This window comes from Ceratotherium simum, chromosome 23 (assembly GCF_057802395.1).
Source record: "Ceratotherium simum simum isolate JZ-2026a chromosome 23, ASM5780239v1, whole genome shotgun sequence".
NCBI classification, from domain to species: domain Eukaryota; kingdom Metazoa; phylum Chordata; class Mammalia; order Perissodactyla; family Rhinocerotidae; genus Ceratotherium; species Ceratotherium simum.
This window is the reverse complement of record NC_141922.1, coordinates 41,991,591-42,135,769: the sequence shown is the minus strand read 5'-3', so window position 1 is coordinate 42,135,769 and position 144,179 is coordinate 41,991,591. Positions and strand designations below refer to the sequence as shown.

The window sequence follows — 144,179 nt, the reverse complement described above, 5'->3', positions numbered from 1 at the left end:
TATAGCTAGAAAATAGGAAATTGGTGAGGAACACCCACCTCCTTAATTCCCTTGGAATAAACAGCTCCATCAGTAAATACCTTTCCCATTAATTCCTTTGCCTGGGTGCTCGCCTACTTCAATGATGCTAGTCGTTCCGGGCAAAAGAACCAGGAGAAAAGAAGGGTAAGGGAGCAGTGGGGCTGCAGGAGGCGCTGCGCATGGCTGCCTTTCCCCAGAAAACCATCCCTCAGGCCAGCCAGGCCCACAGCCCTAAACATAGCCTCCAAATTTCGACTGGAACAGGTTGCACTGGCCTCATGATTGATGGCTGAAAGAGTATTAAAGGCATCAGCTCAAATGAAAGAACGATTAAAGGCTGGAGTCAGTGTCTCCCAGGACAGAGCTCATCCAAGGAAGCCCATTAAACAAACTGGTGTTTCCTCAAAGTTGTCTGCCAAATGTGCAAACTGAAAAAATGTTTACAAAATCCCTACTACTCCACCAGCTAGATTTATCTTTAACAAATCACTCTGATTACTCTATAATTACCACAGTCCTGTGGTTATCTTTCTTACATGGCTGGAGATGAAAGAAAACAAATAACTGAGGCCAATGAATTCAAGCTGCCATTCTCCCCCACAAAGAGCTGAAAGAGATCTTCACAGCAATCATTCACCGTGATTATTTCATTTGAGACTCGCTTTTACAAAACTCAAATACATAGACAAGAAACAACCTGGGTATTCCTCGCCCTCTCCCTTGCGCGCATCAATCACTGTTTTTGAAATTTATTAATTTAGAAAAACTCAATCCAAGCCCTTTATTCTCAGGGCACACTAACACGCTTATGACCAGGTATTTGAACATCGCCAGGGAAATTAACGAAGAAACCTGTGGGAAACTAGCAGAGTGCCTAAGAGAGAGTAGTGGGACTCCAGGGCCAACCTCCTGGATGCTGGTGAAAACTGCTGCCTTGTGAGGGCATCCTTTCTTTAATAGTTAACTTTAAAATATCTGGAACCTGCCTCCCACATAAGGTGGGAAAACCAGCATCTTTCCTGTTCCTGATACTCCTGGGGATTCTTGGAGGAGTATGTTTCCCCCAGATCCCTCTTATTCCCATATCCTGTTTATGCTGAATTCTCACCTTCTTCTGTCCTTCTATGACTGTCTCTTCCTGCTATCTTGCCTTTAATGTAGTTATCATCCTTTTGACTTCTGGTTCCCCACAGCACTCAAGGGTGCCAACGCATGGCAGGCTGGTACTGAAGGTGCAGAGAAGTTAGACTGCCACATGGCCCAGAAGATGACTTAAAAGGCAACCTCAGATGTCTTTGTTCTAACGACAAGGTTTTTTTTTTTTTTTTTTTTTTTTTGTGAGGAAGATCAGCCCTGAGCTAACATCCATGCTAATCCTCCTCTTCTTGCTGAGGAAGACCGTTTCTGAGCTAACATCCATTGCCTAATCCTCCTCCTTTTTTGTCCCCAAAGCCCCCCAGTAGATAGTTGTACATCATAGTTGCACATCCTTCTAGTTGCTGTATGTGGGACGCGGCCTCAGCGTGGCTGGAGAAGCGGTGCGTCGGTGCGCGCCTGGGATCCAAACCCGGACCACCAGTTGCGGTGCGCGCGCACTTAACCGCCAAGCCACGGGCCAGCCCCCAGATGTCTTTGTTCTTAAACAGTCCTCCTTTGGGCCCACCTCTGAGACCTTCTCACTGGCTGTCTCTACTCCCCATCCCCCTGGCTTCTGCTGTGTCTCCTTGTCCCCTGCTTTCTCCATCGATTGTCCTGGGAATCTCAAAATCCCACTTCTTTATTATAGAAATCAAATTAGCTCCTGTTTCTTCCCCTACTGGGGCTCAAAAGACATTAGGCCCATTACAATGCCTTGTAGAAAAACAGAGTCAACTGTGATAGCCAGCCTCCATCCATTGCATATAGAGGCCTGCAAACATGTTGAAATTTAAAGCTTATTTTTTCTTTGAATTAGGCTAAAATCTTGGGTAAAGCATCCTTACTCTGATCTGAAATATGCTACCCGATCTATAAAAGCAGAAACAATACAGATTTTGTAAAATCCATCACTATTATGGATGTTTAATAAATTGTCTTGACTCAGAAACTGATGTTTAAAACATGTGATATTCAGAGTTTGTACAAACCAACCATGTTGAAGGAATTTTCTGAGCAAGAAAATAATATGTATTCAGACTTCCAGGACTCTTCAATGCAACATTTTGTTGCTATTGTTCTTGTTAATACATACTAGCCAGTGCACAGCCAGCCTAGCCACATCTCCAGCATGAAGTTCAATGTAATTAAGTGAGTAACTTCACCTTGGCTAAAGGAAAACTCCCAAACCAACAGCTTTGGCTGAGTCTGTAAGCCTTCAGCTGAATTAGACAACATTTGGCTGGCCTGGTTCTTGCAAGGCAAAAAGCGAGACGTGTACAGGACCACGTGCTCCACTACACGTACACACGTAACCTAAGCAGAATGCCGATACGGATACCCCAGTTTCTCTGCATCTATTCTTGAATTGGCTTAGATATTTTAGAGTAAGGATTAGGAGACTTGATTCAGAGTTTATTCTCTGTTTCATATATGTGGTCCATAAGAAGAGAACTCAACAGGTAATAGCAGTTTTTTCACAACAGTCGTGTTAGTATAACATGGCATTAAAATTCCTAGAGGCAGTAATTTAGGTTCCATATTGGAAATCTTATTCCTGAAAAATAATTGTTTTAAAAGTCCATGCTCTAAATCGTAGGTGGACTATAAATCTCTTTTTTATTATGTTTTCATAATTTTACCCATTTCAATGTTTCTGGTATGAACTGCCTCATTGGCCTGATGTCCAAATAAGGTCTCATCTCTTTTTAATAATCAAGCAATAATTTGATGTTAACAGAGCATCCCATTTCCCTTGTTCTCTGCTCTTACCTCCTTGCCGCCTCCAGTTGAATGGTTCAAGAACCTCAGAGACTTACTGAGTCCAAAGGAGCCAGTCTTTCCCTCTCCCTTCTGAATTTTACTCTCAACCAAGGATGCTCCACACTTGGGTTCTCTGGTTGAAGCTTTTATGTTTGTGCTCGGGCGTTGTTCCCAACTCTGCCCTTTCTAACAGATGTCAAGGTCAGGAATGACTCTCAGACTCAAATATACACTGGATGCCCCCCTTTCCTTCAGTGAGTTCTCTTTAAGGGCCTTTGGGATTCTTTCCACTATGGACTTTAGTTGAGACCATCTCAGTCCACCAAAAAGGTTCTAATCAGAAAGGAAGCGCTCTGACTCTTGATTTCTTCTCCTAGGAAACTCCTTTACCCCTGTGCATATTTCCCATCCTTCTCCAAAAGTGCCAGATCTACTAATTAAGGAGTAGTGGGAAAAGCATCTTTGCTTGGCCACGAAAAAATCCAGTTATACCTACCCCTCTACCAGTGGGTGCCCACATATATTTACATATCTGAGGACTATCCAAGTGACTTTTCCCTGCAAAAGAAGATATGCTCCTCAGTGACAGCCCTCAGGAGGTAATAAGCAAGCTCTCTTGCTGAATAAACCATAGTCATAATAAAGTTAAAGGTGAAACTCCCTGCTTATTGTGCTATGTTTTAAAAGACATGTATTTGTAAAGGGATTTCCCCATTAAAGTCTTTGTTGTTGTTCCCCTTCTTCCTGCAGGACCAAGTAGAGCCCATGTTAGAGCTTTGGGAGAGAAATTCTTAATAAAATAAATTTTGGGTTCAAATACAATTGTCAATGTGTCTGAGATATAATGCATGTGTCTGACACTTAATAAAACTTTGTAAATTTTGTAAATTTCCTTCCCAATCTATTCCTCTAGGAGCAGTCCTTTGTTTTTTATTGGTTCAATGCCCTTTACGCCTTCTTCTGGTGACAGGACCTTCATTCTTTTGGGACATCTGTGTTTCCCTGCTCCAACCGCCTCCCCTCCAGCCACGGGGAGGGACAGGACCAAGGCTGGGCCAGTCATGGGACTCTACCTGGCCCTGGCCTCTGTGATTGGTCTAGGGTAAAGAAAGACAGGTGCTGAGCCAATCAGATCCTTTCACCAAGATTTCTGTGAATGGAGTTGGGGAAGATGACCCCTTTTTGCTCTACTGGCCAAGTTCAAATGAAGTTAGCAAAGAACTGCCAGCAACCTTGGTTCTAGCCCCTCGGAGAAAGCTGGCACTCTGTGGGAGAGAATGGAGCCCGTACCCCAGAAAGGCTAAGTGAGAAGTGGAGTCCTGACGGCCTGGAGTCTCTCTTCTGTCTGTCTGTGATTCATCCCTGCCCTGTTTGGCCTAAGTTGGTTTCAGTTGGGTTTCTGTCACTCGTGACCAAAAGAGTCTTGACTAATACAGAAGTCGCTTCCAGCCACTGAGGTCCCCAGATGTAATCCCAAAGCTAGCAGGTCAGACGTTCTTTCCATTCTGTGAGCCACACCAAGGGCCATTCCAATAAATCCTGATTTCAGTTTAAGGTTGTTCAAGCTGAATTTCTGCATTTGACTTTTCTGGATTCATTTCCTCTTTCCTCAATTTCTCAATGGGTCAGTGGCCCTTAGGAAGAAAAAATGTTTCTGCTCCTCCTCTAGAGACATACGTCCCATTCAGTTCCATGACTGTGGTCAAGGAGAGAAAAGGAAAGAAGGGAGCGTCAGCTCCACGTGGGCAGGAAGAGTCTCCCAGAGGCTTCTCCTCAGTGTGGGACTTGTCCTACTAGTTGCCTTGGCTGGTTAGTTTTGAGAGCTTGTAGAGCCCCAATTGCTCCAGCCCATTCTGACCTTACACTGGGTCCCTTTGCACTGGCCTGCTATTGGAGTGTGCTCACTGCCTCACAGGGCCTGGTACCTAGACGCCACATAATGAATACGTGCGGAATGAATGAGTACATGATTAGGTAAAGAATTATTGAAGGAGAAAGTCACTTGTGCCCCTCCATCCTGAGTTGTTCTCTTCCTACGTTCCAGGAGCACTGTCTATGTTCCAGTCCTTGCCCTACTGTACGTGTATTTATCTCCCAAAGACAACCAACAGCCCCAGAGCAAAGGGCCACACCTCATTCATCCCCCTATGGGGCACCTATGGGACCCAGTGGTGAATAGCCAGTGTTTAAAAAGTAATTAATTGGATGATGGATTATTAATGGGATGAACAGAGAGCTTGAATTATGGATTTTTTAAAAAGTGTTTTCATTATTTTCAAAACCATAATCACTACCAGTGTTTCCAAGTGAATGCCCTGCTGACACCAGCTTTTATGGCCCTGTGAGACTCCTTTATGAGTTCAGTCTGTTCACACACGACAAAAAAGCCATGGACCAAAAGCTGTGATCACACCCCTCTGCAATCTTATTTGCAGTTTTCATTTGTGTCACAAGTGCTTTCTCTATAAGCCTGCTCCGGATCAGGCCCGATTCAGAAAGAGGACAGACTCCCAACGGAGGGCCCTGATGGCTGCTACTGGTCCGTGTGGTGGGCTACTTGCAGACGGAAGCTCTGGGAACTACTGGACAGGGGTGGGCCTGATGGGAGCTGTGGCTCCACAGACAGAGACAGAGGCTCTGCCGCTTGGTTTTGAGACAAGTGAAGTGGCAGATCCCGGAAAATCTTCTCACCGAAATTATGTAAAAGACTTCCTCATCCTCCATGGAAGGCTCCGTTCTTCTCGCGCCCAGAATCACTATTATTTGCCCCTATGCCTGGAGTTATTAGTCCCTTGGAAACCATTTAAACTAGTCTCAAAGTTACTTATTCATCTTGAGATTGGGCAGAAAGGAATCAAGAAGATTCTGCCCTATCTTATTGTTGGTGACCTTAATTCACGGCAAAGAGCCAACTACTGGCTCTAAAATGGATGTAACATAGTGGGTTTTATTTCTCGGTGTTTCACCTGTGAGGTTCTGATTCTGATCGGAGCTGCGGCACGAGTCCAGAAACCAGGCTAAGGGCGCCCCCTGGTGTTCAGACAGCAACGTGAGCCTTTTAAATCCTGGATGCTCCGGGCAGGGGCAGGGGATATAATTGAACACCCCGCCTGGAGAGCAAGTCTTCGCTACACCCTGATTGTCCTGTTCTTGTCTGAGGTGGAGAGGGTCCAATACTGCTGCCCTGGAAACTCAGCTTGGTAACCCGGCCTCATCCCGGGGATCTGCTGGCTGTGAGGAGTTTGGTCAAACCAGCCCCCTTTTACGTTTAACGATACAGAATGTCACTCTCCTCCTCCTGCTGCGGAGAACAGTGCCCTACTGTCTCACACTCAGCATGTCCCTCATATCCCAACTGAGACGAGGCTGAAGAGAATCGTGTAGTGTGTGCCACTCTATTGGGTGTAAGATGGTGAAACACACAAACACTGGGTCCGGGGTGGGGAGGGCTTGGGGAGAGAAACACCAATGCACAGTGAGGGTGCACCACTGTGTTCTGGCCTCCAGGTGTCTGCACGATGGGGAATCCACTTCAGAGCCTGCTTCCTCCCACCCGGACGTGATTCCGCCCATGAAGAGGGATCTAAAAACGTCAGCCTGCACCGCAGAGGGCCCAGCGAGCAGCAAATGCAGCACATGGGCTTGGCCGGAGGGGGTGGGTGCTCCCAGGGAACTGCCCACCTCAGGATGGACCCGGGCGTGTGGACAATGGGCATCTCCATGGCAGCCACAGGGGCGTGCTCACCAAAGAGTGGATCTCGCCCCCTCCGATGTTCCTGAATATGGTGACTCCACGGCTCCGACGGTCCACGGAATGAGGAGGCAGCCCAATAAGTAACACACTGAACTCCTCACTCAGGAGGGGAATGGGGCCCAGAGCAGGTTTTTATTTAGAAAAGTGAGCAAATGAAAGGGTTCTTTCACCCTGCGGCATGGAGCACTTCACATGTTTTATATGAATTTATTGATTTCCTCTTCTCCCACTTCATCTCGCGTAGGCTTTGACGTATATAAGAAAAAATCCCCCAAATAAAAATAAACTCTAAGGAACAGTTATTGGGGAGGGGCTGTCTAATATCTGAACCCTTTCGCCATGTTTGAGGAATTCCCCACCGTTCGGTCTGGGTGGGAGGCAGGGCCGTCCCTCATACAGACACCTAGAAGGCCGGATACTCACTTTGCCCCACTGCCCTGGCTGTGAGGGTCTGCACAAGTGACTGGCCCTGTCCAAGTGCACGCTCCCACTCAGGACTCGGCCTCTGCAGTAACAGAGGCCCCTGTTCAGGGGCCACGGCAGCAGTGTCCTCCCCAGGTTGTCCCTATGATATGACTAGGCTATGATTTTGACTCTCCAGCCTCCATTGGTCCCACCCTTTCCTAAGCCAAATTTTTCATTTTCCCAGAGATTAATCATAGTGAAGATGAATATAGAGTATGAAGTAAAGACTAAGGAAAAAGAGAAATCCAAATATGCAGACCGTTAAAACTTATATAGTTGCTAAATACGAGTTAAATATTTGGCCCTGAGCTTCCCGGCAGCTGAAGTGAAAAGAGAAATATGGCCTGTTACCCAACTCTTGAAGACAAAAATAGATACTAGCGCCGCAAAGGAAGTGAACATTTTGCTAAGAGTTGAACTTTGAAAGGAATTTCTCACACTGGGGTTTCTCGTGGTGGCTCCTGGGTCTGTAAGGTACCTCTCCCTAATATTATCCAAATAGCAGATGATTCATAAGGCAGTTTCTCATAGCATCCCTCAGTGGAAGTCCAGGTTAGAGCACAGAAACTTAGCTCAGTTTAAGCCACTCTTTGAAAGGGGCAAGTTTATAGTTTTTCTGATGGTGTAGTATCTGGAATATTTAGAAAAATGAGGGAATGGCATATCTCTATAGGTATTTTTTCACCAAAGATAGATTTTTGTAACAGTTGAAAAGGACATAGTTTGAAGTTACTGTCTCTGATAAAAGCCTAGAGAATTCTGGATTGTTAGAGATAAAACAAGGGAATTGTAAAACTGGCCTCCTTTCTTCAGAAAATAAGGGTAATGATGATGATAATAATAATAATATCATTAAGTTTTAGGTGCTGAATATACAGGTGCTTTTAAAAGCTTGTTCATTCATCAAATGTGGCGGGTGTGGTGCATATGGCAGTGAATATTTACTTGTGGAACTTACTCTCTGGTCAGAGGAGACAGACAATAACCAAGTAAACGAACAAGGAAAGATCATTGCAAAGATTGATAAGTGTTCTGTAAACAATAAAATGAAGTCGTGTGATAAAAGTGTCAGGGGATGGCCATTTGTGATGGAGTGGTCATAAAAGACCTCTTTGAAGAGAGGATATTTGCTCTGAGGCCTGAATGAAGAAAAGAAGGGAGCCACAGCAATCTGGTGGGAGATCCCTCTGGGCAGAGGAAACAGCATGTGCAAAGGCCCCGGGGTGGGAACAAGTTTTGCATGTCTGGGAAATAGAAAGAAAGCTATTATCTTATGAATCCTTATAGCCACTCATGACGTATTGTTGTTGTTGTTGTTCTCATTTTACAGATGAGGAAAAGCTAGAGAAGGTAAGTAAGGAGCCCCAGATCCTGTAGCTCAGGTGTCAGAGGTGGGATCCCAGTCAGGCTTCCCTGCTTTGCACTGAGGAAACCAGCCCTCTTGTGGGTGACTGTGCTGCCCTGTGTGGAAGAGAGCCAAGGGCAGGAAGCCTTGTATGGCAGGGATGTTGCGATTCCCTCAGCTTTCCACTCGCCTGGTTTCTTCTCTGCTCTTTTGCAAAATGTCCACCTTCTCTTCTCTCCTGAGCTGCTAGCCCTGTGGATCTTCTCTCTCCAAGCCCAGGGGCGGCTCCAGGAAACTGAGAAGCAGCCCCACATTTATCCTGCAAACCATTGGGAAGAAGGGGGTGAAAGGTGGGGGGGCTCCATGTGAGACCAGGAGGGAAATCTGACCTGTCAGAAGGGCTGTGCTGACATCACTTTCAGAAAAAGAAGCTTCAGGGTAAGAGGAGGTCGTTTAGTCCATCCTTCTGCCTTGGAGCAGAAGTGCTGCAAACAGCCTCAGGCAGATGAAGCCCAGGGAGTGGGAACTAACTGTCTCTTCAGAGATGGAAATCGCCCACTGTACAGGTGAGAATCTATCCATGCAGAAAACAAGTAACAGATAAACACACAAGGATAGAAAGGCAATGTTAACATTAAGGCTCACGGTAATTGGATTCACGGAAACAGGGAGAATGTCCTCCCCGTCCACATCTATCTCTTGCCCCTGGGTTTCTCCCTGGGCTCCGGGGCATCCATTAGAATCGTAAGAGTAGCAGCTAATGTAACTGAGGGTCTATTATATGCCAGACGTTGCCCTAAATACTTTAATGTTTACAATAAATTTCAAAGTAGGTACGATTATTATCATTTTACATATTATAACTAATAAACTCTTATTTAGCACTTACTGGGTTCCAGGCACCATTCTACTGCTTCCCACATGTTAGCTCTAATCCTCAGAGCCATCTTATGTTGTAGATATTGTTATAAACTCCATTTTACGGATGTGAAAACTGAGGCCAAAGGAGGTGGATGTCAGGTAACTTGCCTGGCTCCCAGAGAAGTAATTAAGGGAAGCAGATTTAAGTCCAGGCCACCTCTAGAGCCTTCATTCTTAGACCACTTACAGCTCTAACGGGAATTTTCCCATCGCAAGGACGGCATGGGGGTGCTAGGGTAGAAGGCTGAGAGGGAGGAGCCCTTTCCACGGGCTCTGTCGGCGCCCCCTGGCCCACAGCAGCCTGCCGCACCAGGCGGGAGGGGTGGGAGCCTCCCCCCACCCCTCCTCCCAGGACAGGAAAGCAACCGCTCTGGCTCGAGGTCCCCAGCCAAGCGCGAGTCCCCAGGCCTGCCGTGGTCTCCCGGGACCACTCACGCTCACCTTGCATTGTGCAGGTTCAAGTGAGCTTTGTTCACACTCATTCTTTCGTTTGATCTTCCCACAGCCCTGTTACCAGTATCCCTTCCTCAGCCCAACCTCCAGGAAGCTGCTGGAGACTTCTTTCTCCTATAACCCTCCCACCCTTTCAGCCACTGCGAATGGCTCCCCTGAGGCTCTGGAGAGACCTTCCTCCCAGAGCACCCGGGGGCCCCTCAAGGCCTGGCCCTGGCTGGCTTCTGCAGGCTCATTCTGGCCCTCCTCCCACCGGCACAGGCCCTCGATTCCTGCTGTATCCGTCAGTCCCCAAGCACATCATGATCTTCTCATGTTTCCGCCTTTCCCCGGTGATACCTGGAACGCTCTGTCCCAGTCGCCTTCTCTTCCTGGAAATCCCCTTGATCGTTGATTCAGTGATAAATGATGGAAGCTGGCCTTCCTACCAACAAGGCACCATTCCGACCGTTTCCCTTGTATCACCTCACTTCTCACTGTAGGGTGTATGCTGTTATCATCCCCGTTTTTCAGCTATTGTTCCTGATGTCACACAGCTCACAAGTGGCAGAGCCTGGGCGCCGGCTGCGCTAGGACTCCAGAGTCACAGCTCCTAACCCCCACGCTGCAGGGTCCCCCGTCCCGCTCGTTAAGCAGCTGGGTCCTAGCACAGAGTTCACCTCTGTGACAGCACTGCACCCCCACAGCGTGAATGTGTGTCCTCCTCTCCTCTACAGGGCGCCCTTTGTGTGTGCATCTGGAAAAGCGGTGTGGTGGAGCGTCTGTCCCCTCAGGAGGTGCCGTGCTCCTTGTCCCCGAAGCTTAGCTAGCGCCACACTGGAACTCGGTGGGTGTTCAGCAAATGCTGGCTGAGCTAACTTCTCAAACGAAGATGCTCAAGGTTCGGGAGGGTGGGGTAGGTGGCCTGCACTGCACGCTGCTGGGCACCCAAATGCAGGCTCAGGCCCAGGTCTCTGATTCCATATGACACGCCTACCCAGACCTCTGTGTAGACCTGCGCAGGGGAGAAACAACTCATGCCACTGCAGAGGCACAGGAAGTGGCCATGATGATTTTTTAAATTCTCAAAACTTCTCTTTGCTTACAAAGGCATCTTTAACCATCTGTCACTGGTCTAATGACAGACACTTGAAGTTCTGTTTAAAAATTCTTTTCTCTCTAACATCCTTCCCTATAAAAATGCAAATACGTACCCTAAAGGGAAGAGTAAGAAACTCAGCTTCTCTAAGTTAGTCCTACTGTGGGGTAAATAAGCTTATCCACCCTTCCCAACAGGAACCTTCACTAACTTCTGGTGTTGAGGAGACCGGAGGAGTGGGGGAAGGGTCCTGAACGAGGGCGCAGAATGGACGTGGCATCCCTGTCGTGGGCGCTGATCCGGGCGAGGGCAGGAGTGGCTCATCGGAAGAAGGTACAGAAGGTACCTGGAAGAAAGGGAGGCAGGTTGGCTTGAGGAGTGGTAACTGGAACAAGGCTGAGAGGCCTCCAGAAGAGCTGCGCGTCCACAGCCAAGACCCCACCGTGGTTACAAGGGATTGGTAGATTGATAAGATCACCAGCCTCAGCTGCCTGATGTATCCAGGATTCAAAAGGCAAATGACTTACAGTAGACGTGTAGACAATTATAATTGTCCGCTTCACTCTGGTCCCTGCTTCACTTATAGATGAGGGCACGCTGGTGCATTTTACCAGAACTGCTCCAAGACCCTTTGTGTTTCTCTAGCTCCTCTAATCCACATCCTCTGCCTTCCTGGCATCACAACGCCGTTTTTGGACTCCACCCCTTGGTTTCTGCTCCGGAAGCCTGGCTTGGATTTGCTCCCCCAGCTTCGATTCTCTGCTCCTCAAGGAAACAGTGCTGAGTCTCTTTTCTCCAGCTTGACCCATTCCAACTTTGAGACATCCGCTCGACCTTCTGAGATCTGCTCAAGGCAGGCTGGCCCTCCTCCCACCCCACACCGCTGGGTGGGAGAGGGATCGTATATGGATAAATAATGGCCATGAATCCTGAAGTGGACTTGACCGACCCTCTTTTTTCTTTTTTTTTTTTGTGAGGAAGATCAGCCCTGAGCTAACATCCATGCTAATCCTCCTCTTTTTGCTGAGGAAGACCGGCTCTGAGCTAACATCTATTGTCAATCCTCCTCCTTTTTTTTTTCCCCAAAGCCCCAGTAGATAGTTGTATGTCATAGTTGCACATCCTTCTGGTTGCTGTATGTGGGACGCGGCCTCAGCATGGCCGGAGAAGCGGTGCGCCGGTGCGCGCCCGGGATCCGAACCTGGGCCACCAGTAGCGGAGCGCGAGCACTTAACCGCTAAGCCACAGGGCCGGCCCTGACCGACCCTCTTAAACAGAAGGCCATTAGCTAAATATGCAATATGGTGCTACCTGGTGGCTCAGAACAGCAAGATTCTCTCAAGATCATGGTCCTCTCCCTATAGAATATTCAGCTGTTTTGTGTTGAATATGGTTGAATATAGGGGAATCTGAAATTGACTGTAGTGATTCCATTTATACATACGTACAATACACGCACACATTCCTGCATGAGCATTTTGGGATTCCCCTCCATACCTTCAGGAAGCTGGAGACATCCTGGGGCTATCTCCAAGATGATGTGCTTTTAAACACGTGCAAGCCCACATGTGGGTGCACTTTCTGCTTCTGAGTTGGCCTTCGACAGTTGGGTGCGGGGAGAGGCGCCCACAGAGAATACAGGGCTGGTGGGGAGGTAGCCAGCTATTCGTTTCCTTTCTAGATGACCGGCAAGGTGAACTGAGCCCACATCCTCTCAGTCTTGTAACAGCAGGTAATTTGGGGGGCAGGGAATAAAACTTCTCTGCTGGGCTTCCTCCATGGGGGCATCAGAGACTGATCTTGGCTTGACCATTGTCACCAAGGAGCAAGCCACAAGAGGCGCCTCTAAACCAGTGGTTCCCAACCCTGGCTGCACATTCAACTTCCCAGGGGTATACTAAAAATCCCATCCACCAGGCCACACTCTAACCTATTTAAACAGAACCTTAGGGGTGAAATCCAGGCATCGATATTTTTGAAACTACCCAGATGATTCCAGTATGTAACCAAGGATGAGAACCACTGCTCTAAAGAAAGCTGTGGTTCAAGCGATCACCGTCATCGCTAACATCATCATCACCATCATCATTATCTTTACCCTCATTTATTTAACTTCTTGCCCCATTTTCTCCCAAAGCTACATAGTTTGACATAATAGAAAAACCACCTGGCTGGGAATAAGGCAACTAGGGATTTTTTAGATTCCATCACTAACTAGCTGTGTGTTCTTAAATAAATACCACAATTACTAATGTTACAGAGGAGGAGAAGGATGATGATGATGATGACGATAACAGCTTACCTTTATTGCACCCTTACTGTGTGCCAGAAATTGTGCTCAGAGCTTTACACGCTCTGTTTCACTTAATCCACACAGCCGCCCAGTAAAGTGAGCATTAGTTTACAGAAGAAACCAAGATTCAGAGGGGTAAAGTCAATTGTCCAAGATTATAGAAAAAATAGCAGAACCAAGATTTAGACTCAAGCTGTCAGACCTAGAAGGCCATCGTCTCAACTACTCTTCAATACCACCTCCCTCAATAACTTGTCCGATTACAGAACTGGTAGAGAATACAAGACTCCCGTCCACATCTGCCCAATTTCAAAGTTCACCCTCCAACTAGTATGCTGTACTGCCCATGTCAATGACACAAAAGTTCAGTCAGGTTCGTATCTCTCCTCCTGACCTACTCACTTTCCTGAAAGAAATATGAATGACAAGGAAAAACACTTTCATGGCTAAAGAGATTTAAACAATCTAATCCAGGGAAAAGGGTCTCTGTATCAAACTACAATTCAGGGGACAAGCAAGTGAGTCCCCCATTTGAATGTTCGGGGATTTCCATTTGTAGGAAGAAAAACACAATTCATAGGTAAGACTTAAGACCAGAAACTGCAGGTTTGCAGGCTGGTAAATTTTTCTTGCCCTATATTCCACATGGCAACAGCAAATGGAGTCTCTGATTTCTTCCGTTTCTTTAGAGACTACAAAAGAAGTATACATTTGCAAAAATCAATGTGTTTCCTTTTCTGCCATTTCACGTAATAGACAGACACAACCCTAGTCCCACAATAGAAATGACATTGTGCTTTTAGATTGCCCCAGAAATACGTACTTAGCAATATCTAAACTCATCAGGCAGTTTAATTTCAAAGCGTTCTTGGCCAGACTCTCATGGGAATGCACATTCAGAGGGTTCCTGGGAAGCTTCGAGGACATCTAAGGCCAGGTCTGAAATTGATTAGAGCAATATATTCCAGGAGAAATGTTTTGCATGACCTTCCTGGAGGAGCCTATCATCGCTTTCAGATGAGACCTGAGGCCGCAGAATTCACACCTGACAACAGGAATGGCTGAGAGGCCCATGCTCATCTCAGTGGCATGTGACCAAGTGATGGGTGTCGCTCTCTTTGCAGCTAGGTGAAGAAAGGCCCTTCCAAGGCTGTACACTCAGGAAACTTCATTCCAGACTTGTTCTAAGCAGCGCAGAGAGAGAGAGGAGGAGCTGGGTGGGGGTCCCACTGGAGGTTTATTCCCTGAGGGTCCTGGGCCATAGCACCGTTTGTAATGTGAAAAGTGTGAGACAGAGTGAGAGAGGAAGAGAGAGAGAGAGGGGAGAGGAGGACGTACAAGAGAGAAAAAGAGCCAGAGAGAGAAAGAGCTGTCTGGTTTCTTTAGGCGCTTCACTGCCACTGTCGGGTGGAAGGGCCGCCTGAGTCACGATGAGGAACCCTGCGAGCTGTACTCCGTTTAAGCTGAGAACCAAACTTGGGCTCCATTATTTATTCATGTTTTCATTACACGTTCAACAAATACCGAGTCCCTATTTCGGAGGTACAGCAGTAAACTAAAGCCCCAGCCTGTGAAGTTTATAGTCTAATGAGGGACATAGACAATAAACAAAATAACCAAATGGATATAGTTGGCCCTTCCTATTCACGGTTCTGCATTCGATTCGACCAACCGAGGATCGAAAGGCCTACGATGGTTCGTCTGTACTGAACACGTGCAGACTTTTCTTCTTGTCGTTATTCCCTAAACAGTGCAGTATGACAACTACTTACATAGCATTTACATTGTATTAGGTATTATAAGTAATCTAGAGATGATTTAAAGCATATGGGAGGATGTGATAGGTTATATGTAAATACTACCGCCATTTTATATAAGGGACTTGAGCATCCTGGGATTTTGGTATCCCGAGGGGGTCCTGGAACCAATCCCCCACGTGGATACCAAGGGGGATACTGATAATATTATGCCAGGTGGTGATAGGTATCATAAGTTAAAACAAAAACCAGAGTAAAAGGTTGAGAGTGGGGACCAGCAGGGCATGCATTCTGAGGATGTGAATTTTGAGCAGGGCCCTGAACCAAATGAGTGAGTGAGCCCTGCTCTGGCAGAGAGGGCTTTATAGGCAGAGGGAACCATAACTGCAAAGGCCTTGAGGTGGGTATGTGCTTGGCTTGCGGAACAGAAGAAATATGGAAGCAAATCACTCCAGTCAGGAACTGACAGGACCAGCTTGGGAAAGCCGTGTCATCAGACCTAACAGCCAGGCTCTGCTTACAAGTTCTTACTACACCATCAGTACCGCATTGCTGTACCGTGCACAGATTATATACTGGTGATTCAGTGTCACAAAAACATGATTTCCCTGCAGCTAGGTAGTGATGATTGACTTGTGGATGTGCACAACCAGAATTGGTGTTTTAACAGCATAGATATACTATCTGTTTACAGACTGTACGTATATTTGTACATGTGCCTTATTTTTTTGTATGTATTTTTTTTACGTATTCAGAAATGGTCACTTTATTTGAATCCAGACAGCTCAGCACAGCACAAATGATGGCAGAAAGATCCATTTGATCAGACTCTGCTTGCTTTTTTGTTTGTTTTGATACTGGGGGATAAACCAAAAAAAATAAGTAGTTTTTATCCTTTGTATCTTTCACTCATTTCACTGGAGGGGAACCCCCAGGGTCTTTTAATAATTTGGGAAGAGCTGACCACCCCTGCTGAGCTTTACTCAGAGGAACGCACGATGGAGCCAACGGAATCCCCGGGAAAGAGCCCAGTCACTCCATTCATAACTCCCTCGCACCAGCCATTGTCATCCTTTTGGGTGACATAAATAATGGCTCCTTCCTGAAAAGATAGCTCATCTTCCTCGTCTTTTGTATGGTTATAAATTGCCACAATCTCTTCCGAGTGAGCCCTGGAAGCCCATGGCGGGTCCTCTTCAGCACAAGGATCACTGTACTCAACCACAGCTGTTTCCTCCTCTTCGTAAGGTTCTGAGGGAGGAGGTGGGGAAGAGCATTACAAATATGTCATATGTATGTTTGTACATAGCAAATGTTTGCACATGTTTGGGCTGTGTACAAACATACATATGGTATATACAGTATATAAGGCAGTGTGTACATAAGGACAAGGCTTACTTTTTATTCAATGCAAGATTAAGGTGACTAAGTAATATGCTGAATTTTTAAACATTAAAATTTAAAAGCTATTAATATTTGCCATAACTACACTTGCTGAGCAACTTTTAATGTCATTTACCTAAACAAACTGTAATGTATAAAATTACATATGCAAATCAGCAACTTATATAAATATATAATAATAATAGCAAGGTAGTCAAATTAAAAAAAAATCATTCAAGACTGTTATTTTCCAGAAAAAGTAAAACAATTGGGAAATTAAATTAATTTCTTAAAAATTATTGTAATGAATTTAACTTTTAATTTTAACTCATTATGAGAAAACTTTAACTAGCTGCTAGATATTCATTTGGTATCGTGGACTTTTTTTCTCCTTTTGGCACTTGAATTATTATTGGTGGAATAATTTTTGCAGAATTAAACAGTAAACATTTTTATTTAATTAACTATTTCTTCTTTTTTTTTTTAAATAATTTTATTTATTTATTTTTCCCTCAAAGCCCCAGTGGATAGTTGTATGTCATAGCTGCACATCCTTCTAGTTGCTGTATGTGGGCTGCAGCCTCAGCATGGCCGGACAAGCGGTGCGACGGTGCGCGCCAGGATCCGAACCCGGGCGCCAGTAGCGGAGCGCGCGCACTTAACCACTAAGCCACAGGGCAGGCCCTAATTAACTATTTCTTAATTAACTATTTTTATTTAATTCTCAAAGACAAATGCTCTGAGGAGCAAACACAAGCCACATTCACAAGGCAGCTAATATAAGCCAACAGGCATACACAGGCCGCCTCTGGAAACGCAACTCCAAGACCATGCCATCCAAAGAGAGAAAGAGCTCCTGTCACGGCCGTCTCGTCACCGTGGTTTTGGAGCACTGATCTTGCATACATTTTGTGTATTTTCCGTGAACTCAATGTCAAAGGTGCTGGTGTAATAGCCAAGAAAACCCAACGAGAGAAATTAAATTGTAAGGAATAAGATTTTGTCAAATAGAGTTGAGCTTTGGGGGGCCACAAAGAATTGTACTAGGAATTTTTTGGCCCCCAAGAACAAGCTTTCATCCCCTGAGGTACAGTATTGCCCTGCTAAGAATGCGTGTCCCGAGCTGTGAGCCCCTCAGTGGTAAGGTCTATGTCCTTTTCATCTTGCGGTCCATCCTCAGCACAGAGAACTGCATAGAGTTGATATTCTTTAAATATGTGATGAGTGAGAGGATGAGAGAGGAGGTAATGACTGAGGTAATTAGTGAAACAATAAACGTTATTAATCTGAGAGACCATCATACACTGGAGTACCCAGAGAAAGAATTATGAAGGAAGAGAAAGGAGAGGAGGGGGAGGAAGGGCACGGAGTGGGTTTCAGATAAGTGGGAAAAGAATCCTGGCCAGAGGATGAGAGTTCTGTGTTGGAGAGGCAGCATGGCCTGGTAGGAGAAGCAAGAAATCTCACACTAGAAGCACTTTGTTTCATTTCCAGCTCTAACATTGACTGGTTTATTATTTTTAGCAGTTTACTTAGCCTCTCTCTCAGTGTTCTAACCTGTAAAATGGGGATGATAATACCTATTTCATATAGAAATGATCAGAAGTAAATAAGATATGTCAAAAAGCTCTGTGAAGTAAAATAATTATAGAAATATAATTATTGAGCCTAAAGTTTGGAAAAATAGGAAAGGGTCAGGCTGTGACAAGCCTCAAATGCCACATGGACGTGTGGAGTTGATGCAGTGGGCAGCACTGCTGTTATGGGTTATTGGAAAGAGAAGGGAGACTGATGTTTATTGAGTGGCTACTATGTGCTAGGCACATATCTCTCACACTTACCTCATTTAAACTCCACAGCCAACCTATAAAGTAGATCCTAATATTCTCATTTTGCAACTGAGAACACTGAGGCCCAGAAGGTGAAAGCTGATAGATTGCTGATAAGGGGTGTCAGGGAAAAGGAGTAATTAAGAATGATTCCTAGTTTTTTGCTTTATCACAAGGTGAATAGTGGTGCTACTTATTGAAACTGGAAACACTTGGCAGGAGAGATGGGGGCAGGATTACAGAGCTTTGTGGTGGACATGTTCAGTTGGAGATGGCTTGGAGACATTCAAATGGAGAAGGAGAGTAGGAAGTTGGAATTTTTAATGTGCAGCTCAAAAGAGAGGTTAGAGGTGGGGCTATAATTTGGGGACTCATCAGTATAAATCTTGTGTTTTTATTTTTTTAAACCATGTTACTGAGACTACCGAAGGAGTTATGGGTAGGGAGGAGAAGAAAAATGAGGTTAGAGGGAGTGCCACATTCAGAGGTTAGGAAGAAAGAAGCAAATGGAAGGATGTGGTGCCCTGGTAAGCCAGTAAATCAAGTGTTTTGAGAAGGGAGGGGTAACCGACTGGGACAAATGCCGTGGAGGCAGAAGAAGATGAAGACTGACAATTGGCCCCTGTGGCAGCATGGAGGTGATTGGCAACCTTATCGACAGGGATTTCAGAGGACTGATGGAGGCAGACCCCGATTAGAGAGGATGGAGGAAAGACTGGGAGATGAGGAAGTAGAAGCAGTGAGTGTAAACGTTCCTTTGAAAAATTTTGCTGTGAAGGAAAAAGAGAGATAGAGCTGTATCCAGAAGGGGAGGTTGGGTGAAGCGAGAGTTTTTTAAAACATGAAAGATTATACAGAAGGGAAAGATGAACAAGAGAAAGGAGAAAACAACAGCAGCAAAGCTCTTGGGTAAGTGAGAAGTGGTAGGATCTAGTGCACAAGTCGGGGGGTTCACCTTACATGGGAGACCAAAAAAACAATGAAAGTTTACCCTTCATAACAGGAGATAAGGCCAGGCATGTGGGTAGATGTCTAGACAGGTTGTTGTTCTAATGGTAGAAAGATGAAGTAGTTCTCTTCTGACTGCACCTGTCTTCTCTTCTCAGTGATGTGAGATTAGAGGTCCTCTGGGAGAGTGAGGAAGGGGGACGGTGGGATAGTTGTTTAAGGGGAGAAGAGAAGGTGTGAAATAGTTGTTTTGGGGAAAGGAAGAGCAAATTGAAGAGAGAAAGACGGTAAGATTACCAGGTAGTGCAGAGGCTTACTTGAGACTGATGGTCATAAGTTTAAAGGAGGAAAAATCAGCATGCTTGTGTGTTTCCTCAGCTGTGCTAGCTGCTTGGGTGCAGGCACAGTAGAGTGGCCACAGAGTTGGGTTTAATTAGAATTAGGGGTTTTCCACGTGAGTATCGTGGAGGAAAAGAAGGCCCCAGGGCATGTATAAGAGAGTGACTACCATGATGGACCGCAGAATCCACGCTGGGTTAAGAGGGAAATGAAAAGGTCGGGGCACAAGACGCAGTGGTGAGGGACAATGAGAAAGTGGCGAGGCCCATGGTTTTGAGGTGCTGATAGGAATAAAGGGTTTTTGGTGTGAGAGTACCAAGCAAAGGAATGAACGTGGGTTGCTGGAAATCAAGATTTTGGAGGTGGTCAGGTTATTCATAATGGCAAGACTTAGAGTAAGACCATGGGAGTAGGTGGCTAGCAGGGGCCACAGGAAAAAGTCATTGAAAGTGATGAGGTCAAGGGACAGAGGTCAGAGTGTTGGGTAGATTATCTGTGTGGATGCTGAAGCCACCAAATGTGAGGACAGGAGTGAAGACAGAAACCTCAGCTTCAGAGATGCTCTGAACCATCTTTGGCTCACCCACGCCTGCTTGTGCCACAGTGTTTTGTGATTCCCATGATGTTCATTCTTCTTTATTACAGGAATCATCCATTTCTGGAACTACACGGAGAGTGTTTCTGCTCTTTGTAACCATAAAGCCGCAATCGGAGTTCACCAGGAGTTCTCCTTATTTTCTAGTAAAAAATCAAGTTTTATTCCCCTGAATTATGCTGACAGAACCTGGGAGCTAGCATGAGAGATGAGAAGAGGTTGGGTCCTGGGGTAGACAAGAAGAGGAGAGGAGACTGCATACACTCTTGTTGGTTTATTTTTGACAGTAGAGTGGCCAGAATTGCCCTGAACTTTGCTGATACATGATACATGAAATCTCCTTCATTGCACCCTCTAGCCATGGTGGCTACAGACCATGCTCTACACATGCAGGTCAGCCACACTGGGATTTGCAAATTCTACTTCTAAACTTTGATCTATGTCCTAGATTCCTACACACCATCTTTTTGCAGAGGAACTACAAAAGTTTCCCGTCAGATCATGCATTTTACTGAACACTCTTTGACTCTGGGACAAGATTTATGATGAGTTAAAACTCAATGGAATCACCTTAAATGATTCATTTTCAAAAAAAACAAAAAGAAGAAGAAAAATAAAGGAAGGAATAAATGAAAAATATACACAATGATGTCATTTGACAGATTCTGCCTCACTAAAACTCGTTGGCACATCATTGAAATTTTCAGCAACTTCAAAGTTTGGCCCGCCTTCAATAGAATATAACCTTCAGGGAGACACAGCTGTAGCTGTCCTTACAAAATGAAAAGAAATTATTCTCAGAAATAAGTCCCTAAAATAGCCATTTAATGTGTGGCAGATGTGCCCCACAAGCTAGAATATCATCAGAATGCCAGTCGTTTCCCTGTTTCTCTGCAGGAAAACCATGTAACAGACATGGATTTATCAGGTGTATTATCACTAACTAGATGTTCTCTAGATGCTTAAGTGGCCCCGTGGATTGGCCCAGATAACTTAAAAACAGCTGCTGCCTAACAGTTAGGACCCAGAGAACAGATGAACAAGTGTAGCACATCACAAGAAAGAAACAAAATCCTAAAGGAAAGCGCCCCTCACCCCACCATGATCATCAAAAGGCGCTTGGCATGTGGAATTCTTGCCTCCCTGCCCAGTGACAGCACCAGCATTTGTGGGAGGCGTTAGACCCTGAGGCTCCTGTGACTTTGTCTGCCTTTTCCTTACCAAGGAGCCATCAGGGGATTCTGGACATAAGCCAGAAGACTTTTTACAGATGTCTATGTCCTAGACTAAGCATGCTGTAACCTAGAGCTCTATGTGCCAAAGCACCACCAACCCCAGCCCAGTGCAAATCCTGGCATGAAGAGGTTTAGTTCGCTTGTGAGTTATTTCCGGGATGGATGTGTGCTTAATGCCACAGCGTGTGTGTGTGTGTGTATGTGTGTGATTTTAAGTTCTGTGAGGTCCTGAGACCTTCTATGGAGGATGGGAGAAAGGCAAGAAAATTAACGTCATTTCCCGAATGAGAAACTATGACATGAAAATAGAAGTTTATATTGGAAATTATCAGAAGAAAACGAACACTTGATGGAGAGAGTTCCTTAAAGGTGTGAACTGTAGCTTATTCATCTTTGAATCCTTACTGCATTGAGGATTAAGAAATAGCTTATGACTTGAATACAAAGTGCGTATTTGAGGAATGTTTGTTGAAATTAAATGTATTATGTCTACGATGATCTGGGCATGTATATTATCTCATGTGGTCCTGAAAACTACTCTATGAGATAGATGTCATTAGCCCCATTTCAGAGATAGGAAAACAACTCAGAGAGGTTCAGCAACTTTTTCAACGCCACACACAGCTAGTAATTGAGGATGGTCTGTAAGATCAATTCTTGACTTCCCAGCTCATGGTCTTTCCACTATGCCATACTGCCTCCTTTTCATTGTAAATTAGCAGCTTCACCACCACCCTGCTTAATGCAAGCTTGATTACAGCACTTACACTGTGTTTGCTTGTCTGTCTTTGCAACCAGTACGTGAATTTCGTGAGCGCAGGGACTTTTCTTAAGCCATACCTTTAACGGAGAACACTCTACCCTGGGGCTGGTGTCTTATTTATCTTTGCATCCTTAGTGGCTAGCTCAAGGCTTGGTACATTGAGGTAATAATGTAAGTAATGAAAACTGAGTAAATCAATAAGCAAATTGATTGTGAGTCTAAACCAATCTACACAGAAACCCAGCCCTTGCTACGATCCGCCTTCAGGATCTTCGTATATGTTGTTCAATGACTCTGAGAGTCTCACCATGAAAACGATTTCTCAGTGATGCGTTCTTCCATTCCTCCGACACTGTATTGTTATGTAGCCATGACTGTAAGGAAGCAGACTCTTTTTTGGGAACAGAACTCCACAAAGTTGTAGCACAGAAGGGCTCTGGAAGGAGAATCTCCAAGTATGACCAGGCCTGATGACGTGGCCTTTGTCCTCTCTCCAGCCCCATCTCCCCAATTGCCTGCCACCTACTTTGCCATTCCAGATGTCCCAGAGAACCTGTGGTCTTCCAGCTCCAAGCCCCCATCTATCTCCCACCGCTTTACCTTTGCTCACCCTTTTCCCTGGATTCCCTCTCCCCACTTCCCGTCTGCCTACCCACTCTAATTCCTCTTCATATCCTATGACTCAGTTTAGATGCCACCTCTTTTTGGAGTCCTTCCTGGATTTCCTCCCACCTCTGTTGGGGGCTCCCTAATCACCATGTTGCCACCTTCCACTAGGCCGTGAGTTTCTCAAAGACAAAAATTGTGACTTAATCTTCTTTGTGTCACCTTATCAATGAGAACTTAGAAAAGGAAAGAAGGAGGGAGAGGGAGGTTTTCTGTAGATGGTGAGTTTGGGACAGTGAAACATAAGGAAAGAAGGTAGCAGTTCCCCAAATTGGGGGACCACTTAAGACTAAGTTGGCTGGAACATTTTAAAATATCAGAGGAAAAGATGTATTTACAATAGGGCCAACAAAGAGAAGAAGCAGGAGAGAACAGAACAAACTTCCTTGGTGTTTGCTGGCCATTGCAAGGAAATGGGCAACAATAGAAGCAATCTGACTCTCTAGGCATATAGACATTACTGGGGTTTTTAGTCTCATTACTTAAGTGATTCTTACAGCATGTGCTGGACTTTTATAAGCTTATTTGGGTGGGCCAACTTTGCATAGTGCACATATTCTGTAGAAATGAATATTTATGCTGAGTTAGTCGGACAAATACACAAAGTGTTGGAGTTTCTTTCCACAAAAGCTATCAGACTGAAAGAAAAGTCGAATCCATGTATAATGGGATTTGCTGAATGTCCATCCCAGGGCCATGCCAATGCGGGACTAGTAGGAAAGTAATTCTACGTCTATTAGGTGGTTAAAAAGCAGTTGCATAAAATCATCACCAAGTATCCTTTTCATAGGGCCCCAAGTTACTCCCACCAAGTAATTCTAGAGTTAGGAACCTATCCAAAGAATTCCTGCAGAGCTATACCGGGATAAAATATGGCCCATTGTGAATATAAAATGGCAATTTTTTTAAACAGTTGTAGCTCCTTGGGTCTCTTCTGGCTGACTCTAATATTGCTCCTTGTCTATATACTTTGGACACATTTTCACTCTCCTCTAAAAAGAGTTTTACTGCTTAATCATCTTCCTCTTGCTGCTTCTCCCTTCTAGTGGGTTCTGTGTTGGAACAATGGAATAATTTTTGCTTGGTGCTCTGTTGATGAGTTTCATAGGAAAGTTATCACTAATAATCCCTAATACATGTCCCTAAGCTTGGCACACTGACCAAGCCACTTAACTTGCCTATGCCATCATTTTTCCAGCTATAAAATTCAGCTGATAAGTCTTAATGCCTCAAGTTTCTCAACTGCAAAGGATTCTACTGGGTAGCCTTCCTACCAGTTCTTTGCCCAGAGTGAGTAATAACTTGCAAAGCCAAATTTAAAAGACTGACCTCAATTCTTGTCCCACCTGTGTCACTTCTCTGGCAAACATGGGCTAATAAAATGCATGTGACCTGGAAAATCTTGAGTAGTTTTTTGCAATGTATTCCTCGTTTATGACCGTGAGCTTGAATTGACTATGCATTGGCCAAATAATCTCATCATCAGACTTAGCCATCAGGATAAGTTTGAGCTTCATCCAATAATAGATTATGATTTAATTTTTGATTAGAGGAAAAAGTAGATTGATTTATGCAGCCAGGAAATCATTATTGGATACGCATTATGGGCCAGGTGTGGTGAAGGACGGTGAGGGGGATGGTTGGTTTTTTTCCTCAGTGGTGGGAATGAGCCAACCAAAGAGTAGAAGTCATGTGCTTTGGGGCTGTGGGGAAAGCAGTTTCCATGGCGATGGGTGTTGACAAAGGTGCTTGTCGGTGCCCAACAGGTAGTGTCTGGGCAAGGCCCTGTCCTTGATGCACTCTTCTGGGCCAGCTCAGGATGGCCATGACTTTATCCTTTTTCTCTACCAACTCCTTGGCCAGAGTGAAGGGCCAAACCCACCTCCCTGAGAGTGAATTGCACATCCCGTCAGCTGCATCAGCCTAGATTTGCAACCTTCCCTCAAATCTATCCTAAAAATTCCGCTCAAGTAATCACCCAGTCTCTCCTTCCCTTTGTAACCACATGTCTTGAAACAGAAAGCTATGTGTCCTGCCTTATTTATCCCACTTTGTCCCCTCCCCAGTTCATCCTCACCACGACCACCGTGGGATCCAATCACATTACTTTACTCCTCAAAGAGCTTCTCTGGCTCCCATAGGTCCACCAGATCAAGTTCAAATGGTTCAAACTGCTCAGTTTGAACTGAGATTATTTCTACCTCTTTAATGAGAAGTATTGCAATCAGAAAAATAGCTAGCCTTTATTGAAATCTAATGTGTGCCAGGCATCGTGCTAAATTTATTAACTCATTTTGTCCTCACAACAGCAGTGTGAAAATGATACAATTATTAGTCCAGTTTACAAATGAGCAAAATAAAGGCCAAAGATTTAGTAACTGGCCCAAAGTCAGCTGTCTCAAGGCAGAATTGGAAATCAGACCCAGATCTGCCTGATTCACCTTGAGCCTTCTATGCCTGCTGCTGCCTCTCACAGCTTTCTCAGCAGGCCCATCTAACCGAGCCATCCCTCGTCCCCACCTCCCACCTTCACAGGCTGGCCCAGAGCAAGGGGACATGCGGTCATCCCCGAAAAAATGTCTCTACATTCTCGTATTGTTCTCGGTGTGGACAGAGGCCTCCAGACCAGCTTCCCAGCTGGAGGCCAAAATCATGAGAGAAGACAACTGCACTGTGGAAGAGTAAGCCCCATGTTTCTAGAAGACACCACAGCTAGACCACCCACACCCCTGGGAGAAGATTGGGCCTGTGTGGGTTGTGTCATGTTGCAAAAGACCTCTTTTGGGCCGAGTAGAGGAAGTGTTTCTTTGAATTAATTTCAGCAAATGCCTATATTTTTTACCCCACTTTGTCCCCTCTCCAGTTCGTCTTCACCCCACGCACTGTGGAGTCCCATCACATTGCTGCTCAAAGAACTTTGCTGGCTCCCACGGGGCCACCCTACGTGGCGGCCCCATGCCCGACACACACTGCGTACCGCTGACCTCTTTTTCGGTGGGGCTCCCCTGCACCGGTGCAGGCCACGTCAGGTCAAGCGTTCTGTTTCATAGATTGTAAATCCCTCAAGGACAAATACTTTCTCTTGTCTTTGCCCCCAGCGTTCAGCAGAACCTGAGCATGTGTGGAATGGCTCAGCTCCACTTCCAGCTCTCTGAGAAGCCTTCCCTCATGCCAACCCACGTGCCATCTCTCACTCCGAAGCACAATCCACAAAGCCCTCCTCAGTGTCGCCAAAGCTCCACATGTGTACCACCAGCAAAGCACTTGTGTGAGACTCGGTCTCAGAGAGGTGATGCAACTTGTCCCGAGTCACGGCTAGTGAAGGGCAGAGTGGGAATTTGAACCCACTTCTCACACTAGTGCCTATATTCTTTCTTCCACCTTGTTGCCTCTCCTGAGACCCCAGCTATAGTTAAATAAATGAATATTTGACTCATCTAAAGTCCTGTAATTAATGAAGTAAACCAAAGAAGAAAATTTAGAAAATTTATTTCTAAGTAAGCTATTTTACTTTTCCTGATTTTTAAATTTATTTTTGCCTAGGTCAGTGATATTTTCAGCTTCTCTTTCAAGGAGAAGTAGAGTGGAAGCGATTGTGATAATAACCATGACAGCCATGGAAGCCAGTCGTGATATAAAATGCTATAGAGAGCACAGCGATCGTGAGGCACAAGTCATTGTTATTGCTTTCACAGTAGCCACATCTTTCTCAGAAAGATTAATTAACTCTTGCAGCTCTTTCGACTTAACCTAAAGCATTCATAAATTTATTGTTTAAAAAAACCAAGGGATTTACAAATACACTCCATTTCCAGTTCTCATTGACAGACTTCCTTTTCCTATAGGTGTGCTGTTTGGGATGGCCCTCCTGGGGTGTGAGGAAGACGGCAGCACCAGACAGAGCTCCTGCTGAAATGGTGTTCAGGGAGGACTGTTTGGAGACTAGAGCGTATTTTGCAAGAGGAGTGAAGCTTGGACTGATTTTATAAAATTACTGATTTTTAAATATTTTGCATTTTCCTAAGTCTGAAGTCAGTACCATTGCCAGATGACGTCATTATCCTGCTGGTTGTGGCCCATGAGCTCAGAGTCAATTAAGGACACATCGGGAGCCAACAATCACAAGTGTAGACATCTAGAGGCAATTGTTCGTGCTGCTTGGACTCAGTAAAGGTCTTGCAGTGTGGTGGTCTTGTCAATTAAAACAAAACAACACGAAATGAAACCAACACTTGCCCCCACTTGTTTAAGAGCTAACTTGTCTCAGCTATAAATACAACCCGTGTGCTGTTGTCCCCTCAATTTATATTGCCAGCCCGAACCTCTCCCGTGGACTCTGCACCCCTATGTCAGCTGCTCCTCAGTATCTCCATTTGGATGTCTAATAGGCATCTCAGAGAGAACACGTCCCACACTGAGTGATAACACTCCTTTAATTGGCCCTTCACTTCACCCACCAAAACCAGCCCCTACTGCCATCTGCCCCATCTCCATAGTGGCAGGTCTACTCTTCCAATGGCTCAAACCAAGAATCTCAGAGTGATCCTTGACTCCTCCCCTCTCACACCATACATCTGGTCTACCAAAGATCCTATTGGCCTTACTTTGAAATATATCCAGAATCCGGCCCCTTCTCACCACCTTCCCTCTGCCACTCTGTTCATAGCTGCCATCATCGCTCAGTTGAACTCCAGCAATTGTCTCCTAACCGGTACCCCTGTTTCTGCCCTTTCTGCCCCACACCCCAACATAGTCCCCAAAGTGATTTTTTTTGTGTGTGTGTGAGGAAGATTGTCCCTGAGCTAACATCTGTGCCAATTTTCCTCTATTTTGTATGTAGGACACTGCCACAGCATGGCGTGATGAGCGCTATGTAAGTCTGCACCCGGGATCTGAACCTGTGAGCCCCAGGCCACCGAAGTGGAGCACGCAAACTTAACCACTACGCCACTGGGCTGGCCCCCACGAAGTGATTTTTTTTAAATGAAAGATCATGTTGTTCTATTACTCAACATCCTCCAGTGGTCCCCCATATGATGCAGAAGATAAATCAAATTCCTTAATATGACCTCTAGGGCCTGTATTACTTTCCTAGGGCTTCTGTAACAAATTACCACAACATTAGTGGTTTAAAACAACAGAGATTTATTCTCTCGCAGTTCTGGAGGCCAGAAGTCTGAAATTAAGGTGCTGGCAGGGCTCTACTCCCTCAGGAAGCTCTAGAGGAGAATGCATTTCTTGACTCTTCCAGCTTCTGGTGCCTGCCGGCATTCCTTGGCTTGTGGCACATCTCTCTGTGTTCTGTCTTCCCATCACCTTCTTCTCCGTGCCTCTATCTTATAAGGATTCACATGATTACATTTAGGGCCCACCTGGATAATCCAGGATAAGCTCTACTTCTCAAGATCCTTAATCATATTTTTGCCATATAAAGTAATATTCACTCTTTTGCCATATAAGAGAATATTCACAGGTTCCAAGTATTAGAGTATAGACATATATTTTGGGGGGCCACCATTCAATCACTAAAGGGCCCTACATGATCTACCCTTGTCACCTCTGTGGCCTCATCTCCTACTCCTTTTACCCTTGTTCTCCTCTCTCCATACTCACTGGCATCCTTGCTGTGCCTTATGTAGACCAAGCTCATTCCTGCCACAGGGCCTTTGCACTTACTGTTTCCTCTGCTAGAATGCTGGCTCCCTCACTGAACTTCAAGTTCTCAATGAGGTTTTCTCTGGTCACCTTATCTAAAATTTCATACTCCCTAGTATTTTATTTACCCCTTCCCTGCTTCACTTTTTCTCCTTTGCACTTATATTATAGATTTTACCATTTTATCTAACTTATTATAGATTTTACATAATTGTGCATTTTCTGTCTTTTCCCACCAGAATGAAAGCTCCCTGAGGGCAGGGGGTTTTGTCTGTCTAATTCACTGATACATCCCTGGTGCCTTGCACAGTCCCTGGCACATAGTCTTTCAGTAAATATTTGTTGAAGCAATAGAGGTATTGAGAACTTAACTACTTGCTAGACACTGTGCTAAGGGTCTCATATGCATTATCTTATTTTAATCCTCACAACAACACAAGGTCCAAACTGTTATTCTCATTTTGCGGAGGAGGAAACTGAGGTTTAGTAAGTCACCCAAGATCACACAACCAGAAAGAAGCCCAGCCAGGATTCAAACCCACACTGTCTGACCCCAAAGCCTGTGTGCACGATGACTACAAATACCATTTGTGTTCGTTTGCTAGGGCCGCCATAACAAAGCGCCACAGACGGGGGGCTTAAACAAGAGAAATTTGTTTTCTCACCATTCTGGAGGCTAGAAGTCTGAAGTCAAGGTGTTGGCAGGATTGGTTTCTTCTGAGGCCTCTGTCCTTGGCTTGTAGATGGCCGTCTTCTCCTTGTGTCCTCATGTGGTCTTCCTGCTGTGCATGTCTGTGCCCTGATCTCCTTTTCTTATACAGACTCCAGTCACACTGGATTAGGGTCCACCCATATGACCTCATTCTACCTTAATCACCTCTTTAAAGACCCTCTCTCCAAATACAGTCACATTCTGAGGTACCAAGGATTAGGACTTTAACATATGAATTTGGGGGCACACAATTCAGCGCATAACACTTCTCCATCAGGCAGCTGACAAAATAAAGAAAGGGCCCTCCTATTCTTAAATCCTTGATCCATAGTTCATTTCTTTCTGACATCTTTAATCTTTCTATCTCTAGTGGCTTTTTTCTCTTCAGCCCACAAATACATATAAATCTATCCAATTAAAAAAAAATCTGAAGTTTCCTATCCCCCTCAAGCTCGTATCCTCTATCCTTCACTTCACTGCCAAACTTCAAAAGAGTCTCTTCTCGTCTTGTTTCAGTCACTTAATACCATCATTCTCCTCCCAACATCTGTTGGCATTGCTTTTGCAAAAGTCACAAAGCCCCGACCTGTGACTTCTTTTCCATCTTCATCACCTTCACTTACCATGCACACCGTTCAACACACCTTTGGCTGTCACTCCACACCATACCTCTGACAACTATGATGCTCTTTGGTCAGCAAAGGGGCAAAGGAAGTCAGGGGGGAATTTCTGGTTGTTGGAGTAAGGACAGAGATGTCTATTTAGGGTTGCTAGATAAAATACAGGTTACCATGCAATATTTGAGATTTACTTATACTAAAAAATTACTCATTGTTTATCTGAAATTCAAATTTAATTGAGAGTCATATTTTTATTTGCTAAATCTGGCAACCCTGCTCATATTCAGTTTAGGCGAATGGCCTCTCCTTGCCCTGCGCATTCAGTCAAGTCTGCTACTCACAGTCAGTGGTCATTTGGGGAGTAAGGGAACCAAGGGAGTATCCTAAAGGGGTAAGGGTTTGAGAAAGGGAGAGCACACACAAGAGACTGTAAATTCAGAGAGAGCAGCTGACTAGGAGATAGGTAAGCCCACTCGCCAAAAGATCTAGACAAAGGTATAATAGACACCCACCTTATATGAAAAAGAAGTTCAACATCAAAGGAAGCAATCATTCACACTGTCTGTAATGTAATTTAGAATACCCCAGAGGAGACAGTGATATATATGTAATCTACACCCTAGGAGTTCTCTATCAGAGATATAGTTAGCATTCGGAAGACCCTATTAGGCATCCACACTCTAGAAACAGCTACTACAAAAGCTTCAGTGCCACCATCAGGTTTGTAAACTAGCATTAAAAATGTTATAGAGGCGGGGCCAGCCCGGTGGCTTAGCGGTTAATCGCGCACGCTCTGCTTCGGCAGCCCGGAGTTTGCAGGTTCAGATCCCCGGCGCGCACTGATGCACTGCTTGTCAAGCCATGCTGTGGCGGCATCCCATATAAAGTAGAGGAAGATGGGCACGGATGTTAGCCCAGGGGCAATCTTTCTTAGCAAAAAGAGGAGGATTGGCATCAGATGTTAGCTCAAGGCTAATCTTTCTCACACACACAAAAAAAGAATGTTATAGAAATGTTTTACTGGGGAAATGAGTGGTGCTAAAGATATGGGGATTGGCTAGAAATGCTGTACAGACACCTTGCGTAAACAAAATATGAGATCTGCGAATCCAGGAGCCGAATGCCTTTGGAAGGGCCTGTTTTAATCACCTCCTATCCACCCCATTGGTCAGGGAGGGATTCCTACCCTAGGCTTATGGAGATGACCAAACATGTGACACTCGACACTGGACAGGTAAGATGGGAGGTCACATGTACTCACAGCCTGGGGGAGGAGGACACCGAATGCCACGCAGGGCCACACAGGAGGTGCACTCAGGGACAGAGTGAACAACCAGGGACTCTGGGAGGCAGGCTATGTATGTAGTATCAAGAGGGGGAAGTGGCCCCTGGCTCCCTTGGGAGAATGTAATTGGCTTGTTTGAATAATTCTATGGGCTGGAAGGGAACTGAAACTCATTACTGAGAGATAAGCAGGATCTGTTCTTGGTCCCCATGATAAGGAGGTATGTTTGACTAGAGGACCTTATCCACAGGAGCACAGTGGGGAGGGGAACTTGTGGTTAGGCAATTCGAGGCCCTCCTGATTTTACAAAATGTCAAGGCAGCACATAATATCAGGCCTTGTCTTTAGGCCACATGGTCCCCTAGGCTTAGGGATCCACTTGGTCCTGAGTGCCCTGACTGCAAAGAGGATTCACGCCATTAGCCTAGAAGAGAAGCTGACCCCACCACCATTGCCATATCTGCCTTGAGAGAGCATTACATGCAAAGTATTGTTGGAGATCTAGGACTTCACCAAGCTTAAAAGAAAAGGTTGGATGAATGTCTTTTGCCGCACCTGCTAATAGATGTGTGTGGCATAATTCCTCTGAGCCTTGCTTGTTCACCAGTAACATACCTCCTGATGGAGATATTTTGTGGGAGAGACCATATACTTCTCATGTACTTTAATCCTCACACTTCTATTCAAACCAGTCTGGCAATTGTGAAAGGCCAACAGGGGCCCTAGTGGTCTGGAAGGCTTGGGGACACCCATGGGGCTGACACTAGGGAAACACAAGCAATCCCCCCAATCTGTTGTCAGTACCCTTCTCTTCTCACTCACACTCGCTCTCCAATGTATCTGCTCCCAGGGCTTCAATTATCATCTGTCTGTGGATTTTCCTAGGATCGTTAGATCTTGCTCTTCTCTGGAGCAGTAGATTTACTTTCCCACCTGTATGGTGGACATTTCCACATGGCGCCATTAATTCACTAATTTAACCATTTATCAGACATTTATTGGGTAATAAGTGTTCTAGACACAAAAATACATGGGAAGTCTTTCTGTCGTCATGGAGTCTATGGCTGGGTGGGGACGTCATGCAGCCACATAAACTCAAAAGGTCCAATATATTAATACCATCTTCTATTCCCAAACCTATTCCTTCTTCTTCAATTAAAGACATCACCATCCCAGCACCTGCTAAAATGTACAACTCCAAAGTCAAACCTGTTTCCTCTCTCTCTCCATCATCCCCTCAACTCCCTGTTACCTTTCTGCTCTTGACCTGATGAAGTTGTCGTTGCTAGGTAAGAGCATAACAACATAATTGCAATAAAGGTTTTTTGGGTTGAACCAAATTTTATTACAGTCCCTTAACCTCCATCTCCAAACTAACCATCTTAATATTTTATTAAGTTATTCTTAAGGTCCTCTTTAACATAGATTATTGTCTACAAAGAGTTGTTCTTTGTGTTTATTAACATTTGGCTTATATCTTTAAAACATTTCTCTTAATCAAGTTTCTCATTATCTTTAAGGTAAAATTTCTAAGACTTTAAAAAGTCTGAAAACTCCCTTATCTCGAAGACCGAAACAAGCCAACGGGCATGGTCTGGTTTTTTAAGGCCAGATCTGAGGCAGGGAAAGAAACATCTTTGCTGCTTAGAAAGATGCTGATGATGCTATTCAGGGAGGGACTCTAAGGATTCCAGTTTTAAACAAACTCTAATAACAAAACACTTTCAGCCAAAAGAGAAAGCTGATCTCCTGACATAAAAGGTGCCAGCAATACCACCTTCCTCCCCTCAGTGTGGCTGCTGACGCCCAATGACGCATCTTCCACCCCTTTTGTGGCAGAGCCAATCAGTTCCCTTTGAATGAAATCTTTATTCAACTGTTTAAACACTCCTGGGGGAAGGCAGGGGGAGGACAAGAGAAGGATTTCAGAAACAAATGGAGACTCAAACGCCAAGTTTCTGTTCTTATTACTGTTCAGGTTTTGGCCCTGTGAAGACGGTTTCAATTCCATGTTTTTCGTTAAGCTGGCTTGTTTGGCAAACTCCAATGATAAATACAAAACTCTGAGGTCAGTCTCACCTTACTTGGAAAGCTCGAGCTGGGAAGTTCAGCTTTCTGTGGTTGGGAAACTCTGGAAGCTGCTGATCTGCCATTGACAACGGGAGGCAAAGATATGGGCCAGATAACTTTTTCTTTACGAATGTACAAATCTAGGACTTTTCCGCCTTAAAAACCCAACATACAAGCAATCCTTTGTTAAGGATTCAGTACCAGTGGCTAGGTGGGGGGAGAAGGCAGGGTGGACGTTCCGATAGGATGAACACGTGTAGTCATAGATAGGACAACGTCTATTATTTAGCGGTTAATAAGCACCAAAACTTGACCCTTGCCCCTTCTCCCCATTTCTCTTATCCTCAGCTAGTCATAGGCAAGACAGTAGGGGAAATGGGAGGGGGCAGGGGCCGGATAGTCTGCAGAGCAGCTGGTCAGCTGGAAGAGCTGATACTGACCTCTTGGGACCCAGATCCACTTTCCTGGCTTTGCCCTCCAGGTCATGTGTCCCTGTAGCTGCTTTTCTCCAGGTCAGTAAAATAAACCCTTTTCCCCTCCTGCCATTGTCAGCTCTCCTCACTTCAAAACAAGAGTCTAAATGTGAAGAAGATTCTGTTGTAGTGCTGGAAATATGAAGGCCAAGGTGAAATTTTAGTTCCATGTTATAACCTGTGAAATCATCACGGGCAACATGTCTGAGGTGCTCACTAAGTGTCATGCACTGTTCTCTGTGCTTCCTTAATCATACAGTCTTATGAAATGGGTAATATTATCATCATCCCCATTTTTTATAGATGAGGAGACAGAGGCACAGAGAGGCTAAGTAACTGGTTTAAGGTCACACAGCTGGTAAATGGCAGAGCTGGGATTTGAACCCAGGCAGTCTGACTTCAGAGCCCATGTTCTTAGCCACCGCCACACAGACTCAGCCTGTCCCTTAAGTGAAGGTGGGTAACCAATGGCCAAGTGGCCTGGGCAACACTTCTCCCCCACACTTATTCCCATCGGGGAAGGGCAGCAAGTGAGGGCTACTGGGAAGAGCAAAGAGAACCACACAAGGAGAGGGCAGCAGCAGCACTGACTCCTCGGACCGGGTGCTGCCCAGAATCCAGGCCTCACTGTGCAGAGCCCAGCACAGGGCCCTACGTGCCAGCATGCCAACCAGCCCATCGGAGAGGCCTGAGAAGTGCCTTAGCTTCGCAGTGTTGGTGCTGAACGCTCACCCTGATGGAAGAGAAGGCAGAGCCAGCAAACTGCTCTCCAGAGTGGATGAGATTGAGGTGCCCATGCTGAACATTGTGTGCGTCTAATGGGATTAGTGCCCTTGTAGGAAGAGACATGAGATAGCTTGCTTCTTCTCTCTCTGCTCTCCAGCATGTGAAGATACAAGAAGACAGACATTGATAGACCGGGGAGTAGGCCCTCACCAGACACAAACCTGCTGCTGCCTTGATCTTGGACTTCCCAGCCTCCAGAATTGAGAAATATATATCTCCATCCAGTGGCCTACCAAGGATATGTAGCTTGGGTTCAGGTGGGGACTAGAAAATAAAACAGCTCGATGATCATAACACAACCAAAAGATCTATTAGATGTTGTCTTAGTTCAGGCTACTATAACAGAATACCATAGACTGTGTGGCTTAAACAACAGATATTTATTTCTCACAGTTCAGGGGGCTGGGAAGTCCAAGATCAAGGCGCTAGCAGGTTGGTGTCTGGTGAGGAACCACTTCCTGGTTTATGGACAGCTGCCTTCTCACATCTTCGCATGGTGGAGAACAGAGAGAGGAAGCAAGCTCTCTCATGTCTCTTCTCTCAAGGACACTAATCCTATCATGACGGCTCCACTGTCTTGACCTAATTACCTTCCAAAGACCCATCCCCAAATACCATCACATTGGGAATTAGGGCTTCAATACATGAATTTGGGGATGACACAAACATTCAGTCCGTAGCAGATGCCATTCTATAAGGCTTTACCAGCACCGTAAAAAATTACGTGCGCATGCACACACACAGACAAAAAGAAACTGCGCAGGTCTGGACCGAGCTCACAGAGTGCTTGGCCTCACTAAGCACACAACACTTATGTGTAGAGAAAGTTTAACTAATTCCCCCATTGTTCCCAAATGGCTTATTTAATGTCACTGTGTCACTAGGGCAGACAGCTTACCTGTTTTGTTTTTCACCACCATATGCCCAATGTCCTATTGCCTGGAACATAGAAGAACTCAGCTAGAATCGTTGAATTCAGCTACTCAGACTATCCCCTTCCTCCATGTAGTTAAGGTCTGTCTTTATCTTCTTCTGAAACTTCCAGGGTGTCCAAACATCACACAGCATCTCTAGATTCTGACTAGACTAAGCTACCTCTGTTGACTCACAGCAGAGATGGCTACAATTTGTAGTTATTTCCAATATTTTCACAGTTGAAAGGAAGTAAAGTTTCCAGAGTAAAGATAATATTGGGTCAAGATTAACTTAAAGATTTTCCAAACTATCAGAGAGAAAACTAAAAGTACCAAATCTTCATTTTTGTTTAACTCAGGTAATCAACATTTACAATTAAAAAACAGGTTTCTCCAACGAAGGAGTCTCTTCAGGTATTTATCTTGGAGTTTATCTTCATGAATCCCTCTACTCTCAAACCCCTATCTTAAATCTCTGAACTAACGTCCATAGACCTTTTTCTCCTAGGAATGATGGAGCTATGGAGTGGAGGTTATAAATTCAGTCAAGCCTCAAGACCAAGTTCCAAGTTGAAGTGTGAAAGTCTGATGTTGATATTTTGCTTTTTAGGTCAACCAAGTAATAATTTGAAACAGTTGTTCATCGGCGAATCAGTTTTCTGACATTTTCCTGATCTTCAGATAACAGTCTCAACAGTTAACAGATTAAAATATAGGTCAGTGAGTTAAGCTATGATTTTAGGTTTTAATACTCAAGTTTGTTAACTAACAAAATCTTATACAAAACTTGCAACATGGGTTGGAAGGAAAAGCAATTTGGGGAGAAAAAAGAAAAATGAGCCATTGCCTAAAAATGACCGTTCCTTCTTTTGGCTCACCCACTTGTGCTGTAAATATCTGAGTAAGGTAAAGACACAGGCACTCTCTCTAACCCCAGAGACAAATTCCAGCCCATGATTCAGCATGTTCTTTGCCTTCTCAATCAATTCCCAGTAGGAAGCTCTTCCCCTGAGAAAAGGCATCTGACTGTGTTGCTTCTACACCGCGTTTTGCTCACCAAGTTAAGTAACCGAGTCTTGCAATGTTCCAGTTAAGGGCATTAAGATTTGACTCCTGCTCTGGAGGGCAATTGCGATCTTATGCTTTCCGCTGTTGACAAACTGCTACCAGACTTCCCAGGAGGGACTACGAAAACAACTTTTTTGATAATTGGGTATCAAACATCATTTAAATGGTGGCAAAGCAGCAATGGCTTACTATACTGGAGTGCTCTGCCAGCAAGTTCAATCCAAACTACTTTATAGATGATAACAATAACACAAGACATATTAAAGAGCGAGAGATTTCCAAGATATAAAGTAGAAAGAATTGTGCTTTCTGGTTAAGACATGTGCTATTAAGATGTAAAAGAAAAGTGAAGAAATGAAAAGAAAGGACTGAAGAATCATCAAATATTTCATGTTTGTTTTTTCATATGGGAAATACATACATGTTTGGAAGGAATTACTGATCCTTACCCAGGGAGGCCCAGATGATTCAGGTAATTCTTTTTTTTTTTTTTGCATACTGAATCTGGGCAGGAAAGCACCCCAGGTGGTTCTAAGATTCTAACATTGTTGTTGTTAGTGCCCTCAAGTCAATTCCAACTCCTAGCGACCCCGTACACAGCAGTGCGGAGCCCCACCCGGTCCTCTCACCTTCCCGTGCTCTATCAGACAATGCTCTGTGCTATTCATAGGGTTTTCATGGCCAATTTTTCAGAAGTGGGTGGCCAGGTCCTTCTTCCTAGTGTGTCTTAGTCTGGAAGCTCCGCTGAAACCTGTCCACCACGAGTGACCCTGCTGGTATTTGAAACACTGGTGGCACAGCTTTCAGCATCGTAGCAACAGGCGGCCTCCACAGTATGACAACCAACAGATGGGTGGTGTGGTTCCCTGACCGGGAAACAAACCCAGGCTACCGAGGCGAGAGCGCCAAATCTTAATCACTAGACCCCCAGGGCTGGCTGGTTCTGATATGCACCCCTGGTTAAGAAAATCTGTGCTGCATACATATTTTTCCTTCTTGATTTTCCCCTAATATCACAACTTAATTTTTCCAATGCCATTAATTTAATTTTATTTTTTTTAATTTTATTTATTCATTTATTTTTTTCCCCCAAAGCCCCAGTAGACAGTCGCATGTCATAGCTGCACATCCTTCCAGTTGCTGTATGTGGGACGTGGCCTCAGCATGGCTGGAGAAGCTGTGCGTCGGTGCGCGCCCAGGATCCGAACCTGGGCTGCCAGCAGCGCAGCCCGCGCACTCAACCGCTAAGCCACAGGTCTGGCCCAAATGCCACTAATTTTAAAAGAAAAAAAACATGTTCAGATTATAAAAACAATTCATTGAAAATTTGGAAAACATGAAAAAGTACACATAAAAAGGCAAAAATCTCTAAACCCATTAGCAGGAGATATCCTTTTTAGTACAGGGAGTCTAAATCTAGAACTCCTGGGTAGGTTTCAAAGGGTCCATGGTCTAAACCTCTGAAAATTTATGGAAAATTACTGTTGTCCTTTTTCCCCAAGCATATTAATGGCTTTTATAACGTTAATATAATATTATATGTTTTGTTTTGAAACTGCTTGTTTTTATGTCAGCAAAATATATCCTTAATATCTCCATATTCTTAAGAACACTTTGAGAATATCCCTTTTAAAGGGTGAATATTATTCCAACTGCCATCCCCTCATTGCTGGACAGTAATATTATCCATGTTTGCTACTATAACTGGTGTTGGAATAAACATCCGTGTACATAAATCTCTGCGTTTTTGTCTATTTCCTTTTTTCCCATGCTGCGACGTAGAATTACTGGGTCAAATGAATCTTTTAAAGATTCTTGGCATCTATTGCTTTTGAGAAAGATCTTGTCAATCTGCACACCCACCAGGAGGTTATTAAAGTGTGACTGACTCTAGTTTTTTGTTTTTATGCTTTTAAAACATATTGTGTGTCTTTGATTTCTTTTCAGGTTCCTTTTATTAGTAAAGTTCTTTTGGAAAAAGACAGCCTGATAAAGGGCCTAAGTGTCCTTAAATGAGCTACCTGAGGAACGACAGAAGACCTCGCCCAAGTTCCTCTAATCACCTTCTTCAGGCATCCAGGCCAGGCATCTCCTCTTCCAGGATGACCCCCTGATGATCAGATCCTTCCTGTAGATGTGTTAGTGTGTCCACGTGATAGTGCCTAGCCTCTGAACACACTCCTGGCAGGTCGCGGGAGGGAATCCTCCACAGTGTGAGTTCTGGTGGAAGGCCAACCACTGCCTCCTGTTCCCAGAGCTTGAGGAGCAATACACCTTCTCCTGGCCGTCAGCCTGGGCACCTGAGCCAGACTCCACCAACTGGATGTTCCGACTCAAGATTTTTGTCTTGTGGGAACAACACAGGCAGAGGGGTAGCTGAGAAGTTACTCAGAGTGGCAGCAGGGTCCAACAGCGGCAGTGGCCAGTGCAGTGGTTCAGCCTGGTCCTGGGGCACACCTCTGCTGTGTGTACTTAAGTCCATCCATCCCTTTCTGGAGGCTTCTCTCTTGCCTTCTGTGGTAGGCTGAATAACAGCCTCCCTCCCCAAAGATGTCCTCGTCTCAATCCTTGGCACCTGTGAACATGTTACCTTACATGGCAAATGGGACTTCGCAGACGTGACTCAGTTAATAATCTTGAGATGGGGAGATTATCCCAGATTATCCGAGTGGGCCCAGTGTAACCACAAGGGTTCTCATCAGAGAGAGGCAGGATGGTCAAAGATAGGAGAAGCCCTGTGCTGATAGCAGCAGAGATTGAAGTAACGTGGCTGTGAGCCAGGCAATGCTGGCAGCCTCTAGAAGCTGGAAGCGTGAAGGAACAGAATCTCCCCCAGAGCCTCCAAAAGGAACCAGCTCTGATGACACCTTGATTTTAGCTCCATGAGACTTATTATGGACTTCTGACCCCTAGAACTGTGAAACAATAAATTTGTGTTGTTTTAAGCTAAGTCTGTGGTGATTTATTACAGCAGCAATAGGAAACTAATACACTTTCCATTAATTCCATGATATTCTTCCAATACAAAAGTCTGCTTAAGTTAGCCACAATCCATTCCAGTTGCTTATCATCAGCTGAATGTCATCCGCCTCCAGGCCTCACCCAGTGTTGGTTGAGTCCCATCCTCCGTGCACCCACAGCATCCTCTGCTTTCCAGGAAGAAGCCCTGCTCACCTGGAGTGGTGACTCTACTTAATGGGCTGTCTCCCCCCCGAGACTGCAGACTCACTGAGGACAAGGTCTGAGTGTAATTCATCTTTAGACCCCAGCCCCTCGCACAATGTATGCATAAATATTAGTTAAATGAACATATTAAAATTTATTTGTACACAAACATGCAAAAAAAGTGGAAATACCTTCTGAAATAAAAAAACTTTCAAATAGATGGAGAAACAGTCACATTAGGCTCCTTTTCTTTAGACAATGGGAATTATAAAAATAGTATACTTATCTATCAAAAAGGAGAATTCTGTTCTGATTTATGACAGGATTTTAAAAATCTGACTTTTATGTGAACATAAAATATTAAACACACAATATGTTAGCTAAATTGCTTGGATAGAACTGAAAGTAGAGCAAATGTAATCAATTTATGATATTATTAAAACCTAAGGGGAAATGAAATGTCTGTTTCAGTAACGCTGGGTGTGTCCGTGTTTCTCACACTTCAGTGTTATTGTAGGACACTCCAGTGGCTGGTTGCAAAATCTTGATGGTCTGCTAAACCTGGCTTTATCCAGGCTGGTGTGGAACACACATTTGAGACACTTGGGCTTAACAGATCTCTCTCCCTTGCATGACAGGGAGTTTTAAATGATTTTCTCCCCTCCCCACCAACCATGTTCCCTGTCTAAATTTTTTAAGCCTTTGGACTCCATCCTACATAAATGCAAAAGCACAAGTGCACAAGGATATTCAGTGCGGCTCTATTTGTAATAGCATTCCACTGGAAGCAACCCAAATGTCAATCAACAGGAGAGTGGTTGAACAAATTATGGGACATCCATAATCTGGAGGGCTGTACTTTCCTCAAAAAGAATGAAGTAGTTTTATACATACTACTTGCTTTAAAATCATAGTTCACTGCTCTGCTTAAAACCCTCCAGGGCTTCCAGTTGCATTTACATAAAGTTCAAACTCCTTCCCAGGTCTAAAATGCCCACCCCAGGGTGGCTGTGCCTGTGTTCCTGACTCCAGGGTTTGCAGTCTCCCCTCCTCCATTCAGGTTCAGCACGATGGCCTTCTCCATCAGCTTCTCCTCGCTGCTCCCAGCTCACTGCCAGCACAGTGCCTCGGCACTCGCTATTCTCTGAGGTTGCTTCTTTGTCTTGAAGCTTCCCAGGTGATTCTCTGCACAGCCCAGCTTGAGAACCAGTGTGGCTTCACATGGTGGCTCCTCTCTAACATTCAGGGTGTAATTCAAATGTCACCTCCTCAGAGAAAGTATGATTACACTACTGTTACAACTAAAGATTTCATTTAATTGATAGAGTTAAGTATATATATATACATATATGTATATGTATACATATATATATAAGCAAAAGATGAGTACAAAATGAAATTGAATTTGCAAACGTAAAGATGGAAGTATGAGATGGCATACATTGAAAAGACAGCCTAGCAATTTCAGGGTGGATGGAATTTAAATTTCAGTTTGCTCACTTGCTAACTGGGATCTTCTACTGGTTAACTAACATCTCTGAGCCTATATGAAAAGCAGATAATCGTACCCACCTTAAAGAGACTTTTAAGGAATAACAAGACTACAAACGGCACACAGTAAACACTCGGTAAATAGTGTTAGCTATTGTTAAGTAACAAAAGACTAACTGAAGCAGTAAGTGCTTCAGAAATTCAAAGAAAATACAAACGGCAAGTGTCTAGGGATCAGAGAGCACTTCAAGTAGGTAGAATTTTTTTTGGAGGCAGGATTCAAGTCAAAGATCTGTCTGACTCAGAAGCCTCTGCTCTTTTATTTATTTATTTTTTTTATTTTTTTTTTTTTATTTTATTTTCTTTTTTAAGATTTTTATTTTTTTTCCCCCAAAGCCCCAGTACATAGTTGTATGTCATAGCTGCATGTCCTTCTAGTTGCTGAATGTGGGACTCGGCCTCAGCATGGCCGGAGAAGCGGTGCCTCGGTGCGTGCCCGGGATCCGAACCCTGGCCGCCAGCAGCGGAGTGCACGCACCCAACCGCTAAGCCACGGGGCTGACCCCAAGTAGGTAGAATTTAACTTGTGTCTTAAGGTAAAGTTAGAACTTGTGCAAGCAGAGGGAATGGGGAGGGTTGTGAGCGGCATCCCAGGTGATAGGGAACAGGAGGGACAAAGGTTAGAGGCAGCATTTTTCAGAGTGTGTTTGGGGAAGAGGGAGTTAAATAGGAGGAAAGAGCTTGCCCAGAAAGAGCGCAGCGCTGTGTCAGGATGGGCGAACCTTCTGTTTTCTGTCATCCAGCGTCTTTTTAGCACTGGCATCTCCCTGAATTAAATTGTGTAGAAGAGTACGTCTCTGATTGGAAGCAGATTCATCAGACGTAGAGGCAGAGAGGTGGAGGTGGTAGGAGACAGACTTTGGAAGACCATTCCTTTCGACAGGAACTTGTGTGGTCTCTTGGAGGCTGACTCTGGGCCGTGAGTTGGCCAACCTCAAAGAACCAAGCTTATAAGGTTTCCCATGGACGGGCCCGTTCCAAGTGGTAGCACTTGGTGCTCCCATGGGAAAACTCAATTACTTTTGGGGGGAGCCCAGCTCTGTCTGAGTTGGGGTCCTTGGTTTCCAGTCAGGTTCCTGCAACCAAGGACATCCAGTGAAGGGACTACTAACCAAGGGCAAGCAGGGGTAAGAGGAACCAACAAGGGATGGGTGTGAGGACGGAGAAAGCTGTAGTAATCCTGAGAGGGACTGCCCGCCCGCAGCCCAGCAAGGGTGGGCTAGGGGAAGAAATATCCTAGACTCTCTTGTCTGCCCTCTCTTGCAGGTGACTTCCCACTGGCCAAGCCCAAGCCAGAAGCCAAGGTGTCTATTGATGTAGTCCATACAGATCAGCCTCCTGGGGTGCAGAGCAGTGGATCTGGAACATCCAGCACAGCAAACAATCTTAGAGAACGAAAAGCCTGCAGAAGGGGCTGATTACCAGCCCGCACCCCCCTTAGTGGGTCCCCTCCACACCTCCTTCTCTACCTCCCACCTCCACCCCCTGCACATGTAATTGATCATCCAGCTTTGCCAATTGGACCTTCTAGTATCTCTCAAAAATATACTCTGCTCACATCATATACCCAATTCCACAAGGATAAAAGATTTATGTTCTACTTCTTATAGCTAAAAGTACTGCATGAAAACCTCGCTGGATGTTTATATAACCTTGGAGCAAAGGGAAGACTTCTCAAAGCATAACCTTACAGGCAAAACCACAGAGAAGACTGATAGATTGTACTACACAAAAATTAGAAACTTCCATTTGACAAAACCCACCATGAACAAAGTTGAAAAGGCATCAAAAAATAACCAAAGCAAAATTCAAACAATGAAAAAATAAAATATCATTTCAGCAAATTTAAGTAAAAGGAATACTGTCTAAATATATAAAGGTCTCATGCAAACATATAAGAACTGACTCAAATTTGGGGGAGGAAGGACCTAAGAAGAAAACTAAACAAATAAGGAAAAAGCTGTGAAAATAAAAATAGCTGCATAGGCAAAGGACACGAACAAGATTAAGGAGTGAAAACAACTTGATAACAGCTTCAAGAGAAACGTTTACCTATTAAATCGAAGAAATGCAAATTTAAACAAGAAACTCTTTCTCCAACCAAATTCACAAAGATTGTTTTTAACAAGAGCTCTCAGTGCAGGCAGTGGTGCAATGTAAAGGGCCCTCACGAATTGCTTAGAGGAGTATAAGTTATTACAAAGTTTTGAAAAGCACAATGGCAGTTCAGTATTGAGAAACTTTAAAATTCATCCCCCTTAACCCAACTTGAAAATTCTGGGAATTTTCGCTTCCCAGAATCTATCCAACACCTTTCTGCTCACAAAATCCAAGCATCTCCATGTGGCATATACCTTCCAAGTCTCCTCTCTCACATCTCCGCGACATTTGCCACTCCACCAATGGGAAACTGCCTGTTCTTCCCCAGGCGTCCGCTCTGCACTTCCCTGTGCCCCTGAGCACTTCCTGTTTATTTCCCTCTGCTTGGAAGCCCTTCACCATTTTGTTGGCCTGGCTGGCTTTGCCTACTCTTCTGGAATCAGCTAAGCTGTCAGAGGCTCTTCTTTGATCACCCTCCAGGTTGAGTTACTTTCTCTTCTCCATGTGGTGCATATTTTTGTACAGATAATTTACACATTTATTTACATATCTATTTACATATTTGTATATCTGTTTACATATCTGTCTCCAGCATCTGGTTTCTTTGTGTCCCCTACACTGGTGGTTTTCAATTGAGGGCAATTCTGTCCCCCAGGGGACATTTGGCAATGTCTGGAGACATTTTTTGGTTGTCACCACTGAGGAAACCAAACATCCTACAATGTACAGGAAAGTCCCCACAACAAAGAATTATCCAGCCCAAAATGTCAATAGTGCTGATGTTGACAAACCCTGTCCTACACCTAGCTTCCGCCTAGCATGGAACATAAAAAGCTCACACCAAAAAAAATTTTTTAAAGTATATAATGGACAAGGGTAAAATGACCTTTTTAAGCCCACTCTCTTCTTCCATACAATGGGTGTAATAAGATCTACGCTAGAAGGTTGCAGGGAGAATTAAAAGAGACAACGTATGAACAGTGTCTGGTACAAAGTTGACACTCCATCAACATTAATTCGTCCTAACAATAAAGTACATAAATTAAATCACAGATCTAGCATGTTTGGGTGCTGAAATGAGTCTTACAGACTTTGTAGTCAAACCTTCATTTTCTAGCTGAGGACGCCAATCTATAAAGGCTAATGACTTGCCTAAATTGCTGGCATCAGATCTGAGTTTCCAGTTTAGTGGCAAACCACATTTTAAATGGATGCATAAGAAAGTAATTATAAGCTGACTCTTTTGTAAAACAAATAATTATCTTTTTTTTCTTTTGGTTTGTCTTGTAAGTACAATTTTCATATACATGTATAAAATTTTCTTTAAAATAGTTAGAATACCAACAGAACAATGATTCAATTGAATAATGTTACCAGAAGATTCACAGGGATTTATTTTGAAATTACATTTTTGGAATTTATGCAAATATAGGCAAACGTATTAAAATACAAAGTTAAACAAATAATACATTCTTTCAATGTAGAAGAGAGACAGTCAGAATTCAGAATAACAATTTAAATAGTTTGTCATAATATATAAGCCCCTCAAATACTAACAGGCTTTCTGGAATCTAAGCTAAAACTTAACTACCTTGTAATGATTCAGTTCTTCTTCCCTGCTCAAGTGCTAATATAATATATACAATAAAATTTCTTAGCAAAATATAATTCAGAGGCACCATGCGATCTGGGATCTCAGGTTCTAACATGTTATGGCTTTTAATATGAACACCAGTATAACCAGAATTTAAACAAATTATGGCAAATAAATTAAAACATTTATATTTTAACATCTATAGACTTTATTAGGTGTTCCTTATACAGTCATCTGGTATGTTTAAAGAGTGAGCAATCATATAAAAGGAAATATGGTCATAACTGATTGAAGTAATAAAATCTTGAAACTAAATAACATCTCATAATTCATTGCACAGCATATATTAGATTTCATTACATCAGTATATAGCTTAGTAGTAAATTCTCCTGATGGCCATAAACCTCTAAGGTGTTGTCATCCTGAAAAATGAAGGGGAGGAGTCGGTGGGGGTACAGAATGGATAAATCTTCAGTAGTGCTGGTGTGGTGTACCTTTAAGTTGTAAAGTTGTAGTGCATCGCCACCTAGTGGCAAGATTTAGTACCTTATTCTACTAAAGGGACCCTTGCCCTATAGTATTTTCTCAAGAGTTATGTGTTTCATCCAACCTTTAACTGTATTCATCTCTGATACTGTAGTTTCTAAAATTCATTTCACCCATACAATGTAAACCCATTTGAACTTCACCCACCAGGCTGTCAAGGATTTGGTTAGCAAAGTTTTTATTTGCATCTAATTTTTTAATTCTAAGTACTTTGGTTATTTTCAAAGCCACAGACTGGTTGTCTGTATTAACAAAATACCATTCTGTTTGTGAATACAGAAGGATTATTACAGCTATAGGAACTTTAGGCTTTGGCCCAGTTTTATTAGTAATGAATATTTTAGCAAGTCAGAAGTAGTGCAGAGTTACTGCTTTAAAAGGGAATCTTTAAGGTAAACATCTACATGAAATCATCTCCAAAAATCTACAGTTTTTTTTGGTGAGGAAGATTAGCCCTGAGCTAACATCCATTGCCAGTCCTCCTCTTTTTGCAGAGGAAGATTGGCCCTGGGCTAACATACTGTGCCCATCCTCCTCTACTTTATATGTGGGACGCCTGCCACAGCATGGCTTGATAAGCGGTGCTTATGTCCACGCCCAGGATCCGAACCCACAAACCCCGGGCCGCTGAGGCAGAGTGCATGAATCTAACCATTCCACCATTGGGCTGGCCCCTACACTTTGGATTTTATTAAAATTCTAGAATTTAAAAATAGGCAATGATGCTGCTAATGAAGATTCCTTCACTAACATTTTGGCACCATTCATCACGTAAGTATTTAGGTCAAGAGAACTCAATTTGGGAACATTATCAAACGTCTCTGTGCAGTTTGGGATTAGGACCAGAGTCAGCATTTGGGGTCTGAGGCCCCGCATCCCTCACTCTGCTTCCTACACTTTGACAATGTGAAGGTTGAGTGATGCACTCCAACAGTGAACATAAGCCAGTCGTCCATTTTTTGGATGGCACTGCAAAGTATAGAAAAATAGAAAGTAGAGCACTTCAGAGTAAACAAATCTTTCTTTCTTCAAAGTCTAGGAAACCGTATACTCAAAACCTAACTCAACCTCAAACTTTGAACAATAAAAGATATCAAACGTTTTACACTGTACAAAGCAAACTAGCAGGATGCTAAATGTTGGAAGTTCAAGAAACACTGCCAATCCAAAAAGCAAAACAAGGAGACAGTAGTCTCGGCTGGGCTCCATCCCAATCATGCTGTCTCACAGATCCCATTCCACTGTCTTCACCTCGTGTAGTAGGTATTCACCCAGGGAGCTCAGACATCCAAGGGGAGTAGATTTTCACCAGAAGTGAAAGCGCCACATGGGAGATGAAAGGAAGGAGCAGAGGACGTGGACCTCAACTACTCAGCACTCAGACTTGATGGTACTCAGCATTTTCCCAAAATATTTATTCTCCTTTTTGTTCACATAAAGAAGCTAACCCTTATAGTGCTCACTCTGGGCCAGGAACTGTTCTAGGTGCTTGCCGTATACCGAAGTCAGTTAATTTTCCAACAACCCTGTAAGTGGGTTCTATCATTAGCCCCATTTTAGAGTTGAGGAAACTGAGGCACAGAGAGGTTAAACCATATTCCTGAAGTTATATAATAAGTGAGTGGATTCAGATCGGGCAGTCCAACGGAAAATCAGCTCTGAATCACCCCACTATTCTGTCTATAGGATGACAAGCCTCTGCGTTTCAGATACTCCCATGGTCATTTTTCAAACAATACAGCTTTTGGTAATAAAAAGGCCCTCTCTTCAGATGAAAGGATTTCACTGATGGATTAACAAAATTCTCACTCCTTCGCCTATTCTCTCAATGGGTTAAACACTAGTTCTACTTCCTTATTCTTCATAACAAGCAGAACAATACCAATAATTATAGTTAACAGTGAAAACATTGATATAGTGTTCTATGGTTTTCAAAGAACTTCTGCATACTTTTTTCCATCTATTAGAAGGTAATGAGGCGGCGCAGAACAGGCATGCAGTGTGGGCATAAGGAAGAACTCTCACCAAGTCAGAAGCTGCCCCACCGTTGCGCCACACTTCCTACCTTGAGCTGGCCCAGAAGTGTCTCCTCCTGTTACACCTCAACCTTGGTCAGCTGTGTGTCCCCGATCTCTCAGTGGGGCCCTTAGGCTTGCTTTAAATGTGAACAGCGTCCACAAGCATGGTTCCCAGGGTCAGCGCCCCAGCCTCCTCCACCCCATCTTTCTCCTCACACACCCCGGCAGCGCTCTGCTTTGGGATGCCTCAGTTCCGGTCTCCTTGTAAAGGTGCACATCAGATGTCTGGTTGAATGAGACCAGACTTCTGCAAAAGTGCTCTTGAACTTAGAATTAAAAGAGCTCTGGAGAGTCCTAATCAAGGAAATTTTCTGAACATGTAAATGGTTTGAAAAAGAGGGGTTCTTCTCAACCTCTGTCTGCCAAGTAGGACTACACTGAAACCTCCTCCAACTGTGACCTGATCTTTTTCTTAAAAACCTCTAGGGAGTCTTGATCTCCCCTGGGTGGTTCTCAGTCCTTGCTGTGCTCGGGATACACTGGCAATGGGGAAATACAAGCTCACAGCTTGCCCACTGCTCTTTAGCTCAGTCTCCCTTATTCAGCCTGAAAATGTTTTAGGAAAATTGTTGGATCTTATTGCTAGTTACCCTTTCACACACAAGAGCCCTGGGGCAAGGGGCTCATGGAAGGGAAGGCATCAGATGGCTTTTGGACAGAGAACATAAATATCTATTGCCTTTCTACTATAATAGTGATTGACTCCATTATAAAAAATTGACTATCAGAGAAAAGGAAAAAGAATCCAAGAGCACCCTCACTCACTAAAAGACAACCACTGCTGCCACCTTAGTGTTCCCTCAGTCTCTTTAACGAAGACTTGGGAGTTTTGTTTTACCTATCTGCAGCTTTCTTTTTTCACTTAACTTGAATGTCACAAGAAGTTTCGTAGTTTTAAAATTATCTTCATAAGTATACTTTTTCCATTTACCATAGCTTACTTAACCATGCCCTATTATTGAGAACTTACATTGCGCTCCAACATCTCTTTCATAAAGCAGCATCGTATCATGGCTCCTGGCTTAGGTTTTGAGTCATAAACTATTCCTGTGCATGCATGACCTTGGACAAGCTGCTTGACCTCTGTAAGCCTTAGTTTCTTCATTTATAAAGAAGTGGTAATAGTACCTATCTCACTGCATTGCTGTGAGATCAATGATTGTAACATGCACAGTGCCTAATATTAAATAATCTTAAAACAATTACTCAATAAATGGTGGCTGCTAATGGATTTACAAGTTGTTGATATATAGTGCCGAAATGTTTTCCAAATGGGTTATATGAATATAATGTCCATCTGCAATGTATGAGATTCAAATTTATCTGAAAAGGTCTGAGAAAGAAACTGGAATACCGAGACACTGCGCAGTCCCTGGTTGGCTGACAATTTATCTTAGTTATGTAGTTAGGCATGACAAGGAAGTATCTTAACAGAAAACTATTTACTAATCAACTTACCCTTAGGCAAAGCCCCTCACTAAAACATCCCTTAACACTAGCATGTTTCTCTGTGATTTGGGATACTGTTCCAACAATGTAATTCGAGTTGATCGCAAAGTCAAATCACAAATCTTACAAAATAAGCAGGTTAAAGGAGAACTGCTTTTACCATGACAAAAACCATTATCAAATGAGGATCTAGGCGACTTGGACCAGACAAAGAAAATCGACAAGAATGATTTTGGGATAGGTGTTTCAGAAAATCATCTGAATATCAGAGAGAAGAGAGTTCTTAAAGAATGTAATGAGGGCTTCTAATATTTTAGCAAAAATTTTAAAGACGATCTTTATGTTCATGTTGTAGAAGTCAAAACAAAAATGTCAAACATCATTACGCATTTTGTGGAAAAAAACATAAACCAAATATACACACTTCTGATTGTTTTAGGAATTTTAAATACAACACAAAACTTGTTTTTCCCACTGCTGTTTTGTTCTTCAAGACAAGATCAGAATCAGACGTTTCCAGCACACAGCAGTGGAACACTGCATAGGCTGCGGGTTCCACACAGTGCCTTCCCTGATCACTACAGTTCCATGCTCACTGGCACGAAAGAAAACACTTTAGAGTTTAGGGGGGAAATGATGACATTATCGAATGGTTCTAATAAAAAGATTAGCCTATAACCTTAAAACTTTTAACTATTATTAGTATCCAATCCTTACAATATACTTTATAACATTCACTTCCAAAGTGGAAAAGTCACTGGGATATAGGGAGAAAGTATAACCTGTCTTTATATTTTTGCCTACTTTTCTAATGTCTACTTTTTGTTTTCTAATACATAATATTAGCACAGGAGCACATATGACTTATACAGACACAAATTGGGACTGCATACATATTTTTTTAGAAAGTGATCTTTTTTTTTATTTTTTTTTTTTATTTTTTATTTTTGTGAGGAAGATCGGCCCTGAGCTAACATCTGCCAACCCTCCTCTTTTTTTGCTGAGGAAGACTGGCCCTGGGCTAACATCCGTGCCCATCTTTCTCCACTTTATATGGGACGCCGCCACAGCATGGCTTGCCAAGTGGTGCGTCGGTGCGCGCCCGGGATCCGAACTGGCGAACGCTGGGCCTCCGCAGCAGAGCGCGCGCACTTAACCACTTGCGCCACCGGGCCGGCCCCTGCATACATATTTTTTTAAAAAGATGCAAAATCAGTTATACTTGGAGAGCGATGGTTGAAGAGGGCTGTTTCCCAGTCCTGGCAAACTAGGGGGTGAATCCTCTTTTTTTCATTCAGTAACTTGTAAAGTCTGCAAGCTAGTCTGCTGTTTGCTCAAACCTGTGTGCTGTTTGCTTCAGGTAAAACAAAGTCACTGGCACTTGTTTCTCGCTCCATTCCATCCCTGCAAGTTAGGCACTGTGGCGCCACTGAGTATCTTGCTCATCTACAAAGGCCATATAAAGGTGACTATTCCACTTGGAAGAATGTTATATCCTTCAGTAAATCGAGAAGTTAGCCAACCAGTGAGGAAACTGATTAAAGTGGCTTCTCTGAGCTCCAGGAGGCAAATACTAAATAAAGAATATCTTAGAAGTCTGGAAAGAATTGAACAGATAAGTAAATTTAGTAGTTATTCAGAATAAGGTTTAGAATTCAAAAACTCCAACAATAATTACAATAGACATTTATTTAAATGAATACACTTGCAGCCCAAATAGTTCTAAATTGTACATCTCAGGTTTAACCAACTTCATAAAAATACTTTGAGGACAGCTGCACCACAGATTTCAACTACATGATTATTTTTTTGCCCATTCTTCTCTCTCTTTTCTTTCCCGAATAACCTCTTTCAGATATGGCTCAAGGTAGAATTTATCCTAAAGAACAAATAAAAGAAAGATATTATATGCCACCATCACATACTGATATATCTCAAACACTCAGTAGGTCTTAAACAACAAAAAAAATCCAACAAAATTAATTTCCAAATTAATATATTCTCAAGCAGACTAAGAACTGTCTGCTTTTCTAAAATGTAAAAACCCACAAAGATATCATAATAAGTTGCTGATAGGTTAAGAGAGGAAAATCTGTCAGAGAAGAAAAAGAAATGAGAGTCTACAAGCATTTGCCTAGATTCAGTGCAGTTCAAGGGGTGACAGTTTGCTTCAGAGTCCTTCCCAGGAGCTACAGGGCCACTCAACAGAATGATCACATGAACACCGTTTTCTCATGTGAGCAGGAAGCAGAGTATAGAGGGAGAACAACAATGGCCTGGGAGGCAGAGACCTGGGTCGCAGCCCTGATCTATTAGAGACCTGCTTAGTGATTTCAGAACAGTCACTTCACCTTTAAGTCTCAATGTCTTTATCTCTAAAACGGAGCTAACACTTGCTCTATTAACCTCGCCAGATTGTCATAAGGATGTTTATTTGACACAACTTTAAGAACTCTAAAGCACTACACAAATGAACGTGTTTCTCTGTTTCTTTCTTTTTTTTTAAATAGCCTAGCTTTTTTTTTTTTTTAAGATTTTATTTATTTATTTCCACCACCCCCGCCCCCCCAAAGCCCCAGTAGATAATTGTATGTCATAGCTGCACATCCTTCTGGTTGATGTATGTGGGACGCGGCCTCAGCATGGCCAGAGAAGCGGTGCATCTGTGAGTGCCCGGGATCCGAACCCGGGCCCCCAGCAGCAGAGCGCGCGCACTCAACCGCTAAGCCACGGGGCCGGCCCTGTTTCTCTGTTTCTAATACTCAATCCTTAAGGGCCAACACTGTCAGAGAAATAAAAGCTGTTCTACCTCCTCATATTTTGTCCACTGCTCTTTAGGCAAGATCTGCTGCCTCATAGTCAGGTCCAGTGCTCTCTTAATGCGAAACACCCGGTCATTATAAAGGTTCTCAGGAAGCCTTCTTATGGCTTCTTTTACGTCGTCATTCTCATGTATTGTATCATCTCGCATTAACCCTATGATAGAAAACAAGAGAGATACAATATGCATCTCAAAAATCAGGAATTTTTTTTTAAATGAGTAAAATATCTTTATGGCTTAAAACTTAAGACTTGGGTGAAATATCAAGAGTTAGGTATGACAGCAACAATGCATTTCATACATAAGAATGCATTATTTAATGGGTTATTTCTTAAATGGTAGCGTGGAAACAATATATAAGCCTATTAAAATCTACTGCAACAAAATTCACATTTTATCTAAAACAATTTTAAAAATACCTAAAATGTCTACCTCATTTTTAAACACACATCAATAAACCACATCTCTACTTTCTTATACTTTAAATCTGAGATCAAGGTATTAAAGAATCTTAAAATGACAGTGTACTAAAGAAGCAGTTACATCTAAGGACACTTCCATCAAGCTTTAATAACAAAAGATGAAGGTCATGGCAAATTATAAAGTCCTAAAAAAACTCAGGCATCAGATGACTGTAAAGACGTCAGACAATTTCAACATTTGAAAAATCTCTAATTTCAAAGTTCATATAACTTAAATTTTAATGCTAAGTGGGAGAGGGAGCGTGTAATAAGGAAAATGTCCTGCTACCATATTTCACGAACATAAATCATTTCCACCTCAAACATTTGAGATGATTCTACCCCTCCCTTCTAAAATAAAAAAAAGAAAATGGATTTGATTTAACATAACAATAAAATACAATCTAATTTTAAAATCTTCTAATGTACACAGGTACAATTAGGTAAGGTATTTTTTGGAACCATAATAACTCTTGCAAAAGCACTACACCCAGACAAAGCAAAAAAAGAGAACAGAAGAAGAAAGCACAGATACTCACCAAGTTTATTGAACCCAGCAGCATTGTAATACCATTTTCGAATACCCTCCAGCCACCGGCTTGATGCTGCAACTGATATTGTCACACTGTTAGTTGCTACAATTCACTTATACTGTATGCAAGCAACCAGTACTCCTATAGTTACCTTGTTAGAGAATGCAAACACAGGAAGGGATTTCCTTCTAAAAGCGTATACTGTATATACTGTAGATAAAAACTGTTTATTTAATTTATGAGCAAAAGTGATTGCAGGTAACAAATTGGGCAGCAAGTCATGAGAATAAAGGGTAAACTGAAACATGTAACGTACAAAACATCCATAGGTACAATTACTGCCTCTCTAGCCTCTCAAAGTCAAGGGTCCCATCCCTTTACGTCCCCCTGCTGCTATCAGGTCCCCCTGCTGCTATCAGAAGTGAAGAGGTGGGGGAAGGAAAAGGAACTCGGAACTTCTCCATCATTTACAGTCTCAGAAACAGATTACAGGAAATAACTGTAAACTTTTCTTTTCAAGGGAGTTAGAGCTGCATAAAAAGGGGAGATTTCAGGATATGCCTCCAAAATTTTTACTCTACATTACCTTTATTTCACTTGGTTAACCTTTCAAAAAACATATGTATTTCTGGGAGGGTTTTGATACTATTAGTTTGTCATTTAATATTAATATGAATTAGTAAAAGAAGCCCATTTTCCTCCTTCCAAGCAGCTAACTTTCCATCGAGAGAGAGGACATTTGAAAGTTGATGAGGAGAAACAGGTAATGCTAAAACTCCTTGGAGAACAGGACTGAGCCTTGTAGGAGGGACTAAGGGCAACATGATAGTGTCTGATGTTTACAGGAGAGATGTGGTACAGAAGTGGAGGAAGAGCAAGTTTAAATTCGCTTTTAAAATTTTGTCAAGGGCTAGCCCCTCATCAAGGCAGGAAAGGAAACTCTCCTTTTATTCCAACTCCTCCTTGCCCCCTACTCCTTAGTACATCACAGTTTACACAGCTTTGGTAAATCTCCTTGGAAATTAAACACCATGTATAACATTGCTTCTAGACAAATAAGTACCAAAAAGTTAACAATCTACAAACTTGCAGAAGACAAATTATTTGTAAACATATTTACCAGTGATGGTGATGATAAATATTCCTTGAACACTTGTCGTGTTCAGGCACTATCCTATCTGCTTTACGCACATTAGCCCCATTTATTTACAACACGCCTGTCATTGCAGAAGAGGAATAAGGCTTCCAGAAGTAATCCTACCCAAGATGTGAGCCAGCTAGTGAGAGGGTTGAGGCCAGGTCTATCTAGTTCCCAAACATACCACAGCAGCAGAACGCCTTCAAGCTCCGTCAAATTAATGAAATAATGAGTTCTTAAAAGTCTCTCCCACCCCAAAAAGCTGTCATTTAGGTTAATGAATTTTTCTGGCAATCTGATGTTTCCTAAATAGCTTCACACTTGCGGGGGCGGGGAAAAAGGGAGCAATATTTTTTAAAAGCTACTCAATTTATACCGCCCAAGGGCAGAGATTGGCAAAAAAAAAAAAAAAAAAAACCAGGGAAAGCCCTACTTGATGTCAACGTTCTGTTATAAATATTTCGGTAATTTCTGTATTCTATTCCATAATAAATGTTTGTTCTAGTGCCTACAATAAGTACAAATTTCTCCAAATCTACAGATCAAGCTGACGTTCCACTTAGGCCAAGGTTAAGCTGAAACTTCGCTGTAACCCTCGCTCAGCGGCCTCTAATTCCCAGTTTGAGAAGCGCGAGGGAGGGAATGAAGTTCCCAATCCTATGTCCTCCGGTCACCTTGCCTCAGATATCTTAGCGTAAAAAGGAAGTAATACCTCCCTCGTCGCGCAGGCAGGAGAATTTATCGAGCCAAATGACAGCGCTTGGCTCACAGGAAACACTCAAGTTCATTTTGGTTGGAAGTCATCCACTAATTCTCTCCTCGTGCCCTTGTTTCTGAGGCCGAGGGGAAGGAGTGCCGAGCACGGAGGCGCCGCGGGCACCTTCCCCACCAGCAGGTCCACATCCCAACCCTCTCGGCGAGCCCGGCCTGGGGACAGCACCGGGGTGCGGGAAAGGCGTCCTCACGCTGGACCGGAGCCGCCACCTTACGCCGCAAACCCGGCCACTTGGAGCAGAGGAAAACGAGCAAGTTCCTGCCAGAATAAAAGGTTGAGGCCGCGATGCCCGCCAGGTAGGACACCTGTGACTTACCAGCAGGCCTACTCGCCATTTTGACCCGGACCGAAGTGGTGCCTACTGGGTAAGTCCTAGAGGACTCGCTGGGCCCAGTGCGCAGGCGCCCCACGTCGCGTCGCGAGACGAGAGAGCACGCCCGCGCAGGCGCAAATCTGGCGGCCGACTTTCGGCGCCTGTTCTGCGCGTTTCTGTGACTGGGTGGTGCAAACGCAGTATCCGGGGTGTTTTGGGCGCCCCGTTCATAGTAGCATTTATGCGTTAGGGCGGGAAGAACACTAGGCAAGGATTTAGGACACCGGAGCTTTAGCCTGGGTTCTGTTACTGACGCGCTATGAGAGCTTGAGCGGTATAAGTCGCGCCCCTGTGCCAAGCAACGCACTAGGCGTATTCGCATGTAATTCCCTCTCATTTAAATCTATAAAGTAAGTGCTATGATTATTCCCATCGTAGAGAGGAGGAGACTGAGGCTCAGAAAGGTTGGATAAGTCGTCCAAGGGCTAGGAAAAATGGAGATTCATCTTCCAGAATCGGAGACTCGTGATAAAACTTTTAAGATTCCTTAGTGCTTGGGCCATATGCTACACTTCTAATCCAGGAGACGCTAATCCTCTCTGGCCTTCGGTTTCTACAGTTGAAGATCTACATCAAGCCATTTTAGTGGAAGGTTAGTTAAGAAAAAAAATTTTTAATATTAAATCTAAGATGTATAGCAGAATTTGCATGCAATTTTAAGATAAAAGCAAGTACACTTTTAAGTGAAGTCTAAGGCCTAAAAATCTAGAGGCAGAGAACGATTGGGGGAGTTCCTATGACTGATGCTCATGTAGTTATTGTTGAAGTTCTACTGCCTTTACTGTCTCACTCAGCTCAGGCTGCCGTAACAAAATACCATAGACTGGGTAGCTTAAAACACAGAAATTTAGTTTCTCACACTTCTGGAGGCTAAAGTCCAAGATCAAGGTGCCAGCATGGTCAGTTTCCGGTTAGAGCTCTTTTCCTGTGGCTTGTAGAGGGCTGCCTTCTGGTTGTGCCCTTACATGGCAGGGACAGACCAAACTCTTTGTGTCTTCCATTCTGAGGGCCCCACCCTTATGACCTCATCTAAACCTAATTATCTCCCAAAGGCCCCATCTCCAAATGCCATCACACTGAGGTTAGTTTCAACATATGAATTTTGGGGGAACACAGTTCAGTCCGTAGCAACTACCTACCAATATCTACTTCTGTTTTCTTCAGTCTTAAGATGAGACCTGGGACAATATAGTACTCCATCTCATTGTAAATTCAAAACGTTAGATTTAATGGTCTTAGTCACATTCCACTTCTAAAATCCTGTTGCATTCTCCCTTTTTCTTCTTCTCTGTGCCACCATCATTTCTCATATTATTCAGTCCTGTATGCAGCACTCAAGACTGATGAATGGTTGCTCCAGGCTACACTAGCCAAAGTGAAGTCTGCAAGACGTGACAAGATGCAAGACATTTGTCCATTGGCACACTGCCTTACAGGATGTGCTCAATCAGCTCCTCTCCCTTCCTCTTCACCTTTTAAGTTTCAGCTTGCTGGTTACAGGGTGAAGGCGGCAAGCGAAGGAAGACCATGTCAAGGCATTAGATACCCAGGACTGTCACCAAGTCCAGCTCCTTGCAGGCATTAAGTCTAGAGAGCCTGGATGTTTGCTGGTAGTCATTAGTGTTGATTCAAAAATTATTTTTGGTTTCCCTCCTGGCACATGGTAGGATTGCACTTCTCTGCCCCCTTAAAGCTAGGCATGGCCATGTGATACTTTGGCCAAGAAAAATGTGAGTTTTTAAGAGCAATTCTCATCCCTGTCCCCTTCCATAGACTGGCTACACTCCAGACACAGTGAAGACTCCATCAACCTCTATCACTAAAGATGATGTGGAACAGAGCCTTTTTGGTCCCAGGTTGGACATGTATGAGATAAAAACTTCTGTGGTTTTTAAATCATTTGAGGCTTTAGGACTGTTCATTACAGCAGCACAGCTAGCCTATTCTGAGATGAATGGGTTGTTAATAAAGGCAAAATGAGGTTCTGAGCCATAGAAAGACTAGGCAGAATGGTTCTGGGCTTTGTCTCCTGGCTGTACCTTCTTGTTTCCTGTTTATTGATCTCATCCATTGGAGAACTTCATGAAGGCACATCTCTCTGCCACACTCACTACTGTATTCTAGGAACTCAAATATCTGTTGAGCGAATGAATAAACACTTAACAGGAAGGCGACTATACTTGGCCCTGACCAATTACAAATTTAGTTTCTCACAAGGTTTCAGGACATCCAGCACACCACAACACTCTGGTGCACAACAAACTACCCCAAAGCTAGTGGTTTAAAATACCTTATTCTTTCCCCCAATTCTGAATTCAGCTGGGTAGTTGTGCTCCACGTGGTATCTGCTGTGGCTGCAACGCCTCTTCACTCACATGTCTGGTACTGTTGGCATGGCTGGAACAGCTCTTTGGCTAGAAACCTCTTTCCACCTTGTTTCTCCAGTAGTCACCAGACCTCTTTACACTGTGGCTCAGGGTTCCAAGAGGACAAGCCTCCATGTGCAAGTGCTTATCAAGCCTCTGCTTGATAACGTCCCATGGACCAAATCGCACTGGCCCAGAGTCGATGTGGGAGGAGACTACACAAGAGTGCAAATACCAGGTGTGGTTCCTTGGGGGGCCCCCAGTGTTAACAGCCTACTCAATCTTGTGATCCTGAGGCAGGTAACTGAAGTGATGATGCTTCATTTTACAAATAAAGAATCAGACTCAGAGGTTAAATCATTTGCCCAGGATTACATGTCTAGATGGTAAATGAAAAAAAAAAAGTATCAATTCATGCTATAAATCTTTGGCAATAAGTCAAAGGTTTGTTATGGCCTTTTACTACGTCTCATTGCCCTCTCCTTACCTTCAAACTACTTTCTCTTTTTCCGTTTCCTGATTCTCAGTAGCCAACTGTGGGCAACTTTGAATATCGGTGCTCAGGAAGATAACAGTATAGATAATTCAAAATGAAATGTGCTTTGTAGCATTATCCACGTGAGTAGTAGATATTATATGAATAATATAGTATGCTCCAGAAACTCAAAACATTTCAAAGAAAATAAAGCTGCCTTGTAATGAAACCACTTTAAAATACCTGTGAATATAAGAGGAAAACCCTCTATGCTTCTCATCTTCACCAGAATGACAACATGCCAGTCTATAGTAAACCAGCTCTCCTTCTCTAAGCTTGCTGTAATTTTAGTTCTCTCCTTCCCGAGAAGGAAGGAAATGGTTGAGTCAAAGAATTAAGTCACTAGGAACTTGTAAGAAAGATCTACCAGAAGTGTACCCAAGTTTACAATATGAAGAAATTGTTTCCAATATCAATTGAGGCTTGAGGCATTTATTTAAAAATTTATTCATATTTACATTCACTTTACATTATTACATTTTAACATTCATCAAAAACTAAAGAGTTTTTAAGAATTTTTCAAAGTCCCGTACTGAGGCTTTGGCAATCTTTTCACAAAATATTTCATCAGGCATAGATACCAGTTTGTCCAAAGAGATGTAGTTAGGTTTTGCTGGATCATACTGTGCTCTTCCTAAATAGGTAAGAAACAAATGTCTTTCTTTGACTTTAAACAACCTTGTATTAAATACCTAGAAAAGAAAAAAAAAAGTTTAAAAAAACATTATGCACTGAAAGATAATTAAAATGTTTATTTCGGTAAAAATGTTAATAGGCTAACAATTACAAAGTATTGACCACATGCTCAGTAACTATGATAAATGCCACAGGGTTTAAATCCTATGGCTTCTGCTAAGAAATTATGATTAAAAAGGGACTCAAAACTAACAGAACAATTATAAAATAATTAAGGACTACATTGTAGGCAAAGAACATTGATTAATCCAGAGAGAGAGGGGAGAGGCTGTGAAAAAAGCAAATCTTCAGGCCTTGCCCCAAACCTCCTTAATCAGAAACTTTGAGAATGAGGCTCACAAGTCCTCCAGGTGATTCTGATGCCTGCCAAGTTTGAGAACCAAAGTTCAAGATCAAGGTCTATGGCATCAAAATATTTATAAGATTTCATAATCTGTGAAGTTTTCCTATATATTTTTTTAATTCCTGTTGCTGCCTCTCTGACTAGTATCAAAAGGAAATGAACCTGGCCTCTACGGCAGCAACTAGGGCAAGTATGTTTTGCCCATCTCAGGGTTAAAACTCCCAAGGAGTAGAGGGAGTGGCAGCAACTTTAAGAAGGAAGCAGGCTAAGTCCCTACAGCCAGCCACAAGACAGAAAGGAGAACTGGGGGATCTGGCCACACTTGAAATAGAACCCTGGATCTGAAGAGACATCTGTGAGGCTCCCTGGCAAGGCCCAAATGAACCACATTAGTATTATGTCTCAGGTTCTTCTCTTGGCTGTATTTCAGATACACTGGGAACACTTGACATGACACACAACCTCCAGGAGTCTTTCCTTATGGTCAAGTGGAAACAAAATAATAAGAGATCATTTGGAGAGGACATTATGAAAAACAATTGTTGAAAACTCAAGTTCTTTGACAACCGTGATCAAAAAAACTACAATGTGGTAACTCAACAAGGGACTGGCTTGCTTTGGGAACAAAACATCTTTTTCTCTCTCTGCAAAAACAAATTACATGCTGTTCTGTCTTCATTTTGGTAACTAAACTCCCATTACCACATTATTATTTCTCATAAAAATGTAAGAAGCTTTTAGATGTATTTCTTTGGAAGTATGACTCCTATGCAGTGATTCTTGGCTTACAAAATTATCATACAACCTATAGAGAAGACGACAAATGACTCAGAAGCTCCCCAACTATTATTAATTTCCTAAATATAATAACACTTAGAAGCATTTATACAGCTTATGACCAGATATTATATTACTTCTCCAATGGTTCGAAGTGACTTTATTATTAGAGATTTGTGTGATCTTTCAAGTCCAAAAGCCACAGCTCAGATTGAGTTTTCTTTTCATTTTATTTCTTGGTTGTTGACCACCAGGGGCCACTTTGCCATTGTCAGAAAAATTTCATCCTGTCAATGATTCATTAAATTCTCAGGGATAAAAAGAAAAAACCATGGCCTGAGAATTACTGATCCCCTCTTGTCCTAGGTTGGACTCCAGCTCTGCCTCCACAGACACCCACAGTGGGAGAGGACAAACAAGGTTTAAGGGGATCCTGAATAAAACCCCTTTCCTTAACTAGTTCATCACCCTAACTGCTTTTGTTATCTTTTACCTCCCAGGATTGCTGCTTTGATGACTAAATTAGCCAGTTATTAAGTTATAATTGTTTCCCTATTTTTAATTAATCATAAAACGTGCCAACCAGAACTGTTATTTACATGAGAAAATGAGTTTTACATCACTGAGTTTTTCAAACACCAGGCAAAAATTTAAAGTCTATAGATAGAGTTTCCTCGCAGCCCTACTGTCAATGTATTTTTCCATTAATGAGATGTTTCCCGCCCCCTAGCAATACTACCCAGACCCCTAGGAGTCTGAGAATCCCAATATAGAAACTGCAGTTCTACAACGGGCTTCCTAGAAGCTAGAGTTTTGGGTGCCTAAAATCTGTGTTTTTAAACAAGCGATTTTGATGCATCTGGTCAAGTTTATAGTTTCCTCTACTTGGAAAGTTTCTATCCATCTTTGAGACCCCACTCATCCTACTGACAACTCAAATGTCACTTCTTAGAGTGGCAGTATATCCTAGTTGAGAGCTTGGGTTTTTAAGCTCGACTGCCAGAGTTCTGACCCTGGCTCTGCCCCTTGTTACATGGGTAACCTAGGCTAAGGTACTCAATCTCTTTATGCTTACTCTCTTCACTTGTAAATTAGAGATAACACTACCTACTTCATATAGTTGTTGTGAGGATTAAAGGAATTAATATAAGTAAGGAAGTAAAGACAGCGCTGGCACACAGTAAGCACTCAATAGCTGTTATTATTTCTATGATTTTCCTACCTCTTCTAAATTAAATGCTCTATAAGACATCTGGTTAAGACTCTAATATTATGTAAAGCAATTACATTTTTACAACCTGACTTCCACACCAGATTACAAGTTCCACAAGAAGAAAGACCATGTCTGATTGATTTTTGTATCCCCAAATCAGATTCTCGTATCATGCTCTACTGTCACTGAATTATCTACCAACCCAGGGGAAAACTAATTGTTATGCTTTTTAGTTGAAGATTACTTACTTTACAATTGTTCCATAAGTGAAATTTGCACCACTGCAGGCTTCTAACATTTATAATCTATATGTATTTGATGAAACAGAAAAATCCTTTGTAAAGGGCCCATTCCCAGTGAAGTAGGACAGGTAAATAAACATTACTATTTGTGAAGGAATTGTGCCAAACGCCGTCCAGTTCTGAGAATTATACTGAAGTCATATTTCTTTTGCCCATGTTTTTTTTTTTTTTGTGAGGAAGATCAGCGCTGAGCTAATATCCATGCCAATCCTCCTCTTTTTGCTGAGGAAGACCGGCTCTGAGCTAACATCTATTGCCAATCCTCCTCCCTCCCCCCCCCCCCCCCCCCCGCAAAGCCCTGGTAGATAGTTGTAAGTCATAGTTGCACATTGTTCTAGTAGCTGTATGTGGGACGCCGCCTCAGCATGGCTGGACAAGCGGTGCATCGGTGAGCGCCCGGGATCTGAACCCGGGCCAGTAGCGGAGCGCATGCACTTAACCGCTAAGCCACGGGACCAGCCCCTCTTTTGCCCATTTTTTTTTTTAATAATTTTATTTATTTATTTTTTTTTTTACCCCAAAGCCCCAGTAGATAGTTGTATGTGATAGCTGCACATCCTTCTAGTTGCTGTATGTGGGACACGGCCTCAGCATGCCTGGAGAAGCAGTTCCTCGGTGCACGCCCGGGATCCGAACCCGGGCCGCCAGCAGCAGAGCACGCGCACTTAACCGCTAAGCCACGGGGCTGGCCCTTGCCCATTTTTATATCAAGAACACATATAAGTAAATGGAGTAGAGGGATCACTTTAATGAAATTCACTCTTCCATTTATCCAATGAATACTTACTGAGTGTCTATTCACAGGGCAAACAGGAAAGATGGATCACTTGGATGAAATTCAATCAATCATTTGTTCAGCACATATTTACCTAGTGCCTACTAATTGCCTGGTATAGTTCCAGGCACTGTGATTTCAGCAGTGGATAAATGAGACAAGATCTCTGCTTTCAAAGAGTTAACATTCTTGTGAACAAGCAGATAATGTCTCTCACTAAGTAAAGAACAGGAAAGTCTAATTAGCTTAGAAAATATAATTATGGCTTTGGCATGATGGCAAACTGGAGCTGTGTTATGCTTTGGTAGGAGATTATTATAATATGGCTTAACTCATGGATTTAGATAGACTGTGGATAAGAAGTATATGCAAAATTCAAATGACCTTTAAAGGAAGTGATCTATTTCAAATTTAAATGGAGAAAAACAAAAGAGAGAATACGTTAGATTCCAATGGGCAGGGCCAGCCCTGGCTTATCGGTTCAGATCCCGGGGGCGCACTGACGCACTGCTTCTCCAGCCATGCTGAGGCCGCGTCCCACATACAGCAACTAGAAGGACGTGCAGCTATGACATACAACTATCTACTGGGGCTTTGGGGGGAGAAAGTAAATAAATAAAATTATTGAAAAAAAAAAGATTCCAATGGGCATAACAAGGAATAGGAAAAAACTATAGGGAAAGAGATTCATCACTCATTTCTCCTCCAGAGACATACATGTGTGCCCTATAAGTTGTAAACTTTTCACCAGTGATCCCTCTACTGTTTGCTAGATGTGTCTTGATAAAAAGATGGGCAAAATAAATATGACCTTAATACAGCTCTCAGAACTAGATCACATTTGGTCCAATTCCTTCACAAATAGCAAGGAACTTTCACAAGTGAACAGCACTACGCCCCTAGAGAGCAGCTCTGGGTGAAGGCAATGCCGGCTCCTACAGACAGCTATGCACTCCTTACCTGTGGGAACCTGACAATTATGTGGTGGGGAATGTTCATCACATTGTGCACGTAGTCGAAAGTCTCGGTAAGTTTCCTTTTATTTGCAGTTAACATCTTTGGGATTTTGGTGATCATATGTTGAATTTCATTATGTTTAAAACCTAGTTCAAGACGATAAACCTAAAAGAAAGTAGAATTGTTATGAATCATGAATAGGAATAGTTATTTTGATATATGCCAGAGGACACCTTGATTCTTTTAAAATTTAAAGTAAGGACATTAAAATCTAGAGTCAGCTATGCCAATGCCCTTAAGGGATCATAGCTTCCTGCTTCCGCGGCAACCTGAATTTCAAACCCCTCTCCTGAGAATAAGATACTCACAGCATGGTGATCATCATGAAGATCACCAAAAGGAGCTATCGTAATTGTGAGATAGAATAAAGGTGGACACAGTAGGCGGGGTCAGGTTATCTGTATGGGCCCTATACCACACAGACCAGAAGTAAGATTTTCAAAGTGCTTTTTGAGCCTCTGCTCCCAAGCACACTCATCTACGTTTTATCTGGAAAAACTACATGTCAAAATTCCAGACTGAGATGATAAAACTAAACACTCAAATGTGGGTTAGGTCCTCTGTGTGAGGTCATGGTATCCTATGCTCCCCCATTAATCCACTGCTCCTATCACTCTGCATGCTGCCCCCTAACTAGATTGTAAGCTCCATGAAAGCAGGGACTATCTCCCCAGCAGAGTGTGGGGACAGGGGCTCACTAAAAATGTCTTTAACAACTGAATACGAAACACTTTAAGCACCTCAGAAAATAGGCCTTATATAATAATTTCAAATACTACTACAGGGGCCGGACCCGTGGCATAGTGGTTAAGTGAGTGCACTCCGCTGCTGGCGGCCCGGGTTCAGATCCCGGGTGCACAGTGACACACCGCTTGTCAGGCCATGCTGTGGCGGCGTCCCATATAAAGTGGAGGAAGATGGGCATGGATGTTAGCTCAGGGCCACTCTTCCTCAGCAAAAAGAGGAGGATTGCCATGGATGTTAGCTCAGGGCTGATCTTCCTCACACACAAACACACTAAATAAATAAATTAAAAAAAAAAATACTACTACAGCTTTGTATGCTGACTAGTCAGCTGCCATTGGCTCTATACTATTCTCCTGCAGGTAGGACAGTAACGAGTGTCTAGTATGTTCTGTGACAGAATTAGAGCTGGCAGTTGGCCCAGGTTCTAAGGAGAGCAATGTGCTGGTCACTACTCTCTTCACAGAAGTCTTTTGGATCCAGCCTCCAAAACTCATCTCCCCACTAGGTGACACAGACACAGACTCTCATACTGGGCGACAGAAGCAGTTTCCAGATACCATCCAGATACCTACTCTATTACTCTAGGATTATCAGTATCAATGTCTGCAAGGTAATTTACTCATGTAACACCTAGTCCACATGTGAAAATATTATTAACTAAAATAAACTGCTTGCTAGTTATTTATTATATCATTTCCTATGTCCATCATTTTAGAAATAACTTCTTTACAATCTAGTTTTCTTTAAGATGACAGTAGCAAAATGTATCCTCTTCAGAGGACTTAAACACTTAAAGAAAGCAGCTGATTTCTCAAAAGCTTGACGTCATCCTACCTTCATATTTTCTTTCACGGGCTCCAGACTTCCAGTGAGCAGCCTTGGGAGACGAACTACCAAATCTCTAGTCTAGAGTTATAAAACAAGCTATCATTACTATTTATGCATATTCAAGTCGTTTGGAAAACCAAGGCATTACTAGGAATACAAAACTAAAATTTCAAGTATGACCTGGTCAGAGAAATGCTAGGAACCATGGGAATATATAAATAATACTGTTTGAGGGAAAAATAAATACTGAAAACAAAACTTAAGGAACCGATTTGCTGGAATATTATACAATGATACAGCTATATGTTTAACCTAGCAGGTAATTCATTCTTGTTCAGAAAATACCACACATTTATAGAATTCATATGGGCCAGGCATCTGTTAGAAACATGAGCTTTAACAGTTACTAAATGTAGCTGACATGGAAATATACAATTCTCCCCTTTCTTTACCTTCTTCACACTAAGTTCGAGTTCTTTCTGAAAAAATCCCAATCTGTTATCCAATCTTTCCACTGAAAAACTCAGCAAAAATGGTGCATTTCTCACCATCTGTGCAATATCTGCTTTACCGAAATTTTTTGATTGTAGATAAGCCACTCTAGAGAAACAAACAAAATACACGTACATATGATAAACATTTACTAGTGTCACGCTACTTTCCCAAGTAACAACGGTTTTTAAAAAGGATCCTACACCAAAAACAAAAGACAAGTTAAAACATTCTATAATAATGGCCCAAATATGGTTAAAACAAAACAAGCATCCATCCAACTCTAGAAAGGTTTCCACTTATACTTGGAAATGGAAAATAATGCTGAAATCCACTAACAGACAGATTCTGTTCTCAGTGAATCTGACTTATTACTTGGTAGAAAAAAATGAAATACTTCTGTTTAAAAATTTTTTTTTGCTAAGAACAGAAAACACACAAATTAAGAAAATAAGAGATTCAGAACTCTTTTTACAAAGAAAGATCCTCAAGCATGGTTGAAACTGAAAGAGGAATTTTTAATTTTAGTACATTTACTGAGTATGTATTTTCAATAAATAATTCTTACTACAGTCTTTCAAGATGTATTTTATTAACAACTAAGAAATTTCCTGCTAAGTTTCTAGGAACCAAAATAAGGTAGTAAATTATAGAAGTTTGACTATAAAATAAAATTACTGATTTTTACAAATCTATAAACATAGCAAAAGGCAGTTTTATTAAATGCCTAAAATAAACCAGGACATGATCTTGCTTAATTCTCACCAGAAAAAAACAAAAACAAACACAAACCTGTGAGTCAGGTAAATTTTCCACATTACATTTGAAGAAACACAGATTCAGAGAAGTTCAATAACTTGTCTTAGACCACCAGCTAACTAAGGACAGAGCTGAGATCTGACCTCAGGCATCCCTACCTCTGACGCTCAGCATAGTCTCTACCACACATCAGAACTTACACTTTATACTCAAATGACTATTACTCCTTTAAAGCAGTCCCTTAGAGGCCATGAGAGAAAAGACTGATAAATTTAACTACACAAAAATGTAAAATGCAAGGCCATCAGAGTCAAAGACAAGCGACAATCTGGGAAAAATATTTACAACATGTCACTGAGAAAGAACTAATTTTGTTAATATATAAAAGAATGCTTACCAAAAAGAGGGCCCAATTAAAAAATAGCAAAGGACATACATAATTTATAGAAAAGGAAATGTAAATAGAAATTTGAGCTATGAAAAGATCCTCCAAACATCTGACACTCCAAACATCATTTCCACAACGAGGCATTAGTTTTATCTAGAAAATGAACCGAAATCATAAAACGTGATAACACTGTATTAGTGAGGATAATAGGGAAATTGGCACCTCTGTACACAATTGGTGGGAGTGTAAACTGGAAAACAACTTATACAAAGGACAATTTGCCAATGTCTATTAAAATTACAATGCACATACCCTTTGACCTAGCAATTCCACTTCTAGAAAACTGTCCTACAGATATACGCCAACATGTGTGAAATGATGTAGTATATTTAAGAAGAGTCACTGCAGTCTCATTATGATGGTAAAGACTGGAAACAACCACCATGTTTACTAATAGGGGACTAGATAGATCCATAGTATGAACTATTCTAGGTTAAAAAGAAAAGGAGGCACCATGGGGCTGGCTCGGTGACGTAGCGGTTAAGTGTGCACGCTCTGCTTCTGAGGCCTGGGGTTTGCAGGATCAGATCCCAGGTGAGCACCAACGCACCGCTTGTCAAGCCATGCTGTGGCAGCATCCCATATAAAGTAGAGGAGGATGGGCATGGATGTTAGCCCAGGGCCAATCTTCCTCAGCAAAAAGAAAAAAAAAAAAGAAAAAAGAAAAGGAGGCACCAATAAAAAAGAATCTCCTAGATATAGTTAAAGAAAGAAAGTAGGGTACAGAATAGTATGTATAAATGCTACCAATTCTGTGTATGTGTGTTTATGTCTATGTGTGTACATACATATACATATACGCTTGTGTGTGATAGGACATTCTTAGCAGGTTGCACAAAAACGTGATAATAGTAACTGCCTCCATAGATGGGTCTTGGAAGGCCAAGGAGGGACAGGAATAAGTAGGCAGGAAAAAGGATTACTTTTTTTTTTTTCCTTTTTTTTGGCGGCAGCAAGAATCGATATCTGATTAAAACATTATCAAAACTGTTGTCTACCTTGTGATAATTTTTCTAATAAAACATTAACATATAAGGCCCAACCAAAAAAATATTTAAATAATTTAAATGCAGATTATTTATATGAAAATTCTTACAATGAATCAAATAACTTTTTTATACATTTAAAATTTTCTTCATTAAAAAGAAAACAAGTATATGAAATCAATATTGTTACAGAAATTCTAGAAAATAAGACTGTTGTACATAGCAGAGCCAGAGGCTAAGTTCAATTAAATAAAGTTCATCATACCCTTGTCTCTTCCACTAGAAGCTTATTTTTTGCTGTATATCCTTTTGAGTACATGTGGATAAATTACCTATTAAACAAGTCCAAGTAATTTTAAAAAATGCTCCACAGTTTAATTTAACAGTCAGCCAGGTTTAAGAACCATTAGGCTACACTATCTATATGAGAATATTCCTTAGTTGTCAGGAGCATGTGTGATCTTGAACAAGTATCTTAAGCTCCTTTTAAGCTTAAGTTTGCTTCATAGAATTAAAGGTAGGGAGGTGATATGGTGGACTCTGAGCCAGGACTTTTTGAGTTAGACTAACTGGGTTTGAATCCCAGCTCTCCCACTTAACACTAGCTGTGTAATCTTGGGCAAATTACTTAAGCTCTCTGTGCCTCCCATGTAAAACGGGGATATTATTAATAATGTTGCAATAGGCAGCCTCTGAAATGGCCCCCAGTGATCTCCACCTCTTGGTATGCATGCTTCCTTGGAATAAATCTTGAGCAACTAGGTCAAGTTGGTGTTTGAATGGGAGGGAATTAGTGTTCCTGACTAAGGAGGAGCAGAGCTGGATATGTCAGGTTGAGTCTACTAGAATCTTTCTTTCTCTTTCCTGATTCTAATAGCTTGTTTATATTAGAACAAACAGTAAGTCCCATGAAGGGAGAGAGCGTGTCTATCTTACATGGTTCAAGTCTAGCTCAGTGCCTTGCATATATAATAAGGGCTCAAATTGTTCAATGTAAGGAAGGTGGTTTTTTGTGTTGTTTTCTCCTAATTCAGATTTAAGGTATTAGACTCTGATGGTTCAAGGAACTGCAAAGCTCTCTGAAATGTAGCGAGGCTCAACGCCAGTGTGAGAACAGTCTGGGGGGAGAAGACTAGAGGCCGACCAGTTAGGAGACTGTTAATATTCTGTTACTTTGATTACTGCTAATGCAGTAATCTTCATGTGAAATGATGGTGACCCAAGGTAAAGTATTCAAAGTGAAGATTAAGAGAAATGCATTGACTGATTTGAGAGAGATAAAAATAGAACTGATAGGCCTTGGTGATTCATTAGATGTGGATGCTAAAAGAAGAGAAGCCCAAGTTAATGCCAATATTTCTCACTTGGGCAACAGAATGAACAGTGGTCCCATTCAGTGAATCTGGAAACACAGGGAAGAAGTGATTTAGGTAAGAGGTGGAGGTGATGATGAATTCAAAATGTGAACTTAGGGACAGGGACTCTGTCTTGGTCTCTGTGGTGTTCCCAATGTCTAGCAGGATTCTTATCTCACAGATCAATACTATCTCACTGTACCGATTCTCACAGATTCACTAAATTCTTTGAAGTACAAAGATGTTTATGGAAGTGCTATTTAAAGAAGAGAAAAAAGGGGCCAGCCCCGTGGCTTAGCAGTTAAGTGCGCACACTCCGCTGCTGGCGGCCCGGGTTCGGATCCCAGGCGCGCACCAACGCACCGCTTCTCCGGCCATGCTGAGGCCGCGTCCCACATACAGCAACTAGAAGGATGTGCAGCTATGACATACAACTATCTACTGGGGCTTTGGGGGAAAAAATAAATAAATAAAATTATAAAAAAAATAAATAAATAAAAAATAAAGAAGAGAAAAAGGAACAACCAAAATAGCCAACTTACGGAAATGATTAAGCAAATTATACAATAATTTGCCAAGAGAATGTCAAATGTCATCATGGAAAACTGGCCAGAAAAAATCATAAAAGTTCAGGCTTTCATAACTTTAAGTGCACTCTCAGATAATTTCACCCTTTTTTAATGGATTTTTAAAAAAATTTATTACAGTTTCTGAAGAGAAATAGTTAAGTACTGACTCAGCACTAAGTTGGAAACATAAAAATAATAAGTGGGTAGTTGAATAAAAGAACAGTTTTAGATGATTTTGATCAAAGGTTCGTAACAAAACAATAACATTCATGTTCATTATCTCAGTAGATCCTTGTGCAGCTGAGACCTGAGAAATAGCTTACACACACGTTTCCTTCATAACCGATTCTTGGGTTACGTGAGAATCATTCTAAAAGCCCTACCTGGTCTTAAGATTTTCAAGGTCTTCAGAGAAAATAGCATAGTTTTTAGTCAGGAATGTTCCCAGTTGGTTATCCTCTATACCCAAATCTTTAAGAAATAGGAGTATTTGCTTAATGTCTTTTTCAAATTCCAGTCTCAAGAGGAGGTTGGCTGCATCTCGATGTTTTTCTATCTTGGCCAAATCCACTCCTGTAATAAATTACAAACACTGAACATAACTGCTTAGCTTAGTCATTAAACTTCATACACAGAAACACAAGAAATCACTGATGGAGATCAACAACCCATCCAAAGGAGACCTGAGATTGGCCAATAGAAACTTCTAAATATTTTTAAACTAAATTGGTTGAAGAAATAAAAATAAATTAAAGTGAAAATGTAGTATTTGTTTCACAGCACGTATAGAGGAAAACTGCATTTCGAGCTAAATTTCTACCCAAAAGAAATACACTAAGTCCTATTGACCTAGGATCAGCATATTTATCTATGGTTTCTTTTTTTTTTTTTTTACGTTTTTATTTATTTATTTATTTTTTTAATTTTTTGTTTATTGCAGTAACATTGGTTTATAACATTGTAAAAATTTCAGGTGTACATCATTGTACTTCTATTTCTGCATAGATTACATCATGTTCACCACCAAAATACTAATTACAACCCATCACCACACACATGTACCAAATTATCCCTTGCACTCTCCTCCCTCCCCCCTTCCCCTCTGGTAACCACCAATCCAATCTCTGTCCCTATGTGTTTGTTTATTGTTGTTATTATCTACTACTTAATGAAGGAAATCATGTGGTGTTTGACCTTCTCCCTCTGACTTATTTCACTTTGCATTATACCCTCAATGTCCATCCATGTTGTCACAAATGGCTGGATTTCATCGTTTCTTATGGCTGAGTAGTATGGTTTCTTGAATATTGTTTGAAGAATGCTTATGAGCCCCTAATGATCTCCATAGTAATTGTTTACCTGGTAATTCTGCAGGGTAACAAACACTATGAATAAATTGTTACTTTCTTTGAAGTTTATCATTTTCTTGGTTATAAGCATTATTTAAAAAGTATGCTTCTGATCCTCTCCATAGGGGGAATAAAAATGACCCTATGTCTTACTCATTACTCCCTGTAATCTCCAGGTCTTTAGCACAGAGACAGGTACCTTGAAGGAGCTCAAGACATGGCTGCATGAGAAGGGGGAACACATGCGGCCCTCAAGTACACAACCAAGCAGAAAGGACAGAATCTTTAATGTTCACATAGCCTTATAATCTTAGGTAATCTAAGTAAATGAGACAAGGGACGGGAGAGAGAGAAAGAAGGGAGACAGAGCAAGTTGTTATTTTTAACTATTCTTTGGTTATGGATATAATTAGATGTCAACATTAACTAGGCAGGGAATCAAAGTAACCTGTAATTCAAAATTCTCATTAAACCTGAGCATTTAATTCTCTCATCTTTTCCTTTTATCTGATTAAAAAAATAAACAAGACTAGGAAAGGCCTATTCCTTATTTAGAATAAAGATTCGAAGATAATGTAAAACCTTAAGTTTAGACTTAAATTTTATATTCTCAAAAATATTCTTCTGGTTAAAAATAACTCTCAAACTGATTTCTAGATGCAACTTTATGGTCTTAAATATAAAAGCACTGAAATAAAAACATTTTTTAATGGTGTCCACAACCAGAAAAATAAATTATAATTCCATATATTATTAGATCTAAATATAATTCTTAACCCAAATTTCTTGCTATTAAACAGGTATTACACAAGATGGTCACAAACAGAAAAAGGGATTACACACCCATGTGCAAGCACGAAGAATAAAGACTGGAAACAGATCCAGGTTGAACTAAAAATTTAGCATATCAAATCAATGGGCAAAAGATGGACTAGTCATTAAAATATAATGGGGCCACTAGCTATAAATTTGGAAAAAAATTAAGAATTCCTTGTATATCTGATACAAAAATTGACTGATTAAGAATCTAAATGGGCACTAACTCTAAAACTACTAGAAGAAAACATAGAATTTAAATAATATTTTTGACTACATAAAAATATAAAACGTATGTATGGCTTTCTGTATGATATATATTTGTACAGAAAAAGATCTGGAAAGTTTCTCAACGAACTGGTAAAGTGGTTACTAGAAAGTGAAACTGGAGATGTAGAGAAGGTAAAAGTTCTTTCTCTCGTAATATTTGAACTTTTAACAACTAGATGTAATTCTTTTGAAATTTAAAAAATATTAATAGAACAATAAATCAACGATTGGATAGATGGATAAATAAATAAGATAGAAACTACTTCCAAAAATCTATGATAAATGGGGGAAGGGATGCTTTAAAAATAACATAAAGGGTTCAGACTTCAAATTTAACTAAATATTACAGCTTACATGTGCTGAAGTGCCTTGCTCAGCATGAGCTGTCACACCCTGACTGTGCTGAAACAGAAATCCTGAAAAGCTGCTTTTTAGCAGCAATAGGAGGGCAGAATCTCATCAGGAGAGCACACTGCTGTCAGCACAAATCACTTCGGCTTACTCACGATTTCATTAACTTGAAAAAATAGTCACTGAATGCCTACTATGGACCAGGCACTTCGGGAAGGCTCTGGGGACATAAAAAATGAATCATGCACGACTCTAACTTCCAGGTGACCACAGTCTAAGTTGGCTTTATCCCAGCAGTCCAGTAACTACAAATATTACCACCGTATTCAGTTATGGTTACACATATTTAGCGTATCAATCAGGATCTGGCAGGCAACAGAAACTGTCCCAGAAGATTCAAATGAAAAGGACTTTAATGAAGGGACTCTATACAGTGGTGTGAGCAGAGTTAAGGGAACAAAGAAGGGCACCCCCAGTGCTCAAGAGACAAGAGAAGAAAAAGCATTACCCGAGCTCAGAGGGAGCTGGAAGCTAGAGAGAAAAGGCTGCTCAGCAGGAGCAGCTGTCCTGGAGCAAGGCCTAAAGTTACAGGACCCAGAGCAGGAAGGGAACAGGGAAGAAATACTCCCACCCACCCTCCCTCTCCTCCTGCAGGTGCCTCCACTGGCTGAAGCAGCCCAAGAAGCCAGCTAGCAAAGGAGCCCTGCTGCACAGAGGTTAGCGTCCTGGGATGTAGAACAGGCAGAGAAAGGCAGAAAACAGAGAAGAACCAGGATATCTGAGTCCTCAAAAATACTGTCCGACAGTGCAATCATGGTTCCTCTAAGGCTCATTTAAGTCACTTCTAAGACCAGCATGCAGATGAAGGAACGGCTGAAACATATTCCAAAGCTCTAAGTACACCATAAATTATTTAAAGGTAGGGACCATCGGCCAGCCTGGTGGCACAGCAGTTAAGTTCACATGCTCCGCTTCAGCGGCCCAGGGGGTGCAGGTTCGCATCCCAGGCGCAGACCTACGCACCGCTCATCGAGCCATGCTGTGGCGGCGACCCATATAAAGTAGAGGAAGATGGGCACGGATGTTAGCCCAGGGCCAATCTTCCTCACAAAAAAAGAAAAAAAAAAGGTAGAGACCACGTCTTATGTTTATCTTGTCTCACCATAGCAATTATCACAAGGCGAGGAAAGCTGTTCCAAAAGGATGGTAGCTGGCTCTCCTGCTTACAGCAGATGTTGTCTCTCCCTCCATTGAGCCCACAGAACACTCTGTATATCTCTCACGTGGGACCTATTATCTTTCATCCTTGCATTCCATTTATTCCTGTACATGTGTATGTGGATGCTTCTGAAGACTTGAAGCCTTCTGAGAACAAAGGCCATTCCCTACATTTTTGGGTAACTTGCCCAGGGACAGATAAGTAAACAATTATAGTAGTGTTATTAGTGCTAGGATCGAACTCAGCAGGGGGTGATGTGAGAACCCTGAGGAGGGTCACTCTGTTTGGAGGGTCAGAAGACATTTTAGAAGTTACTTGAACTTGAGTTAAGTTCTCCAGTTGTCTGAGCTGGCCAACCAAAGGAGGGAAGCAGCAAGTAGTGACGCTAAAAAGGTAAGCCGGGGCCAGACCATGAAGAACTCTGATGCCATGGGACGGCTGTGAAGGATCTCAAGTAGGTCACTGACCTAGTCAGATTTGCATTTTAGAAACAGCACAACATTACAGAAAGGATCAGGGCAATGCTGATAAGAAGACTGATGAAAGTTCCTAACTTTTCAGTGAAAAATGAGGACCTAAACTAAGGCAGTGAGTGGAGAATGAGAAAGCCCATGGATTTGAGCGATTATCCCTTACCTATTCTGTTCCTCTCAATCCCCCAGGAGAAAGGAAGTTCATTATCTGGGAAAATCAAGTCAGAGAAGTGCCAGACCCAGAGATAATGGGAAAAGCAGAAGGCTGCAATAAGTTGCTAGACTGAAAATAAGAGGACTAAATAAATGTTTGCAGTGTAATCCCTTGGCTGCCTTTAACTGTCCAGATCCAAGTGCATCCTACCAGTCAACAACCTAAGATAATTATGGAGCAGACCTAGAGAAACCACCCAAATCAGGAGGACAGTGGTCTCCAGGAGGAAGGTCAGGAGGTAGCAGGGAAATGGAACTAATATATCATCTAATAGGGTTGACTGTAGGAAAAACTGTCCTGAGAAGCCATTGCAAGGCGTGAGAAAATTTAGCTCTAGGAACAAAAAATAATAATCAAATAAAAAACAAGGCAATTATTAACTCTGGGAAAATGCTGTACAGGAAGGAAAACAATCATGGTACACCTCCTGGAGAGCAGGGAGCAATATTTAGTCATAATGTAATCGCTGACTAATAATTTACCTAAAAATTGTTAATATAACTATATTGGGAGAATTGAAGAGAATAGGGGAAAAGTGTGTCCATACAAGAGATCAACTAATGTCTAAAACTAACGAACCAAGCAAAAGCACTATAAACAGTTACATCAACATTTAAGAGTTTAATACAAACAGAGCTAATAAAGTAGATACCTCTGGGGAATGGGATGCAGTCAGGAAGAAAGAAGCAGGGAGTATGGTTTTTTAGAAGCCTTTTTTACACTATTTGTCTAGTATTCATGTATATGTACTACTTTGATAAAGATTAAAAATGCTAACCTAAAAAGGCAAAAAAGTACGTGAAGCGTATACTCAAGAAGTACTTGTAGGTTACTCACTTACCTAGAAGCACTAACTTCTGCAGAGTCTCAGAATGATCCACATAGTCTCGAAGAGTGAATGAAACTGGGGGCAATGGAGGGTCTGCAATTATCTGGATAGCCTCCTCCTCGGAAACTGGCTGCAATGGAGACAATGGAGGCAAATCGTCCAGTCCTTTGAAGCCAGCCATGTGGAAAGAGAGAAGCAAGTTAGCTTTCCATTCTGCACACTTAAAGCTATTTTTACAAAGACAACCTTTTCCCTAGTTTGCTTCTTTTTAAATCTTGGGATCATTTCAGAATTAAATGTCTAAGAGATGCAAACATTTTCTACCTTCTAAGAGGTAAGGTTAAGAGTATTTAGAGGGCCGGCCCCGTGGCTTAGCGGTTAAGTGCGCGCGCTCTGCTGCTGGCGGCCCGGGTTCGGATCCCGGGTGGGCACCGATGCACTGCTTCTCCGGCCATGCTGAGGCCACGTCCCACATACAGCAACTAGAAGGATGTGCAACTATGACATACAACTATCTACTGGGGCTTTGGGGCAAAAAAAAAGAGGAGGAGGATTGGCAGTAGATGTTAGCTCAGGGCCAGTCTTCCTCAGCAAAAAGAGGAGGATTAGCACGGATGTTAGCTCAGGGCTGATCTTCCTCACAAAAAAAAAAAAAGAGTATTTAGAGAGATCAACCACTGTTCCTCCAAGATAAGAAATTTGTTGGTCAATTTCTATTTCATAAGGAAGAGTCCTGTACAAAATTCCTTTCCTTTCCTTCACTTTTAATCAGTGGGTAAGAATGCTAAAGACCAACTGACCTTCAAGTACATTTTGAGAAACAGATCAAGTCTACCACAGCTTGTTAACTTGGCCAAAAGTACAAGATTCTACCAGCCTGAGTTGTATGAGTTAAAGTCACCACTTCCTGAAACATCTTTGTTTTGATCCAATCCCCTCTCCTCCAAGTAATTCTCAAATATGCCTCTAATAGGACATCTATGATTCTGTTTCTACCTCCTGTAGTCCTTTGCTAAGTGACCTTCTCTAGTACAGCCTTGATTCTGAGGTTTTGTTTTTTTGTTTTTTCTTTTCTAGTCAAACACAGTATGGAAGACACCGTTAACTGCAACCTACCTTAATCAGGATTGTGATTTTCTGTTCTATTTTTTGCCTCTAATCACTACCCTTTCTCATTTCTTATAGCCAGCCTCTCCTCCCTGCTTCCCCCACCCCTCCAGCTTTCTTTCTTTCATATTCTACTTAACCTAATATTATCTCATTTGCAGTGAAATAATCCTTGCATAGGAATATTCCTAGAATAGGAAGCACAGTAGGGAGAGGACTGACTAAAAAGTGACACATGGGAGTTTTCGAGGGTAATATAACCGTTCTATTTGTTGACTACGGTGGTTGTTACACAACTAAATGCCTACGTCAAAATTCACAGAACTGTATATCAAAAAAGGAAGATTTTTACTTGACGTAAATTATACCCTAATAAATCTAATTACCACCAGAAAAAAAATTTTTTAAAGAATCTAAATAATAAAGTATTTAGAAAGCAAACATTATACATATAGGTATAAAATAATCTTATATATACTAACCTACTTGTTTTCTTAGCCAGTAAAATAAAGATACAGTAGAAGTAAATGAATAGAACTGACATTGTTCTTTTTCTTGCCTGGTACAAAGTGTGCCTTCAAATGGGCTAACAGAACGTAAACAGGTAGCTTGTTCAAACTACCAAAGTGAGGCAAAGGGGACTTTTTTGAAAGTTCAGAATTACCTTCTAGAGACAGCTCAGAATCAAAGTTGGGTATCCTTTGTGTCTTCTGCGACTGCTCACTCACGGAAGGAAGCAGAGTGCTTTGGGCAGAATTATTCCCCTGCCTGCTGCAGTTGGTAGACTGGGAACTACTCCATAAGGAGGAAGTCCTGTAAGTCTTAAACCCCCATTGGAGAAAGCAATTGTCAGAGGACCTCCGAGGCTGAGCAGAAACGCCATGCAACAATGTCTTCCCTGGTCCCTGAAAACGCTGTCCCAGTTGTGTAGTAGTAACGAGGCTGGTCAATTTAATTGATTTGAACCATCTGGGTATCTGTTGGGCTGATAAGGCCATTTTTCTTAAAGTAGCCTACAAAAGAGAAATATAACTGTCAAGAACGAAAAACTTACTTTAGTTAAATGTTTAAAACAGTAATCAAACAACAAAAAGATAAACTAGAAAATTTTTTTCTAATTAAACGGTGTTCAATAAATTTATATGACTAAAGTAGTCAGATGTTTCATAAGCAAAGGAAAAGACAAAAACAAGGCAGTCTCAGTTACAAACCAAAAGACAGGAACTTCTGAACTAGAAAAATAAAGATATGTTTTACAATTTAAAAACAAAAAGCAAAATCACTGGTGTAAGAAAAACATTTAAAAAATCTGTAAATGTTCAAATTACAGCTGAACCCAATAATCTGTTAATTTAATAATTGAAAGAAAATAAGGTAATTTAGCGTTCTTGAAATTTGGTTTGAAGGATGTTTAAGAAGTAGACTTCTAATCAAAATAACACTGAATTATTCAAATGCATCTTATGTGTATACATTAGTCACAAAATAAAAAACAGGAAGACATCTATTTTGTCTTTTTTTTTTTTTTTTAAAGATTTTATTTATTTAATTTTTCCCCCCAAAGCCCCAGTAGATAGTTGTATGTCATAGCTGCACATCCTTCTAGTTGCTGTATGTGGAACTCGGCCTCAGGATGGACGGAGAAGTGGTGCCTCGATGCGCACCCGGGATCCGAACCCGGGCCACCAGCATTGCAGCGCGCGCACTTAACCACCAAGCCACAGGGCCGGCCTATTTTGTCTTGAATCATCAAAATATTATAATTGCTATCTAGAAGATTGTTTCTTGCTTTATCTTCAGGGCTGAACACTATTGATTATTTCACAGTTAAAGCTGTTCCTCAAAAGGGAATTGAGAGCCAGCCCTGACGGCCTAGTGCTTAAAATTCTGTTTGATCAGCTTTGGCAGCCCAGGTTCAGTTCTCAGTCGAGGAACCACACCACCCACCTGTCAGTAGCCATGCTGTGGCTGGCGGCGGCAGCTCACATAGAAGAACTAGAAGGACTTACAACTAGAATATACAACTACTTACTGGGGCTTTGGGGAGGGGGAGAAAAAGGGAGAGTTGAACAAAACCAGTTTTGTCAAATTCTGTTTGACTGTAGGAAAAAAAAAAAAGAAAAGCCTTCAAAAACAAAAAAAGGTCAAAAGTAGCAAGGAAAACAAAGTGAAAGAAATTCATAAGCACCCAGCAATGAATTCATGTATATTATGACTAAAAAAGCAATTGTTTTTAAAAATATTTTTAGGGGCCGGCCCAGTTGCGTAGTGGTTGAGTATGTGCCCTTCGGTTCAGCGGCCCAGGGTTCACAGGTTCGGATCCCAGGTGTGGACCTACACACCACTCATCAAGCCATGCTGTGGCAGCATCCCACATAAAAAATAGAGGAAGATGGGCACCAATGTTAGCTCAGGCTCAATGTTCCTCAGCAAAAACAGGAAGACTGGCAACAGATGTTAGCCCAGGGCCAACCTTCCTCACCAAAAAAAATAATAAAAATTAAAAAAAAGATTTTTATTAGGAAAGGCTGTTGCTACTTTAAACTCCAGGACTATGATGGAATTTTACATTTAGCCAGCTTAAATAGAAAAGTAAATCTGATGCATATAATTTTACTTTAAATAAGATAATCCACATAAAACACAGCATGGAGTCCAGCATATGGAAAATGCTCAACAAATGTTAGCCATTATTATTATTATTGATTACACAATCAAATATAAATGAATTCTGCTGAATTAATTGTTGCATATAATTTTTTGCTTGGTTTTTCTACATACTGGAATTCAGCTTGTTTTATGCTCTGAATTAGGCCAAATTCTTTAGGGTCTAACCTCGTGGAGGTTTGTAGTTTAGGGAGTCTCCTGAAAGAGATTTATAAAAGTGAAAGTCTCATTGTCACTCTGAACTGAATTTAGAAAGGAAATAAGTGTTCACAATAGCTTTGTGGGATAGGTGATTTTTGTTAAATTTTGGTAGGAAATGAGCCTCCAAATCTGTCAAGTTTTCCCTCAAACCTACAACATTCATTCTCTGCACAGCAAAGTCATAGGGCACTAAATTAGAAGCCACAAGAGACTAAATTTCTCGTGGGGGTCTAGCACAATGACTGGCCCATGATGGGGATTAAATAACTCTTCCTTAAATGCCAATTTTTTTTAAAGGTTAGGGGTACAATTAGGTAACTCTTAAGGTCCCTATCAGCTCTAAAATGTTTTGACTTCTAAGTTTGTCTATGCATTTTGTCCTACTTCAAAGCAAACTCCTGAAATCACAAATTCACTCTGAAGCCTTTCCAGGCTCAAATTAATATTCCTCGCACATCAGGCAGATTAACTTTTGAATTCAATCCATACTCATCAAAAGGTTTTTATGCATACAACCAATGTTTATCCTTCTATTTTTATTTACAAGCGCACTATCTTCTCCACGTCACCATTTCATTGCTGTGTATACCTCTTAACAATTGATTAATTGTTCGTTCACGAGAGCAGGACTGGGTCTCATCTCTGGATCCAGCCTCCCCGTGTCCAGCGCGTCGCTCTGCTCCCAAGTTTGTAGGACGGAAAGGGATCCATTGCAACAACGGTTAACTCATTTGCCTACATAAAAGCGGGTAAGGCCTGTACAGATGTGTATAAAAGCCCTACACGGTGATACCTTCTAACACGACTCTTTCATCAGGAAGATAAAAGAAAAAACCCTGAAAGAATTCTAAGCCCATTAAAACATCATATACTAGTTCTCAACTGTGTGCCTAGTACTTCGCTAGGAATAGGAATCAACATCGAAATACTGTTTTTCGAGGGTTCAAGATTTCTACCTCCGTAAGGCTGATAAACGACAGCAGGAGATGAAAAGGGGGTGGGAGGATGGCTTCGTAATAAGGGGCGTCTCATCTACTGGTTGCCGCCCTCCCAAGGCCATTTTAACTATTCCGTTTCAGTTCCCCACACCGAACATCCGCAGGAAGACAGCTGACACGCCGGCCTTCCTTCCGCGTCCTCCGCAAAGCGCGCTAAGAAACCAGCAGGGTCGCGTTCTCGTCTCATCAGTCAGGGAAAAAAAAACATAAACTAATCACCCCCGATTGAGCCGCCGAGTCCGAAAGCCCATGAAGCCCCGGGCCGCGGCCTAGACGCGGGTGGGTGCGGACCCGAAGCCCCGGCGCGAGCGCGCCCCTCGCGCTGCGGCGGCTCCCGCCTTACCTGTGGCGAGGCCTGTGCCGGGGGTCGCCTCTCGCGGTGGCCGCCGGGCTGGCCTGGCCGCGCGTCCAGTCCGGCCGCGCCGCACGCCCGCTCGTCCGCCCGCCGGCCCCGCGCCGCAGCGCTCGCTCGCCCACGTGGGCTGCGGCCGGAGCGGGCGAGACCATCTGCGAGGCTGCGCGGGGGGGGGGAGCGGGCGGCGTGCGGGGACACATCAGGCCGGGGGCCACGGCTCCCCTTCTCCTGCTCGCCGCTCCCGTCCGGCCTCGTCCCCTGGGAATCTAAAGACACCGTGCGGCCATACAGATTCCTCTCCCAGGACGCCAGCGGGGACACGGCCGGCGGCGCCCCCCGCCCAAGGCCGCGTTGGCGGCGCTGCGACCCCGCCCTCCCGCGCCGGTCCTGCCCTGGGCGCCCAGCCTTTGCTCCGCGCCAGAGCCGGCCCCGCTGTCCGGCCGCCTGCCCGCTGCGGCTCGTCATCCCTGCGGTCCCAGCCTCCACGGGCCGGGACCACCGCTGCCGCCGCAGGACGGGGAGGCGGGCCATGGCGTCCTGCGTGGGGAGCAGGACCCTGAGCAAAGATGATGTGAACTACAAGATGCATTTCCGGATGATCAACGAGCAGCAAGTGGAGGACATCACCATCGACTTCTTCTACCGGCCGCACACCATCACCCTGCTCAGCTTCACCATCGTCAGCCTCATGTATTTTGCCTTCACCAGGTGTGTGGGCCGGGCCTCGCGGGGGGCGCGCCCTTGGGCGAAGGGAAGGGGCGGGCGAGAGGCGGTGGCGGGGAGCGTGGCCCGGTGTGGCTCTGTGGGGAGGAAGCGGGCTGGCTGCTCCAAGCATACACTCGCAGACCCGCTGCCCACACAGCTCCTCCAGCGGCCCGGTGTCTCCTAGCACACCCAGCTTCCTCCCCTACAGCTCCTCTGGACTGGCGCTCGCCCCCACCCTCCACCCCTAACCCCCTCGATACCACCTCTCCCATACAGCGCCTCGGGCCACATCAGGAGCGCTCGCGGGTCACCCAGCGCGACCCCCGCCCCCCGAACTCAGCATCGCTCCCCACACACATCACGACACGGCCCCCTCCTCTCCAGCCCCCGTCCCTGCCCAGCACGCAGCACGACCCCGCCCCCGAACTCAGCATCGCTCCCCACACATCACGACACGGCCCCCTCCTCTCCAGCCCCGTCCCTGCCCAGCACGCAGCACGACCCCGCCCCCGAACTCAGCATCGCTCCCCACACACATCACGACACGGCCCCCTCCTCTCCAGCCCCCGTCCCTGCCCAGCACACCGCATGCATCATCTCGTATGCACCGCCTTCAGCACATACCACCACACACAGAAAACACCCCAGTCCACAGCGTCTCCACGCACCATACACAGGCCCAGGACACAACCCACACCCCTTCCCGTGGGACTCCTCCGGTATTCAGCGCTACTTGCCACGCGCAAAATGCACATGGGAGGTGCACCACACGGTCTTTCCCATGCAGCACCTCTTGTGTGGTACACACAATCATCTGGCATAACCCTTCCCCCAGCCTCAAACACGACCATCTATGCCGCAACACTAACTGCCGCTCTAGACACACAGGTCACAGTGGACCTTTCGCCTTCCAGCACAGCCAGCACCCATCATCTTTTGTGCACATTGCTGTACGTTTCAGACACAGCCCGCCACACGTCACACGGTGCACACCCTGTCCTGTTCATCACCTAATGTACACGCTGAAATGAGAGATTGTCAGGCAGTTGTAATGGGGCCTGGTGCATAGTAAACGCTGTGGAAGTGTTCCACAAATAAAACACATAAATCTCACAGTATAACACAACTCTCCTAATCCCCCTGAAAACATTCACACACACACATACAAACACATGCTCAAAGCACCTCTAATATGTATATACTTACCATAGGAGCCACCCAGCCCGACTCATGTAACTCTACCTCACTGAACACGTCGTGGCCTCTCATCCCCAACCCAGTGAATGAGTTCATCCCTGGTTCATAACAACACATGCACCATGGTTCCTACTTACAAGGGTTTATATTTTCTGAATGAACCTCTTTAAAGAAAGGAAAGGAATGCCTTCCACACCGTTATGGCCTAAAAGACCAACCCAGAGAAGTGTAGTTTTGGAGCCAGACTGTTGTTTCAAAACTAGCTGTGTGTCCTTGGTTAAGTTACTTAACCTTTCTCAGAGTCTCAGAATCCACACCTGTAAAATTGGGATAAAATATGTACTTACCTCATATAGAGTTATGAAGATTAAATGAATATGTGTGAATGCACTTAGCAGAGTACCTGGTGCCCGTTGCACAATAAATGTCAGTTACTTCTCTCCCAATATTTTTATCCAGCTATCAATGGTTCTCAGCCAGGTCAGCAGCAAATGTAGAGGAGTATATTCAGTGGTCACAGGCATTGGGGGAACTTCTGGCATTTAGTGGGTGGGAGTTAAGGATGCTAAATGTATTTCAACGCATAGGACAGCATTGTACAACAAAGAATGAATTGTTATCTACATACACACACATTCACACACACACACATACACACACACGTGAGTGCCACTGGTGCCTCCCTTGGGAATCATTGCAGTTTTCAGATTTTCATAAAACTAATAATATCCTCCCACCACACTTGTTTGTTCCTTACCTCCATAATTCATTCGACTCTTGGTTCTTATTTTGTAAGTGTTTATCTATTTGCATGAATCTCCCTAAAGCTAAATAGCATAGATAACAATTACTTACTCTTAATGATTGAGGGATACCGCTACTATTGTTGTAAAGTCTTCTGCTGATGCTGTGCAGTGGGATAAGACCCTTCCACAGTATCCAACCAAGAACGTATTTCTGGCTTTGGAGAGAAATCAGTCTTGTCCCTAATTATGGTTATCCTCAAATACTTCATCATGTCATCTGATTTTACCACTTAATAGCTGTGTGGCCACTTAATTTTGCTAAGCCTCAGTTTCTTTATCTGTATGTAAGATGAAAATATCTAGTAATACCTCATAGGATTGTCTGTCATGAGGGTTCAGTTAATTTTTTTAGATAATCTGTGTTTAGCTTAGTGCATGACAAATGGTAAGTGCTCAGTAAACATTGGCTGTTATTATTACATCATTTCGTTGTATACTAATGCCTTCTAAATTATGTTTGGCATTAAATGAGGATGTAGTGTGCTCTATAATTGAGAAATAGCAAAGACTTTGGAAAAATGAACATTGCTTTGCTTGGATAACATACATGCCTGTTTCATCTTAACTTTAGTTTAACTTCATCTCATGTGTGGGTTGGTAATAGTGGAATTAGTGTAGAAGTTTCTTTTGAAATTAGAAAAGTAATTATGATATTTTATTTTAAATAATGAGAAGCAAGAATGAGCAGTATGTTTTAATCTTTTGTCTTTACTATTATTTCAGGCCCTTTCAGAATAGATCTCTCTTCCTCTTTTCTTATACAGAAAGTTACGTTCTTTTGGAATTTCCCTTTTACAGCATATTCTGCCAAAGCAGTTGACAAATTGCAGCAGTGAAAGTATAAGAAACGAATTTGAATTTTAACAGCTTGTCAAAAGTAATAGAAAGGCATAATCTAAACTTCAGACTATGGCCTTTTCCAAAAATGATAATAATTTTATTTCTTCCACTAATTTCATAAAGAGACAGAAATCACATATCGAAGAACTAATTAATAACAAGCTTCACCTTATATAAAATCACAATCATCACTAATACAGTTAGTATTTACTATATCATACTCATTTTTTGTAATGATTTGTGACCCTTTAAAGTGAGATACTACAGTGATAGCTCTATCTTCCTCCATAAAGATTGAGAGTAATGACTTCTTAAATGAAAATTATTCATTCTGTGCTCTTTTGTAATGATTATCTCCAGCACCTTATACTTATAGCAGGATTTTAGTTGGGTGACTGTGCAGTGCAATTCTTTCAGTAAAACTTTAAAAATGTATCTTAAAGTTTGTTTTTCAAAGACTAGTAGTCTAAGAGAACAGGAGATAGAATACCTTGGGGGTGTCATATTACCAGTACGTGAGAAACAGTACCTGGGTCATGTCACATGCTGCAGAGACACAGCAAGAATTTAGGATTGTGGAGGATTAGGTACATTGCACAGCAGTCTGGGACAAGTTGGGATTTGTCAAATGGTTCTTTTGTTAAATAGCAACTAGGCCAACTCAATGTTAAATCATAGCATTTAAATCTCCTGGCCTTTTGCTGTCGTTAAAAATAAAGCCAGATGCTATCGAATCATTTTCTCCAAGATTTGAAAAATCTCATTTTGCCACATTTTACAATAAGCATTTTGTAAATTAATTGCTTTGGCCTATGTCTTATAAGTTTGTTCAGCCAAAGTGGGGCAAGGAGAAGCTTTATTTTAAGCTCAAAGTACAATAATTACTGAGGGGCCTCATACTTACTCTGCTTTCAGAGGTTGGTAAACTTGGAAATATTGAATGGCCTTAGTTTTAAAAACTCAAGCTGTAGATTTGAAAACACCAGAACCTACTAAATCACATTCATAGGAGCCAACCCTCTCCTTAAGAGGCACCTGGCAATAAAACAGTGGACTCAGCCTCTCCAGTAGCACTGGTCCAACACACTTTGTCACTTACCTATAAGAGACTGGCCTCCTGCAGCTTGCTGTCCCTAAGTGATTATCAACTTGTCTGTGCTAGGTTTCTCCTTCATGTGGCACTAAGGAGATAGACGAGGGCAGGGAAATGGACAGATTTTTGATTTATCTATTGTTATCTACTTGTTAATAATGGTTTTTACTTCAATTCCCCTGGTGACTTTGGAGTTCCAGTTCATCATCACATCATTGAGCCACAGTTGTGCCTTCTGTGTCATTTCCCCCATGGGTACCTGCCAACCTTCCCTGTTCTTTCCCTTTAGACCATATAAATCCCATTAGAAAACATTTCCTGATAGTGCTGATTCAGTCGTCTCGGTCATGTTTCCTTATCTACATCATGTTCTTTCTTTCCCAATAACAGAAGGCCTGGATGTCCTTGTTCCCTGACACTGACTATATTAAATGATCGTCCATAGTGGCTGTGTACTGGGGTTAAACCAACTCCAGAGGTGAACACCATGTTAGGTGGTGCCTCTAAAGAGGTCCAGTTAACAGTGATCTTAACATTTGTCTTCTCCACTTCCTATTTAAATCATATTTTTTATTGGATTTAAATAAATATCTTTCTGTATCCTCTCTTATACTTATTTCTGGTGTTTTATCTCCCTAATAAGATTATAAACTTATTGAAGGGGCAGATGTGCCATGTATTTCTTTGGGGTCTTCTGTAGTAAGTAGGTACCTGGGTGACTTCAGATATTTATTTACTTTAGATGATGCTTTACCTCAGAGAGATTACATGCCTAGAAATTGCTGCCTGGTGTTTGGCAGTTTAGATATAATTCTGTTACCAATGGTAATACAATTTATCTTGTGATATAATCCCTGTAGCCCCAGATTTCTGTAGGGAAGTTAGCAGTTTTTCAGTCTCACGAATCCAGAAACCAGGACTCGTCCAGTCAGCTGGGACCACTTCCTGAGCCCTCAGCCCCGTCAACCCTTTAATTCAGTTCAACAATTCAACAGTCCATGTTCTATCCAGCCCCAGTCCCTGCAAACCTAGTTTATATCTTCACCAGGTCTAATTGGGCCTTTATAGCTTTCGGAGCTATTCTCCTCTTCCCATGCCCGGGCCTTAGCTCAGCAAATCCCCAGCCCTTTGGGATAGCATGTTCCCAGGCCTTGACTCCATCTCCCCCCAGTTCATCCTCCACACTGCTGCCCTCATGGCCTTTTAAAGACAAAATCATGATCCCATCTGTCCCCTGCTTACAGTCTTTCACTGGATTCCCATCAGCTGTAGGAAAGTGCTAGCTGGACCCCAAGGGCTTCCATTCTAGACTAGGTCTGCTTCTCCAGGCTTACTCTTGTCCCCACCTGTACACAGTACATGCAGTGGGCCCAGACAGCTCCCTGCCCCACACCCAGTGCCAGGCTGGTAGCTCCCTGTCTGACTGGAGAGCACTTCCCAGGGCCTCCTGCCCACCCAGGAGCCCACGGCGTCCTTCAGAATCCACCCAGATGGTCCCCCTCCTGGACACCTTTCTTGATTGTTCCGGGAACCACAGAGGAAGAAATGTGTATATACTTCCAAAACACCTTTTATTATTGTGTCTGTTATAGTGTAATATTTGTTTCTGTGTCGGTTTCTTGAGGCTAGATATCTCAATCATCCCAGGGTGTGCATCTAGTAAATGCTAAATGAATCAAGTACAAGAAATCGTTTATCCAATAGGAACTTTTAAAAAATATCACTCCTCTTCTCCTTAGTTGATATCTCAGCTATAATTCTTGCCAAGGATCGTAATTTTCTATAAAATGAAATGAATGTAGTCTTCAAAAATAATACCAAAGCTAGTTAACATTCGTCCACCTTGTAACCCGGGACTAAGTTTTCCATTGGGAGAGAGGATCCTTAACAGTGACTAGCCTCATAAACGTGACCCTACCTGTGTGTCTCAATTTCAGGGACTCATGTTAAAGGGAAGGGAAGGAGAAGATGGGAGGGGGAAGGGGGACAATCAACTTAGCAGCCTTAGGAGTCAATGATAAAGGCTGGACGTTCTCGTCTGTCTGGCCCCAGGGAGACAGCCTTCTCTAAAGATGGTATGTAAGAGAATGGAGTTTGTTTCAGTCTGAAGTGTCCCTGCCCACTGCCTCTAGTCAGGCATTAAACTGACACAGAATCTGAGTCCAAACCTTTTTCTGAGTGCAAACTTTTTTTTTTTTTTAACTCAGGGCTTTCCTTACAGTTTTTCTGCTTTTAGGACATTCTCTCTTTTCTGGCTGGGTCACTATACTGGTTGGAACAGTGTTTGACAGAAGGAGTTGAGGTGTTTGAATATTTGATTGGTCACTTGGCACCAGGACAGGAAAGGCACTGTCAGTGGACCCTGCGGGCTCAGTCCTTGATTGCCCCTCATGTCACCCGAGTCACTCAGCCCCCTCAGCCATAGCATCTCGCTCTTTCTGGCACGCCGCTATGCTGAGAATGCCTGTATTGTGCTGGCACTGGGGGTACCTGAGAGGAATGAGATGGCACCTGTGCCCTCTGGAGCTTAAGTTACAATTTTATTGTAACCTGTCCATTCGATGTTTTCACTGTACGTGGTCAGGGCTACCCCCAGCATGCTTCTGGAGCACCTCCTAAATTTAGCAGAGAGGGAAAGGGACTTTGCCTCCCTAAGCTTGTCTATTTGTATCATATTGGTAAATGTAGCCGTCTTGACCTAGAGCCAGCATTCCAGAAGCCTTGGCACCTACTTCCACTCTGCCTCTATTTGTGTGGAACTGCTGGCAAGATAAAGCAAGAGCTTTATTTTCCTCATCCTTTAAGTAAAGATAATACCACCCCCACCCCCCCACAGAACTGTGGAGCAGTTAGATAAAATGCCAGCTGTGAAAGTTCTCTGGAAAGTTCAGAGCACCAGAGACTGAGATGTTTGTTAATAGGAGCTGCAGTCGACCTAGGAAAGAACTCAGGGCACTGTCACAGCATCGCAATTGAAAGCTTGAAGCCCGTTTTTATTTTTTGTTGCTGCAGTTATGTCTTAGTTGAGCAAGAATCCTGAGGCCAGGAAAAGTCAAGATAGTGATCAGCAGCCTTGACCACAAGTTATGATCTTCCCTGGGAAGCGGGAACCATATTGCCCCCTCACAGAGCCGTTAGGAGACAGTAACAACCCTATGAACAGGGGCCAGTCATATGTGAACAATTGAGTAGTGCCTTTTTTTTTTTTTTTTTTTTTTGGTTTGTCAAGTTAATTAGAGACAGTGCCAGCAAATAAAAAACTTTTCTCTCAGGCCAAAGCTTTACTAAGATAATTTAGTTTTATGTCTCATTGTCCATTTCATCGTGATTTTCTCAAGAACAAGGACCACGTCTGCTCATCTTTGTCTTCTCAGCCCCCAGCATGGTAGCTACCCTGGTGACAGGCGTTAGGCAAATGAAGGAATGGGTGGACGTAAATGAAGACCATTTCAACATTGTGAACTAATCACTTCCTCTGTGCTGGGCACCAGTCTAAATTCTTTACATGTGTTACGTTATTTTATGTGCACAACAACCCAGTCAGGTAGAACTGTTATTATCCTTGATGTACTGGGGAGGAGACCAGGACACAGAGAGGTTAAGTCATCTGCCCAAGGTCACATGAGTGATAAGTGTTGCCAAAATTCCGGCCCAGGCAGTCCAGCCCCAAGCCTGATTCCTAGTCACCGCACCAGACGGTCTCCTCGAGGGGAGAGAACTTGGACTTTGGAGCCAGGCCCCATCAGTAAAATGCAGAGTATGATCGTTTCTGCCTTTTAGGGTGTCACGAAGATTAAGAGAGCTAGCAGGCAGAGCAGCTCATGTTCTAAGTGAGGCACAGATACAGTGGACATCCAGAGACTAGTTCTTGTCCCCTAACTTGGGGTCTCTAGAGTCAATAGTATGGTCTAGTGGCCTTTGCAGCCACGTTGCTTTTCATGATTAAATATGGAAAATTTCTGTATACCTCAGCGTATGGTCAAGTCTCTGGATTGTTGGGAGTTTAGAGAGGGCAGACTCACACCAGGCCTTAGAGATGGCCCTGTGTGGTCCGGTTGTCATGAGGAGGGGGAGGGGTGTCAGGAGGGGCATTGGGCAGCCTCAGTCACGCGTTCTGTTCTTTCTGGGCACCCACCTCTTGTCAGGGACTGTTCTAAGTGCCGTGGGTACACCCTCTCCACTCTCGAGACTCAGACCGTGACACTGGGCCACTAGTCTGATATGGCTCAAATGCCTTCTTAAGCTCACCTGCCTGCCCTCTGGTCTTTGATCACAGAAGTCTGATCTTCCTGTACTGACATTTTCAGTTTATCTAACCACCTCGCTGTCCACCTTTGATACATTTTTTTTTCTAATTAGACAAATATAAAACTGCCAACTTGTCAGACCCACTGCTATTTTATTCAGGTTTAATAGGCCTTTGTTTTTTTCTCCTGAAACTAGGCCATCCATTTGATTCTGTCTTTCTAAGAAAATTGCTCAAAATTTACAAAATTGCAATTTCATTGGTTTTATGTCCTTATTTATTACTGATCTCAAGTTCTTATAAATTTAATGTTGATGTATGTTTTCAAGCATTTTGACTAGTAGGTAATTTTAAATAGAGACTGATTGGCTGGTTTACTGTAGCCATTTATTTAATTAAAATTTTAGTTAACTTTTTTTGAGAAGAATAACATATCTACATTGCTTGAAATCCAAGATATATCAAAGGGTTTGTGGAGAAGAGTCTCCTTCCCACCCCTCTTTTCTCCTCCTTGGAACAAACCAGCGTTACCATTTCTTGGGTGGGTTTTCAGAGACATGCTATGCTGCTATAACCACAAGTTACAAGTTACATACACACACACACGTCCCCTTTTTTGCACAAATAGTTGCTTACTCTACCCACTGATGTACAACTTGTTTTATTTACTTCATGACAGCTGTTAAATGATTCTGTATCAGTTAACTCGTAAAAACCTTCTTTACTCTTTTTATGGGGTGAGACAGGACCATAATTTATTTAATCAGTCCCCTTTCAATGGACATTTAGCTTGTTTCCAGTCTTTTGCTAATACGTATAATGCCGCAGTGAACAACCTTGGACATGCCTTTTTTGTATAAGGGGGGGTTATATCTATGGGATAAATTCCTATACATGGAATTACTGTCACAAGGTATATGCATTTGTAAATTTAATATGTTGTCAACTTGCCCTCCATAAAAGTGGTTTAAATTTATACTACCACCAGCAGTATGTGAGGGTGTCTGTTTATCTATTTCTTCATATCCTCACCAGCTCAGTCATTCAATTTTTACGTTTGTCCATAAGGCAGATAAAAAAATGGTCTCTCAGTGTTAATTTGTCCATCTCTTACCACGAGCAAGGTTGAGCATCTTTTCACTTGCCTGAGAACCATTGGATTTCCCATTCTGTGAACCGTCTCTTCATATCCTTTGCCCATTTTTCTATTTGTTTTTCTTTGTCCATTTGTTGTTCTTTCAGTTAATTTACTTTTGGCGGGGGTGGGGGATGGGGGGAGAGTACTTTGTATGTTAGGGAACGTACCCTTTGCCTTGATATGAGCTGCAAATACTTTTTCAGAGTTTATCACTTTTCCTTTGATTTTGTTACTGATTTCTTTGCTGTGCAGATTTATCATTTTTTTCTTTTATGACTTCTGGGTTTTGTGTCATACGTTAGAAAGGTCTTCCCCACTCTAAGATTGTTGTGTTATATTTTTGGTTTTCTCCCATCATTTCTTCTAGAATTTTTTTTTTTAACTTTTAATTCTTTGAATCATCCAGAATATATTTCGGTATAAGGTATGAGTTATGGAATCATCTCTTTTCCCAGGCAACAGTTATTCATTTCAGCCTTGCTTTTATTTTGTAACTTAGAAATTGTGTGCCCTGTCAAATTCTCTTATACCATCCCTGTGCACCAACATGAGTCCAATTGATTTCGGATGACAGATAATTTTTTCAAGAGGCAGTTCGGCATAGGGGAAATTGGATCATCATCTTCAGAGGGTAGCAGGCCTGGTTTTGAATGCCGACCCTGCAACTTCATACCTACGCAGCCTTGGGCAAGTTACATAACCTTTCTGAGCCTTTGTACCTCATTTGTAAAATGTGGTTGAGAATACCCCGTTTTGCAAATGGGTTGTGACAATTAAAGATAATGTTTATAAACTGCCTGTTCAGTGCCTGGCACACAGTAGATACTTGATAAACAGGGGCTATTATTGTCATCATCATTACCAATATCAGTAGTGTGATGTTGGTCTGAGTGAGGACATTGTGTGCCACCCCTCCCTGCGTGTAGCCATTCTTCAGCAAAAGCTGGTGTTCCTGGAAATTGGATATGGGGCTTCCCTGCCTAGGCCAAAAGGCATCGCAAGTTTCCTAGTAATGATCAGGCTGGCATTTTTAGGGCCGTGTTCATAACTTCTGGGCAGATGTGAAATTGTTAGGGTGTCCATTAAAATAAGATTGCACTTTGCTGCAAGAGGAAGTCTGTCTGATTTTGTCGTTTGGTTTTGTAATCAGATTTAGAAAGTTAACAGGCAAGCATTGTTTGTCCATCCTTGGTGTTAATGCTGTTTGTCCATATGATGATCTAAGAAACGTTTAGGATCTGTATGATCTCTTATTTCAGAACCTTATGCTCAATCCTGTCATAAGTATGGAAATTATTTAATTGGGTGCAGAAACTTCGCAGCCTAGACAGAAGTTGATATCTAAATTAACTTCTGTTTTTAAACCAACACCACCCCAGGACCTAGTCCTTAACTAGGGAATTCGTTATTGCTTCATTCCGCACCTCTTCCTGTATTCTGGTGCTCTAGATTTTTTTTTCTATGCAGACTTAGTTTTCTTCTAAGATTTTTTTGACCTCTTTATTTTCCTTCAGTAATGTTTAACCTTAATTTAATATTTGTCTTTTGAAAGCTCTTTCACTGCAGTCCTTTCCTAGGTAAACTGAACTTTTTTTTATCACTTTTAAGTTTATTGCTAATAGTCTCATTATCTCTAAAATACCTCCTTCCATTCTGTTCCGTCTCTTATTTTCTGTTTGCTCATCCTGCATCTTTTTAAACTGAAACATCAAACTTCCCTCTCCAAGCTTCTCAATAATTATCAATAATTCAGAAAATCTTAGTCTTATGTTTCTGTTTTCCCTCTTTCGTTTGCTTCTCTCGAGCCCTGGATATGTTACTAGACTCTTCTTTTTTTTTGTAAACTGTCAAAACCTAATTCTTCTCCACCATCAATGTTAATAAAATTTCCATTTAGGAAATTTTACTTGGTTTTACACAATAAATTTTCTCCCTAATCAATAATCAGTCCACAGGTATCTGTTGAGTGCCTACTACGTGCCAGGCTCTGAGGATGCAATGAGTGAATAATTCCCTGCCTCAGGACTTGACTTTCTACAGGGAAGATAGGTAACATGTAAACCAACAGGTGGAATTATTTCGGTTACGTTTTGGTTATGGAGGAGATAAATGCAGTAATAAATTAGAAATGACCAGGCACAAGAGGGAGGAAGCTCATCTGCTTTCTTTACCATTCTTTTGCTTCTGGTGTGATTTTAAATCTTGTCTTTTGTTTTCTCTTGATTTTGCTTTTAACATGTTTTATTAATCTTTCTTATCACCCATCATTCATCCCTTAGATAGCCAGCTGCCCATTTTTAAGAATTGATTATATAATCTCATTGCATTACGCCCTTCTTCTTTATAATCTTATGCTTTCTTTCTGATGCTTGAAAAATTTCTTTACCACAGTCTATATCATGAAGGTCATCTTTAGTTATTCCTAAAACCAGAAGGCATTTCTCCAACATAAACCTTACCCTTTGACATCTTGGGTATTTGTTTAAAAAAGAATAGTAATTCTCAGGCCGACCCTGTGGCTTAGCGGTTAAGTGAGCGCGCTCCGCTGCTGGTGGCCCGGGTTCGGATCCTGGGCGCGCACCGACGCACTGCTTCTCTGGCCATGCTGAGGCCGTGTCCCACATACAGCAACTAGAAGGATGTGCAGCTATGACATACAACTATCTACTGGGGCTTTGGGGGGAAAATAAATAAATAAATAAAAATTAAAAAAAAAAAAAAGAACAGTGATTCTCAAATGCTTGTCTGAGTAAAATGTGTGTTGGTGTGTAAGGTTGCCAATGGCCTTTCTTATAAGAACTGGACTTTGTATGAGATTGTATTATTTTAGGAAATGAAAGTGAATAGTAAGTAGTGTGTGTAATGACTTTGCTTAGCAAAATAAAGTTAGCAGTCCCCCAGTTTTTAGAACATGGAACTCTTACTCCTTCTAGGTTGACTATTTGGATCTGAAAATACATTGAATGCTCAATGTTCTCTTTCTGTTTGCAGGGATGACTCTGTCCCAGAAGACAACATCTGGAGGGGTATCCTCTCTGTTATTTTCTTCTTTCTTATCATCAGTGTGTTAGCTTTCCCCAATGGTAAGTGATGTAATGCTTTATCACATTTCTCCTGTGCATTGTGCCCTTTAGGTGTTTTTGAGATGCATGTCATCTAGAAGATGAAATTAGAAAGTGGAATAAAAAAATAATTTGAGTTTTGTGTGGTGGTTAGGGGCACAGGCTCTGGAGGCAGGTTGCCCATTCTGCCGCTTCCTAGCTCGGTGGCCCTGGGGAGGTCCCCTCACCTCTTCCCGAGTGCTTCCCTTTCTTGCTATAAAATGGAGGTAACAGGTAGGTACTGTTGTAAGGGTTAACTAAATAAATACGTGTTAAATTCTCTGAATAGTGACTGACAAATTGTAAGTTCTCAATAAATGTCAGCTGTTGTTCTTGTTGTTGCTATTTTTGTTGTTATCAGCTGAGTCATAAAATACAATTATTACTCAGTTACTCCTTTTTGCTAAGGACAGGGTCAATGCTGTCGTGAGTGTTACTTAAATAATTTGTTTTCCTAGGTGATCTTTTATCACAGTAACCTTGCTGATTATGTATTTGGGGTTTGAGTTTTTATCATCAGGTAAAGAGGACAATTATTACTGTGAACTTTACCTCCCATTGTAATTATAGAGTGAGGTAAAACCTTTGTTTAGAAACTGGTTTGGTGTTCTGCCCTACTTAAGATTCATCCCTTCCTCTGAATTGTCCCCTACAAGTTGCTTTATTTTTTCTTATTCTCCTTCAGTACTTTCTCCCTAGAATATTCTCTATTCGTTCTCTGTAACCATTTCTAAATACTCACTTTTTATATCCTATTTCTTTTATACTTAAGATATTTTGAAACTGTTTCAGTCTTATGAGTTATCCTCCATGGGCCCTGCTCAGGTTTTAAATATCATGCTTTAAGATGTGTTTTTCTCTGTTCTCTCATCTATTCAGTAAATGTAATGTGTAATCTAAGAGGTTCGTTATGAATGTTACTAATTGCTACCTGGAAATGTACCGTGGTAATACCAATTCCAACGTGTGTGTGTTTTGGGGGTGGCGGGGTCCCCCACTAACAAGCAATTCTCAGACAGCAGCTGGTGTCCTACAGTTCAACTCAATTCTGACACTGTCTACCCAGAGATTCCTTTTTCTTTCATATCTCTCGATCTTGTTCTGCCTTGTTTTTGTTTTGTTGTTTATTTGTTTTGGGTGTTTTTTAATCAATGAGAGCAGAGTATGTGCTCAGGAAACATCAGTCCAAAAGTATTAGGTCTGTTCTTCAAGTCTCCAGCTTTCCTTGGCTGTGTGTTAATTTGTTGCCTAGTTCTCAAGGGCTACTTCTTCACGGCTTTGTAGGTGTCTTTTTTGCTTTTTTTTGTTTTTTGTTTTTTTTAATTTGCTATTTCTGAGTCCAGAAGCCATTTTGGAAGCCTGAGGATTCTCAAAGATTAGTCTCTCAATAGCCATGATTTTACAGCCGTCCCTTCAGTGAAGCTTTGGCAGGAGCTGGGTGTTGAGACTTCACTAGCAGATGTTTCTCTTAGGGTACCAAAGGCCCTGAAGGTTGGGGGATTAAATTCACTGTATGTAACATTTTCTGTGACTTCTGCTGGTTTTTCCTCTGCACTCTAATGATGTCCTCTAATCTTCCAAGTCCACTTAACCTGCTCAGCCTCTCCTGGTGGGACTGTGCTGTTGTTTTCCTTTTGGAAAGATAAAAGTTAAGTTTGCGTTCTGCTTCTCTGATCCTGGCTGTGTGGACTTGGTGATGCGTACAAAGGGGGAAGGATCCGGAGGGCTCCTCTAGTTTAGTCTGCTTGGTTTACAGCTGAGAAAGCTGAGCCATGGTCGTCCGTCATCCACCAGAGGTCCCCTGGCTCTCTGATGTCAGCCTGTGTTAGGGCCCTGGCTCCCGGGCGGTGCTTTGGTCATTTCTCATATTAGGTCCACTGTGAGGTGTTTTATCCCTGTCTTCCCATATGTTTCTGTCTCCTTCTTCTTCTCTTCTTCTCTCTCAGTCTTGGCTTTTCTTTTTCCCAGGAGCACAACCTTAGGGTCTTGGTTGGCCTGTACCTAGTGTGCTTCAGATCCTGCAGAAGGCCGGTGGTGGTTGTGCGCCTGCTCCTCTGCTGCCCAAATGTCGTCCGTGATCAGCAGGAGCTAGCAGATTGATCTGAACCTTCCTATATTCTCCTTTTTCTACTCTTGTCCTGCCTTATCCTTCCCTGCCACCTGTGTGTGTGTGCACACACACTGCTCATCTGTAGGCAGGACTTGCCAAAAACAAGGTTTCAGATAGATACAGGCAAGGACAATGGCTTCGATATCCTATGCAAGAAGAATTAGGACATTGGGGAAGTGAGTACTTGGAGATATCCTCTTGAAGCTGTGGGTACAAAACAAACACGTTGTATCCACCTTGTTTTCTTTTTTTTTTAATTTATTTAATTTATTTATTTTTCCCCCCAAAGCCCCAGTAGATAGTTGTATGTCATAGTTGCACATCCCTCTAGTTGCTGTATGTGGGACGCGGCCTCAGCCTGGCTGGAGAAGCGGTGCGTTGGTGCGCGCCCGGGATTCGAACCCCGGGCCGCCAGCAGTGGAGCGCACGCACTCAACCGCTAAGCCACGGGGCCGGCCCCACCTTGTTTTCTAAAGGTCCATTTACTTACACTTTACATAAGATCAGTAAAACTACAGGTTTTCCACATTAAAGAGTGTTATTATTGAATATTTTTAAATTAGGAGTGGCTTTGGGAGATGCCATAGAGATGATGGGGGAGCTGGCAGAGCCACTGGGAAAGGGTGCTCCCAAGCCATGTGTCTGTCCCCGCCCAGAGCTGGCTTTTAGACCTCGGGCCTTTCCAGGAGCCGCAGCGCTGGGTGGCTGCTTCTCTGAGTGGACTGTGCGTGCCTCGTCTTGCTCCAGCCTTGTCCCCTTATTTCCTCTCCTCCCCGCCTCGGCACATATCCTCAGATTAGGGAATGAAAATGAATGAGCACACAGAGCCCCAAATTTGTCTTCTCCTTGAAAGGCAGTTTTGGGGCAGTGCCTTCAGTGGATGGCATTCCCAGAATGGTTCTGCTTTGGCAACTTCAAATGCATTTATCCTTGACCTAGTAAAGGCTGCCCTGCATGTTTGAGTACAGGTCTAAACTTGATTGTGTCTGTGTGTCTTGCGTGTGTGAGTTCATGTCTGCTATCTATGTGGTAGAATTGGTCAACTCTGTGGGAAGAGGGCCCTGTGATTCTTTCTATAGAGAGTCTAAATAACAAAGAAAGCCCTTGACTTTCTCCATAGGGTTTTGTAACAGAATACTTTTGGCCACAAGTAATAGGAAATCTATTTACAATAGCTTGAAGAATAAGGAAATTGTTTTGTTTTTTTTTTAATAATTTATTTTATTTATTTTTCCCCCAAAGCCCCAGTAGATAGTTGTATGTCATAGTTGCATATCCTTCTAGTTGCTGTATATGGGACGCGGCCATGCAGAGAAGTGGTGCGTCAGTGCACACCCGGGATCCAAACCCGGGCCGCCAGCAGTGGAGCGCGAGCACTTAACCGCTAAGGCATGGGGCTGGCCCAGGAAATTGTTTACTTTCTTATATTACAAGAAGTTCTGAGATAGACTGGTTCCGGGGGTGGCTAATTCAGCAGCTTAGAGACAGGTGAAGACCCAGTTTCTTTACCTCCTTCTGCTCTGCCATCTTCAGCGTGTTGGTCCCAGCCTGTGCCTCACTGCCCTAATGATCTTGAGGTCGCTTACTACAGTGCTGGACATATGGTCATGGACAATGTCCAGCAGAAGAAAAGATCGTTTCTTCCAGTGTATCTTTTTAAGAGTCAAGAAATGTTTTCTGGAAACCCTCCAGCACACTTGCTCTCAGTTCTCTTTGTCCAGGATTGGGCCATACGTCTCTTCTCCAACAAGACCTGAGAACAGGATTTACAGTGCCTAGAGGAATAGGCACAGAGTAGACCTTCAGTGGATCTTCATTGGCTGGAAGAATAAAAGAAGAATAGGATTGCCTCCAATGGCTTAGAATTACCCCTGAGTTATATGGAAGAGGAGCGGACATTCAAGCAAAATTTCATTTAACAATGAACGGGTTGAGTAACAGGGTTAGGTTTTAGAGGTCCTTCCTCAGTCCTATGAACAGACATGGAGGGAGAGAGCCTGAGGTGAGACTGGGGAAGGAAAGGGTCTGTTAACCACTTCATACTTCTCTCCTGCCGTCTTCTCCTCTCCCATTCTCTTTCGGTTCCCTTAAGAAAAAATTTAAAAAAAATTTTTTTATTGAGGTCATAAGGGTTTATAACATTGTGAAATTTCTGGTGTACATTGTTATCTATCAGTTTCTTTATAGACTGCATCGTGCTCACCACCAATAGTCTAATTTTTATCTGTCACCATATGTGTGCCCGTTTACCCCTTTTGCCCGCCCCCCCCAACCCCCTTCCCCTCTGGTAACCACTAACCTGTTCTCTTTATCCATGTGTTTGTTTATCTTCCACATATGAGTGAAATCATACAGTGTTTGTCTTTCTCTGTCTGGCTTATTTTGCTTAACATAATACCCTCAAGATCCATCCATGTTGTTGCAAATGTGACAATTTTGTCTTTTTTTATGGCTGAGTAGTATTCCATTGTGTATATATACCACATCTTCTTTATCCATTCATCAGTTGATGGACGCTTGGGTTGCTTCCACGTCTTGGCTACAGTGAATAATGCTGCAGTGAACATAGGGGTGGGTAAGTCTCTTTGAATTGTTGATTTCAAGTTCTTTGGATAAATACCCAGTAGTGGGATAGCTGGGTCGTATGGTATTTCTGTTTTTTATTTTTTGAGAAATCTCCATACTGTTTTCCATAGTGGCTGCACCAGTTTGCATTCCTACCAGCAGTGTATGAGGGTTCCCTTTTCTCCACATCCTCTCCAACATTTGTTATTTTTTGTCTTGGTCATTATAGCCATTCTGACTAGGTGTAAGGTGGTATCTCACTGTAGTTTTGATTTGCATTTCCCTAATGATGAGTGATGTTGAACATCTTTTCATGTGCCTGTTGGCCATCTGTATATCTTCTTTGGAAAAATGTCTTTACCTATCTTTTGCCCGTTTTTTGATTGGGTTGTTTGTTTTTTTGTCGTTGAGTTGTATGAGTTCTTTATATATTTTGGAGATTAACCCCTTGTTGGATATATGCTTTGCAACTATTTTCTCCCAGTTGGTAGGGTGTCTTTTCATTTTGTTCCTGGTTTCCTTTTCCTTGCAGAGGTTGTTTAGTCTGATGTAATCCCATTTGTTTATTGTTTCTTTTGTTTCCCATGCCTCAGTAGACATGGTATTCAAAAAGAGGCTGCTAAGACTGATGTCAAAGAGTTTACTGCCTATATTTTCTTCTAGGAGAAAAAAAATTTTTTTAGTACTACTCCCATCTCATTATAGCAACTGACACTCAAGTGTAAGTGTAATTTTAATTATACAACTGTATCATTGGAGTGTAATTATAACTGTATCACTGGAGTGAAATTTAGAAACCTGTTTGAGTCTCCAGTTGGCTGTGAGATTTCTTTCAACACAGGCCCTTCTGGTGTGCTTTTCCGGCGTCTGAGGGCTTCCTTGAACTGTTCCTCCCCCTTCAACTCCACCCTACCCAAACCTCCCGGGCCTTAACTACCCCCAGTGCTAGGCCCACAGTGGTCTCTCAATAAGTATATGTTGAATTAAGTAATGAATCTGCCAGGAAAAAAGTTCACAGAATTAGTCCTCTCTTTTCCTTTACTTATCTGCTAGAGAAACACCACTTAGCACTTCTTTAAGGTATTTTGAGGTGAGCAAAATACTAGTATTTCTTGATTTTCCTGAGTTTATCCTTCTTTTTGTCCTTCATCTTCATTTGACTTCTCTGAGTTAAGATAGTGCTTATCACATATCCTTGAGGTTTGAAGGTGATCTAGAAGGTTCATTGTCTTCTAAATTAAAAAAAGAAAAGTTCCTGTCTCCCCCCATTCTCTGTGCCCTCTCCACTACTTTTTCTTGTAAAAAAAAAAAAATTCTTAGGTTTCAGATTTGCTTATAGATAATTTTATTAAACTTTTCTAAGTTTTTCCTAGAGACATTTAAAATTTAAAATAACAGTAATCAAATACCTTACAGTTTTGTCAATTTGTAGCTCAGTGAAGCTAAAATAAAATAATAATCAAGAGAAGAAGCAGACTAAGGGCCAGAGGACAGAAATGTAACTCCTAGTTTTTGTTTAAAAGAATCATGCCTCCCTCAGCTTTGGTCCCTTAAACTTAGTTTTTCTTAGGTATAACTGTAGCTGGCAAGTCGAGTAATGATCTTATTTTCTAATTTCCGAGGTAGTTTTTTAAATGCTAGCTCTTCTCATGGTGAAGATGTTTGGTTTTTGTTTCTTTTGAAATTATATTTGCTCTTAATATCTGATTGAAAATTATGTATTCTAGATGTAGGGACGGACAAAGAAGATAAAACAGGTAGTTTTTAAATGTGCCTTGTAAGAAAACTACAATCCAAAACAAAAACGGCGCTGTTTCTCCCTCATCACTCTAGGAGTGATGCATAATCAAGGAGGAGAGTAACTGAACTGGATCCAGACTTTTCCAGGCAGCTTCTGTCAGATCAGAAATAGAGTATACATAAGAAATACAGCATGAGATGCAGCACTCCTAATAGTCTCCTTACCATAGCAGTAGTCAGAGGAAGGGAAGGAAACCTCATTTTACAAGAACACTGAGAAAATAGTTCGTTGGGAAATAAGATCTATGGGTAACGCTTTGAGATAAAGTCAGTGTTCATGGGAGACTATAGATAGGACTAACGAGTCTGAGCAGATGACAGCTGTGCAAAGCATGGCTTTCAAAGAGGTGACTTGATTGGAGTAGCCAGGTGTGGGTGATCAAGTGAGCATGAATATTGAGGTTTATGTACAGTCATGTGCCACATAATGATGTTTCGGTCAATGACAGACCACGTGGTCCGTGAGATTAGTACCATGTAGCCTAGGTGTGTAGTAGGCTGTGCCATCTAGGTTTGTGTGAGTACACTCTGATGTTCGCACAACCACAAAATCGTCTAATGATGCATCTCTTAGAACGTATCCCCATCAAGTGACACTTGACTGTAGCCAGCCTCATTCTCAATTGTTTAAGAAGTGTAATAACATTTTTAGCAATATTACTGCCTTTGATGGTGAAGATGGTACTCTTAGTGAGCAATGCTACTAGAATGCACTTCTTAAAATACTACATTAAAACATTCAGAGTTTCTTCTCAGAAAGAAGTTGGCAGATTTGATGGCTGAAAGAAAACCTGGATTGGGTTTTGAAGTTAGCTACTAAAAGGGTTACCTTACATTCCAGTGTGTTAACTCGCCTTTTGTAGGCAAAAGACACCAGTGGTTCCCACCTACCTGGTTCAGGGCAGAGCATCTTGGTACTCCTCTTTCTCTTCTGAAACCCACCACATCAGATTTGCTAATAAGCCTTTCTCAGATTTGATGCACTTCTATTTATAAAGCTGAAAGGATATTTTTAAAAATTGTATTTTTGGGGGGCCAGCCCTGAGGCCTAGTGGTTAAGTTCCACACACTCCGCTTCGGCGGCCCAGGTTCAGTTCACTGGCACGGACCTACACCACTCGTCGGTGGCCATGCTGTGGAAGCGACCCACATACAAAATAGAGGAAGATTGGCACAGATGTTAGCTCAGGGCGAATCTTCCTCACCAAAAAAAAAAAAAAAAAAAAAAAAAAAGATTGTATTTTTTCAGAAACATTGTGATGTGATATTATAATGTGTAAGTAGGAAATCAGGAGAAAAGAGGGAAAAATTCAATAGCGGTAAGTCAAGATAAGGCTTTAAAAGAACAAATAGCTCTGCAATAAGATGAAAATTCTCTTTCCGGGCTCTGGAACAACATGTGCCTGTCTCAGGGACTCACAGAGTGACAGAGAGAAATGCCCTTGGGCTGAAGCAGTTATCTGTTAGGTTAAGGAGAGCCGCAAGGCCCCCGGCACCCCCAAATTTCTCAATCACTCTATCCTCTTATTTACTCTGGAACACACTGCTGGGGTTAGATAAGAAGGGGTGGGTTCTGTTCTCAGGAGACTTCTCTTGAAGAATTCAGAGGTTTAAGACGGCTCTGGAGGCCATTCTGCTGGTTGATGTGAAGGAACTTACATCAGTTCCCTGCCCTCTCGCTTCGCCTGACCTTGCTATCAGTTCCACGTTGCAGCAACTCTAAACACCACTAGCGAGCTTCCTTCTCTCCCCGAGGCGGTCCTGACGCAAATCTCAACTCCCCGCTACTGTCTCCTCCAGAGCTGGCCCAGGCCTGACAGAGTGGATGGGCAGGTACATGTGTGCTGTCAGACTGGAGGTGGAGTCCTGGGAGCTATGTGGCCCTGGGCAAGTTCCTTATGCCTCAGTGTCCTTATCTGTAGAGTGGGGTTGATGGCAGCACCCACATCACTCAGCCGTCAGAACTGAGAGATAATGTGTGTGGGATCTCATCCCCCAGTCTGGCAGACAGTAAGTGCTCTGGAAAGTACTGCTGACTATTATAAATTATAATTTTGATTGTTATTGAGGATAACACTATTTATATGATTTTAAGTGTTGATTGGGCATGAAATTTGGTTGCAAGCCAAATAATAGGTCGTAAAATTTTAGAATTGGACCTTATAAGAGAAAAGCATAGAGAAAGCTTGGGTTCCTTGTTATGTCTGAAAGGTTAATTTGATAGTATGGATGAAGTAATATTTGCAAGACAGACAGTCATTATAATACAAAGTACATTCATTCATGGTGACAAGTCAAGAAACATCAACCAAAAATCAGTGAAGAGGATTTAGAAGAGAAAATTACTTAAAAGATGACACTTTTAGCCATCAGCTAATCATTTAGCTAAAAGCCGTCCAAGAACTTTTGAAGAAAGTTAACAGCATTGTTATCTGGAAGGGGATTCTGGTTTCTGTGCTTCGCTGTGCTTTTCTGAGAAAGAAACAGCTGATTAAAAAGAACACAGATATTGGGGCCGGCCCCGTGGCTTAGCAGTTAAGTGCGCGCGCTCTGCTACTGGTGGCCCGGGTTCGGATCCCGGGCGCGCACCGACGCACCACTTCTCCGGCCATGCTGAGGCGGTGTCCCACATACAGCAACTAGAAGGATGTGCAACTATGACATACAACTATCTACTGGGGCTTTGGGGAAAAAAAAAGGAGGAGGATTGGCAACAGATGTTAGCTCAGAGCCGGTCTTCCTCAGCAAAAAGAGGATTAGCATGGATGTTAGCTCAGGGCTGATATTCCTCACAAAAAAAAAACAAAAAACCAAAAAAACAAAACTACAGCAAGGTAACATTAAAAAAAAAACTTGTAAAAAAGAATACAGGTATTCCTTGCTCTCTGAGCTATCACTATCAAAACTCAGATATTGAACAGATTTGGATAACTTTTTAGATAAATCTCTCATGCTCTGAGCTCTCATTACTTGCCATCCAATATTCAGATACCAAATTAATTTGGATAAAGCAGAGTGTCTCATGAACCTCACTCACCTTCTGAACTCTCAGCATCTAAACTCGGGAACTGAATAGTTTTGCATGATGGGAGATAGTTGTAACTGATCTTCCTAATATGAACTTGATTCATCAAAAGAAAGCAGTTAAAATATGTTTTAACATAATCTTTTTAAGAAGAGATGGATTTTAGAATGAGTTCCAGAATAAAAATTACAATGTGATATTTGCTTCAGACAGGATTACAGGTTACAAGCAACAGAAGCTGACTCTGGCAATTAAAAAATAGATAGAGGATTTTGGCTGACTTGAGAAATTGTAGGAGGGCTCGGAAACCAGGCCCCAGGCCCAGCTTCTGGGAACTGGCATGTCATCCAGAACTGGTCTAACGAGGAAACCCCAGTGAGCATTGGCTGTAGTCTGTCCCCCTGTCCCCTGCAGCGAACTCGCACGGAGCTACCACTGCCACGATCACTAGTGTGGCCTTCACCAATCTGAGGAGTGCCACTTAAAACACTACTGTCCCTGCTGGCCAGAGGGAGAGGAGAGCTCTGTATACTTTCCTCTGTTGTCACCAGCTCCTGAGGTCAAGTCTGGCATGGTTGCAAGTGAAGGACCGAGCCCTAGCGATAAAGAAGGCTGGACAGCAAGCTCTGGCATCTCCCCTGGAGATAGGGGATTCATAATGCTGGAAATTCTCCAAGTGTGGGAAGTCTGTTCCAAAGGTGCGGGCAGCCCCAAATAGGTCAGGTGCCCCCTAGAGCACTCTTCAATATTTGTGAGTTGCAACCCTTCAGTTGGTGGTAAATCAATTTAGTGGATCAAGGCCTAGCTTGTTTGCTTTCTTCTACCTTTTTTTTTAATGAGATAAAATAGAGGAGAAATTATTGGTGTATCATTTGTAGTAAGAGTAAGTTTCATCCTGTGAAACTTTTGTTTTCACTGCGTGGAATCCGCATCTGTGTATTTGAACTGGATTGCCATGTAAAAGGCATTTTGTTACCACAGTTCGTGATCAAAAGCCACTGCACTAGCACATTCCAGTGCTCAGAGGGTTTGTTTTCAGTCTCACTCCCTACCTCACTTGTTTTCAAGGAGCAGTGTTTCTCTATTTCACTGTCAGAGTCAGTCTCTCTCTCTCTCTCTCTCTCTCTCACTCCCTCTCCCTCCCCCCCCCTTTCTGTCCCTGTCTCTGTCTTTCTCTCTCTCTCTCCCTTTCCCTCCCTCCCTCCCTCCCCATCTCTGCAGCTCCTGCTAGCTGAGAGATTTCACTTGTCAATATGTATTACATACACTGAAGGCCAGCCTGGTAAACTGCTCACTGTGATAACATTGTTTCCATGGGAAGTTATGGTCAGAGTGCTAAACATAAAGCATTAGGGGGGGAAAAAAAAAACACCTCTATTGTGGAGATTGGTGCTGATACAATTGTGGCGATTATTGTTACAATGTGGATAAAAGGGTTGTTACAGTGTGGATAAAACATTTCAGTCTAGACTTTGACCTCAAATTATGTAGGGAAAAAAAAAATGAGAGTTTTTTTTTTTTAATTGTTTTTCTTTATGGAGATCAGCAGCGCTTTCTTTAGTTTTAGTCTTTGTTTGAAACCAGTGCGTTCTAACCTTAAAATGTTATCTATCTGCAGGTCCATTTACTCGACCTCATCCAGCCTTATGGCGAATGGTTTTTGGTGAGTTAACCATTAGTTGATTTAAAAATATGTTGTACTTTAAAAAATCCTTTTCTGTATATCATTATAGCAGTTTTACTTACCACTCTACAGTAAAGCTTTATAGCTTTTTACTTTTTGGTGTTGCTAATATAAATTTTTTATTAAAATTCTTTGCCACAAATAAAAGTACTGGTGATAGCTTAAATTCCTGTACATGTGGACTGTTTCGACTCCACTCACCCCCTTCTTATGCTGTTGTCTCTTACTGTACATAGGATTTGACATAAGGGAATGCGGCTTGTTTTTCTTTCTGCATCTTGATGTTGCTGTTCGCTAGTACAAGCTCAAGTGTGTCCTATAAGCTCGTTTGTCTTGTCAGCATCCGAGAGGGACTGAAAACCCAGCCGTCTCCTCAAGGCTATGAATGGGAAAGATCTTGAGAAAGAGAGAAGTCTTTAGACAAAGAGCCCTGATTTGAACTAAGGTTTAGTGACAAGCATCTAATATAAATATCAGATGTGTTACTTTTTACTTGATTTCTAGGCCAAATAATCAAATCACCTGAATGGACTTAAAACAGATCTTCAAAACTTTGGGTATTGGCTTCATCTTGCCTAAATAAGACATCAAATAAATTATTTTAGGTTCAGAAAATGTAATCTTATGCAAAAGGACCCTAAAAATGGATATTTTGCCCCAGGTTGCATATTTTTCTTTCAGCCTTCAGAGCTCATAGGTCTCTTTGACCTACATGGTGACCTTAGTGGTGACTCTTTGTGACTCGCTCAGCAGGTATTCACGGACTGCCTCTGTGTGGCAGGCCTGTCTGGCCCTGAGGCTGTAGGGCATGGCCACACAGATGAGAGGTTCCCCCCAGCACCCCTTGTAGTCAGGGGAGGAGCCCCCGGGGAGGGAGGACAGATATAGCAAACTATTACACAAATCGATAATCAAAAAATATCAGGTGTTGCCAAGTGTTAGGAAGTTTATTAAAACCCTGTGAGGTGATGATGACTGAGTGGCTGCCTTCTCTTGCTTATGAGAGGAGACGTGAAGGCAGGATGCTTATGTGGACACCCACCTGCAAGAAGGATCTAAGCCAAGATGGGGGAGGGAGGCCAGGCAAAGGAAAGGCTGGAAGATGGTCCCCAGCCAGAAGAAACTTGGTGTCTTCCAGGCCAGTATGGCTGGAGTGTAGCAGGCCCTGGGGAGTAACAAGAGAGGTCCAAGTTGGGCCCAGACAGAACCCTGCAGGGCTGGCGGGCCAGGCCAGTAAGGATCGTGGAGCGAAGAGCAGTGGGAAGTCACGGGAGGATTTTTTTTGCAGAGAACTGACATGATTCACTTACACTTTTAAAAAGATAATCCTGGTTGCATCATACTTACATCACATGGACTCCATACTGCTGCTTGAGGTGACGTTATTTTCAGCTAGTTGGCTACATCTGAGTTTTCCCTATTTCATGTGGTGCATTATAGGTAATGAGCAGTCATTTCTTACCTGAGATCTTTTTGGATCATGGAGCCCTTTGATAATCTGATGATAACTATAACCCTTTCCCAATACACACACACAGACACGCACGCACACTCGTGCACGCAGAATTCTGCATATTATATCCGGGGCATCATAGACCATGAAGCCCAACCATGAACTCCAGTTTAAGAACCCTTGCTCCAAAGACACTTTTTTTCTGTCTTAAAATAATTCTTTTGAAAAGATTATAATAAAAAGATGTAGTGGGGGCCATTTGAAATGAAAATTTGTAAAAATAGGTGTATAAGTGCAAACCTAACGAGGTTCTCATACCTGTGTGCCTAAGAATGAGTGTTCCCTGGGCCCTGGGGTGCAGGGCTGGGTTGGCCATGCTACTCTCCAGCTCCCCTGAGCTCCCTGAGGAGCGGGAGTGGTCCCGCTGGAAGGCCTGTGTTGTAGCCGCCACGGTGGATTTCCTTCCAGCCACGGACATTCTTTCTGGAGTGGCTTGTGGGAGATGAGTGCTGAGCCAAGTTTGGATGGGTGCTGTGGTCCAAGGTCATTTGTATCACAGTGTCTAGATGTCCTACACAAACATTTTAATTCTAGCAGGTTCGACAGGAGAAGTGACAAAGCCTCTGGTGGTTAGTTCTAAACCACCATCAAATCTTTCTAAAATGTATTTGCAGGCTTTTGCCTTCTTTAAGTAGATTATTAACTTTCTTTCTTAAATGACATGAGGTGATTATTAGGATACCAATTATGATATGACGTGACAATAACATCATGCCTGCAAGCGCTAACATGGGTGGAAAACGCGGATAAGTGGCCCTGGGCCTCCTCTCGCACCTCACACTCGTCCCTACTGAAGTTGCCCCAGATTGGCTGTCCACATCGCCTTGCCCACCTCATTTGCTCTCCACGCTGTGGCCAGAGTGACTTCGTGACATGTTACCTAGATCACCTTATCTCCCCACTTAAAGCTCGTCGAGTGCTCCTCCTTTCACTTAGGACAAGATCTGAAATCCTTGCTGTGGCCCCCAGTCCTGACTGTCACTCCAGTGCCGCCTCGCTCCCTTCCCCTTCTGCCGGCTCCCCAGCCACATGCGGCCCCAGCACATTTCTCTTTCAGGGCCCTGCCTGCACACCTTTTCCCTGCCTGAGTGTTGCATCCACCCCTCCACTCCCACCCACCCCCCCTTTGTCTGCCAGTCCTTCAACTCTCAGCTTAAGCATCATTTTCTCAGAGAGGATTACTGACCGCTCTCAATCTGAGTAAGGACTGTGCGTCAGACTCTCATCACAGGAAACACCAGATTGTAATGGGGCCGCGACAGGCTGCAGTGTCTGCTTTGGGCCATCAGCTATTGGGTCTAACGTGTGTTGTGTGTCTGACACCCGGAGGTCTCCTAAACACGAGGGTGTTTTTGTCTCCTCAGGACTCAGTGTGCTGTACTTCCTGTTCCTGGTGTTCCTCCTCTTCCTGAACTTCGAGCAGGTTAAGTCCATAATGTACTGGCTAGATCCAAATCTTCGATATGCCACAAGGGAAGCAGATGTCATGGTACGTACTTGCCAGTGGTCTCTTAGAGAAATTGGTCGACTCTTAGGTGTAGGAGGTGGTTGATTTCACATTCTAAATTGTCCCTTCTCCATGTTTCCCATGTAGATATCTAAAAGCCGGGTCTCTGGGCAGGTTGGTGAGGTGTGTGGGTTCCATGAATGATACAGTCCAGTGAAGTGAAATCCTCTCTCGGAGCAAAAGGGGACGATAGGAAGAATGTGAATATTATCATCAGACAGCCTTGAACGTAAATTCTGCCTCTGTCACTTGTTAGCTGTGGGACTTTGGGCAACATACTTGTTAGCCTGTTCTCTTCTTCATAAAGTAAAATAATAATCCTTATTTTGGGGAGTTTATTGTGAACTAAACGAAGTAACACTATCTACGAGGCCTAGCATGGTGCCTGGCACACACCAAGTCTTCAGTGGTGGCGCCCATTTCTGCTTCGTCATTGTCAACCTCAGCACCTCTGCTCCCTAACTCCAGTCCTGGTGCCGTGATCCTTCCCCCTGCTTGCCTTGAAGGGCAATGATTTAGGCCATTTCTTTCATTATTTTTATTAAACCAAAAAAAATAATTTTATTCTTGGCTAAAATTACTCTGTGCTTTTACTTTTAGTGAAGATGCTATTTTATACTGTAATGCTACTCCTTTCCCTTTTTTTTTTTTTTTTTTAAGTGCCTACCGTGTGCTATAGATTGGAGAAAAACCTAGTGATGCTCAGAAAAGGAGAATAGGCATTTGGGCCATAGATGGTCCCTTGTGTAGCCAGCAAGAAAGAAGACAAAGGGACTGAATCAGAGGCCTGAGAAGTGGTCATTCTACTGTAGTGGAGATGAGTCAGACCTGCTGGGAGTGCTGTTTCCAGATTTTATCTGTCACTTTTGTACAGAACATGCTAAAGGCAAAAATAAGAATGCCGAAAATTATTTACAAGTCTCAGGGAGAAAAGTCAGTTTTGGGGTTTCCTGCTCTAAGGAAGAGAATGGTACAAGGTGACTTACAGCTTCTAACGATGACCATGATGATTATGACAGTTGTGGGGAGGATGGTGGCCGTTACTGACTGTGGGTTGTCTATCTGCCAGGCACTGTGCTGGGTGCTTTATATGGAGTCTATGTACGCCTCATGCGTGCATGCTAGGCGTTAATATCCCCACCTTACCAAGGGGGAAAAAGAGGCCTGAAATGCATAAGTATCTCGCTCAAAGCACAAACTGGTAAGATCCCTCTGACTCCAAAACCTCTACTTTTCCTTTGGCCTGTGCCTCGGGTATACAGTTAGAATAATAACACGTGCTTTGATGCTCACAGGAGCCTTATGAGCTGGAGATTAGGAGAAAGATATCCCAGGTATGATATTTTCCCCCACAATTTTCGGGGAGTTTTTAAGCAAAATTGGTCATATTATGAAGTAAACTGACTTGTGGGTGGATTTGCTGGTGCATCTCGGTCCTGTTCTCACAGCCGGTGGGAGAAGGTTGGATCTAATAATGCTCTTGACGTCTAGCTTCATTAGGAATTTGACCTCACAGAGACATCCGAAGGTTGCAGTTAAAGCCCCAAAGAGCTGAAACTGGCTTTTAAAATCTAATTTTCAAGTATTGGCTAATTCTTTCTTGCCATGCAAAGCACAGCCTGAGGCTGTTTTTGGTTTCTGGAGTTCCAGCTGGTACTAGCACAGCCTTAGTCTTCTCCATCTCTGCCCCATCCCTTGTACACTTCCTTAAAGTAATCTTTCACAGTTCTGAGGACCTTTTCATTGATGGCTCTAGAGAAATACCAGCCCTTTGATAGAGTCTGTGGTAAGGAGAAGGACCTTTATGGAAAACAACGGGTTCCCAGGGTCATCTGTTCTCCCCATTTCTTCCTAATCTTGATAGACTCTGGTCCATGTCTGGTGTCGCACGTTGAAACTCAGACTCCCTTTCCCCTTAGAATTAATATTATAACTTGGTATCAGGGGTCATTGAAATCCTATTAGAGGCAGTTTTTTGTGTAACTGAAAAGTTTCTACTTTTCTGAATATTGATTCTATTCAACAGTATATGTTCTAAGCTTCAGACAAGCTTTCAGAGCACACCCGATCTGTAAATGCGGTTGTCTGACGCAGCAGTCTTCAGTCGTAAATGCTCACGGAGCTTTTCCAGTGTGCTAGAGCCTGTGCTGGTGGTAGTGGGGAAGAGGGTAGGCTCGCTCCCTGTCCCCTTGGAGCTTAGAGTCTACAAGAAGACAAGTGAAACAAATCATTGTTGGCTCTTTTTCTTGCACTCAAGACAACTTCAGGGGCCGGCCCCGTGGCTTAGCGGTTGGATGCGTGCCTTCTGCTGCTGGCGGCCCTGGATTCAGATCCCAGGTGTGCGCCGACGCACCGCACTGCTTCTCTGGCCATGCTGAGGCCGCGTCCCACATACAGCAGCTAGAAGGATGTGCAACTATGACGTACAACTATCTACTGGGGCTTTGGGGAGAGAAAAAAAAGAGTAGAATAAAATTATCCTTTAAAAAAAAAAAAAAGACAACTTCAACAATTCTTTTTAAGTGTTATTGACACATGCCCAGTCTTGTGCCATTTTTACCCCCTACCTCTTGCATTATTTTGAAACGGTTCTCAGATATTTTATCTAAAATATATGGACTGTTTTTTTTAACATAACCACAATGTCATTTTCAGTTGCTCAACAGTTAGCAGTATGCAGTCAGTGTTCACATTTCCCCAATCACCTCATAAAGGTATTTTACAGTTGATTTGTTCAAAATAGGATCCAGACAAGGTCCACACATTGCATTTTGTGTAGCTCTTAAATCTCTCTTAATCTGTAGTCCCTGTCTACCTTTTTTTACCTAGAAATTTATTTGTCAAAGAAACCATAGTGTTTATTCTATAGAGTTCTCACGTCTGGATTTTGCGGCTTGCATTTGCAGGGTATCATTTAGCATATCTCTCTGTGCCCCTGTATTTCCTATAAACTGGAAGTTAGACGTGGAGGCTGGATCGGATTCCAGATTCCAGTTCAGTTTCTAGGGTGGGACTACTTCATAGGTGGTGCTGTGTATCCCACAGGAGGAGCATAGCATCTGGTTGTCTGTTTTTGTAACAGTAAGCTTGACCACAGGGTCAGGAAGTCAGCATCAGTTTTGAGATGCACCATCAATTATAGTACGGCTTTTGGGAGAGGAAAAAGGAAACTTTGTATCATAAATGCACCAAACATTGTAATATATTGAAATATTCATCCCAATTCTCAAAATACTACAGTGTGAAAAGATGTGTCATAGAATCAAGAAAGCATGATGATATCAGTCTGCAGTGCAATGTGTGCAGTGCAGTAAAGAAAAAGAAATGGGTGCTGTTAGAACATATAAAAGGGACCCAGTCTAGCTCGGAAGTCAGGGAGGGCTTTGTGAAGAGCTGATGTTTAAGCTGACAACTGAAAAATGAGTGGGAGTTAGCCAAGCAATGTGGGAGTAGGGGGTCAAGGCCATTATTCAGGGATGAGGGAACAGCCTGTATGGAGGCCCCAACTCGGGGGAGCTGGGATCAGTGAAGAGCTCCAGGAGAGCAGAAATGAAGAGGTAGAGGAGGGCGATTCCTGAGGCTGGGGAGACTTGGATGAGGACTTTGGATTTTATTCTAAATGTAATAAACGGTCATGGCAGGTTTCTAAGCAGAGGAGTTACATGATCTCGGTTGGTGTTTGAGCGGGTCAGTAAATAAAACCACCATCTCCAGTGGAGTTTGGAGAAAGAAAAAAGAGTGCAGAATGTCAGCAGTTTCTTCCTGGTGAAAGCTCAGTGGAGCAGATGGCTTTAGACCTGGGCCATGTGGCCTTGCTAACAGCATCCCTCTCCTGAGTGAGTCAGGCTCATGCTCCTCTGTCCCACTGGACGATCACCAGCTTCTTTCCACAAGGCAGGCCCAACCCACAAACATTTCTGCAAGGTTGAGGGAACAGATAAGAACCTCTGCTCTTCGTAGGCAAATAATTTCCAAAGAGAGGACCCCAAAGAGGTTGGAGTACATATCTTCTTTCTTCTTGCAAGGTCACCAGCTTCCCCAGGAGGAGTGAGGGGGAGCGTGGGCAGGAGGCTTAGAGTGTGTAGTAGTGAAGATCCTTCCACACCAGGAAGGATGCTTTACCCAACCACCTACCCCTCCAAACGCATGCACCCCCAAAATGGTCTGACTTATGGTCTGCAAAACCATTTTGTTTGTAGAGAATCGATTACAGGAAGCAAAAGTGAATACAGACAAACCACTTAAAACTCTTTGCAGTCTTAAGCTAGAGGTGGGTAGTCAGGTGCTTATTAAAGAGTCATCTGTTCTTTTTTTATACCTGAAACATTTCATAATTTTAAAAAGCTATAGTGCAGACATCTAAGCAAGAAATAATAATGGCGGTGAGATGGAGAAAAGAAACACTTGGAGAGGTAAAATGAATAGAACTTGGTATTTTGTTGAGTGTTGGGCAATTGAGGGAGAGTGTGGAGCCACCAAGATCTGCCCTCTGACCGGTTAGGAGGCAGGCAGAATTGGTCCTGACCTGCCGCTCACTCACACGCACGCACTCCTCGCTCTTGCCCCTCTCCAGTTCTGGCTCTGGGATGTCCTCATTTAATGCCTCTTCTGCTTCCCAGGGTTGTGCCTGCGTGTGCAGCTCCCCGGCTGCATTAAACTGCAGGGTCCTGCATCCCCACCCGGGGGACATTTGACTCTATGATTTTCAAAGTGCCTTTCCATATGTTAAAACACAGAAACATTCTCACAGAGAGTGAAATGGCCTTCCAAGTTGTTTTCAACCTATGACTTTTTTCAGAGAAGCCTTCTGAAAAGAGAACTCACCCCTTCTTATCTAACCCTAAGCAGTGTGTTCCAGAGTAAATAAGAGGATAGAGTGATTGAGAAATTTGGGGGTGCTGGGGCCTTGCAGCTCTCTTTAACCTAATATATAAGTGCTTCAGCCCAAGGGCATTTCTCTCTGTCACTCTGTGAGTCCCTGAGTCAGGCACGTGTTGTTCCAGAGCCCAGAAAGAGAATCTTCATCTTATTGAAAATTTTCTTTTTTTATGCCTTATCTTGACTTATCTGTATTGAATTTTTTCCTCTTTTCTCTAGATTTCTCATTTATACATCCTAATATCGCATCACAATGTTTCTGAAAAAAGACAGTTTTTAAAAATGCCCTTTTGGGGGCCGGCCCGTGGCTTAGCGGTTAAGTGCGCGCGCTCCGCTACTGGCGGCCCGGGTTCGGTTCCTGGGCGTGCACTGACGCACCGCTTCTCTGGCCATGCTGAGGCCGCGTCCCACATACAGCAACTAGAAGGATGTGCAGCTATGACATACAACTATCTACTGGGACTTTGGGGGAAAAATAAAGGAGGAGGATTGGCAATAGATGTTAGCTCAGAGCCGGTCTTCCTCAGCAAAAAGAGGAGGATTAGCACCAATGTTAGCTCAGGGCTGATCTTCCTCACAAAAAATTAAAAAAATGTCCTTTTGGCTTTGCAAATTGAAATGCGTTGGATCTGAGAAAGGCTTAGGAAATCCAATGTGGGGGGTTTCAGAAGAGAAAGAAGAGCGCCGAGGTGCTCTTCTGCTCCCTTAGAAAGTGTCATTTCTAGACTTTGAAAATATTATACTTAATTCTTTCAGCTGGCTGATAATAGGTAGCTGTTTTCCAAATCTTACTTCTTCCTAGCAGATTAATTTGGGGAAGAAAGAATGAAATGTAGAGATTCCTGAGAACTGTTATATTGTCATATGATTACTTTCAGAATAAATACAGAAATATAAAGATATCTATTTAAAATTATGTAAAAGTATGTCACATTAAAAACAAAATACTAGAGGGAACCAAAATCTTAAAAGCTTTGGATTTTTTTTTTTTTTTTGCTGAAGAAGATTTGCCCTGAGCTAACATCTGTGTCAGTCTTCCTCTATTTTGTACGTGGGTCGCTGCCACAGCATGGCCGCCGACAAGTGGTGAAGATCCTCGCCTGGGAACCAAACCCAGGCGGCCAAAGCGGAGTGTGCCAAACTTAACCACTAGGCCACGGGGCCGGCCCCTGGAATTTTTTAATATTTAAATTATGTAGTATTTGATACATTTTTGGATGGAGGATAATTCTGTTTTTTATTTCTGATTTCTGAAATTTGATGCTTCAGCTTTTCTTCTTTTCTAATGTAAGCATTTAAAGCTTTTCATTTCCCTCTAAGTTCTGCTTACCTACGTCCCATCAGTTTTGATATATAGTATTTTCATTATCATTTAAGACTGAATATATTTTAAATTTTTGTTACAATTTCTTCTTTACTTCTTGATATTTAGAGATGTGTTTTTAAATTTCCAAACCTATTGGGATTCTATTTATTCTTATTTATTGGGATTCTGTTTATGCTTTTGTTATTAGCTTTAAGACACTTGCCCTATGGTCAGATGACGTGGGCTATGCGTTACAGCTTTCAGTTGTGTTAAGCCTTGGTAAAATTACTTTGATTCCAATTTGAACCCAGCTGTTGCAATTCAGAGCAAAGCAATTCTGATTTATAAACTCTAGTACTTGTCCGTTTTTTCTCAAGAATCTCCAGTTACTAGAACTTTTTTTTTTTTTTTTTGTGAGGAAAATCAGCCCTGAGCTAACATCCAATGCAAATCCTCCTCTTTTTGCTGAGGAAGATTGGCCCTGGGCTAACATCCGTGCCCATCTTACTCTACTTTATATGGGACGCCATCACAGCATGGCTTGACAAGCTGTGCATTGGTGCGCGCCCAGGATCCGAACCTGCGAACCCTCTGGCCACCAAAGTGGAGCACGCGCACTTAACCGCTACACCACCAGGCCAGCCCCTAAAACTTTTTTTTATTGGGCAGGATATGTATTAGTTGTCAAGATTATATCAGTTCTTTTTGTCTATTGTCAGAATCCTGGAAGCAGGTTGATTTCTAGAGTATCAGTAATTATTTCCCTTTTTATTTTCAACAGGAGTATGCTGTGAACTGCCACGTTATCACCTGGGAGAGGATTATCAGTCATTTTGATATATTTGCGTTTGGACATTTCTGGGGCTGGGCCATGAAGGCCTTGTTGATCCGTAGTTATGGTCTCTGCTGGACAATCAGCATTACTTGGGAGCTAACTGAGGTGAGAAGGAGGTGTGGGCAGTTATCTAGACTCTACAGTGTGAATAGTTTACATGTACGAAGAAGATAGTCTGTCCTTTACTAGTCAAGTAACACATTCTCCAGCCTCTGTGGTACAGAACTGTATTTAAACTGTATTGAAAAAAACCTCCTTGTTAACTTAAAGCGTGCCTCTATGTCACAAATTTTAAAAAGAAACAAATGAAATAAAGCTAAAGAATGAAGTTAAAATCCCAAGTGAGACAAATAAATGGTAATGAGGAGATCTGCTTAGAAGTAAATAGGTAGGTTTACCCACTAACTAGTTTCCAGTTTGAGACAAATAGGATTGTGGTGTTTAGGAATGACAAGGGCATCCAGGATGTTTTGTAGCTGAAAAATGGATTCCTAATAGAGCTCTAATATCTCAGCTCTAATGTCTCATTTAATGATTGAAAGAGAAATATTCTTGAAAAACTATTAGCAAAATGAAATTGGAGGAACTAATTCATTTATTATTCAATTATTATATTATTCTTAGCATTATGCCAGTGCTCTGTTGCCAGGTATGAAGACTTGCCTCATTTTCCCCTCCTGGATCCTTGTCATGTTGCCATTAGCCAAGGTAATTCATTGGTAGTATTTTTCAAGAGGGGCCATCATTTCTTTAAAGCCTTATGTCCAAAAAAGAAGAGCTGTTTGGATTAGTAGTATCTGCAAATCATCCACAATATAAAAAACAAGAACCAGATTACAGACTTTGTTTTGTTTTTTAATTCATTAGGACAACCTGAAATGTCAACAACTTTTCCTAAAAGAATGCATTATTAAAAGGAAATTTATCTTTCTGCATGTACCCCAGTTTTTTACGACCACCATCTTTTGTGTTTCCTAGCTTTTTTTCATGCATCTCCTGCCCAATTTTGCCGAGTGCTGGTGGGATCAAGTCATTCTGGACATCCTCCTGTGCAACGGTGGCGGCATCTGGCTGGGCATGGTCGTCTGCCGATTTTTAGAGATGAGGACTTACCACTGGGCAAGCTTCAAGTGAGTCGTCTTCTTTGTGGTCATCAGTCATGGTTTTTCGCAGCGTATATATAACTACTTTAGTAGCATATAACTTTAGCATGATCTTAGCTGATAAGGAATAAATTATATGTTAGTAATTGAAATTCATAATATCAGGCATTCATCCAGAAAATGCTAAATCATTTATGATTTTCTCAAATCCTTCCCCTTCCCGTTTTTCTCCTTATGCCTCAGCCTGCACTCAGACTCCCTTTGCTGGATTAATTAGTCCTCTGTCCCCAGGTTAGCCCCTCTCAGCCTTCTCACTCCAGTGCATGAATGATCCTCTTGAGAACATCAGAATCATCATGTCCTTCCCCTGTGATGGCTTCTCATGGTCTTGAGGACAAAGTGTACATCCATGGGCTTGGCAGGTGAGGTCCCTTTCTCCATGCCCTCCAGGGTACCCGAGGTTCTGAGCCCACGCACATACTCCTCTCTACCTGGATAGCCCCGTATTCCCATGGGCCAGGCTGACAGCCTTTTCTTCCCTGACTCAGCTCACCTGTCGCCTCTTCAGGTGGTTGTCTCTAACTCTCTAGTTTAAGTTGCATATCCCCGCTCTGTGCCTCCATGGAGGACAGTGCACACCTCCGTCATTCTTTATCCTGCTTCATTGAACTTGCTCCTCAATTTGGTTGTCACAGCAACCATGCCACTGATAAGGAGGAAAAGAACAGCAGTAGCGATAATGGAATTAGTAGTTGTTTTTAAAACTTTATTTATATAACAAAATATGAGCATTTTTCCACATCATTAAATAGTCTTCTAAAACATGATTTTAAAGGGCTTTTTCATATCCCAACATATGGATAAATCACAAAATGTTTAACCAGTTCCCTCTTATGGTTATTAAGCTGTTTCAAAGTTTTTGATTTTATAAAGAAAGCTAGAGTGAACATTCTTAAACATGTATCTTTGTGTGCATCTCTGATTTTTTTCTGTAAATAAATTCTTAAAAATAGAGTACACCAATTTCTATTCTCACCTATATACACATATATATGTATATATTAGCATAGATGTATATACATATGTATGTATATATCCATTTCACTGTTTCTTTGAATTTTATTTTTAAACGTTTTTCAATTTTATCACACAGGAAATTGTGTGATATTCAATCTCTAGTCTGTTTCTATTAGATTTTTTCCTCCTATTGGTGCTTTTTATAGATTGAGTATTAACACTTTGTCATAAATGTGACTTTATTTTCCATTTTGTCATCTCCCTTTTAATTTTGTTTGTGGTAAGTTTTTCATTTAAACTTCTAAAGCTTTTAATCTTTTTGTTTAGGTGAATGTTAACCTGTATTTTCTTCTTGTTCTTTAATGGTTTAATCTTTTATTATAAGTAACTTATTTAACCTATCTCAAGTTTATTTAGTATATGGTGTGAGGAGGAGATTTCACAATGTGTTTGCAACTGATTAACCAATCTTCCCCGGTCCTTTTCTCTGTAATTCTTTTGGCCACTGAATTGAAAAGACACTTTTTAATATATTTCAGGTAGTGTATCACGTAAGGAAATGGTAGCTGTGCTAGGTATTGCTCTGAGCAGGCTTTATGTGCAGTATCTCACTTGAGCCTTGCAGCAATCCTAGGCGTGAACGCTATTATTCTCTTCATTTAGGGATGATGACACCAAGGCTTAGGTTTAGTAAGTTGCCTAAGGACACACAGCTAACAAGCAGTTGAGTCTGAATTTACGTCAGGCTGGCTCCTTAAACTCTGCCATAATGTTTCCCTATTTTTATACATTTATGCCTTGAATTTGACTTGAGAATCAATTTGTCAAGTTACCAAAACACAAACCCAACTAATATGCAGAAATCCCATTGATGTTTTTTAAGTTATATAAATGTATAAATGAATACAGATTAAGTTGAATTAACCGGTTTACCATATTAAGTGTTCCGTCTCTTGATCATGCTGTAGCACTCTGTTTATTCCCATCTTCCTCTACCTCTTTCCATGAAGTTTGCAATTTTTTTTTAATACGAGTCCTTCATCGTTCTTGGTTATTTTTGGATAGTCTCTATTTTTTGTTGCCCTTGTGCCTCGAATCTTCTTGCTGTGAGATTTTCTCAGTACACACTTGTTGATGGGTACTGAGGTGAGTGACTGAAGGAACAAACTCGATTTCCTTCCACTCTCCCCGCCCCCTCCCCCACAAGAATAAGGGCCTGACTTGTTCCTCCTTGTGTCTTCAGCACTTAGCACAGTGTCTGAGGCATAAAGGTCCTTGATGTAAATCTTCGTTGAATTAAAGAATCTTTGCCAGTTATTAAATCCTATTCACTTTGGATTTTGGCTCTTCTGTGCTGGCATCACAGGGCTAGAATATACCCCCAGCTCTGAGGCTTACAAGGTGAGCCTGCGTCAGCCACTTGCCCTCTCTGAGCCTAAATATTCTTATTTGTAATTCTTGGGACTGTTTGTTTCCATCACGGGAGTGTGAAATCTTTAAGTGAGTGGTTTCTAGGATTAAAACCAAGAAAGGTTAAAAATCACTTTTGGTCATCCCCAACTGCTCACTTCTCTGAGGAAGAAATAGAGTGAAGAAATGATGTGGGTGACCTCTAGAATATGGAGCATGTTCTGTTTTACTCAAGTGCCCTGACGTGGGAGACAGCAGGGGTAGGAATTGTGTCCTTGCTGGCGTTCTCGTTCTTCCCGGCCTCGGTCCAGGTGTCTTCTTTAATGCCTCTCAGTGTCTTTTGTCACCAGTTCACAAGTTAAGGCCTCCCCTGGCTGCAGGGACCTGACCTCTGCGCCGTGCCTGTCATCACTGAAATTCCCCGTCCAGTGTGCTGCTCTCCACACTTCACCTGTGACAGAGAGACCGTTGTTGGAGGGACAGTTCAAATAGAAAGGAATCTGTTTGTTCTGAGCATTGGTTGTAAACCAGTCAATGCACAGTTTTTTCTTGTTTTTTGTTTGTCTTCTTCCATTTCCTTGTCTCTTTGGATTCTCACTGGAGCTGTTCTCTTCTTACAGGGACATCCACACCACCACTGGAAAAATCAAAAGAGCTGTCCTCCAGTTCACCCCTGCTAGCTGGACCTATGTTCGATGGTTTGATCCCAAATCTTCATTTCAGAGAGTGGCTGGAATATACCTTTTCATGATCATCTGGCAGGTATTTTTTCAGATGCCCAGAACTAGGAAAAGCAAAATAAAAACCATCCAGGAATTTAGAGTTAATGCTAGTTGACATTGCTTACCAGCTAGATGTTTTAGAAGATATAATATTCTGCAGCTGACATATAGATAGTTAAACAAAGGGATGTTATTACACCTAAGGTCTTGCTTCATCATGAAAACATTTTAAAATATGGATCTTTGAATTACATATTAGAATCAGATTAAAATTCCCTGCAAGAAGCTCATGGTAGCATCCATCACCCAGTGACTGAGGCATTGGATTGCTTTTTAGAAGGATCGTTTTCAGGACCAAAGGAGCAAATGCAAGACTTCTTCTTACAGTCCAAATTCAATATTTGATCGTTAAAATTGTGTCTCAGCTGTTACCACTTTGGATAATTTGTAGAGAGCTAAATAAAGAAGCCCTCTGCTACTTGTGGGGCCCTGGAGCCCTTGGGAGCCCTGGGTCTCCACGGGGTGTTGGCAGTGGAGGGAAGCTCTCATTCTAAGCAGACCATTACATGATGGAGGTAATTCAGACAGCCATGGTTCTGGGAAAGGATTACCAAACATCTCTGTTTTCTAGAGACAGCCTTTTTTATTGATCCTCCTGTTCACAGGTTAATTATTTCACAACTTTGGGAGACTAGCTTTTGCCTGAAGCATCTTTCAGAATCATCAGAAATGATATTTTAAACACATGTGCACAAAATACTCCCAACTTAAGGAAAAAATCAGCATGTGTCACTTTTAAGACAGATAGTCATTGTCCACATATGGAGAATACTAATGCCCATCTCAATAAATGAGGTTTATGGAGACAGGAGTGTATGTGAATAGTTAAATAGTCACCATGGTTTGGGGAAGTCAGTATGTATAAAAATGAGCATGTAAATAGATTGGGGTTGTTTTACCTTGTCAGGGCAATGTCAGGGAAGGTGTAGGTTTTGTTCTATTACAAGAACTGAGGAGAAATTTGGATGTGTCCAAGAGAGACAGCAGTGTGCTCCTAGAATGGCAGCATTCCACGGAGCACACCTTTCCCGTGGGAGTGAGCATTGTGCTGTGATCAGCTTTCCATATATGGTGTTAATTACTGGGCTGTTTTTTGTTTTATATCCTTGAAGTCAGCGCTGTGGGAAAACAACACATTTTATGTCGTTGAAATGAACTTGCTAGTCCATATGATGTGTTCTCGAAGCGCAGTGACCTCTCCTAGTCTCTGCCCCTCGCTTAATCTGGAGGGGAAATGCAGGAGCCAGGCTCTGGGCATCGAGCACGTCCTGGCCACAGTCTCTTCAGTGCCGCCAAGGACTCGTCATATGATGATGCTAACCTCAGGGAACAGTACCACTGTCCGTAGGTGGAACTTAACTAACACTTCACTCCCACTTTGAAGAGCTGTCTTTGGTGGGGGATCTGCTCGGTCCCAGGCATGTGCTAGATGAGTCCACAGTCATCTCTCAGTGACATATCTCAAGCTTCTTTTGGTTACTGAAGAGCTTACTTTCTTAAAGTCAGACTTCTTTTAGACTTGGCCTAATTTCTATAAGGCTGCCTAGGTGTTCCATGGCACATATTTGTTCTCATGATTTCTGCTGTTCTCAAAGCTTCCTTCTCCCGACCGTCCCAGCAGATCACACGCATGACCCAAGTGTTGGTCACACGAACCAGGGAACGTGACAAATAGCTGATGCCCCCATGTGCCTCTCCCACTACCCCAGCACCTCCCCCTAAAATCCCAGTTGGTTGGTGCCCATATTGTACCAGCTTTTGCCTAGTTTAAATAGCAACCCTTGGAAGACCCCATATATTTTCTGAAAATGCTTTGAACATACCAATTATTTTAGTTGTAGAATGTCCATTTAAGGAATATACGATTATGACTAAGCATGAAGCATCAGGTTGACTAATGAATGCCTCCTGCCTTTTCAGCTGACTGAGTTGAATACCTTCTTCTTGAAACATATCTTTGTGTTCCAAGCCAGTCATCCATTAAGTTGGTGTCGAATTCTCTTTATTGGTGGCATCACGGCTCCCACAGTGAGGTAATTCTGTACAAAGTCTGACTGTTACTTGAGCATATTAACCTGCTTTGCATTCTCCTGCTTAGCATAAGGGAAGTCACATAAAGTAGCAGATTTTCCATAAAAATATCATTCTAAAGAATTATATATCCAGAATATGAAGAAAATGTTTTGCTCTCAGACCTCAGTAACATGAAGTAAATAGCACCACATCATTATCTTCAAACACCTTTACAGGGGCCAGCCCCGTGGCTTAGCAGTTAAGTGTGCGCGTGCCGCCACTGGTGGCCCGGGTTCGGATCCCGGGCGTGCACCGACGCACCGCTTCTCCGGCTATAGTGAGGCCACATCCCACATACAGCAACTAGAAGGATGTGCAACTATGACATACAACTATCTACTGGGGCTTTGGGGGAAAAAAAGGAGGAGGATTGGCAATAGATGTTAGCTCAGAGCCGGTCTTCCTCAGCAAAAAGAGGAGGATTAGCATGGATGTTAGCTCAGGGCTGATCTTCCTCACAAAAAAAAAAAAACCTTTACAATCTTCACTGCTATTGTTTTTTTTCCCTGTAATATCCTATTTAAAAAATAAAAAATGAGTAGCAGTGATGCTGAGGTATTTTTTAAATGAGATTATCAAAAAATACAAAAGTTTTTGTGGTGGATCTGAAGTCATAAATTATGTTATTTTTAGAGTGAGATTTTATTAGCTCTTTTAGAACCAAGTAAGTTGATTTCCTTTTAAAAATATCCTTCCTGTAGTCCTCCAAGATTGCTGAGGTAAGCTTGGACATTCGTGCCGTTATTCCCCTGGATTCACATAGGGCCCTAGAGGCGAGGCGTCACTTAGAGACTGTCCCTCACAAAGGCTGAGCCTAGTGAACCTCACAGCGAAACATTTTGATTTGTTTCATTTTTCCTAGTTAGAAATGCCATTTGGGTTTACAACTAATGCTGAATACTGGCGTTGACCCGTGCAACGCCGAAGATCTCTGCACAGCTGATGCAAATATAAACTAAGCAGTTAAAAGGGGTAGCTTTTCAGAAGCGGTAGGATAACTTAATCCATCATTTTTAATGTGTTTGTGAACCACACAAGCAGAGGGCCTCACTGGCCAAGAAGAATGGAGTTCTCCTTGGTCAAACAGACCTTCCATTCCAGCCAGCACCTTTTTTTTGGTCCTCATTCATTATTACAAAAAGAAAAGAAAAAATATATCTCCCCAGATCCTGAACTGAACAAACCAAATAAGATATAGCTGAGTCCTTGGGGAGTTAAGGCCCCAAATTCCATCTCTGTTTTTATTATAAACCAAACAGGAAAGTAACAGTTGGTAAGTGGACAGCCCTTTGACACTTTATAGACCAGTGCTCTACTGAAGTAGTTCTCTCATAAAGGCTGATTTTCCTTGGTGAATTGGAGCCTTCCTCTCCCATTTAAAATTTGATTTAATTTGAGGCTCAAAATTATTTTCAAAAAAGATTAGCAGCAGTTTCTCCATAAAATTAGGAGTAATCAACAAAGTCAGTAAGTGAGGAAAGAAATCTCTTATAAAACAGAATATCAAATCACATCTGATTTATCATGAAATTTTGATATTGTTAAACATTTCAAAACAAAAACTAGAGACTGACAACCCAATGTTTTGACTTTTTGAGAGCTCCTTAAAATTCTTGCCAAACCCTATGGATTTCTACATGATTCTTTTTTGTTTAAAAATCAGCCACTTTCTGTGCTCTTCCCCCACCTGAGGCAGCTCCTATGTAAGGAGATGCTTTGACAAGCTACTTGGAAAGATGGAAGTGCTCCATGGGGTTTTAACAGCCACCCTAGTTAGCAAATGCCAGGCCCTAAAAGGAGAGAAGGCTTATGGGCTTCAGGATAAATCACACACACCACATCTCTGTTTTCTTCCTTTTCGGTTAGACTTTCACACGAACCTGCTATGAGAAGATATCTGAGTGAACATTCTTTTAATCTGCTAATATAAAGTGCAGTGTAAGGGGATGAATACTAAAAAGCCTGGTGAAAGCAAATTAAGTTATGAAAATGTGAAGGTAGAGGTAAACCTGAGTTCTTTATAACTAGAATTCTTCCCTTGGGTCTTTGGGGTGAGGAGGTGATAGTTTGAGGATAACCTTCAGGTATCCGTGAATCCCCTGAAGTTTAATGCAAAATTTTGTGTGCATTTTTATGTCTTTCTCATAGCTTTCATCGAATCCTCAAAGGGGGGGGTCTTTGGGGGTCTGTGACCCCCAAAAAGATGATGAGCTCCTGGTTCTGATGCTACTTCAGAAGGGATGGATGGGTTGAGTTTCGGGGGTAGTTATGACAGTCTAAGTGTGCACAGTCCTATAATAGCCACTCACAACACATGGCCATTGAGTGCTGGAAATGTGGCTGGTCCCCGTTGACATGTGCTATACATGCAAAATACACACCAGATTTTAGAGACTTAGTACAAAAACAATATAAAATACTTCTTTATAATGTTTTCAATCTATTGGGTTAAATAATGTATATTATTAAAATGAATATCATCTGTTCCTTTTCACTTTTTTAATGTGGCTACTGGAAAATTTAGAATTGCGTTTGTGGCTTGTATTATATTTCTTTTGGATGATACTGCTCTCAGCCTTTCAACTCTGTGTCATTGCCTCTTTTTTCTGATCTTGTCAGTAACATTCAAAGTCACTGGCATTCACTGACAGTGAGGTGCAGCCTATACCAATTTCTCAGAGCCAAAAATATATGTATTTCTTGCCTGGTTACAATCAGCAACCTTTGTCCTGGAGAGTGCCAGAGGAGACAATTAATGACAGTGTAGGTGATGCTCAGAAATCACTTCCGTAAGAGTGACCAAAGCAGCCACCTGGGGCTGCTTTGTCTCAAGACTTTGGGAGTCGGTCCTTGAATCAAAACTGCCTTTGCCAATAATGGGGCTCTTTAAACCATGCTCCCCTCCCTCCAACCCAGCCCGAACTCTTAACCTCTTTCAGGAATGTTTCAACAGGCACTGGCTTCCTGTTCCCTTGAGTAGAACTAGACCAGGCAGCTCAAGTATGTGGAACAAGGCGGGACATTTTTTATATTCACTCTGTCACAGTGATTTAATTCTATATTGACTTCTTAGTCTCCCAGAAGCTCTCAATGAATTCCACCTTTGTTCTTTCAGACAGTACTATGCCTACCTCACTGACACACAGTGCAAACGCGTGGGAACACAGTGCTGGGTGTTTGGGTGAGTAATTGATCATCGTGGAGGTTTAAAAACCGCTGAAGCCTCTAAATTTCTTTGGTTATTTCTTGACCCTGTGTTAAGTTCCTTTCAGTACAATTTTCCTATGAAGGCCTGCTGTTGTTGTTATATGTCTTTCATTTTTAACATTCTCTTTTCTGATTTAAGTTTAGAAGAGTTAATTGGCAAATTATAGAAAGAGGGTATACAAACTACTTTTTTTAAAAAATTAGGAAATAAGGGGGCCGGCCATGTGGCCTAGTGGTTAAGTTCAGTGCACTCCACTTTGGCGGCCCGGGTTCAGTTCCCGGGTACGGATGTACACCACTTGTTGGCGGCCATGCTGTGGCGGCAACCCACATACAAAATAGAGGAAGAATGGCATAGATGTTAGCTCAGGGCAAATCTTCCTCAGCAAAAAAAAAAAAAAAAAAATGTTAGGAAATCAAAAGATATTTCCTGCATAGAACTCAGACACCTTGTTTTATGAAATAGATAGAAAATGGATTGTTGCAATTCCCTCTGAATTTAATGACAAATTTGGGACATCATCTTGGGAAAGGCTTACCCTGCTTCATGTGACTTTCACATCAAAACAGCTCCTTGCTATATACCAAGGTATAATTTTATTATTCCAAAGAGAACTAAACATAGCCACATGGTCACAATTTATTGTCTTGTTACAGATAAAATGCTGTATCTGAATTAACTTATTTAAATGATTTGAGAGACCACAGGTTATCTAGTTGAACCCCCAATGTTAAACGTGAGACTGTCTTCAGTATCTCAGTTAAGTGGTCCGTGTGCTTAAACACCATCAACAATTTACCATCCTGTTTAGCAACCAAAGTTCCAGAGACGTCCAGCAAATCTGTCCATGAGATTCAGTCCCTGAGTAGCTTAGATTCAAGTTAGCTTCTAAAATTAGGTTCTGAATTGAGTGTGACAGCATAAAGACAATTTGACAAAAACCTGTAGTAGGGTAGAAATTCATACTTTCAACAGATTTTTAAACAGAATAACTTTTTTCCAATTAAAAAGGGATACATGTGTATTGATAAACAATTCAGAAAAGAAGAAACTAAAGATCATCCAAAGAAGTCAACCATTTACAGATAATTGCGATGAACATTACAATGTCATTGCTTCCAAACATTTTTCTGTGTATGGGGGTGTGTGTGTGTGTGTGTCCAGCTCTCATTCCACATTCTGAGGAGTTACTCAAGTTAGATTTAGGCAGGTTCCCCTCCTGGAATACAAAGAGCCGTTGTCAGTGTTTCTCATACATTCTGTGATGTAAGCTGATTTTCCTACCCACAGTGATTTAAGCTTAAGGGGCGATAAGATGGATTCGATTTCCACTGTTGAATGATCTAGCAGGGGAGAGAATGTACACATCTAGCAGATTTCTAATATGCTGAGCAAGGGCTGCGTGAAGGCAGGATTGCTGAGTCATAGAAAGGAGGGGTGGGGCTTCCCTTTTAGTGCTCGTCCAAGGTGGCGATCTTCCTGCATGTGAGCTCCTCTCCACCGCTGACATCTTCTCTCCACATGCATTTTTCTCCTCACATTTGCAAGTCCTTGGCAAGTTCCTATTCTACTACCGGTGGATGTATTTTCCACAGAACTGTATCTGTTTACCTGTTGAGGAAAAGGAGATGCGGACCAGAAAGAGGTAGTGTTACAGCAAAGTTTCTTTCTAATCAGGCAGCCAAAAAATATAATCCCCGTGGCGGGAGAAATGGCAAAGATAAACGAGGCCAGAGAGTGGTAGAAAACACTGCTACCGAAAGTGGCACCTTGTTGAAAAGTGATAAAATAAGCTAAAAATGCAGAGGAGAGATCATTTGGCTTATTGAGTATGCTTTGTGGAGAACTGAGAACTCCCAGAATGGTGATATCAAGATTAATGAATCTTGAGAACTAGTGGGCCATGCTGAGCAACACCCAGTCCGTCTTCCTGAACCACAGGCGGCAGGCCGCGGCGCGCGTGCGCGGCAGGGGCGGAGGAGGAGCAGGAGGCCCGCCCCCCCCCCCCCCCCCCCCCCCGTCTCTTCCCTCTGGATGGCTGCCCCACCGAGGCCACCGCCTCCCTTCTCCTGCCCCTTCTCTCCCACTGCCTCCCTCTTGCCCTCATTTTGTCTTTTTTTCATCTCCTATCAAAACAGCAAACGCTTAAATGTCTGATTTTCCGCTAACAACTAGTAGCTGCTTTATAGCTTTCTTTTCACTAATTTTGGAAGGATTTCTGACTTTAGCAAGGTGTGGCCATGTCAGGGAACAGAGTAGGAGCGCCCGATGTAGTGACGTTTGCTTTCGCCTGTGGGAAAGAGGGAGGGCGGAGGGGAAAGGTCAGCCAGGACCGCCCTAGGCTTCTTTCCCACCATTCCACATCTTCTCCGGGAGAGGGCGCTGTTGTCCTGTCTAAATGCTGTACCCTCACAGAGTTGGTGTTAATTACTCGCTGATGTAACTGAGTACCGACTTACAGTATGGTCTCCTACGGCTGTACCATAGATCTCAGCTTTTAGGCCTTTTCTACTTAAACGAGCTGTGCCCAGCAGAGAGAGATAGGACTCCATCCAGCTAGGGAATGGGAACCCCACCAGGGAGAACGCAGTGTGTGTGAAAAAGTTGGCTTCTCTGTTTAGAAAGTCACCTTATGTTACTTCAGGTCTGTGGGAGTATTTGGGCCAAACCCAGGGGAACAATTCCCCAGGTGTGTGCTCTCTATCATCTTTATCTTCATCTTTCTCCTACTCCACCCTTGTGATAATTGAGCTCTGTGCCTCAACCAGAGAGAATTAGCCTGGTTTATAAGGAAAAGGTGTTTGATCACTTGGCCGGGGAGGGAAGGCATTTAAGCTTTGGCTTTAACGGGAGCCAACTTTCCTCTTCCTGAAAGTTCTTGGGTTGGTCCTTCAGGGGTTGGGTAAGTGCACTGTGCCCAGGACTGGATCCCGCCTGGCTGTCAGCACCAGCCTTGTCCCACTAGTTTCCTCGACACATGTTGTCTCAGCCCTACTAGTGCCCCCGTTACGAGCTTCCGCCTCTGCTGCTCCGCTAAATTGTTCTCTGCAGGGTCAGTGCCAAACCAGCAGGTCTTTTCTCTGTCCTCATCTCTCCTATCTTCACCGCGGTATCTGTCATCTTGAAACTGTTCTCTTCCTTCTCTGCCAGCTGTCCTGGTTTTCCTCCTACTTTTCTGTTTCTCCTCAGTTTCCTCTGCTGGCTTCCCAGTCTGTCTCCCTCTCCCCTCCACCACTTCTTGTCATCGTGCTATTGTTCTTCCAGGCTCTTTTTTTTTTAAGGATGGATACAGCTATGAAGCACAGCATCCTTCCAGGAGGAGGGGGTGTGCTGAGGGGAAAGGACAACTGTGGACGGTCTCCTCCGACTCTTTGACCCTTCCCACGCTACCGGCTCACCACCATCTTCCTGTTCACCTCTGACCACACAGCCTCTCTCACCCGTCCTCGCCTTCCTTCCCGCTCCTCACACGTCTCTGTTACCCTCCGTGCTCACACTACTAGAGTAGCTTTACAAGCCAGTTTCCCTTTTCTAGAATCTTCCCTTTCATCCCATCCTCCTAAGGATCGTTCATGCTTTACTCTGCCACTCCCTGCTCCTTTGCTCAGAACCTCTGGCAGGAGTTAACAAAATTTTTTTAGCAGCTGATTCCCTTTCCTCAAATGGCATCTTGCCCTAAACCCTAACATACAGCAAAACAAGTGAGCAGAACTGTTCTGGGTGTACCACCCAGGACTCTCTTGTCCCTCTTCTCATGTCCCCACCCTGCCCCTGGGGTTTGTGGGAAGTCAGAAAGTTCCATGGAGCATAGTTGACATGTTTTTCTATCTGGTTAGGCCCAGCTCAGCTGTCACTTCCTCCAAAAAGGTACCTTTGCTCACCCTAATCAGAACTGGAACCTCACTCCTGAACTTCCAGAACACTTCCTGGCTACCTGTGTGATTGTATAGTAGTTGTGTCATATTATGCATATCTCTTTCCCACTGTTGGAGGATCAGCTTCCTGGCTGGCAGAAGAGTGGCTCACCGACTCCTGAGCATTCTTGTGCAGTAGTGCATTCTTGTGCAGTAGTGCATTCGTGTCCGGTAGTGCATTCTTGTGCAGTAGTGCATTCGTGTCCAATAGTGCATTCTTGTGGAGTAGTGCATTCGTGTCCAGTAGTGCATTCATGTCCAGTAGTGCATTCTCATGCAGTGGTGCATTCTCGTGCAGTGGTGTATTCTCATCCAGTAGTGCATTCTCGTGCAGTAGTGCATTCGTGTCCAGTAGTGCATTCTTGTGCAGTAGTGCATTCATGTCCAGTAGTGCATTCTCGTGCAGTGGTGCATTCTTGTCCAGTGGTGCATTCTCGTGCAGCGGTACATTCTTGTCCAGTAGTGCATTCTTATGCAGTAGTGTATTCTCGTCCAGTAGTGCATTCTTATGCAGTAGTGTATCTTGTCCAGTAGTGCATTCATGTCCAGTAGTGCATTTTTGTGCAGTAGTGCATTCGTGTCCAGTAGTGCATTCTCGTGCAGTAGTGCATTCTTGTGCAGTGGTGCATTCTCGTGCAGTGGTGCATTCTCGTCCAGTGGTGCATTCTCGTGCAGCGGTACATTCTCATCCAGTAGTGCATTCTTATGCAGTAGTGTATTCTTGTCCAGTAGTGCATTCTTGTGCAGTAGTGTATTCTTGTCCAGTAGTGCATTCGTGTCCAGTAGTGCATTCTTGTGCAGTAGTGCATTCGTGTCCAGTAGTGCATTCGTGTCCGGTAGTGCATTCTCATGCAGTGGTGCATTCTTGTGCAGTGGTGCATTCTCGTGCAGCGGTGCATTCTCGTGCAGTGGTGCATTCTCGTGCAGCGGTGCATTCTCGTCCAGTGGTGCATTCTTATGCAGTAGTGTATTCTTGTCCAGTAGTGCATTCTTGTGCAGTAGTGCATTCATGTCCAGTAGTGCATTCTCGTGCAGTGGTGCATTCTCGTTCAGTGGTGCATTCTCGTGCAGTGGTGCATTCTCATGCAGTAGTGCATTTGTGCCCAGTAGTGCATTCTTGTGCAGTAGTGCATTCTTGTGCAGCTACAGGGCAATATTGGTGGGATGCAGTCAGGCTGTGGCATCCTTAGACTCCACAAGCAGGTTTTGTTGGCAGACTGACAACTTCCTCTGCTTCTCAGGGTTGGCTTGTACGCCCAGCTTAGACACACTGAGCCTAGAGTTTCTGTGCGCCACGTTTCTGTAGTAACCCTGCTAACTTTCTTGTTCCATTCACTGAGGAACTCCTTACCCTGGGCTCCACATTAGCATCATCTTTATTTCTACCCTGTCTGGAAAGAGCAGGCTCTGAAGAAAGGGGGGCTGAGAAGGCCTGAGTCGGCAGAGCAGCCTCACCTCAGGCAGAAGCACCTCAGGCCGCCCAAATGTTTATTTGCCTTCTAGCCTTGCGAATTCGAGATAAGGGTGGCCACAGGCGAATCTCATCACACCGCAGCTGGGCCGCCAGCTCAGCCTGGTGAAGATCAGGGAGCTCGGTTTGCCCTGAGTTCAGGGAGGTGTTGCAGAGGCAGCCCCCGGGGTGAGGAGGCGGTGCTGTCTCAGCTGACAGGCTCAATACAGTGGCTCCACGGTGCCAAGCCCTGCCTCAGCACCAGACGAGCAGCCGTTTGAGTCTTGTCCAAAAGTAATAACCTTCCAGAAGGATGTTATTATTAGGCCTCCCTCAGCTTAGGGGGCCCAGGATAATGGTGGGGGCAGTGGCTGGTGGCTCAACAGTCCATGTGATTGTTGGATTTACTGCCTCCCAGTTCCCACCACTTCCCACATCCACAGCTACCACCCTGGTCCTCTCCCTGCCTTAGAAGCCTCCCTGCTTCTGCTCTTGCCTCCTTATATCAGTTCTCAGTTCAACCTTCAGCCGCCAGAATGATCATATTAAAATGTAAATTGACTCATGTGAAACTCTTTGCTCCAAACCCTCCAGGGGCTTCCATCTCCCTCAGACTAAAAGCCAAGCCCTAGGGTGGCCCTCCAGACTCATGTTACTCTGGGACTCAACTCTGTCCCTTCCCCTCACTTCCCCCCGCCCCTAATCTTTGCTCCAAGGTCGCCTTCTCGCTGGGAAGGCCACATACATGGACAACGGCTTAGCTAAGTTTCCTCAGCACGTAGGAACGAATCATATCCTAAAGTTGCTGACTGAAAAGCTCTGGTCTTGAGAACAAACTTCAGGCCATTATGAAGTCAATTGAGTGGGTCCTGACCAGCATTTTCTTAAAATGAAATAGAATAGAAAAATGTCAGAGTAAGGAGACAAGTTGTTTTGTGAAACTTCTGTTTCAGTGGTGTGTGTGTGTGTGTGTGTGTGTGTGTGTCTTGCCAAGGGTCTCAGATCACAAAAGTTTGAAAAACACAGCTTTAGTCTGCTGGTCACTATGCCTTGAAAGGTGACTCAATCGAGTTGAATATCCAGAAGTCTCTCGTGGTAAACTCCAAGTGTTGTGTGTGGCATAAGGGCAGATCGGCACACTTACTTCCTGGGCTTAACGCTTTCCATTGTAGTTCCTCAAGAAGGCCCAGCCAAAGGTCAGATACCTTTTTATGTCCACTTGCAAGCACTCTCCCCCTCACTGTGCAGCCTGGAAATAACCAAAGCTTAGCCGCTCTCTAGCGTCAGCTCAGACTCAACTTCAGGATTACAATGAAACTCAGCCTTACAGTCAAAAGCCCCCTGTGTACCTCAGCTAAAGTGATGCTTTCTCACACCTGCCATACTTTGTTTGGGGTGGGGATGGTCTTTAAAGATTGAGGCCAACCACTCCTAAACCTTGTTTGGTTGGGGCTAGGGGAAAAGATAGCCCCAAACTCTCTAAAGATACATTAAGGAGATTTTCTACTTTGATGGAGTGGTTCTGATTCCAGGCATTCGATTGTTTAGAGCCATCCATACATTTGATGATGGCAGTGTCCTTTGTGTCTGCCAGTGGGTAGGGGGACCCAGGGCCTTCTGGGCCCTTTTTCCCCTTTTCAGAGAATGTCTGTGCAACTACACCAATCCCTGATTGTCCAGATTCCATCTCGAGCAAGGAACAGCTGAAGTGGAGTTGTCTGAAATCAGTATTCTTAGGTAGTCTTTGGGGTCACATGACCAGCTGTGTCACCGTCACCTCATCTGTTCTTACCTCCCAGCTCTGCACTTTAGGAAAGGCCTGAGTTTACATTCATAAATGAGGATGTAGAGCACAGGCGTGGCTTTTGTTCTTTGACGTTTTAACTAAAGAGTAAAACGTGAAGTTTTTTTTTTTTTTAACATTTTGTATTTAGCAAAATTGCTTACAGATCAAGAAAGGATAAAGGGTTTATATTGTCAGCCAAAACGGGGGATATTGAATCTGGAAATTCTTAGAAGGCTGGGAGGGAATTAACTACTGCCTTCAAGTTATTAAAAGACTCACTGGGAAGGCTCAAGCTCACACGGTAGGACTGCGGAGGGCACTTAGGACCCATGGGGAGAAGGAGGCAGATACTAGCCTGAGACAAGGAAACACTTCCCAGCAGCTCAAGAGATTGAACAGCGGAACAAGCCACCTCCAAAGGTAGTAGGTTCCCTGTCCCTGAGAGGATTCCAACAGAGGTGGTGACTGTCACCCCGATGGTAATGGTCTCTGAGTTAGATGATGCCAGGTACCTCCAGCTATTAAAATGTGTGAGTTGAGATTTTGGTCTGGGAGGAAAGAAGAAGTAAAAAATATTTTATTATTTCTGGGGAGGGGTAGAGGGATGAAAGAGTGGAACACGGAGGGTTTTTAGGGCAGTGAAACTACTCTGTATGATGCTGTAATGGTGGATACATGTCATCATACCTTTGTCCAAACCCATAGCGTGTACATCACCAAGAGTGAACCCTAAGGTAAACTATGGACTTTGATAATGATGTGTCAATGTAGGTGCATCAGTTGTAACAAATGTACCATCTGGCGGGGGTGTTGACAGTGGGGGAGGCTGTGCATATGTGTGGCCAGGGGCATATGGGAACTTTGTACCTTCCCCTCAATTTTGCAGTGAACCTAAAACTACCTTAAAAAATAAAGTCTTAAAAAAGGAAAAGAGGAGTAACAATAAACTTTTTATTAAATCTAAAAAATATATATAGTATTTCTGAAGAAAGTGCAGTGGGCTAGAACAATGTCATTTGCTAGGGGACCTGCTACCAGTGTTTGGGGCAGAAGTATTGTGACCAGTTGAACTTTTTGATGGAATAATGCATATTTCTGGTAATGTATGCTCTGAAAAGATGAATTAGTATTAACCTCTTGTTCTGTCTAACTAGGGTCATTGGTTTCCTGGAAGCTATTGTCTGCATAAAATTTGGACAAGATCTCTTCTCTAAGACCCAAATACTCTATGTTGTGCTTTGGCTTCTTTGTGTGGTAAGTCATTGCTTTATAACCCAAAAATGTTAGCTAAACTCCCATGGTATCTCTTAAGGAAAAAAAAAACCTCTCTCGTGCACACAGTTCCTTAGAATTCATAGAGGGATGTTCTGCTTGTAATGACCAGAGCTCGGCCACCTGTGCGAAGTCCAAGAATAGACACAGGACCACACGGTGTCCAGAGCGGGTCACCTTGGCAGGTTCTGGTCAAATGCCCTCAGCACGTGCACCAGGCCTGCGTTTATTTCACTTATGGGAATTTGTCCACATGTGCTAAGAATTTCAGGCCTGCCACGAAGGGACAAGGACAATTACAGTGCCCTGTAACATACAAATTCCTGTACATGGGTTTACGTACAAAATGACGGACTATAGTTTGTAGGCCATGCGAGGTGTTTTTGAAGGTAGTAGACCATGCAGCTTCTGCCCCCCAGGCCCGACTTTATAGGGCAGGCCTGTGGAGGACGAGCTTCCTCTTTGAAGGGCAGAGCCCGGGGCCTCCAGCTCCGGGTCCTGGGGCTTTTCCCTCATCTCTAAAATGAAGTAAGATCTTACCTAGCTTGAACATTCTATGACTGCCCTGCTTTCTTTAATTGTATTATTCCTTTGGAGAAAAGTCATATTTTACATTTAAGCTCAAGATTGTTCACTTTCAGTTACTGAGTCCACAAAATTAACTTGGGCTTTCTTTATAATCACAGAAAATTTCAAACATATTTGGAAGTAAGTAGAATAGATGACCCCTCATGTATCCGTTATCCAGTTTCAACCATTATCAACCCACAGCCAGTCGTATTTCCCTGTATTCCCCGCTCACTATCTCCACCTTGAACTATTTTGAAGCAGCCACCTTTAATATTTCAGGATGTACCTGTAAAAGAAGATAAGAATGGTTTTTTATTTAATGCAACCACCGAACCATTATCACATCTGAAAAAGAATGAACGATAATTCCTTCATACTATCAAATCTCTAATCAGTGTCAAATTGCTAATACTTTTCTTAAATTTTGTACTTTTTGACAGTTTATTTGAATTAACATCTACTCATTGCTATTGTGGCTTGCCTTTTAAGTCTCTTTTAATCTGTAGTTTTCCCTCTATCTCCAGCTCTCTCTCCTTAGCGATTTATTTATTGAAGAAACCAGCTCTTTTGTCCTGTAGATTTTCCCACAGTCTGGATTTTACTGATCTCATCCTGTGCTGGGATTTAACAGATTTCTTTGTCCTCTGTATTTTCTGTAAATTGGTAGCTGGATCTAAAGGCTTAATCAGATTCAGATCTAATATTTTTTTTCTTTTGGCAAGACTAAACTTTGTATTTTTAAAGTGTTTCTTATTGCCTTTCACGGTGTCTATTTTTAGGGTTACTTTTTAGGATTCCTAACTGTGCCAGGGCACCTCGAGCCTGTTCTGTGCTGTTTCGTCTTGAACAATAAAAGGAAATAATGATCTCCTTCGTACTTAAACTCCAGAATTAATGCTCGAATGTATTTTTTCTGTCCCAGTCAGATGAGATGTGAGGATCTGTTAGAGGAGTGTGTCAGATGCGCCTGGAGATTTTATCCATGTGCTTCTCAGATTTCTCTCTGGTGTGTGCACCGTGGGTCTGTGAATTGTAGTGTGACCTCCTGTGGTGGGCAGAGGTGGGTGCAGCCCTCATCTGGTACCAGAGAGCCACAGTGACCACGGAGAGGTTGAGGCAGGCAGGACTCCGGGAACCCGGGCGGATGCCCTTCTCACGACAGTCCCCCACAGGCCCCCCAGCCGCCTGCGCACAGCTCCCCCTGGGGCATCAGCGGCCAGAAAGGTCTTCCCAAGGCTGCGTCCAAGAAGCCCTCTCTGGTCATCCAGTCTACAAGGACCCCTCCAGTCTCTCTTTAAGTTTTAGAGACTTTCTCTGTGTTTTACTGATTTGACGCTTAGCACATGCCGCCTCATGTTGGGATTTTGCATTTGCCTTTGTGTCTGTGTGATTAACTTTATTGAGGGTCTGAACCACTTCTTGTGCTCCCATCAAGCTCTCCTTCACTTAGCATGGTCCCTTCTAAGTCCGTCATTCATTCACAAAACATTTGCTGAGCACTCATCAAAGCTGCGTCTGATGCTAGACCCACACGGGTAGATGGTGATAAGATTTATTGATGCTTACCATGTGCCAGACACTGTTCTAAGCACTTCTCATGAATCACATATTTATCTTTACACTTTGAGGTGAGGTGCTTTATTATCCCTCTTTTATGGATAAAGAAATAAAGGCACAGGGAGGTTTACTAACTTGCCCAAGGTCACACAGGTAGTAAGTGGCAGAGCCAGGGCTCAGACCCAAATAGTCTGGCTAAGGAGTTCCTGCTCCTCCTCCAAGGGTGTCCCCTCCAAGGATCTCTAAGTCCACATGGGAATTACAAATGCAAACTCCTGATGTTAATATGTGATAAATCTTATAAAAGATGTGTGTGCATAGAGCTAAAGGAGCACTTGAGCGAGACCAGGCGAGCTGGGGTGAAGGCTCCCTGGAGGTGACGTGTGAGCAGGATTTCCAAGGATTGCAGTGAATGGCTCTCCCATCCCTCAGGTGCCCCAGCTAAAAACCCAGGAGGCTGCTTCCTACCCTCTGTCACTCTTCAAATCAGCAGGTCACCAGGTTCTATTCATTCAACCTTGTAGCCCAACTCCATCCTCCTCTCCATTCCCACTGCCTCTGCAGCTGTCCAGATGCCCATTTTCTCTGCAGGCTGCCCTTCAGATCCATTCTCTATACTGCTGCCAATGTGACCTTCCAGAATTCCCATCTGAATCTCTTTCCCCAGCTTAGAATCATTCCTTATTGTTGGGGGCTTAAGAGGGCCTAATAACACATTTTTCCCCACCCAAGTTCAGAATAATTAAGAGAGAGGCAGGGTGGAAGAAGGATATGGAGATCAGAATAGCATCTTTATTACCAAGAATCTACATTTTTCAGTATCAGCTTTAGATGCATGGCAACAAGGGGCTTCTGAGTAGTGAACCCCAGAATCAAACATGCTTGCTCTTCAGACGCAGGAAGCAGGCCTCCCCATGTCTGGGAGGAAAGACGGGAAATGCCCAGCTTCCTTGTCTCGGGTTCACCAGTCAGTTAAGATGCAGCTCCTCCCCGGGTAGGAGTGAGGGGTGAGGAGAAGCAGGAGTGTTATACCAGGAAAGCTCCCTCCTCACGGAAAGAAACATCAAGAAAGAAGAAGGATCCCCCCGACAACACCTACCAGCTGAAATATGAAATCCTGCTTGTGTGTTGGGACCGTCATTGTCTGGACCATTCATCACACTCACCCTGTGTGCTCTACACTCGGGCTGCACAGACTACTCTTAGTTACCTCAACCAGTCCCCCTTCCAGACTTCTCTTGCCTGCACCCATGTGCTGCCTTTGCCTGATCTGAAAGCTTTTCTTTTCCCTGCTCTCTCTACCTAGTGAATCTTATGCCAAGACCAAACTTAAATTCACGCCCTCCATGAAATATGCCCAACCCACAGGGCAGACTAGATAACTCCTTCCTCAGGGGAACAGTCACACTTTGTACCACCTATTTCTATGAGTTCTAACGCCAGTGTAATGTCATCTGTGGTGTTTGTATCTGCCTCCTCAACTTTGCACTTCTTCAGAATAAGTTTTCATTGTCCTTTTGTCCCCCCTGGCTCTAGCACAGTGCCTGATGCGTAGGGAATGCTGGGCAAACACAAGGAGAATAAAGGAATGAGTTCAAGAGACAGAGAGCAGGAGACGTACAGGCGGGCTGAGAGAGCAGCGCGTACAGTGACGTGAAGCCGTGCCAGTGCCCAGCGTCTCGGGAGGATGGCGACCTGTTTTGGGAGTGAGAGTGAGGAGAGCCAGTTGGAGGAGGAGAGAATAGAGGATGTCTGCCCAGGAAGGACTGTGTGTGTTTGTGGTTGGAGACCCAAAGAAGAGTTTTCAGTGGGTAGACAACGTCTCACAGAGAAACAGTGTGGAGGGTGGGAGAGTCGAGAGGAGGGGAAGAGGGCTTGGAGGAGGGGTGCAGGCTGAGGGTGTCCCCAGGTCCTAGGTGAGAAATGACTGAGGCTGAACCAGGGCAGCGGAGCTGAAGATGCAGAGAAAGGGCTGGATTTGAGAGCTGTATACGAGCTCAGCTCAGCAGGACGGCATCCCTTTGTGACAGCTGGGAAGGGACTTAAGGGCGACTCTCGGGCTCCTTATTTGTGCCACTGGGGTGGCTGTTGGTGCTAGTAACAGATTGGGGGACATCAGAGAAGCCCACTGAAAGGAGATGCATTTGGTTGGGGGTTTTGGGGTTTGAGGGACCCTTAGAACTTGGAGGTGAAGGTGTGTATCATTGGAGATTCTAGTCTGTGCAGTAACGTTGGAAAGACTCAGTCGGCCGTGGAGTTGGAAGAGTTGGGAGCCGTCCATGTGCAGGGCATGGTTGGAGCCTTTGGATTAGGTAAGAGTGGGGGGGACGTAGTGCGGGGAAGAGAAGCGGGCTGAGAATGGAATTCTGTGGAGCGGCCGCATTTAGAGGCCAGGCTGAGAAACAGCCACAGGAGAGCAGGCCTGTGAAGACAAGCGGATCCCCCAATTAGTGTTATCAGTTATAAGCACCGTGGAGGGGGACCTGGCCACCCCAGAGGCCCCCCAAGAGGCCCTTGGCTGGCATGATTAGGGGTCTCTACTGCCTTGCACATTTACCAGTTAGAGAAGAAGAATGGAAACAAGGTCCTGGTACTTTTTCATGGCCTTTATTAGAGATCAAGATTGATCTCAAACTCAGGAGTGAGGCAAACATTATTCAATAAGAGAGTATTAAGTTCTGCCATGCCTCCCACACTACTCAGAGAAACAAAACCCCTAATTACTCCCCTTGCCTGGTAAGAGAACATACACAGAACTCGAGATTAATGCAAAGTGAGGATCTCGTATGCTGGTTCATCAGCTTCTGCAGCAGCAGTTGTCTGATCCGTCCTGGTCAATTCGAATGCTCATTACTGTAACGTGGCGCCCAGCTGGGTTTACGCCCTCATTGCCGCCACACCCGTGGTTGTGTACGGCCTTGGCTCTCATCCCACGTATTTTTCCACTCTCTCTTTTTCTCTTTCCTTTCTTTAAACACAATCTGTACAATTGCTAGTTTAAATCCAGGCCTTGACATTTTAAGTGGGTACATGCCTAGATTTCCACAGGTGTAATTGCAAACCCATAAATTACAAGCTTTTGTCTCCCGGGACAAGTGTAAAGTGGGCCTCTTGTACCCAGGTGAAGTGGTGAATTTGGCAACCACGCCGGCCCTTTGTGTGGCGATTGTGTTGATAAGCACCTGTCGCTCACCACCTGCCAGTGTTTGCGCGACGGCTGCAGAGCTGTCTGCCCAGCTGTCTACCGAGCAGAGCAGCTCCAGCAGCCCCCACCCCCCGCTGCCATCCCAGCGCTGGGCTGGGGAAGGAGGAGGAAGAGCCCCGTGTGCCTGCCCTCTGGTGGGCAGAGTTCGCAATGACAGCCCGCCCAGGCGTCACTGCTCCCTTGGTCTAGTGGAGTGACGGCTCTATGGCCAGCCTCCCCACCCCCCTTCACAGGCACTGACTGGTCTGGGGAGGTGGGACCTATCCTCCCTGCCCTCCCTATGAAACCTAGGATGGCCTGTTTTGCTCTTTGTAAAGGACCTAATGCATACATAGGCTTACACACTGCAAATCCTCTAGTCTTTTCCATGCTGTGAAAATGGTACATTTAACAGTGGTATGTGTTAGAACTCTGAGCAAGTGCTAGAGTATATTAAAGGTTAGAATTACTTTTCATTTTATGATTTTAATATATTCATTCATTGCCTAATTTTTTATGGGGGTATGAGCTTCTTTTTCTTTAAATCCCTAATCTGTATGCCAGTCTGCACATGGATTTAATATAAGATGAACTAGTGGGTTTTCTTGTGTGTCGTGTCATCTCTCCACCATGCTACTGTTTCCACTTGAGTGACGTGAAGGAGAAGGCCAGCTGGAACACTCCGACTCCTTTCTTTTTTGACACTTGATGATGCAGCAGACACTTAGTAAATGTTGTTAACTTAAAGGAACTGGGCCAGAGCTAGTCTACAAGCTGCGGTGATGAGAGTTCACAGCCCCTGCCTTCCCTGCAGTCTTTGCTCCAAGCTCCAGACTGTGGGCCCTGCAGAGCGGATGCTGCTGGTATTGCTGTTCCCATGATGCATTTCTTTCTCGAGGGATGGATAAGTGGATAGAAATATAAAGACATATAGACATAAAAATCCATATTTACTCGATACCCGTCAAGGGATATCAGGAGACCTGTGTTCTGGCTTCAGTTTTGCCACACATTAGCTATTTGTCTTTGAGAAGGCCGTTCACCTCTCTGATCTCAAGAAGAGAAGGTTCCACCATGATTTCACAACTATTGCCATGGTTGGGGCGAGAGGACAGGTCCCCAACAGGAAATGCAGTGGAAGAGACGGAGGTTAGAGAGCGAGGAAGGTTTGGCGTCAATGGGTTCCTAAAGCAAGGAATTCTGAAGAATTTAATGGTGGAGCAGGCAGTCATTTTGTTTTGGTTGATTCACTCACATTCGGGAGGGAAGGCCTGGCTGAAGGGCCTGGCCCAGAGTCTCCTGTCCTCACTCTCCTGACACACACGCTCCTCTCCCCTTTCGTGTTCATCTAGGCAGCCAGGAACTTTACCCCGACTCTCAGTTTTTTGACACATTTTTAGACTTGGGATTCTTGTAGATGCTATTCTTCCCTTAAATTCCTGTAGAATTTGGGGTGTGGCACAGGGCAGGGGGAATGCTGAGGTGGAAGTAGGGGTTATCCCTGCCCTGGGTCCCCCGTGGGCCACGCCCTCCTCATTTCACTCCAGGGCTTACAAGGTGTTGTTATTTTCTCTGTATTTTCCTGTCTACTTAAACAAGAAAAACAAAAGCGACCAGGACGGGGTCGGGGTGGGACCACTGGGGCTGCAGAGCAGTGCACAGCCCAGGGCGCAGTGTCCTGCTGGGCTCTGCCTCCACTCAGCGGGCGTTCGTCCCAAATGCCTCCAGCACCACTGTGACCCCAGACTGAGTGCAACTGCTCTTCCGTTCAGAAATCCTCTTCCCCGCAGAAGCTGACAAACAGAGTCCTTGTAACTCTCTCCAGTGATGGGGTGGGGTGGAGAGGATGGGCCATGAAAATCAGAACTACAAGGCAGAATCCTACATGTCCTCTGAAGCAGAACCTGCAAAGCCGTTCAGGAAATGTGCCCCCTTATCCCTCATCTCAAAACGGTCCTGCACTCTGATGGTAGCGTCACAAGTGGTCCTGTGGTCTCATCACAGCTCCTCTTGTCAAAAGCTTAGGGGGGGGTCCCCAGACTCATCTCCTGGGCTTCATCGCTGCCACGTCCAGCCGTCTTGTATGAATCCCATTGACACCCTGAAGTTCTGGGAAAGGGAATTTTTTTGTCCAACCTCATTTATAAAATGGTTTCATGCTCATTTTTCTCTTCCAGGCTTTCACCACCTTCCTGTGTCTGTACGGCATGGTTTGGTACGCAGAGCACTATGGTCACCGAGAAAAGGTACTGAAAGAAAGGCAGAGATGGTCTTTATTCAGAATAATCACGTCCTGCTTGGAGCTTTAGCCCAGAGCACAGTCACATGAGCATTTGGCACAGCCGGCCCCGCAAGAGCTGGGCTTCAGTCTCCCCACTGTAGACACCAAGCCAGTTCAGAATTCATTCCCTGTCAGTTGCTCTCCATGCTTGTGACTGCTCTGTTCAATAGGTCAGTATTTTTATCCTCCCTTTGTAAGGGGTTTAAAACTTAATTATTTGTTTGTTTTAAAAAAAAATTGTGGAGAGAGCCCTGGACCGGTTTTTGGAAGGCTGGGTTTTATTCCCAGCCTTGTCAACTATAATATTTTTTAAGTAAAATAACACCTTTTGTCTTTTATTCATACTTTTAGTCTAAGAAACTAAAGGCACTTTCTAGAAGATTTATTCTGCGTCATCTGGGAGATAGCCTTGGTTTTATAGCTGAGAAACATAAGCATGAGGAGGTTCTATCACTTGCTGGTGGTGACCCCCAAGCCCAGAGAGGCAGGCATGGAGCAGCCTCACATTTTTGCCCACCCCCCCCAAACCCTCCGGAGAGTCCTTGAAATCCCATCACTAAGCCTGCCTCTCTCCCTAGACCTACTCAGAGTGTGAAGACAGCACCTACAGTCCAGATATCTCCTGGCCTCACGGGAAAGGCACCAAAGGTATCTCTTTCTTGCTCATTGTTTAAAACTTGACTGGGTCCTCTCCCTCCTGAGGCCCAGTAAGGAGATTAAGAATCAATATTTATCCTCTGAATGTTGATAAATGTATGCCTTGAAGGGTTGGTCTCAAACCTACTCATCACATGTCACCTGTTAATTATTAATGAAACATGCAAAGTGCTCTCAGGATCTGCCCAGGAACGTTTCTTCCTAAGAGGCTCCGTGTAGCTCTGCCATTTCTGAGGCAGGAAAATGTAATGAGCCTGTACTGTCTAAGCACCCTGACGGGAATGTTCCTCCTCTTGGCTTTTGTCTTGAGTGAAAAGGGTTGAGAAGAATTATGTGCCAGGAGGAGAAGCCTTTCAAAAGGGTGGATCAATTTAATCCTGTTTTATTCGAGAGGCAGACCAGTATAAGAGGGATTTCAGTAGTGTAGTCACTCCCAATGGCCTCTCCAAGGAGAATTTTGGAAAGATTTGGGGCCAGCTGGTTATTTTAAAGAATTAGGCTTGTGGGGGCCGGCCCGGTGGCGCAAGCGGTAAAGTGCATGTGCTCCACTATGGCGGCCCGGGGTTCGCTGGTTCGGATCCCGGGCGCGCACTGACGTACTGCTTGTCAGGCCATGCTATGGCGGCGTCCCATATAAAGTGGAGAAAGATGGGCACAGATGTTAGGCCAGGGCCAGTCTTCCTCAGCAAAACAAGAGGAGGATTGGCAGATGTTAGCTCAGGGCTGATCTCCTCACAAAAAAAAAAAAAAAAAGAATTAGGCTTGTGGAGTAATGACACTTAGGAGGCTCCACTGGACAGTTACTCGTTGTCAGTTCTCTCTGACTGCAAGGCTTGACTGAAGGGAGAGAATTATGAACACTGAGGCCGTGGATTTTGGCTCACAGAACTGCTCGGACAAACAGGGCTTAGGGAGTGGGAAGCACTACTGACACAGTTGCTCCCCTGAGTTCTTTTGGGGTCAAGCTTTTTAGAGCCCTCCCTGGGGAAAACGCTAGCATACTCTCTACTGGGTGCCAGTCACCCTTTTTGAGATGATTTCTCCTGAATTGAGTCGATCAGCAGCCTGTTTTGGAATGCTGGTAGAGGTGGGCGGGGCAGTTCCCCAGAACTCCCTTATTCCGAACCATACCCGTATAGATCAATCTTTGGCACTTGCGGGCACTTCTGCATTGAAAAGACTAAAAGAAGTAAGCAGTGGTAGACGTATATTTAAATGAAAGGTAGACAGAATAGTAAAAAAAAAAAGAAAAAAGCAAAAAAATCTTTGGAGTGGTAAGAGTCCCTTGGACTAAGGCATATGCCACTTCACAGAGACAAAAACTCTGGGAACTTTTTTTTAATGGCTGTCTTTGATGGAGATCTCCTCTGGGGCTGGATCTGAGGCCTGGGGCAGAGAACCTTTTGGCTTAGTTGTTAGGCCAGGGGCTGGCCACGTGCTCAGTCTGAGGACAGAGCCAACCCCGTGCCAGGAAGTTCGGCTGACCTCCCCAGCCTTGCACACCTCTACCAGGAATGCCCACCCCAACCCCCGCCTCCTCCCCCAGCTCCACCCTCCACCTGGCTGATGCCTGCCAATTGCTGGGCACTTAGCCAATGTAGAAGTCTTTCTCTGAGCTCCCAAATAAATCATATAGTGTGACAAACGATGTTGTCCCTGTAGAATGTGAGACTTGAGGGCGTGTGGCACACTAAAGTGTGTGGTTCTGGGGCTATCTGTCACGAGCAGCAGGGGCTTGATTGTAAAGGTAGCCTCCAAATCAAATAATAGAGGGCATGTAATATCTTTAATTTTATAAAGTCAAGAATTCTTTCCAATTTAGAGATTAGAAACTCTGATGTGTAACAGGTCATGGTGTGGAAACCTAGGTAATGCATCCTTTGGCTGGAAGGGCAGATGGACACCCATGTGGTTTAAGTTTTAATTGTCCCTCCTTTGTGCTTTGATATCACTTGTTGTCTGATTTCTGGTCCCTGTCACCATGACCACGATCCACCCTACACAGTGTGAGTGTAAAAATTCTTCACGAATCCCCCCAGACTTTGTGGGGCTGTCCCCTTGCATACCCAGGCACCACCTGTACTAGCACAGTGCTGAGGTCTCTGTGCCTTGCCTTCATGTATTAATAAGGCCACTAGATGGAGTGCAAGGATCGGAGGAAGATCCTTGGCGGGCAGGCCTCGGACGGCCTAGACAGGGAGAGCCGCAGGTCCCAGGAGTGAGCCCAGGAGTGCTGCAGCCCAAGGTGACCGCGTGTTCTGATTCCTTTGGCCAGGTCCTGAAGACAGCCCACCCAAGCATCCAAGCAACAACGAAAGCCATTCTTCCAGAAGAAGGAATCGACATTCCAAGTCAAAAGTCACCAATGGAGTTGGAAAGAAATGAAAGACCCTGGTTAATTAAAGATGTTCCAGAGAGTGCCTAGAACTGAGAAGGAAACTGAATCGTTTGGACCTCCCTGCTAGGAGGTCAAAAGGCACAGTGCAGATGGGAAGAGGAGAGGGGACTCTGGGGGTTGTTATTTGAGAGTGTAAGTCTTGTTTCCCACAGACCCGGCCACGTCAGGCAGATCAATGCCTGGGGTCCTTCGCCAGTCCGGGGTCCCTTCTAACTTTAGCACTTGGCATGACGTCACCGGTAGTAGGTCAGTGAGTTCCAAGGAAAGGGTAGCTATGTACTCACAGTTGCTGAGAGCAGCTTTGTGCTTGTGTGTACTGTGGATGCAGGTTAAACATCTTCATTCAGGCGGGGCATTAACCACACAGTGGACTGGTCTCCGGTTCGCATTTTTAGGAATCTGCCTTTCCATGTGATTGGTTTAAGTTCAGACCACTTTTCCACCTTTTATTTTGTTGTTGTCATTTGTTTTTAAGTTAGGATGTGTAAAAGCCTTCACAAGCCACTGCTGACGTTGAGCCGGGGGAGGGCTCGCCTCCCTTCTAGAGACAAAAAGGGAGGGCTTTCGTGCTACCCTTTAGCAACCTCACCCCCTTTAGGACCTTAAGCCACATGGCGAGTATAAACCAGTCCGAGGGAAGGTTAGCTCCCTACATAGGACCTGGGCTTCAGACCAGAACCTTTTTTGTTCCATTACGAATGTCGTTTGTCCAGACTTATCCACAGTGCACAGGAGTGAGCCTGCTCAAGGGGCAGAGCCCACCGCTCCCCCCGCCGGGTGCCTGTTCCCTGGGGTCTGTGTTCCTCCGTGGTGTGTTGCTGACCTTGTCTGTTAGTCCCGTGTGAGGTGCTGGTGAGTATTACCTGTCATCGTGCCATACTCTAGAACATTTCCCTGATAGTTCACCTCTGATGGATCCCTGTTTTAAATAAAACAATTCACATTAAAGCCCATCAAAGATCTGTCTCTGTAAAATGGTCATTTCTTTGCATCTTATTGGTATTTTCCACGGCTTGTAGGCAATCTGTATTTTTCAGGTGACTTTAGGATAATATGAATGTGTATGTGTTTTATATCGTGAGAAGAAAAAGGAAAAAAATGTGTATTTTGGAGGGCTTACCTACACATATGTCCTGTTTCCTGACCTCCCAGGTGATCAAAGGAAATGAACAAGGTAGTCATTGTTTTTTTTTATTATGTT

General features: G+C 43.1%; 3 protein-coding genes across 3 annotated transcripts; 1 reads left to right on the top strand and 2 right to left on the bottom strand.

Annotated features, from left to right (window-relative positions):
- Positions 1–50,478: 50,478 nt before the first annotated feature.
- Positions 50,479–54,951, bottom strand: UQCRB (ubiquinol-cytochrome c reductase binding protein). The gene is made up of 4 exons (XM_004431185.3): positions 54,854–54,951; positions 52,631–52,702; positions 51,619–51,785; positions 50,479–50,688 (listed from the first exon to the last, which is right to left on the bottom strand). The coding sequence occupies exons 1-4, from the start codon at positions 54,870–54,872 to the stop codon at positions 50,611–50,613; spliced, it is 336 nt and encodes a 111-aa protein (XP_004431242.1). The 5' UTR covers positions 54,873–54,951; the 3' UTR covers positions 50,479–50,610.
- Positions 54,952–58,227: 3,276 nt separating this feature from the next.
- Positions 58,228–80,075, bottom strand: MTERF3 (mitochondrial transcription termination factor 3). The gene is made up of 8 exons (XM_087447612.1): positions 79,956–80,075; positions 76,411–76,759; positions 74,652–74,804; positions 69,502–69,691; positions 64,962–65,109; positions 64,516–64,587; positions 62,878–63,039; positions 58,228–58,503 (listed from the first exon to the last, which is right to left on the bottom strand). The coding sequence occupies exons 2-8, from the start codon at positions 76,742–76,744 to the stop codon at positions 58,309–58,311; spliced, it is 1,254 nt and encodes a 417-aa protein (XP_087303738.1). The 5' UTR covers positions 76,745–76,759; positions 79,956–80,075; the 3' UTR covers positions 58,228–58,308.
- Positions 80,076–80,194: 119 nt separating this feature from the next.
- On the top strand, positions 80,195–143,943 carry PTDSS1 (phosphatidylserine synthase 1). The gene is made up of 13 exons (XM_087447613.1): positions 80,195–80,675; positions 92,984–93,075; positions 104,212–104,256; positions 107,155–107,279; positions 114,263–114,421; positions 115,295–115,446; positions 118,467–118,608; positions 120,549–120,661; positions 123,817–123,882; positions 132,214–132,313; positions 139,820–139,888; positions 140,502–140,571; positions 142,856–143,943. The coding sequence occupies exons 1-13, from the start codon at positions 80,497–80,499 to the stop codon at positions 142,963–142,965; spliced, it is 1,422 nt and encodes a 473-aa protein (XP_087303739.1). The 5' UTR covers positions 80,195–80,496; the 3' UTR covers positions 142,966–143,943.
- Positions 143,944–144,179: the final 236 nt, after the last annotated feature.

What these genes read in the sequence shown, in the direction of transcription:
- UQCRB (XM_004431185.3), bottom strand. An exon ending in TGCTGGGTTCAATAAACTTG is followed by an intron (nt 51,786 to 52,630) that starts GTGAGTATCTGT and finishes TTTCTATCATAG; the next exon opens with GGTTAATGCGAGATGATACA. An exon ending in AGTGGACAAAATATGAGGAG is followed by an intron (nt 50,689 to 51,618) that starts GTAGAACAGCTT and finishes TTTGTTCTTTAG; the next exon opens with GATAAATTCTACCTTGAGCC.
- MTERF3 (XM_087447612.1), bottom strand. Translation starts at nt 76,744, where the DNA reads ATGGCCTTATCAGCCCAACAGATACCCAGATGGTTCAAATCAATTAAA. An exon ending in TTCTGAGCTGTCTCTAGAAG is followed by an intron (nt 74,805 to 76,410) that starts GTAATTCTGAAC and finishes CTGGCTTCAAAG; the next exon opens with GACTGGACGATTTGCCTCCA. An exon ending in GCAGAAGTTAGTGCTTCTAG is followed by an intron (nt 69,692 to 74,651) that starts GTAAGTGAGTAA and finishes AATTTATTACAG; the next exon opens with GAGTGGATTTGGCCAAGATA.
- PTDSS1 (XM_087447613.1), top strand. Translation starts at nt 80,497, where the DNA reads ATGGCGTCCTGCGTGGGGAGCAGGACCCTGAGCAAAGATGATGTGAAC. An exon ending in TGTGTTAGCTTTCCCCAATG is followed by an intron (nt 93,076 to 104,211) that starts GTAAGTGATGTA and finishes ATCTATCTGCAG; the next exon opens with GTCCATTTACTCGACCTCAT. An exon ending in ATCACGGCTCCCACAGTGAG is followed by an intron (nt 120,662 to 123,816) that starts GTAATTCTGTAC and finishes TTGTTCTTTCAG; the next exon opens with ACAGTACTATGCCTACCTCA.